This window comes from Capricornis sumatraensis, chromosome 20 (genome assembly GCF_032405125.1).
Source record: "Capricornis sumatraensis isolate serow.1 chromosome 20, serow.2, whole genome shotgun sequence".
Classification (NCBI taxonomy): domain Eukaryota; kingdom Metazoa; phylum Chordata; class Mammalia; order Artiodactyla; family Bovidae; genus Capricornis; species Capricornis sumatraensis.
The window spans coordinates 54,199,455-54,338,436 of record NC_091088.1 but is presented as its reverse complement, the minus strand read 5'-3'; the positions used below and the strand labels follow the sequence as shown (position 1 = coordinate 54,338,436).

Below are 138,982 nucleotides of genomic sequence, written 5' to 3'. Positions count from 1 at the left end.
CATCTGTGTCAAATTTTAGATTCCACATATAAGTGATATGGTATTTGTCTTTCATGTTTAGACTTCCTTCGCTTAGCAGTCAAGCGATCGTCTCCAGTTGCACAAATATCTGAATTTAAAACCCTCTTGCCTGAAATAACCTAGAGTGATTCCATTTTCCTGACTGGACCCTGACTGATCCCTCTGCCACAAACAGGTGGAGATGGAGGATCACAAGGTCATCACTGAGACTGATGACTTCAACGATACATCCTGTGCTGGGACTCAGTGACTATGAGGTTGTTCCACCGCTTCTCGTTTGGTTGAGCCACTTGGCATTGAGATCTAACCCTGACTAGGGATTGAGCCTGTACCCCCTGAGTTGGGAGCAGAGTCTTAATCACTGGACCACCAGGGAAGTCCTGTCCTACTGATTCTTGACACTTGCGAATGGGTAGGAATTTACTGGAATGCTGTGTGTGTGTGTGTGTGTGTGTGTGTGTGTGTGTGTGCGCGCGTGCGCATGTGTGTGGTCAGTCGTACTTGGCTCTTTGTGGCCCCATGGACTATAGCCCCCCAGGCTCCTCTGCCCATGGGATCTTCCAGGCAAGAATTCGGGAGTGGGGTGCCATTTCCTACTCCAGCGGATTTTCCCAACCCAGGGATGGAACCCAAGTCTTTTGTGTCTCCTGCATTGACAGGCAGATTCTTTACCACTAGTGCCACCTGGGAAACCCAGCTGGGATCCTGCTGCAGAAAAAAATCAAGACAGTGGGAGGAAGGCCTACGTCTCACTCCTCCCTTTTAAGTCTCTTAGACTACACCTCATTGGCCAAAACTAACTTGCATCCAGAGCTTAACTGGAAAGGGGTCTGAGAAAGGTTTCTTGGTTTCCAGCTTCATGAGGACACAGTGGAGGGAGGTTGGAAAGGATGCCTCTTGACCAATTAACCCTTCTGGCCCCATCAACAAAAGGCTGCCCCAAAACTTTACCAGTGGCTGTCTTGGTAGGCAGGTGAGGCTGGGGGCCAGATTGTAGGGGTTGAGTGAAGAATGGGGATGAGTTAGGAGACTGAGCGGCTGGGGTAGTTTGAGCAAATCCAGGTCAATTGGAAGAGATAACAGGACCTGAGACAGTTGTTGGATGGATAAGACAGAAGTGAATGACACGGAAATTCACGCTTTCGCCGCTGAGGGCCTGGTTTCAGTCCCTAGAGGAGGAACTAAGGAACCGCAAGCTGAGTGGCATGGCCAAATATAAAGAAAAAGTGACAGCAGTATGTTACATGGCAAAAAGGACTTTGCACATGTAATTGATGTTTCAGGCAACAAAATAGAGAGATTATCTTGGGTTATCTGAGCAAAAGTGTTAATCACTCAGTTGTGTCTGACTCTTTGTGATCCCATGGACTCTAGCCCATTAGGCCCCTCTGTCCATGGAATTTCCAAGGCAAGAATACTGGAGTGGGTTGCCATTCCCTTCTCCAGGGAATTTTCCCAACCTAGGGATCGAACCCAGGTCTGCCACATTGCAGGCAGATTCTTTACTGTCTGAGCCACCAGGGAGATTATATGAGTGGGCTCAGTCTAATGCCATGAACCCTATAAAAGCAGAGGACTTTCTGTGGCTGGAGTCAGAGAATTGATCCTGAAGGAGAAATCAGAGAGGTTCAAAGTGTGAGGATTCCAGCCAGGGTTGCTGGGAGGGGCTCGCATAGAAACTACCAGAAGGAATGTAGGCAGCCTCTAAGAGTAAGACTGATTCCTGCTGGACACCTAGGGAGGAAGCAAGACCTCGGTCCTACAGTTGTGGGGACAATTCTGCCAGCAACGTGTTTGAGCTTAGAAACAGATTCTTCCCCTGAGCCTCCGGGAGGGAAGGCAGCCCTGATAACACTTGATTTTGGCCTGGTGATAGACCCTAAGCAGAGGACCCAGTGGAGCCCCCTCAAAATTCCCATCTACAGAAACTGTAAAATAATAAACATGTGTTGTTTTAAATGGCTAAATGTGTGGTGATGTATCATGGAAGCCACAAAAACATAAAAAAATAAAATAAGAGAGAAAAAGCCCCCAGATGAGCCGTCTCTCCGCCTGATGATGTCCGTGCGTGTTGCCTCAGCCTGCAGAGGAAGGCTTGGCCCAGCGTGAGCAGTTTCTGGGGCCTGAGTCCTAATGATATAAAGGAGTCACCCGGTTTATGATATTTTTCTGGCGGCGCAGGTCCTTCCCTGGTGGTACAGTGGGCAAGAATCCACCTGCCAATGAGGGGGACATGGGCCTGATCCCTGGCCCGGGAAGATTTCGCATGCTGCAGAACAACCAAGCCCGTGGGACACAACTACTGAGCCTGCACCCTAGAGCCCACAAGCCGCAACTGCTGAAGCACGTGTGCCTACAGCCTGTGCTCCACAGCAAGGGAAACCACTACAATGGGAAGCCCACGCATCGCAGCGCAGAGTGGCCCTGCTCGCAGCATCTAGAGAGAGCCCACGTGCAGCAGTGAAGGGCCAGTGCAACCCAAAACAAAATCCATTAATCATTTCTAAAAATTAGCAAGGAAGGGAAGAATTACAAAGTAGCAGGACAATACTATAGAGGTTAGTGATATGGTTATTATCTTGATTGTGGTGGTGGTTCCACAGATGAGTCCATATATCAAAAGTGATCAAGCTGTAAATTTAAATATGTGCCATTTACTATATGTCATTTGTGTCTCAAGAATACATATAAACTATACATAAAAAATAGACACGGTGAAGACATGAAAAGACAAGCCATGGAGGGGGAGAAGATATTTGCAAAACTGTTTTTGAATAAAGGCGTTTTATCCAGAATATGTTTTTGAAAACTTGCAACTTAGTTAATAAGCCAAAGAACCCAATAAAACTGAGAAAAAAACATTTGAACAGACACTTCACCAACGAAGATATATGGATTGCAGATAACAATAGGAAAGCATGCTCATCATTGTTAGTCATTAGGGAAATGTAAATTAAAATAGAAGAATTGATGCTTTTGAACTGTGGTGTTGGAGAAGACTCTTGAGAGTCCGACTGCAAGGAGATCAAACCAGTCAATCCTAATGGGAATCAACCCAGAATATTCATTGGAAGGACTGATGCTGAAGCTGAAGCTCCAATACTTTGGCCATCTGATGCGAAGAGCTGACTCAGTGGAAAAGACCCAGATGCTGGGAAAGATGGAAGGCTGGAGGAGAAGGGGACGCCAGAGGATAAGCTGGATGGATGGCATCACCAACTCGATGGACATGAGTTTGAGCAAACTCCAGGAGATAGTGGAGGAGAGGAGCCTGGGGTACTGCAGTCCATGGGGTAACAAAGAGTTGGACATGACTTAGTGAGTGAACAACAACAACAAAATCGTAATCAGTCCAGTTCAGTTCAGTCGCTCAGTCGTGTCCGACTCTTTGCGACCCCATGAATCGCAGCACGCCAGGCCTCCCTGTCCATCACCATCTCCCGGAGTTCACTCAAACTCACATGCATCGAGTCGGTGATGCCATCCAGCCATCTCATCCTCTGTCATCCCCTTCTCCTCCTGCCACCAACCACTCCCAGCATCAGAGTCTTTTCCAATGAGTCAGCTCTTCTCAGGAGGTGGCCAAAGTACTGGTGTTTCAGCTTTAGTATCATTCCTTCCAAAGAACACCGAGGGCTGATCTCCTTTAGGATGGACTGGTTGGATCTCCTTGCAGTCCAAGGGACTCTCAGGAGTCTTCAACACCACAGTTCAAAAGCATCCATTCTTCGGTGCTCAGCTTTCTTCACAGTCCAACTCTCACATCCATACATGACCACTGGAAAAACCATAGCCTTGACTAGACGGACCTTTGTTGGCAAAGTAATGTCTCTGCTTTTCAATATGCTATCTATGTTGGTCATAACTTTTCTTCCAAGGAGTAAGTATCTTTTAATTTCATGGCTGTAAAGTCACAATAAGACGCCATTATTCATCCACCTGAATGACTTTAAACAGAAGGATTTAAAGAAGCAAGTGCTGAGACTTCTCCAGCAGTCCAGTGGTTAAGAATCCACCTTCCAGTGCAGTGGATGTAGATTTGATCCCTGGTTAGGGAACTAAAATCCCACATGCCAGGCATGCTCTGAAATAGGGAAGCCAGCGCAACATGACAAAGACCCAACACAACCCCAAACAAAACAAAATAAAGAAACTAACAAAAATCAAGTGCTGGAGAGTTTGAGAGTAACCGGACTGCGAACTCCGTGAGGGCAGGACCTGGGCTCTCTTTGTCCTCACAGTGCCCCCTCATCACCCAGTTCAGGGCCTGGCACAGAGCAGATGTTTATTGAGTAAGTGGACAGAATTATTTGGGAAGATATTTTTTGATGACTTCGGGGGTCCCAGAGCAATCGGACCATCTCTCCTGGGGGTTCTCCCTTTATATCTCTCTTATGATGATGCTTGCCTGAGCAGTTCCATCTCAGCCTGATAATTCAAGATAATTTCATCTCAAAATACTTAATTTAATCATTACATGCTTAAAAAAGCTTTTTTTTTTTTTTTCCCCCTTCCACAAGTAAGGTCACTTTTATAGGTCCCAGGGTTGGGCTGTGGATATCTCTGGGAGAGTCGCTTTTCAGCTTACCACAAGAAAGATCATAAAATCTTTCTTAGAGCAGTCACCTCCTCTTAAGCCAAATTCCCCTCAGCATGGGTCAGAATCCGACCCCTATGAAAAGTTTCCTGTGTCTCTTCTTTTGGCAGCTTTATGGCATGATGGGATCTTAGTTTCTTGCCCAGGGATCAAACCCCGTCCTCCTGCAGTGGAAACGCAGAGTCCTGACCACTGTACCGCCAGCGAAGTCCCAAAGTACGTGCTTTCTTTTCCCTCTAGAGTCCCTCTCCGCTCTGCTCTAGGTGGGGGTGTGTGGATTACATCCGTTGGGACTCCCTTGCCTTCTGCCTTCCAGCTGGGTTCAGCCATGGGAGGTGTTTGCAGAAAATTGGAGGGAGGAAAAGAGAGCAGGTGGATATTGACTCTCCTGACTAGCTCCCGGCTGGGTTGGCAGCAGCGATGTTGCAAGAATCTGCGTCAGGGGACTGGGAATCACTCCCTCCCGGGTCCCTTCTGGTTTAGGAACGGTGGTAGCTTCCGGCTGTTGGCTGGGCGGGGGTGCTGCCCTCTGTTGGTCTCTCTTAGCTAGGCACCCGCATCTTTGTACAGTTGTTGCTTCAATAAATCTCTTGCCCTATCTGATCGTTTGGTCTCCCTAGAGGATCGAGAGGATCGTGGCTGATACAGTCACCTGGTCAAGCCTACGCTAGTCCCCAGCAAGAGCACTAGTGCAGGTTGGTTTAGGTCAATCAAGAATGACGTTGATGGAGGGAAGGGGGAAGAATTCCCTGGCAGTTCAGTAGTTAGGACTCCATGTTTCCATTGTGTGGGTTACAGGTTCAATCCCTGATCCCTGATCCAGTTCCCAGCAAGCTACATCTCACGGCCCAAAATAAAAAATACACAAATTATTTTTAAAGAAAAGAATAACTGGGGAGGGGCTGTGCTGAAAAGAATGACCTGAGAAATTTTGTTGGTCTGCCCACAACCATGTCTTCTTTAACCATATTAGTGATAGGGCTTTAAGATAGAGCTCCCTCTCTTTTTCGACAGTTCACACGTTAGAAAAAAAATGTTTAATGATGATAAATTGATTTAATAACGAGTCCTTATGTTATGCCAGGGATTGTGTCTTGGTACTTGACATGATTTAACACATTTAATTCCCACTACCTCCCAGTGGGGGCAGGATATTATAATTTATTTTGCTGATTGGAAACTAAAAGCTTAACTGACTTGCCCCAGGTCATGAAGTAACTAAGTGAGCGTTGGTTGAGATTCCAAGATCTCTCTGACCTCAGAGCTCGCATTTTCAACCATGACCACCATCCTTTCTCAGCCCTGAGATACTTCTGTCCATCAGCTGAGATGCTAATCTCTTGGCATATATTGTTTCTAATATATGGAAGAACCTCTTTACTTGAATACATGTCACCATCATCTCTCACCCAAACTCCCTCATCTACTCTTAGGTACTTCAGGGAGCTCTCCTCCTCTGAGGCCTGAACTTTTAGAAACAAATCTGAGCAGCTGTATCTTTGATTAAAACTCTGCAGTGACTTCCTGTGTATCTTACAGAAAAATCCAAAAGCTTAAAGATTTCACAGACACCAAAGGCCCTGGTCCTGATCTGCCTGTCTAACCTCACTCCCAGCCATCCCTCTGAGGAGTTCTGGACTCCCGCACACTGGCCTTCTTTCTGTTTCTCAAACTTTAATGACCAGAGTCCTCCCCAGACTGAAGTTCCTGGGAGGATAGGGACCTGCGGCTCTGTATCCACAATACTGGCAAACAGCAGGCAACTAGGAAACACTATCTGTGTCGAATGAGTGAATGGCTGCAGGGGTGAATAAATGAAACTTTCAAAGTGAGGAATTCCTAAGTTGTTTTCTTTAAAAATGTTTTTTACAATTTGTATTATTTATTTATTTGATTGCGCTGGGTGTTGGTCGAAGCACACGGATCTTCTATCCTTGTTGGGGCATACAGGATCTTTAGATGTGGCATTTGAACTCTTGTTGCAGAATGTGGGATCCAGTGCCCTGACCAGGGATCAAACCCGGACCCCCTGCATTGGGAGCAAGGAGTCTTAGTCACTGGACCACCAAGGAAGTCCCCTTAAGTTATTTTCAGATGAAGAAACCTAGAGGCCAGGAAAGGTAAATATATTATGACAAGTCACTCAGCAGAGTGACTTGTAAATGTCCCATCTGGGTATCAAATTCAGGTCCAAGTTCAAAGTCAGGCTTCCTCCACTCTCACTGTCTCAGAATGATTGCTCTCACTAGTAAGTATAACACCACTTAATAAATGAAAATGAACTGACACCAGGAGAAAAGAATACCACCAGGGACACAGGGTTTGCAAACACGGGGACACATAAATAGCAGGACCCAGAGTATTATAACTGTGAACTTTGACATCTGTGATTCCCAGATCCCTCAAGGAATGAGACTTACTTGGGTGGGGAGAGCCAAGAGTGACAGAGTCATAGAATCCTCCAAAGGCATTGAAGGGTCAAATTAGAGGACCAGCCCTATAATGGTTAGAGGAACCCACGCAATTATGTAAGTAAGACTGGTTCCTGGTATGTGGGGGTCAGTGACCAAAGTGACCCAGGAATCAAGTCTTCTACTGACCACCCGAGATGATATTCTGTGGCTGTGCATCCCGCAGAAATGGATGCATCCAGGGAATGTGTTCTAGTCTTGGGGAAGAACTAGTGTCTCTTGCACCCACTGTGGGTGGGTTAAGGTTCAGTCGATGGTGGCAGAGAAGCCATCAGCTGGTGTTCTACCCACTCCAATATTCTTGCCTGGAGAATTCCACGACAGAGGAGCCTGGTGGGCTACAGCCCATGGGGTTGCAAAGAGTTGGACACAACTGAGTCACTAGCACTTATTTTGGGCTTCCCAGGTGGCACTAGTGGTAAAGAACCCACCTGCCAATGCAGGAGACTTAAGAGATGTGGGTTCCATCACTGGGTCAGGAAGATCCCCTGGAGGAGGGCGTGGCAACCCACTCCAGAGTTGTAGCCTGGAGAATCCCATGGACAGAGGAGCCTGGTGGGCTACAGTCCATGGGGTTGCAAAGAGTCAGACACGACTGAATCGACTTATCAGCACAGTAACAGTAAGGCAAACTCCATCAATAGATGCTAAAACAAATGGTTCAGAGTTTGAGAAGTAATAGGGATTTACGTGGTATCAAAGTCTCCCCACATCCTTATTTACTCCAAAGAGAAATATAGTAACAGTACAGTGGAGAAACTTGGCAGGCACCATCTGAAAAATAAAAATAAGAAAAACAAGAAGTCATTAAATTCTGATTAGAGCATAGCTCTGCTTGTACTGGCTACCTCTCAAATGCATGATAGCTACATGTGATCTGGAGACCATACTGAACAGCTCATCTTAAATGGACCCCACTGTTCGAGATTTCTCATCCTATATAGTAACAAATGTTCTCATTGTTAAGGCATTTTTAGTTAATATTACTTTACTTAGAATACATTCTAGGGAATTCCCTGGTGGTTCAGTGGTTAAGACTCTGTGTATCCAATGCAAGGGGTGCTAGTTTGATTCCCTGGTCAGGGAACTAAGATCCCACATGCCCAGTCATGGCTTAAAAAAAAACCCCAAAACTAATAATAATAAAAATTAAAAATAAAATAAATTAAAAAGAAGGGGTTTAAAAAAGAATGCTTTCTAGTGACGCTGTCACACCATCGCATAGGTACTGTGGGAGGATCAGTGCTACTGCTGCTGCTGCTGCTGCTAAGTCGCTTCAGTCGTGTCCGACTCTGTGCAACCCCATAGACAGCAGCCCACCAGGGTCTCCCATCCCTGGGATTCTCCAGGCAAGAACACTGGGGTGGGTTGCCATTTCCTTCTCCACTGCATGAAAGTGAAAAGTGAAAGTGAATCACTCAGTCATGTCTGACTCTTAGCGACCCCCTGGACTGTAGCCCACCAGGCTCCTCCGTTCATGGGATTTTCCAGGAAAGAGTACTGGAGTGGGTTGCCATTGCCTTCTCCGGGGGGGATCAATAATGGCCCCCAAAGACGCCAACCCCGCATCCCTGACCTATGAATAAATCTTATTACACATGCAGGTGCAATTAAAGGATCTGAAGATGTAATTAAGATTTATGGACTTTGAAATAGAGAGATTATCCTGGATTCCCTGAGTAGACTCAATCTACACACACGTTCTTTTTTAAATTTATTTATTTATTTTAAAATTTTATTTATTTATTTATTTATTTTACTTTACAATATTGTATTGGTTTTGCCATACATTGACATGAATCCATCATGGGTGTACATGTGTTCCCCATCCTGAACCCCCCTCCCACCTCCCTCCCCATCCCATCCCTCTGGGTCATCTCAGTGTACCAGCCCTGAGCACCCTGTATCCTGCATCAAACCTAGACTGGCGATTTGTTTCACATATGATATTATACATGTTTCAATGCCATTCTCCCATATCATCCCACCCTCGCCCTCTCCCACAGAGTCCAAAAGACTGTTCTATACATCTGTGTCTCTTTTGCTGTCTTGCATACAGGGTTATCGTTACCATCTTTCTAAATTCCATATATATGTGTTAGTATACTGTGTTGGTATTTTTCTTTCTGACTTACTTCATTCTGTATAATAGGCTCCAGTTTCATCCACCTCGTTAGAACTGATTCAAATGTACCCTTTTTAATGGCTGAGTAATACTCCATTGTGTATATGTACCACAGCTTTCTTATCCATTCATCTGCTGACGGACATCTAGGTTGCTTCCATGTCCTGGCTATTATAAACAGTGCTGCAGTGAACATTGGGGTACACGTGTCTCTTTCAATTCTGGTTTTCTCGGTGTGTATGCCCAGCAGTGGGATTGCTGGGTCATATGGCAGTTCTATTTCTAGTTTTTTAAGGAATCTCCACACTGTTCTCCATCGTGGCTGTACCAGTTTGCATCCCCACCAACAGTGTAAGAGGGTTCCCTTTTCTCCACACCCTCTCCGGCATTTATTGCTTGTAGACTTTTGGATCGCAGCCATTCTGACTGGCGTGAAATGGTACCTCACACGTTCTTAAAAGCAGAGAAATTTCTCAGGCTGAAGATAGAAGAGAAATGTGGCCAAGGGAGAAATGAGAGGGACTGCTAGGATAAGGAGGATTTGACTCACGATTGCTGACTCTGAGACCTAGGGTCCTCGTTAATGGACCAAGAGCTAAGGATGGACCATCACAGCAAACGATATGGAACCTTAGTCTGACAACGATAAGGAACAGAATCCTGCCGACAACTTAAATGAGTTTGAAAGGGGATCCTTTCCTGAGCCTCTGAAACTATCCAGCCAGCCACACTTTGACTTAGCCTGTGAGACCCACAGCAGAGAAACTACCCAAGCCCACCCAGATTCCTGACCTGTGTAAGTGTGAGATAATGAATTTGTGTTCTGTGGAGTCGTTCAATTTGTGAGGATTTGTTGTGGCACCCCCCCAAAAAAAATTCACGTACACAAATACAGAGACCGACACCAGAGGAAGTATCATTTTCTCATTGTTTATTTATACATTTTTTTATAAAAAGTAGAAAAATAAACATACTGGGTCTGAGTTTGAGAAATGTCATCCATAAATAAATAATTATTTGGAGGCAATTAAAAAAAAAACTGGTTTTGATGCATTAAAAATAACTAAAAAGGTAGGATAGGTTGCAGGCGGGTCTCCAGGGTCAGACACACTGGTCTCCACTGGCAACACATTTCAGGTCCCGGGTGAGGAGGCGGAAGAGGTTGAACATCACAGAGGCTTCGAGGCAGTCCTGGGACTCCTGAGGGAAGAGGGGGACGGCTCAGTATCTCCCACGCCTGGGATCCCAGCTGCCCCGGACATCAGTTTGCCTTCTCCGCTCACTCACCTTCTTTTGGGCCTCCTGGAGCCGCTGCAGCCAGTGGTGGAGGCGGCCCCGGGGCCTGGGGCCTGCTGTGGGCTGAGCTGGGACCTGGGGGCAGAGGAGAGAGGGGTGAGGCTGTGAGGCGGAGCCGGGGACCGAGGGGGACGCCCAGGCGGTCAGAGCCCAGACCCGGCCCGGGGCCCCAGCACTCACACAGGCCTGGAGCTTGGAGTGGATGTGCTGCAGCGTGAGAAGGGGCTGCTCCAGGCTGTGGCCCAGGGACGAGTTAGCCATGGCCTCCAGGACCGTCAGCGTCAGGGCCAGCTCTGCCTCCAGAGCCACGGGGCGCTCCCACACCTGAGGAGGAGACAGAAGACACGTGAGAGCTGCACGTGAGAGAGACCAGGTGAGGGGGCAGGTGGGGGGGCAGGGAGGGGGCAGGTGAGGGGGGCAGGGGAAGGGACAGAGGGAGGGGAAGCAGGGCAGGTGAGAGACACAGTCCACGAGGTTGGCTGAGGGGACGCGGTGGGAGAGGACTGGGGAGGGCAGGGAGAGAAGGAGGAGGTGAGGGGCACCTGTGCAGCCAGAGCAGCTGAGGGCAGGTGGGCCTGACTCTCCCAACTCACCTGCAGGTGCTTCAGGTCCCGGGTCCTGGGGAACAGGCGGCCGCTGCAGTCCCAGTCCTTCTGCAAGAGCGAGTCTTCCTAGAGAGCAAGGGCAAGGTCGGGTCACAGCGGGAGGGACGGAGGGGGGCCCCCAGGGAGACCGGAGGATGGCCAGCAACAGAGGCGGGGAGGTTCACTTCCCAAAGGATGGTAGAGGCTCATCCAGTTCAGGACAGGGGATCGCCCACTTCGGGGAGGGGGGAGGTCAGCCCCGTGGAGGGGGGCAGACCTGCCTGCAGCCCAGGTGGTCTAGGAGCCCACAGGAGGGGGCTGGGGGCTCACCCACTGCAGGAGGGGTGGGGAGACTCACAAAGGCATCCCTGGCCGTCTTGAAGGCCTGCAGCTCTTGAGGGGACAGAGACTTGAACTGGGCCATGTGGCAGCCCCTGGCAGGTGGGAGGGCCCTGGAGGCAGAGGACACAGGAACTGCTCCTGTCCTGCTCAGCGCCGCAGTCATCAGCATCAGCACCAGCACCAGCGTGCAGCCCGGGGCCATGTCTGGTTAAGGAAGGATAGAAAGGTGAGGGGAGGGAGGGCGTCAGGGAGTGAGGGTGCAGGCTCTGGGGAGGTGAGGGTCCCAGAGAATGATGCGCGGACTCACCCAGCTTCATTCCTGCTCTCTGGTGTCTGTCAGAATTGGGGATCAAGTGTCCACTCGGAGGCTGTTGCCTGGGATCTCAGTCTTGTCTGGCGTCTCTGACTTCAGCCTCCTCTTCTGGATCTCGGCTCGTTGCTCCGTTCGTGTCTCTGAACTTCCAGCTCTGTCTGGTCTGAGGTGTAACTGCTGTCTGAGCTCCATGGTGCAGCTTTTAGCCTGTGCAGCTGGGCAATCCCAGCTGATGTAGGAAAAGTGAAAACACAGGTAAAGGCTGACAGTGGCCACCAGGGGAGGCCCGGGCTGGGAAAGCCCAGAGCAGGGTGGAGCCAGTGAGCCAGGTGAGCCCACTGAAAGATAAAATGACATCAATTCATGCTCGCCTCGAATGAGTAATGAAGTAATGAGTGAGTAATGAAGACAAAATCAGGATGGGGACAGCTTCAGCCCCACAAGGGGTTGGGGGTTCTTCTGGAGGGAGCAGGCTGATTTAGGACTGGGTGGGGAGGGTCAGAGGGATTTTCTCTTTTGCAGCTGCCCCAGTGCAGGAAAAGGAAGGAAAAGGCACCTATAGGAGGTGTTACCATGAACAACCTGGACCTTCCAAGAGGGAGGCTGGTCAGAGGATGGGAGAAGATCCAGGGGTGCTGTTGAGGGTGGGGAGAGGGGGTCAGAAAGGCAGAAACACTCTGTAACTAAGAGAGGAGACCAGCCCCTCCCCACCTGGTACTGATAGTGACAGAATAGGGGAGGGGTGGAGCCTGCACTAACCTGTTCTCCGATTGTCAGGCACAGGAATAGGACGATCTACTATGAAATCGGGGTGCGACCAGGACTTCTGGGAAATCATCTGGGTTTGAGAAAAACGACTTCATTTATTCACTAAGTAATTACTCACCCCCTCCCTCACTTTGGGTCAGACCCTTTTTAAGGCACAAGGAAGAGATCATTAAAAAAATAAAAGGCATAAAACAATCCTTCATGAAGCTTTCTTTCTTTCTTTCTTTTTCTTTTTTTTACAAGAAAAAGGTACCAGAGAGTATGGGATGGGGGGATTAGGCATGTGGAATGTACTATGTTAGATAACATCAGATAATGAAAATGAAAGAAATGAACCAGGGTTGAGAGCAGAGTGGAAGAGAAAGTTTGCATTAAATAAGGCAATGAAATGACACTTGAGGGCAGACCTAAAGGAAGTGAGGGAGGCAGCTCTGTGGAGACCTGAGAGGGAGCCTTCTAAGAAAAGGAAACAGTCAGTGCAAAAGGAAAAGAGAGAGAACCTCCTCTTATTGTGAGCCTGTCTATTTCTCTGCTGCAGTGTGGTCTTGAATACTCACGATAGCACCAAGTCATCCATGCTTTAATCTACATTTCAAATACAGAAGACGGGGTGGGGGTGGGGGACCCAGAGAGGTTAAGAAAGTTATTCATGGTCACACAGCAAATAACCAGTGAGGGCAGGATATGAACTGAATTTTGTCTGAAACCAGAAAATAGCCACTGCACTCAGCAGCCCCAGTGTGGTTAGATCTCCTGGACTTGGAGGGAGCTGGATTTTTCCAATAGAAGGTGTGGAGTCCTTTTGACTGTTTCTCTACCCCCTCTTTGCTTCATTCGTAATTCCAGGGAGAGGGTGGACCAAAGTCTTCAGCTGGGAATATCTTTGAACACTAATGGATAATAATGTTTCCAAAGCAACAGCAGGGATATGCCCAAGGCACCTACCAGTGTTCTCGTCAGTTCTGCCAATTGCAGGGACCTTATATCACGGGAGGAGACATGGCTAAAAGGAATCCTGAAAATTGACAAAATACCTCAAAATTCTTAAGCATCACAGTGCTTCTCTTACCAAGGGAGTTCAGGGCAGTGGTTAAGAGCTTGGGAAGAAAGAGAAAGTGTTAGTGCAGTCACCTCCAACTCTTTCTGAACTCTTGAACTCTAGCTCGCCTGGCTCCTCTGTCCATGGGATTCTCCAGGCAACAATACTGGACTGGGTTGCCATTTCCTCCTCCAGGGAATCTTCCTGATCTAGGGATTGAATCTGGGTTTCTTCCTTGCAGGCAGATTCTTTACTCTCTGAGATACCAGGTAGGAGCTGGGAGCTGGAGTTAAAGACTCTGGGGTTCAAACCAGGCTCTGACCATCACTAGTTGTGTGACCTTGGGAAACAGGCCTTGTAGCTGTCCATAAAGATTGTCCATCCACAGGTTCAGACTTTTTTTTTTTTTGCCTCACAGCAGGGCAAATAGGATCTTAATTCTCCAACCAGGGATCCATCTCAAGCCCCAGCCACTGGAAGCCCAGCATCTTAACCACTGGACTACCCAGGAAGTCCCTTGACAAATTTTTAAAGTCCAATTGTTTTGCATTTATATGTGTGATGACTTAATGGAGATCAATTATTACTGCCATTCCATGACTTCAGCTGGAAGTTTCAGAAGCATTATTTCAATGTATATTATTCCCTGCAAGAGAAGTGCAATAATGCCATGGCATGGATGAGAAAAGTGAAGCTCAAAGAGGATTTGTTCAGAGACACGATTCTGAAGTGGCAGGGACCTAACTGAAACTCAAGTCACCTGATTTCCGTCTCAGCATTCTGTGCTCAACAGCCCTCCTCACAAGGTTCACAGGAGAAACAACCAATAAAAATGCAAAAATATTTAATCATTGGCAATAAATTGACAACAGAAGACAGAATAGCAAATACACAGAAACTTCATCAATACAAAACACACAAGTTACGGAATTAAAAAACAAAACAAAAAAAAACACCTAACTGCTTCTCAGGACTTTTGGCCCCTTCACTACCCAGTCCCTCAGGGAATGAGGCCTCCCCAGGGGGGAGCTCCAAGAGTCCCAGATTCATGGACTCTCAAGGTGACCACTGAAGGTTCAAAGCTGGGATTGGAACCTCTCATGGGACAGGGGTTCCTGTAACTACAGAAGTAGAAACCGGTCCATGGTCTGTGGTGGTGGTTAGCGACCAAGGCAGACACGGACTCCAGTCTTTTCCTGGGAGGTTCTTAGGGCAACGCATCCCGCCGGAATACCGCTGGTTCCCGGGGACTCTTCCTGGTCTTTGGGGAAAGGGTGCCTCAGGCACCAGCGCATACAGGCGGAGGCTGACAGACCCCCTGCTTCAGTGAGACCACGGAGGAGGGCGGCGCCCGCAGCCAGGCGCTCTGAGCGCTCCGGGTCCAGACGCAGCGGCGGCGGCATCACAGACAAGGTTCCGCGCGCGCCACCAGCCGCAGGTCCCACGCGAGCAGGCGCAGGAGGTGGAAGATGACGGTGGCTTCGTGGCACCGAGGCGAGTCCTGCAGCCCGGGAAGGAGGCAGCGCGGGGCTGAGTCAGGACTCTGCTTCCCGTGAGACAACCCCACTCCAGACCCTCAGGGCGCAAGCCCGGCCGCCGCCCCGTCTCCACCTCCCGCGGTCCTCCCTGCGGTCCAGCCCCGCTCGCGCCGGCTCCACTCACAGCTCGGCGAGTCTTGGGACGCCTCCCGGGCCGCCGCGGGGACCTGCTCCAGGAGCCTGGCCGGGCCAGCTCGAGCTGGAGCGGGGAAGGAGGTCAGCGAAGGCGGTGGAGACCCGAGCCTCCCGCCCCCTCCCCGCTGACTCGGGCCCTCTCCCTTCCGGCCGCAGAGCAAAGCAGGCAGGATGCGATTCGGGTCCGTGCCCGTTTCCGGGCTCAGTGGGACAGCTTCGCAGTGCGGGTCGTGGCCCTGAGACCAGGGGCGCCGAGCGAGCCGGGAGCGGCGCGGGGCCAGGCCGCCGAGCACTCACGCAGGCCGCCGCGTCCCGCCCCGCGGCCGCCAGCAGCTCCAGGGTCTGCCCGACGCCGGGGAAGAGCTCGGGGCTCGGCAGGCTGCTCAGCACGGCCCGGGCGTCGGCGAGGTCGCGGGCCACCCGGCGGAGCATCGCACAGGACTGCGGGGACCGGGCTGGAGTTAGACGGGGCGGCGCCCGAGCCGCCCCCCACCACACACACAACCCCGCCCGCCTCGGGCCTCACCGACGGCCGGGGAGGGTTCCTCTTCAGGCGGATCGAGCAGTTTTGGGGGCCCCAGCTCAGCGTCTCTTCTTCCTGCGGGACAAGAGCTGGGGTGACGCAGGGCCTCCTGGCCAGGACCCCTGGAGCACTGGGACGTCGAGGATTCCTGGACGTGGATCAGGACTGGTCGGGACGGTGGTGTTTTTCTTGTCCCGAACCAGGCTGCGCTCTGTTGAGTGAGCTGAAATGCACGCGCGCTGTGTGTGCGGAGCCTAAGCCTCGACGTCGAGCCGAGTCCGCCTGGAGGGGGCGTCCCATCTCTGATGTACCTCAAGGTCTTGTATGACCGACCACCAGAGCCTCAGGGAAGGGGTCGGGGTTCACAGTTCTCTACTCTGAGATGCGCCATGCACCTACTAGACTCCAGTTCGCCAGGGCCCCTTGGGACAAAGACTGGCATATCTGAGCCCGGCGGTGCCAGGGGCGGAGGGGCGGGGGCCTCTGAGTATCACTCACATAGTGGTCCCTCAGCGCCTTGACAGCCAGCAGCGCCCGGGGGTCCAAGGAGCGATAGTGTGAGAGGAGGCAGCGCTGAGGCTCAGTCACGTTGGGGTCGGCAGCTACACCCACAGTCACCAAGACCCACAATCCCACGACCACTGCGGCTGCGCCACTCTGCCCCATCTCTGCTCCTGCTGGAGGCAACAGATGTCAGGGAGCCTAAAGAGAAGGCCCTGAGTCCAAGCCCCTGCCTCTGGTTAGACTGGCACAAGGATTGCCACTCACTGTGTGGACGCTGATCACACCCAGGGGAAGAGACAAGGAGGGTCCTGACAGCCCTCCTCCCCTCAGCCTCTCTCCCCTCACTCCTCACCTGCACTGTGGCTTGGGTGCTTGGCACTGCAGCAGGGCCTGTCTTCCACTGGCCTCTGAGTGGTGTCCAGAGTGGTGCCCACCTAGGTCGGCGGTGCCTGCACCCTCCATGGTGGCTTTTAAGTGTTTCAAGTGGGACCAGTGAGCAACCGGGCTTCCCCGGTGCAGGGTAAGCTTTCCCAACGTCAGTTCTGGCCATTGATCGGCCCAGAGGGTTGTAGGCAGGGATGTGAGGACTTTAACCCACAGTGGGGCAATGCCAGCTATGATGCCACCCCAGCTGACTGCCAATACGTCCGGTCCCTTTCTGTATCCTTTCCCTTTCATCACCCTGGGTGTTGTTATCTCTTTTCTATAATGCCGATTAGCTCTTACACAGTTACAAGGCCCTGTTCCAAGGTATTGCTATGTACTCATCTCACTCAGTGTTCCAAAAATGACACTGCAAGAGTTGTTCTATCATACCTCCAATTTGCAGATGGGAAAACCGTGGCACAGTAAGAGGAAGGAACTTCTCCAAGATACGCAGCTCACAATCGGCAGAGGCAGAATTTGAGCCTATCCTCAAACCAGCTTCCAAGCTTGATCTCTAAGCCATAACTATGCCCACCCCATATCTGATTGAGTGCCTCCTCTCTTTCCTCTTCTGTGCTCACTTCATTCTGTTTCTCTCTCTTCCCTCTCTATTCGCCTCCCCTTTTGTCCCCACCTCTTTGGTCCTGTGTTTGTCTCTCTCAGTAACTTCATTTGTTTCTTATTCCTTTTTCTCACTGAGAAATGGAGTATTTCCTGCCATATCAATAGACAAGAGTGTTACAGCCATCAGTGACTCCGGCCCTCCAAAGGTGAATTTCTGAGCCCAGGAAGAAGAACAACATCCGGCAGCCATCAAGCTGTAACCACTCCCTACAGTGAACGCTGGGGAACTCAGGATACTGGCCCTAGATAGCCGAGATGCATATGCAAGGAATGATTTCAGTGAGTCCAGACTCTTCCACCTTTGCACACAAGGAAAAGCGCTAAATTCCTTAACTTGTGGTATCTGATTTTCTTTAATTCACAAAAATACTTCTGACGTTCAGACTACCTACCCCTTGATGCAAATTTCAATGTAATCTGACTCCCTCCCCCACCCACCTCCTCTGAGTAGTTCTCCCAGGACCACTTGAGATGCTGCCTCCTGGACTTAAGTCCTGAAAATTTCCACCAAATAAAATGTAACTCAACTTTTAGGCTGTGCCTATTTTTTAGTCAACATCACAAACATTCAAGTGTCTCTGTGTGTCTCAGTCAGTCTCTGTTTTGGTTTGAAAATAAAATCTACTGGACTTCCCTGGTGGCTCAGTGGTAAAGGATTGCCTGCCAATGCAGGGGACTTGGGTTCCATCCCTGGTCTGGGAAGATTCCGCGTGCTGAGGGACAACAGAGCCCATACGCCGCAACTGCTGAGCCAGTGCTCCAGGGCCCTTGCTCTGCAATGAAAGAAACTATTGCAATGAGAAGCCTGCACGTCGTAACTAGAGAGTAGCCCTCACTCGCTGCAACTGAAGAAGGCCTGCAACAAAAACCCAACAGAGCCAAAATAAAAATAAATAAAAGGGACTTCCCTGGTGGTCCAGTGACGAATACTCTGGGCTCCCAATTCAGGGGGCCTGGGTTCGATCCCTGGTCAGGGAACTAGGTCTCACATGCCACAGCTAAGACCCTGGTGCAGCCAAATAAATAAATAAAAATATTAAATAAATAATAAAACCTACTGCTTTTCCTGATAAAATTAGTAATGCAGGGCCATTGGATAATGCCTCAAAAATAGAGACATGCATAAGGGAGAAAAAAAAAATCTGTAAATTCACCACCCACCTCACCCTGTCTCACCTCACCTCACCCCAGCTCTGGAACAGTTTTTCCAATGTGTAGAAATGTTACATATATTGATTTGTGTGTGTGTTTTCTGATTATCGAAGTAACACGTTCGTTATAAAGATTCAGCCAATTAAAGAAACATACAACTTGGAGAGTTAAAAAAGTCTTTAATCTCACTTTCTGGAGGTAATCTTTTTAGCAGTTAGTTGCTAATCCTCCTTTTTTTTTTTCTTTTTTCCTCTATGAACAATTTCTGCCAAATTGGAGCTTGTCTGTATACAGTTTGGTAGCCTGCTTTTCGTGTCTTACCATTATCTCTCATTTTCATTCCCCCACATCTTTAATTCTACTATATCAGTGAGGTCCCCTGCAGGAAAGATGCCCTAATCAATTTAGGATAATTTGAAGTGGTTTAATACCAGGAGTGTTTACCAAGGGATTGGATGGTAAAGGGAGCAGAGGAGGAGTAGTTCAAGGTCTTGGGGCCCAGCCGGCGTGGGTCTGTCATCTCTAAGCCTGAAGAAAGCGGATAGGGGAGGGAGGAGTTACCTGACCTGGGAGGAAGAGAGTCATACACACAGGTGGAGCAAAGGGAAGTAAATACACTGACTGTATTCTACTTTCCCTCTCTCAGGCCCTATTACTAGGCTCCCCATTGACTGCACTCAGCAGAAGCCAAAGGCCAGCTTCTGGGGCCCAGAGGAGGCTAGAGAAGTGGGAAGAATGAACTTGGAGGGGCAGATGGAAGACAATTCGCATGTACCACTAGTAAGCCTTCCAATCTAATGGGATTATTGAATACCCAATCCCAAACTCCTATTGGTGGACATTGATATTCTTTCCAGTCTTGTTAAAATCATGCTTCTTAAGACTAGGGGAGAGAAAGGGAGCGACTTTTTCATTCTTTTAATGGTGTCTGTCATCTGATATTTTACATTTTTCTAATTCACCAATTTTTCTTCTTCCATGTCTTGTGCTTTCAGCGTATACAAAAAATCATCACCACGGTTCCCTAGATTTTCTCCTATACTCCATTACAGGAGTTTTATAGTTCTGCACTTTACATTAGGTCTATGATATATTTTAAGTTAATTTTTGTGAAAATGTGCAAAGTCTGCATCTAGGTTTATTTATTTATATTTATTTTTGGCCACACCCTAAGGCATGCAGGATTTAGTTCCCGGACCAGGGACTGAAACTTCGCCCCCTGTAGTGGAAGCTCGGAGTCTAAACCACTGGGCCACCCGGGAATTCCCTATCCAGTTGTTTCAATACCATTTGTGGGAAGATTATCCTTCCTTTACTGAACTGCCTTTGGTCCTTTCTCAAAAATCAATCGACTGCATTTGTGTGGGTCTATTCCTGGGCACTCTCTTCTGTTACATTGATTTATTTATCTTTTCACTAATAACAGAGTCTTGATTATTGTAGCTTTATAGTTTAAGTCTTAACATGACAGTGTCAGTTCTCCAATGTTATTCTTCTCCTTTAATACTGTGAAAGCTACTCTGGGTCTTTTGAATTTCTGTTTAACTTTCACTTTGTCAATATCCACAAATTAACTTGCTGGAATTTTGGATTGCATTGACTCTATAGATTAAGTTAGGAAGAACTGACGTCTTGACAATATCGAATCTTCTTATCCATATTCATAGAAGGGTTCTATTTTTTTCTCTCATCAGAGTTTTATAGTGTTTCTCATACAGATTTTGTTTATATTTTGTTAGATTTGTATTAATACTGAAGTATTAAATTTTGAGGGATGCTGAATGTAAATGGTATCTTTAATTTCAAATTCAAATTGTTCATTGAAAGCAATAGGCTTTCGTGTATTAACCTTATATCCTGCCACCTTGCTGTAATCGCTTATTGATTCAGAAATGGTTTTTTTTTCCCCCCAGATACATGTTTAAAGACATAAAATTAAATACACAGGACTATTAAGAAAACTGATTATATTGAAACACAGTTACCAAAACATTAGAGTAACTTTGCAATAAGTGATACATATGCCTAATGATCTAAGTACAAGATAGAGCAACAGGTTTAACAACTACTATACTTTGAGGTACTGATAGGAGTAAATGATATTGTGAGACGTGTGCCATATCTGTAAAATGCTATGAAATATCTGTGCCTTCTTTGATGACAAAGTCACAACTTCTGCTAATATTATTGTAGCTTGTTGCTTATATTCATAAGGGAAAGAAATGCTAAATTTCAGTTAGAGGTTAGTGAAGAAGATGTACCTTCCTCCCATGCAAGTTCACCCTTCCCTGAATCCTACTGTAGGGTGGCTCATGAACCCCAGGTTAAGCTGGGCTTTAACCAGAATGAAGTAGATCTATGTGTCCTGACATGGAAAAATCTTCAAGACATAGAGTCAAAAAAGGAAATTGTTCAGAACAATGCACACGTTGTGACACTCCCTGTGTTTAGAAATACTCATACATGCAAAAGCAATTCACTGGGGAAAAGAGCCCTTTCAAAAACAGTGCTGGGCTTCCTTAGTGGCTTAGTGGTGAAGAACCTGCCTGCCGATACAGGAGACACCTGGTTCAATCCCTGGTCTGGGAAGATTCCACATGACCCAAGCCAACTAAGCCTGTGCACAATTTTTGAGCCTGTGCTCTGGAGCCCAGAAACTGCAACTATTGAAGCCCCCACTGAAGCACCCTAGAGCCTCTGCTCCGCAGCAAGAGAACCCACCACTATAAGAAGCCCATGCACTGAAATGAAGAGATCTCACTTGCTGCAACTAGAGAAAGTCCGTGAAGTAATGAAGACCAGACCCAGCTAAGAATAAGTAAATTAATTAACTAAAAAAACAATGCTGGAGTAATTGGACATCCATAGGCCAAACAATGAACGTTGATCTAAAACTCACATGAAAATAAAAATTAACTCAATATGGAGCACTGACTTAAATGTAAAACATAAAGCTATAGAAGTTAGAAAAATTTAGGAGGACCATCTTCACGGTCTAGAGGTGGACAAAGGGATTAATCCATAAAAGGAAAATTGATCAACTGAACTTGATCAAAAATTTGCTCTGTGAAAGACCATGTTAAAAAGACAGGACTTCTCTCGTGGTACAGTGGATAAGAATCCACCTGCCAATCCAGGGGACATGGGTTCGATCCTGGATCTGGGAAGATCCCACATGCCTGGGAGCAAGTAAGCCTGTGCTCCACAACCCCTGAGCCCATGCTCTAGACCCAGTGAGCCACAACTACTGAGCCCAAGTGCTGCACTTCCTAAAGCCCGTGTGCCTAGGGCCTGTGCTCCACAACAAGCCACCGCAATGAGAAGCCAGAGCATGCAACCAGAGAGAGCCCTCGTGAAGCAATGAAGACCAGCACAACCAAAAATAATTAATGAAAAAAGAAGAGAGAGGAGCTAAAGACTGGGAGAAAATAACTGCAAACCCCCCATCTGATGAAGGACTAGTATCTTGAATAGATAAAGAACTCTCAAAACTCAACAGCAGAAAAATTAAACAATCCATTTGGGAAATGGGCAAAAGACATTAAGAGACATTTCACTAAAAGAGTGAAAGTTGGGAAATAAGTATATGAAAAGATGTTGGACATTATTAGCCATTCAGTTCAGTTCAGTTCAGTCGCTCAGTCATGTCCGACTCTTTGCAACCCCATGAATTGCAGCACGCCAGGCCTCCCTGTCTATCACCAACTCTTGGAGTTCACTCAAACTCATGTCATTAGAGAGATGCAAATTAAAACCACAATGAGGCTCTTTCAGCCATCTTGGACCCTGTGAAGGCCTGCTGGGAACGGGACTTCTAAAACGACAAATATGTCTGGAAGGCTGTGGTCCAAGGCAATTTTTGCTGGCTATAAACGGGGTCTATGGAACCAAAGGGAACACACTGCTCTCCTGAAAATTGAAGGTGTATATGCTCGAGATGAAACTGAATTCTATTTAGGCAAGAGATGTGCTTATGTGTACAAAGCAAAGAACAACACAGTAACTCCTGGTGGAAAACCTAACAAAACCAGAGTAATCTGGGGAGAGATCACTCGAGCTCATGGAAACAGTGGCATGGTTTGTGCCAAATTCCGAAGCAACCTTCCTGCTAAGGCCATTGGACACAGAATTCGTGTGATGCTGTACCCTTCGAGAATTTAAACTTCTTGAAAATAAATAAAAGTGTGGATCTGTAAAAAAAAAAATAAAATAATAAAACCACAATGAGATACCATTATATGGCTATCAGAATGCCTAAAAAAATAGTGATAACATCAAATGCTAGTGAGGATACAGGAAACTGATCACTCATTGCTGGTGTAAATGCAAAATGGTACAGCCCCTCTGGAAAACAGGGTTGGTCGTTTCTTAAAAAACTAAACATGCGGGGCTTACCTGATGGTTCAGTGGTAAAGAATCTGTCTCCCAATGCAGGAGACATGGGTTCAATTCCTGGCCTGGGAAGATCCTACATACTGTGGAGCAACTTAGCCTGTTAGTTGGTAATTGGTAAAGGAATACATATCATTTAATAGAGTGTTATTAAATGATATGTATTCATTTACTAATTATAAAACTATTGTTCATTTGCTATTGAAAATTGGAATTGCAGACATGTTTTTCTCAACCATTGTTAACAATAATTATAGCTGATACATACTGAGCACTTCCTGAATGAAGAATCCCATGGACAGAGGAACCAGGCGGACTACAGTCCATGGAAACACAGTCAGACATGATTGAAGCAACTTAACATGCACACACACGAAATAATACTCTAGGGAAGACAGAATTTTTCTAAGACCCAGATGAGGAAAAAGGCCGCAAAACAGAAGGGAGGGATATTTGTGCAAGGAAAGAGGAAGAAAAAGACAGTGAGAGCCGACAGGATGTAATGGCAGAAGAGTGTGATGGAAGAGCAGGTATTAGAAACCCTAGTGTGAGCTCCTGGAGGGCAGGCACTTGCATTGGTACCTCTGCCAAGCTTGCCGCGTCCAATTGAAGGCAATGGTGTGTTTTCAGTTCATCACTAGAGAGCAAAAGAAAGATCAACACACAGAAAATACAGAGTCCAGAATGCAAACAGTAGCAATTGGCTCAGGAGCAAGGGTCAGGCAGAGTCATCACTGGCACTGGCCCAAGATGGGTAAAGTCCACACATGCTGGCCACTGGCCAGCACTGACGTTGGGAAAGCTTACCCTGCACCGGGGAAGCCCGGTTGCTCACTGGTCCCACTTGAAACACTTAAAAGCCACCATGGAGGGTGCAGGCACCGCCGACCTAGGTGGGCACCACTCTGGACACCACCCAGAGGCCAGTGGAAGACAGGCGCTGCTGCAGTGCCAGGCACCCAAGCCACAGTGCAGGTGAGGAGTGAGGGGAGAGAGGCTGAGGGGAGGAGGGGTGTCAGGACCCTCCTTGTCTTTTTCCCCTGGATGTGATCAGCGTCCACACAGTGAGTGGCAATCCTTGTGCCAGTCTAACCAGAGGCAGGGGCTTGGACTCAGGGCCTTCTCTTTGGGCTCCCTGACATCTGTCGCCTCCAGCAGGAGCAGAGATGGGGCGGAATGGTGCAGCCGCAGCAGCCGTCGGGCTGTGGGTTTTGGTGAGCCCGGCACTGCCTCCTCTCACATTATCGCTCCTTGGACCCCCGGGCGCTGCTGGCTGTCAAGGCACGGAGGGACCACTATGTGAGTGATGCTCAGAGACCCTGGTCCCCCACGGACCCTCCGGCCCCGGGCCCTCCAGGCTCAGAGACACCAGTCTTTGGCCCGAGGGGCGCTCATGTTCTAGCGTCCAGCAGGCACACCACTGATTTCAGGGTCCACAACTGTGACTCTGACGTCTTCCCGGGTGTCCCGTGGTCGGCTCACATACGGCCTTGGTGAGGGTCACAGAGGGGCGCCCCCTCCAGGCGGACTTAGCTCACGTCGAGGCGCCGGCTCCGCATCGGAAGGCGGGAGCTTTACAGGTCCGCACAATTATCAGAGCGCAGCCTGGTTCGGGACAAGAAAAACACCACCGTCCCGACCAGTCCTGATCCACGTGCAGGAATCCTCGACGTCCCAGTGCTCCAGGGGTCCTGGCCAGGAGGCCCTGCGTCACCCCAGCTCTTGTCCCGCAGGAAGAAGAGACGCTGAGCTGGGGCCCCCAAAACTGCTCGATCCGCCTGAAGAGGAACCCTCCCGGGCCGTCGGTGAGGCCCGAGGCGGGCGGGGTTGTGTGTGTGGTGGGGGGCGGCTCGGGCGCCGCCCCGTCTAACTCCAGCCCGGTCCCCGCAGTCCTGTGCGATGCTCCGCCGGGTGGCCCGCGACCTCGCCGACGCCCGGGCCGTGCTGAGCAGCCTGCCGAGCCCCGAGCTCTTCCCCGGCGTCGGGCAGACCCTGGAGCTGCTGGCGGCCGCGGGGCGGGACGCGGCGGCCTGCGTGAGTGCTCGGCGGCCTGGCCCCGCGCCGCTCCCGGCTCGCTCGGCGCCCCTGGTCTCAGGGCCACGACCCGCACTGCGAAGCTGTCCCACTGAGCCCGGAAACGGGCACGGACCCGAATCGCATCCTGCCTGCTTTGCTCTGCGGCCGGAAGGGAGAGGGCCCGAGTCAGCGGGGAGGGGGCGGGAGGCTCGGGTCTCCACCGCCTTCGCTGACCTCCTTCCCCGCTCCAGCTCGAGCTGGCCCGGCCAGGCTCCTGGAGCAGGTCCCCGCGGCGGCCCGGGAGGCGTCCCAAGACTCGCCGAGCTGTGAGTGGAGCCGGCGCGAGCGGGGCTGGACCGCAGGGAGGACCGCGGGAGGTGGAGACGGGGCGGCGGCCGGGCTTGCGCCCTGAGGGTCTGGAGTGGGGTTGTCTCAGGGGAAGCAGAGTCCTGACTCAGCCCCGCGCTGCCTCCTTCCCGGGCTGCAGGACTCGCCTCGGTGCCACGAAGCCACCGTCATCTTCCACCTCGTGCGCCTGCTCGCGTGGGACCTGCGGCTGGTGGCGCGCGCGGGACCTTGTCTGTGATGCCGCCGCCGCTGCGTCTGGACCCGGAGCGCTCAGAGCGCCTGGCTGCGGGCGCCGCCCTCCTCCGTGGTCTCATTGAAGCAGGGGGTCTGTCAGCCTCCGCCCGTATGCGCTGGTGCCTGAGGCACCCTTTCCCCAAAGACCAGGAAGAATCCCCGGGAACCAGCGGTATTCCAATGGGATGCGTTGCCCTAAGAACCTCCCAGGAAAAGACTGGACTCTGTGTCTGCCTTGGTCGCTAACCACCACCACAGACCATGGACCGGTTTCTACTTGTGTAGTTAAAGCAACCCCTGTCCCATGAGAGGTTCCAATCCCAGCTTTGAACCTTCAGTGGTCACCTTGAGAGTCCATGAATCTGGGACTCTTGGAGCTCCCCCCTGGGGAGGCCTCATTCCCTGAGGGACTGGATAGTGAAGGGGCCAAAAGTCCTGAGAAGCAGTTTTTTTTTCTTTTAATTCCATAATTTGTGTGTTTTGTATTAATGAAGTTTCTGTGTATTTGCTATTCTGTCTTCTGTTGTCAATTTATTGCCAATTATTAAATATTTTTTTTGCATTTCTGTTGGTTGTTTCTCCTGTGATCATTGTGAGGAGGGCTGTTGATCACAAAATGCTGAGACAGGGAAATCAGATGACTTGAGTTTCGGTTCTGTCCCTGCACAGAAGTGTCTGTTCCACACACATTTCATAGCTGTGTGTCTGGACCAGTTGCTTCTCTTTGAGCCTCAGTTTTTTCATCTATGCCATGACATTATTACACTTCCATTACAGTGAGTAATATACATTGAGATAATGTTTCTGAAGCTTCCAGCTGAAGTCACAGAATGGCCTTAATAACTGGTCTCCATTAAATCACCACACACATAAATGCACAAAAACTGTACTTCTTTCACTTGTACTGACCTGTGGATGGTCAACCATTGTAGCCCAAGTGCAAAGACTGTTTCCCAGGGTCACATAGGTAGTGATCAGAACCAGGTTTGAACCCAGAATATTGTCCTCCAGCTCCAATGCTCCTAACCACTCCCGTGAACTTCCTTTCTAAGAGAAACAGTATTTAGGAATTTTCAGATGAACAGTCAGTTTTCATGATTCATTGTTGTAGGGATATCTTTTCCCCTGATATGCTGTTGCTGTTGCTGCTCCTGCTAAGTCACTCCAGTCGTGTCCGACTCTGTGCGACCCCACAGATGGCAGCCCACCAGGCTCTCCCGTCCCTGGGATTCCCCAGGCAAGAACACTGGAGTGGGTTGCCATTTCCTTCTCCAACGCATGAAAGTGAAAAGTGAAAATGAAGTCACTCAGTCGTGTCTGACTAGTAGTGACCCCACGGACTGCAGCCTACCAGGCTCCTCTGTCCATGGGATTTTCCAGGCAAGAGAGCTGGAGTGGGGTGCCATTGCCTTCTCCAGGGGATCTTCCTGACCCAGGGATCAAACCCAGGTCTCCTGCATTGCAGGCAGACCCTTTACCCTCTGAGCCACCAGGCAAGCCCTAAAAGCAAGCGCTGACCCCGACCTTTCCCCTTGATAGAAGGTACATGCAGTTGACAGAATCTGACCAGAACACTTGTAGGTGCTCAAGGCACATCCTTGCGGTAGCTTTGGAAACATGATTATGCATTGGCGCTCATAGATATTCCCAGATGAGGACTGTGGTCCACCCTCTCCAGGACTCCACACTTTCTGTTGGAGAAGTGCATTCCCTCCAAGTCCAGATCTAGCCACACTGGGGCTGTTGAGTGCAGTAGTTACTCGTCTGCTGTCAGACAAAACTCAGTTCACATCCTGCCCTCACTAGCTATTTGCTGTGTGACCTTGAACAACTTTCTTAACCTCTCCGAGTCCCTTCAATATCTTCTGTATTTGAAATGTAGGTAAGCATGGATGTCTTTGGATGCTATCACGAGCAAGACCACATTGTAGTAGAGACATAGACAGGATCACAAAAGGAGGAGGTTCTCTCTCTTTTCCTTTTGCACTGACTGTTCCCTTTTCTTAGAAGGCTCCCTCTCAGATCTCCACAGAGCTCCCTCCCTCACTTCCTTTAGGGCTGTCCTCAAGTGTCATTTCATTACCTTATTAGTGCAACTTTCTTTTCCATTCTACTCTCGACCCTGGCTCATTTCTTTCATTTTCCATTATCTGATGTTATCTAACATAATACATCCCACATGCCTAATCCCCCCATCCCATACTCTCTGGTACCTTTTTCTTGTAAATGGCTCTGTGAAGGATCATTTTATGTCTTTCATTTTTTTCAATCCTGTTTTCTTGGCACCTTAAAAAGAATCTGACCCAAAGTGAAGAGTAAATAATTACTTAGTGAATGAAGGCATTTTTCTCAAACCCATCTGATTTCTCTGAAGTCTTAGTCACACCCCAATCTCATAGCAGATCCTCCTATTCCTGGGTCCCTCTGTGCCTGAAAATCAGAGAACAGGTTAGTGCAGACTCCACCCCTCCCCCATTCTGTCACTATCCATAGGTGGGGAGGAACTGGTCTCAGTTCTAGAGTGTTTTTGCCTTTCTGACTCCCTCTCCCCACCCTCAACAGCACCCTTGGATCTTCTCTCATCCTCTGAACAGCCTCCCTCTTGGAAGGTCCATGTTGTTCAAGGTAACACTTTTTACAAGTGCCTTTTCCTGCTATTCCCCACACTGGAGCATCTGCAAAAAAGAAAATCCCTCTGTCCCCTCCCCACCCAGTCCTAAATCAGCCTGGTCTCTGCAGGAGACCCACCCTTGTGGGGCTGAAGCTACTCCAGTCCTGATTTTGTCTCCATTACTCACTTCCTCGGAGGTGAGCACCAATCAATGTCAGTTTCTCTTTCGCTCAGTTGCTCACCTGGCTCACTGGCTCCACCCTGCTCTGGGCTTTCCAGTGTTAGCCTGTAGCTGTGTTTTCACTTTTCCTACATCAGCTGGGATTGCCCAGCTGCACAGGCTAAAAGCTGCACCATGGAGCTCAGGCAGCAGTTACACCTCAGACCAGACAGAGCTGGAAGTTCAGAGACACGAACGGAGCAACGAGCCGAGATCCAGAAGAGGAGGCTGAAGTCAGAGACGCCAGACAAGACTGAGATCCCAGGCAACAGCCTCCGAGTGGACACTTGATCCCCAATTCTGACAGACACCAGAGAGCAGGAATGAAGCTGGGTGAGCCCGCGCATCATTGTCTGGGACCCTCACCTCCCCAGAGCCTGCACCCTCACTCCCTGACGCCCTCCCTCCCCTCACCTTTCTATCCTTCCTTAACCAGACATGGCCCCGGGCTGCACGCTGGTGCTGGTGCTGATGCTGATGACTGTGGTGCTGAGCAGGACAGGAGCAGTTCCTGTGCCCTCTGCCTCCAGGGCCCTCCCACCTGCCAGGGGCTGCCACATGGCCCAGTTCAAGTCTCTGTCCCCTCAAGAGCTGCAGGCCTTCAAGACGGCCAGGGATGCCTTTGTGAGTCTCCCCACCCCTCCTGCAGTGGGTGAGCCCCCAGCCCCCTCCTGTGGGCTCCTAGACCACCTGGGCTGCAGGCGGGTCTGCCCCCCTCCACGGGGCTGACCTCCCCCCTCCCCGAAGTGGGCGATCCCCTGTCCTGCACTGGATGAGCCTCTACCATCCTTTGGGAAGTGAACCTCCCCGCCTCTGTTGCTGGCCATCCTCCGGTCTCCCTGGGGGCCCCCCTCCGTCCCTCCCGCTGTGACCCGACCTTGCCCTTGCTCTCTAGGAAGACTCGCTCTTGCAGAAGGACTGGGACTGCAGCGGCCGCCTGTTCCCCAGGACCCGGGACCTGAAGCACCTGCAGGTGAGTTGGGAGAGTCAGGCCCACCTGCCCTCAGCTGCTCTGGCTGCACAGGTGCCCCTCACCTCCTCCTTCTCTCCCTGCCCTCCCCAGTCCTCTCCCACCGCGTCCCCTCAGCCAACCTCGTGGACTGTGTCTCTCACCTGCCCTGCTTCCCCTCCCTCTGTCCCTTCCCCTGCCCCCCTCACCTGCCCCCTCCCTGCCCCCCCACCTGCCCCCCTCACCTGCCCCCTCCCCTGCCCCCTCCCTGCCCCCCTCACCTGCCCCCCCACCTGCCCCCCTCACCTGCCCCCTCCCTGCCCCCCTCACCTGCCCCCTCCCTGCCCCCCCACCTGCCCCCTCACCTGGTCTCTCTCACGTGCAGCTCTCACGTGTCTTCTGTCTCCTCCTCAGGTGTGGGAGCGCCCCGTGGCTCTGGAGGCAGAGCTGGCCCTGACGCTGACGGTCCTGGAGGCCATGGCTAACTCGTCCCTGGGCCACAGCCTGGAGCAGCCCCTTCTCACGCTGCAGCACATCCACTCCAAGCTCCAGGCCTGTGTGAGTGTTGGGGCCCCGGGCCGCGTCTGGGCTCTGACCGCCTCTGCGTCCCCCTCGGTCCCCGGCTCCGCCTCACAGCCTCACCCCTCTCTCCTCTGCCCCCAGGTCCCAGCTCAGCCCACAGCAGGCCCCAGGCCCCGGGGCCGCCTCCACCACTGGCTGCACCGGCTCCAGGAGGCCCAAAAGAAGGTGAGTGAGCAGAGAAGGCAAACTGATGTCCGGGGCAGCTGGGATCCCAGGCGTGGGAGATACTGAGCCGTCCCCCTCTTCCCTCAGGAGTCCCAGGACTGCCTCGAAGCCTCTGTGATGTTCAACCTCTTCCGCCTCCTCACCCGGGACCTGAAATGTGTTGCCAGTGGAGACCAGTGTGTCTGACCCTGGAGACCCGCCTGCAACCTGTCCCACCTTTTTAGATATTTTTTATGCACCAACTACCTCCACTGAATTATTGGTTCTAGATTCCTATATTTTTATGAAGCCCCTAAATTATATTTATTCTTGTACTTTTTATACAATGTGTGAAAATAAACTATTTGTTCATGACATTGACCTTGTTTATATGTGTCTGAATACGTGACTGCATATGTGGCAGGGGGAATGGGAAGAGAGAACTGAAGAGAATATGAAAGAACAGGGACTGGCCTGGTGGCACAGTGGAAAAGAATCTGCCTGCTAGTGCAGGGAGTGTGGCTCAGTTCCTGGTTTGGGAGGATTTCACGTGCCATGGAGCAGCTAAGCCTGTGGGAGCAGCTCCTGAGGTAGCACTCTACAGCTCACATGCTGTGGGCCCTTGAGGTGCAACTGCTGAAGTACATGCACGCAGGGCCTGTGCTGAGCCACAGAGAGACCACTGCAATGAGCAGCCCGTGCACTGAAACAAAGAGTGGCCCCTGTTTTCTGCAACTAGAGAAACCCTGCATGCAACAATAAAGACCCAGTGCAGCCAAAAATAAAGAAGTAAGTCATGTTTAAAAAGAGACTATAAAAGAATGAATGAGCAAGGAGTGCAAGAATCACTAAGGATTTTTCCAACCACCACAAGGGGAGATTTTATTGCACCACAAGCTGTCATTACATTAAGAAATAAGATGTCTAGAGGTGGCTGGGTCTGGGTCAGATCAGTGGGACAATGTCTTTATCATGGACCTACAGTCTGTATCTGTATGTCTAAGGATATGTGTTAAAATTGTGTTTATGGTTCATTCACCCCAACTACCTGTGGTTCTGAATGTGGGATGGCTTGTCAGATTGGAGATTTGCTGGGAGAATTATCACAGAGGAAGTTATCATCAAAAACTATTTAGTTCCACTGTGAGCATTGTTCTATGTATACAACTGTGTTGGCTACAAATCATTTTGGTTTCTGATCTATGTGTCTTTCATTTCCTTTTCTTGCCTTATTGGAATGGATAGGACTGCACTATTATGTTGAGTAAGTAGGGTGAGAGAGAACATATTTGCCTTCTTCCTGATCTTAGGGGGAAAGCATTCAGTTTCACCACTGAGTGTAAATGTCAGCTGTAGGGTTTGTTTGTTTGTTTGTTTTTTGTAGATGCTCTTTTCTTTCTTTCTTTTTTAAAAATTTATATATTGATTTGGCTGTGCCAGGTCTTAATTGCTGCATGTGGGATCTAGTTTCTTGACCAGGGATCAAACCCTGGCCCCCAGCATTGGGAGCATGGAGTCTTACACTGGGCCACCAGGGAAGTCCCAAGATGCATTTTTTTTTCAAGTTGAGGAAGTTCCTTTTCATTCCTATTTTTTCTAAGAGTTTTCAAAAATCATAAATGAATGTTTGTGTTTGGAAAATGTTTTTTCTTCATTGATATGATCATGTGATCTTTTTTTTCTTTAGCCTGTCTTGGTGAATTGTATTGATTGGTTTTCAAATGTTGAACCAATCTCGTATGCTTGGAATGAATCCCTTAGGTGGTAGGGTATAATTCTTTCGATGTGCTGCTGAATTCTATGTGCCAACATTTTGCTAAGGATTTTTGTGTCTGTATGCATTACTTTACTTTGTGTAAGATAACAAGTTCAGACTATTCTTTAAGCCAGTCGAGTTAAAACTTACTGTGTGCTCTGCTGTCACTTCAGTCACGTCTGACTCTGCGACCCTATGGACTGTAGCCTGCCAGGCTCCTCTGTCCATAGGATTTTCCAGTCAAGAATACTGGAGTAGGTTGCCATGCCCTCCTCCAGGGGATCTTCCCAGACCTGGGATTGAACCCCCCTCTCCTGTGTCTCCTGCATTGCAGGAGAATTCTTTATTGTTGGGCCACCAGGTAAGCCCAAAGCTTACTGTTACTTGCAGCCAAAAGCATCCTTAAAGATACACGTGGAAATGAAAGGCAGGTTTCCCACAGAGCTGACGAATTCTGGCTGCATGAGATTGTTATGCCTCCACCATACCCAAGACTGTCATTGATTCAAAGCTGCAAAGAGCCCTCATAATCAGTATCCATGGAAGCGGGGCAGAAGATGAATAACCTGGAGCTACAATCCAGGTGAACAGGCTCTTCTGCCTACCCCAGTCTCTATGACATCACTATTCCTTCAAACCTCTGTTTCTTGAAAGTTTCACTCCAACTCTTTCAAGTCTTCTCTGCTTCCTCTTATCAGTGACTCCGTCACGTCTTTTTTCTCTCTCCAAACAGATTGCTTTGCTCTCTTCCTCACAGAAGCGACCAGGTAAAAATTCCACATCATCTATACCACACCCTACCTGTCCCCACCCTCCTCTTGCTTCCCCATCAAGATCAGTGAGCCGCCTTTCTTCCTAACTTGGACCAGTGCCTGACCCTGTTCCCTCTTATGTCCTTCCTCCATAAATTATCCTTCTCTTAGCCTCCATTTTCTAAAACTTCCTTTCTACAAGTACCCGCCCATCGGTAGTCTCCTCTTTGATTAAATCCCTTTCTTAATCTGTCCTCTTTTCTGCAACTGTTTCTCCATCTCCCTTTACCGGCTCCACCTCTTTCTCGACTCCAGGTCTCTGTAACCCCTACCATCGGCTTCTGTTCCCAGATCTGCACTCCCCAACAACAATCTCCTTACAGCTAAATCCTGCATTACTTCTCCAGTTCTCACCCTAGAAGACTTCTCAGCAACAGCTAACCCATTCCTCAGTAACTCCTTCTTGTAACTCTCTCCTACTTTGACCTTCGTGATACCACGCTCTTCTTGTCTTCCTTGCACGTCTGCCTGCTTCTTCTCAGTCACATTTTCTGGTTCTCTTTCTTCTTCCATATCTCTTGAATACTGGAGTGTCTCAGGGGCCTATCCTAGATTCTCATTTCTCTTCTCTATACTCTCTTTGGGGTCTTCTCACAAATCCTCATGGATTCACCAACTATATTCTCATTGACTACTTTTGCATCAGCCTGCTTAAGCTGGGTTATGCTTCAGTAACAAATGACCCTCAAACCAGAGGCTTATAACAACAAAGGTTTATTGCTTACTCATGCAACACAACCGTCGTGAGTAGGCTGACTCTCAGCTTCTCACTGGGATCCAAGATGAAGGTTCAGTTCTATCTTGGACTTTGATGGTCTTAGAGAGAGTAGAGAGACAAGAGCACATGATGGACTAGTCACTGGCTCTTAGAAGTGCTCAGAAATGATACAGATCACTTCACTTCCATACCCATTTCATTGGCCCAAACAAGTGACACAGCCGTGTCTGAGGCCAATTGGGTAGAGATTAATAGTTTCCTACAGAAATGGATTCCTCTCTTTGGAAGGTGAGAAGATATATTTATTTACTTTTGACGTGTGTCTGGTCTTAGTTGTGGTGCAGGGGCTCTCATTTTGCAGAGTGCAGGCTTAGTTGCCACACAGCATGTGGGATCTTAGTTCCCAGACCAGAGATCAAAACCGCATCTGTTGCATTGGTAGGTGGGTTCTTAATCATTGGACCACCAGGGAAGTCCCCGGGAAGAAAATATTTTGAATGATAAGGCAATATAAAACATCTTAAGTTCTTATCTCCAACTCTGACTTTAAAGACAGGATAAATTAGCATTATTATTGTGCATAGAAATCAGCTCAAGTTCAGATCCAAACTGGACCAGCTGATAAGCCAATAGCAACAAAGACTCTGTCCCTAAAAGTTCCCTTGCCATCTTCTGAATAATGGTCCTTAGAAAGGGATTGACTGGGGGAAACTCCTATAAGAAGAGCTAGTCCACAGGGCTGAGAAGGCAGGATCAGTGTCCTCTCTCCATGGTTCTGAACACCACTGACAGCCAGAAGAAGGTGGTTTCTTCCATCACTGGGACCTTGGTGACTGCCTGCTAACTTCTTCAGCACTTACAGATTTTTTAAATGGCATATTGTCATATCACATGTGGTTGGAGAACAAATGGAGCAATCCGACTGTGTGTGAAATGCAAATATGTTTACAGGGTTTGTTTTTTTTTTTCCTTAAATAACAGAAAACTTCAATTCAACTTGCTTAAACAATCAGGACTTTGTAATTTCATACAACAAGAAACCTGATGGTAAGATAGATCAGGAGTTGGCTAATTCAAAAAATCACACTAATGTTATTAATAATTCAAATTCTTCCCATCTTTCAGCCATGCATTTCAGCTGCATCCTCAGGTTTGATCATCTCAGGTCATAAGGTGGCTACCACAGTTCCAGACACTAAATCCTTGGGGCAGAAAAAGGAAAGAATATCCATGTGTCCTGCTTATCACTAAGGAACACCTTTCCCAGAAGCCTCCTAGCAGACTTCCCTTTAACCCCACACCAACAACTCATTAAGAAGAACAAATCCCAGGACTTCCCTGGTGGTTCAGTGATTCACAGTCTGTTTCGCAGTGCAGGGGATGTGGGTTCAATCCCTGTTTGGGGAACTAAGACCCAACATATCTCAGACCCTGTGTGATGCAATAGCTGAGTCTGCAAGTCACAGCTAGAGGCTCATGCACCGCAATGAAAGATCCTGTGGGCCAAAACTAAGACCCGACATGGCCAAAGAAGTAAATAGTTTCCAAAATTTGCAATCCTCTGTGCTGTGCTTAGTTGCTCAGTTGTGTCTGACTCTTTGTGACCCTGTGGCCTGTAGCCCTCCAGGCTCCTCTGTTCATGGGGATTCTCCAGGCAAGAACACTGGAGTGGGTTGTCATGTCCCGGTCCAGGGGATCTTCCCAACTCAGGTATCAAATCAGGGTCTCCCATATTGCAGGCAGATTCTTTACCAGCTGAGCCACCAGGGAAACCCCAGTGGTCCTGATGTCCCAGTGCCTGACTCTCTACCTCTCCCCTCAGCAAATATCTCCTTCCAACAGATCGTAAATGTGCTTACTTACTGGAACTTCCCTGGCAGTCCAGTGGTTAAGACTTTGAGCTTCCACTTTAGGGGGCATGGGTTTGATCCCTGGTTGGGGAACTAAAGTTCCACTTGCTATAATGTGGTCAAAAAATAAACAAATAAAAAATAAAAATAGGGACTTCCCTGGTGGTCCAGTGGCCAGAACGCCATGCTCCTGGAGTAGGGGGTTCAAGTTCGATCCCTGGTCAGGGAAGTAGACCTCAGATGCTGCAGCTAAAGATCTCCCATGCTGAGATGAAGACTGAAGACTCCATGTGCTGCAATTAAGAACTAGCACAGCCGAATAAATAAATAAATATTTTAAAAATTAAAGAAATTCCAGCTCAATCCTATACCCACTCCAGCTACCACATTTCTCTGCCTCCTTGTATTAGTCAGGATTCTTCAGAGAAACAGAACTCTGACTGGATACAGATACAGATATAGACTATATACATATATCGTTGTTTAGTCACTAAGTCATGTCCAACTCTTTTGTGACCCCATGGACGGTAGTCCACCAGGCTCCTCTTTCCATGGAATTTCCCAGGCAAAAATAATGGAGTGGGTTGCTATTTCCATCTCCAGGGGATCTTTCTGACCCAGGAATTAAACCCACGTCCCCTGCATCAGCAGACAGGTTCTTTACAGTTGAACCAGCAGAGAAGCCCTATATATATATACACACATATATATTTATTATAAGGAGTTGGCTTATGCACTATGGAGGCCAAGTCCCAGGGTCTTCTACTGGCCACCTGGAGACCCAGGAGAGCTGATGTGTAGTTCCAGGCTAAGTCCAAAGCCCTGAGAACCAGGAGAGCCTATAGTATAAGTTTCAGTCCCCAAACCAGGATGCTCGCGACTCAGCAAGAGCCAGTGTTCATCTCGAGTCTGAAAGCCAGAAAAGAGCACAATCTCAGCTCAGTGCAGTCAAGCAAATGGAGTTCTCTCTTACTCAACCTTTTCCTTCTATTCGGGTCTGCCATTAATTAGATGAGGTCCACCCACTGTAGGGAGGGCAATATACTTGACTTACTCTACCAGTTCAGATGTAATCTAATCCAGAAACACACTCACAGGCATACCTTGAACAATGTTTGGCCAAATGTCTGGGCACCCCATGGCCCAATCAAGTTAACATATAAAGCTGACCATCACATGCCGTTTTCAGCAATGTTTGTCAAAAGAATTGTCCAGGGACTTCCCTGGTGGTCCAGTGGTTAAGAATCCACCTTCCATCGCCAAACCCAGTGGTTGATACTCAGACCAATGTTTCCTGATGTTTCAGCAGTAATTGACACGGGTGCTCATTCTCTGATCTATGAAACACATTCTTCTCTGGTTCCCACTTTCCTGGTTTTCCTTCTCTCTCTGGTGGTTCCTTCTCAGTTCCTTTTCTGATTTTCCATCTCCTGGAACATCCAGGGCTCATCACAGTGCTTATCTCTCATCTATCTGTGATGCATGTATTTATTCTCATGGCTTAGAACCCAATCCCATCTCTATAGTCACGGCTCTTGTGGCAGATTGAATTCTTGGTACATATTCTTCCCCTTTCCTGCATTTAACCCTTCCCATGGCCTCATTGAAGGCAGAGTTTACTTCTCTGTCCCTTGATTTTGGACCCAGCCATGTGACTTTTTAAAGCCAATGATATATATATATGCAATGATATACAACAATGTGCCTGTTCTCAGTCCAGTCCTCAAGAAGCCTCATGGGTTTCCTGTTATCTCCTGGGGTTTTGCTCTGATGCTGAGAAGAGCTCTTCTGGCTTGCTGCTCTCCTTTAGCCTGGCCTCAGACCCGAGCCATCCAGACCCTCAGCTTGAATCAGAGCCACCCAACTGAACCCAGTCAGAATCATCCAACCCCAGAGGTCAGCAGAGCCATCCCCAGCTCATCTGCAGAGAGCTAAGCTAAGTCAATGGTTACTGTGTTTTTGTGGTTGTTTATTACACAGCACACACTGACTGATACACCTCCCAAACTTAGCTTTCCAGACCTCACTCCTGAACTCCAGGCTTATACATCAAACTCACTACTGAACAACTCCATCTGGATATCTAATGGGCTTCTCAAACTTATCATGCCAGAAATGTAATTCCTGCTCTTCCCCACCGTAAACCTGTTTCTTCTGCAATCTTTCTTATCCTAGAAAACGGAAGCTCCATGTTTCCAGATCCCCAAGCCAAAGACCTTGGAATCATCATTGGTTCCTCTCTTTCTCCCATCTCCCACATCCAGTTAGTAAGTCCAGTTGATGCTGCTTGTAAGAATATACTGCACTGGGCCCTTGCTTACTCCCTCACTGGCCCCAGCCTGCTCCTGTCCACGCTCTCCCAGCTGGACCATGGCAGCAGCCTCTTCCCTGTGCTCCCCAGTCCTGCTGTGGACCCTTAGTCTGACCCCCACATGAAGCCAGAGGAAATCTGCAAATACCTGAGTCAAGTCAGGCCCCTCCCCGACCCAGAGCACTCTTCTAGCTCCATCGTACTCACAGTGTGTTCACTGACCAATGAACAAATAAACCAAGTAACGATCTACACGCCAAAGTAAAATCAATCTTTAAAAAAAACCAAATGGGTTTGCATCACCCTAACGATTAGCGGCCATCTTTACACGTGCTTATTAGTCATTTGCATAAAAATGAGTCTTTTAAAAATGTTTCGCCTATTTGGCTGCATCAAGTCTTAGTTACAGCACAGAGACCTTCGTTGCACCACGTGGGACCTTTCGCTGCAGTGCATGGACTCTCTAGTGGCAGCACTGGGGCTCAGTAATTGTGGTGTGCGGGCTTAGTTGCTCCACAGCAGGTCTTGTCTTAGTCCCTGGACCAGGGATTGAATTCCCGTCCCCTGCATTGCAAGGGGAATTCTTAACCACTGGGCCACCATGAAAGTCTCCGAAACGAGTCTTAGAGGGCCAAAATCAAGGGGTCAATAGGCCTGACTCCTTAGGGAGAATTCTGGGAAAAATTTGATTCCTTGCCTATTTCAACTTCTAGTGGCCCCCTATATTCCTGGGCTTGTGGCCTGTCTTCAAAGAACATCACTCCAGTCTCTGATTTAGCAGGCATACAGATAATCCAGGACGATCTCCTCATCTCAAGATCCTTAATTCGATTACATGTGTAGTTTCTTTTGCCAAGTAAAGGTCACATTCACGGGTTACAGGATGAGGACCTGGATATCCTTGGAGGCCATTATCAGCCTACTGCAGTCAGAATTCCCTTTACTGTACACAGGTGGGACCCCGATGCTGGGAAAGACCCTGATGTTGGGAAAGATTGAAGGCAGGAGGAAAAGGGGACGACCGAGGATGAGATGGTCCGATGGCATCACCGACTCGATGGACATGAGTTTGAGTAAACTCCGGGAGTTGGTGATGGACAGGGAAGCCTGGCATGCTGCAGTTCATGGGGTCACAAAGAGTCGGATGAGACTGAGTGACTGAACTGATACTGATCCTGATCAGCCTACCACAGTCAAAATTCCCTCTACCGTATGCAAGTGGTGTAAAGGCTGAATTTCCCCTTTCCCCCCTGGAGATTTGTGTCCTATGTGACTGTCTCTCATCCCTCAACCTGCCTCTTACCCAAGCAATGTGACAGTACCTCAATATCTAATCAGTATCTAATACATCAATATCTATTCTTCCTTCAGGAACGGGAAACTTGACTTTCCACCAGGCATACGGCTGATCTTTTTAAAGTTTTTAATAAATTAATTTTTGCCTGTGTTGGGTCTTCATAGCTACACATGGGCTTTCTCTGGTTGCAGTGAGCGGGGGTTACCCTCTAGTTTCAGTGCACAGGCTTCTCATTGCGGTGGTTTCTCTCATTGCAGAGCTTGGGCTCTAGGGCACGCGGGCTCAGTAGTTGCGGTATGTGGGCTTAATTGCTTCATAGCACGTGGAATCTTCCTGGACCAAACCAGTGATCAAACCAGTGTTCCCTGCAATGACAGGCAGATTCTTCAACACTGGACCACAAGGCAAGTCCACGACTCGACTTCTCATGGCATCGTATGCTCACCTATAACTAAGTTCTGACAGTAGGGTAGAGACAGGCGTATCATGTGTCACTTCTAGAAAGCGCTCTTAAAGAATGGAACATTCTCTTCTTCCCTCCCTCTTATTCTTCATCTGTGGTCTGGAGTAAGGATGCAAAGACGGAGTTCAAGAAATCATCCTGGACCATGAAGAGGAAGTCACATATTGATGATGGAGCAACAAGATAGAAGAAGCTTGGTTCTTCACACTGTGGAGCCCTGGACAGCTTGAGTAGCACCTATCTTCACATGAAAGAGAAGGAAACTTATTTTCAGGAAAATCTCATACTAATTTGTGATAGACAGCCTAACACCCCCGCCAAAGATGCCCTTTCCCAGTCCCTAGTCCCCATGGATATGTTATATTACATGGAACGGGGGAGATACAGTGGCAGATAGAAGAAAAGCTGCTGATCAACTGACGTTAAAATAAGGAAATTATCCTGCATTATCTGAGTGAGTTCAATGTGATCACAAAGATCCTTCAAAGTCAGGGAGAGGTTTGAAGATGCTATGTTGCTGGTTTTGAAGAAGGAAGGGGCCACAGGCTAAGGGATGTAGGTGGCCTCTAGAAACTAGAAGATGCAAAGAAACAGATTGTTTTTAGAACCTCTAGAAGGAGGCTTGATTTTAGCCCAGTGAGATCCATTGATTTTACAACAGGGAGATCCATTTTAGATTTCTGATCTCCATATCTGTCAGATAGCAAATCTGTATTTTATTCAACTATTAAATTTACCTCTTGAAATTGGCTTCTTTTTTTTAAAGTATTTATTTATTTATTTTTGGTTGCACCAGGTCTTACACGTGGGATCTTCGATCTTTCTTGCAACATGTGAGATATTTATTTGCTGTGTGTAGGATCTAGTTCCCTGACCAGGAATCGAACCCAGGCCCCCTGCGTTGGGAGTGTAGAGTTTTAGCCACTAGACCACAAGGGAAGTCCCTGTATTGCTTTAAACCACTAAGTTTGTAATCATTTGTTCTGGCATCAACAGAAAACTAACACATAATTGATCCTGTTTTCTTCTCCTGAATCTTTCTCTGTTTTTAAGGGAGAAAATAATGACAATTATCTCATTAATAATGATAAACAAAACCAGCATCAACATTAATAGTCAACAAACTGAGAATTTTTGTGTGCCTGATATAATCTTGGCACACAACACATTATCTTATATAAGCTTCACAACAATCTCACAGAGGAAGTAGGAAGCGTTAAATACAAATGTGGGAAAAGAAAAAAAGGCTGAAAATTAGCAAGCTAAACATCAATCTCAAACGTTAGGATAACAACAGCACAATACATTTAAAAAAAAAGAGTAAAAACCAAATGTACAATAGAAATGAATGTTATGTGTTATTATTAATGAAATAAGATCAAATTAAAGAAAAACCCTAAATATACAATAGAGAGGATCTATAAAGCTAAGTGTTGGTTATCGCTAGTAATTTGAAAAAAAAATTGCAATTGCATCTCAAAGCTGGTGAAAAAAATTCAGCCATAAAAAAGGAAGGAAATCTTGCCATTAGAAACAGCATAGATGGCATTATGGTAAGGGAAGTAAGTCAGACAGAGAAAGACAAACACTGCGTGATTTCACCTTTTTTTTTTTTTTTTTCTGCATTGTGAGGCATGTGGGATCCTAGTTCCCCTGTATTGGGAGCACAGAGTTTTAACCATTGGACTGCCTGATCTCACTTTTATATGGAATCTAAAAAACAAACAAAAAGCTGAACTCATACAGAAACCAAGAACAGATTGATGGATGAATGAAGGTGGTCACAAGGGACACAGTTCTAGTTATAAAATAGGTAAATCCTGGGGATATAATGTACAGCATGGTGACTATGGTTAACAATACTGTATCGTATATTTAAGAGTTGCTGGATTCCCTGGTGGCTCAGTGGTAAAGAATCCACCTGCCAGTGCGGAAGACACAGGTTCAATCCCCCATCTGAGCAGATCCCACATGCCTCAGAGCAACTAAACTCGTGGGCCACAATGATTGAGCCTGTGATTGAGAGCCTGCAAGGGCAACTGCTGATACCAGAGTGCCCTAGAAACAGCCATGTTCCGAAGCGAGAGAAGTAACTAGAGAGTAGCCCCTGCTTGACACAACTAGAGAAGAGCTGGGGCAGGAACAAAGACCCAGCACAGCCAAAATAGATAAACAAATTTTAAAAAAAAGCTAAGAGAGGAGATCTTAACAGTTCTCACCACAAGGCAAAAAGTGTAATTATTTGAGGGTATGGATGTTAACTTACTGCGGTAATCATTTCACAATATATACATATACCATTAAGTTGTAGATCTTAAACATATACAATACTATATGTCAATTATGGGCTTCCCTGGTGGCTGAGACTGTAAAGAATCTGCCTGCAATGCAGGAGACCTGGGTTCGATCCCTGGGTGGGGAAAATCCCCTGGAGAAATGAATGGCTACCCATTCTAGTATTCCTGCCTGGAGAATCCCATGGACAGAAGAGCCTCATGGACGGGGTGACAAACAGTTGGGCAAGACTGAGCAACTAACACTTCCACTTTCATGTCAATAAAACTAGAAACTTATATCTCAATAAAACTAGGAATGAGAAGAAAAGAGAGAGAGAATGTACCAATGACCAATATAAGCAACAGAAAAGGAAGCCTTCTGAAGTTTTGCCATTTGCAGCAACAAAGGTGGACCCAGAGGGTATTTTAGGCTAAGCAAAATAAGGCAAGAGAAAGACAACTACTGTATGGTATTACTTATATGTGGAATCTAAAAAATACAACCAACTAGTGAGGATAACAACAACAAAACAAGAAACAGGGAATTCCTTAGGCGTCCAGTAGTCAGGAAGATCTCACAGCCGACGTGTCAAAAAAAAAAAAGGGAGACAGAGAGCAAATTAGTGGTTACCAGTGTGGGCAAGCGGGAAGGGCAATATAGGGGTGGGGGAGTGAGAGGCACAAACCGCTGGGTGTAAGATAGGCTCAAGGATGTACAGAACGGGAATATAGCCAGTATTTTATAATAGCTGTAAATGGAGTGTAACCTTTAACAACTGCACAAAAAATAAATAAAACAAAAGGAAACGCTCCTTACAAGTCTCAGAACTAGGAGAGAGAACTAGCTTTTGTGTGTATTGTCTCGACTTCACACGAGAGGAAACTGAAGCTCCCAGATGCTGAGAAGCTTCCCAAGTTCAGGCAGCCCGTAAGTGGCAGAGTCGGGGTTTGAACCCAAGGCTTCAGCTCTCCCCAGCCGGCTCCAGGAATCAATCTCTGCTTCGGCGCCACCTCGCGGGTGCGCCCAGCCTCCCCTCGCCCGGCCCGCAGCCCGCGAAACTTACCCCCCTCCCCAGACTTGGTTTAGGGTTTTCACTGGGTGGGGCGGGGGTGGGGGGCGGTCTCTGGGTCAAAAGTGTTAACAGCCCTTGGGAATTTCACACTCTGCTTCCTCCACGGGTTGCTCTGAAATTTCATTAGATTTTTCTCTCTCAGTTTCAACGACTCCCCTATGGTGCCCCCGGGCTCCCTACGGCTCCTCCTCAGCCTTGACCGCCTCTGAATTCCTCCATACCCTCCTGGTAGCAGGTTGCCTGTCTGGAGCCAAATTCTTGGCTCTATCTATCTCAGATGGGAATGTCAGGCTTGCTTAATGGTCCTCAGCACCGGGAGCTGGTAGAAAACACGGAACCGAAATCCTACCCCAGACCTGCTGAATCGGATCAGTATCTTAACAGGACCATCTCCACCCTACCTCACCCCCAAGTAATTTGGGGTGCAGTGAAGCCTGAGTGCGGCTTCCCAGGTGGCCCTAGTGATAAAGAACCCATCTGCCAAGGCTAGAAACCTAAGAGATGCAGGTTCGATCCCTGGCAGGGGAAGATCCCCCGGATGAGGGCATGGAAACCCACTCCAGTATTCTTGCCTGGAGAATCCCAAGGACAGAGGAGCCTGGTGGGCTGCAGTTCACAGGGCCACAAAGAGTCGGGCACAACTGAAGTGACTGGAGACGCACACATCAGGAAGTTTGAGTAGCCCTGGCCTACAGCGCCAGGGGACCATGGGACCCAGGGAGGCTTCCAGATAGGTGCCTCTCCTGAAGCAGATGTAGCTGAGAAAATGGTCTTCAGCTGTGTGTCTTGAAGTTAGATGAGGAGTGACCTTTTGTCTGCACTGGAGAAGGTTCAAGTACATTCCAGAAATTTGGCTTCCAGGTATGGTCTAATGAGACTCCATCATGGAGCCCAAGAGATGTTCCCTTTTCTATTGCTAATGAAATTTGGCTTAATTTGTTTGGAAAAATATATGAAATAAACTTTCTAGGAGTTGAGCAAATTGAGCTATTAATACAGAAAATTCTAGATATAATAAACAGTGACATATGAAGTCTTCGAAGACCAAAGCCCCGACCCAGTGTTCTCAAACTCCTGCATCAAGTCACCAGGAGGGCATTTAAAACTCAAGACTGTTGGAGGGTATCCTTGGTGGTCCAGTGGTTGAGAATCCACCTATTAACACACGGGACACAAGTTTGATCCCTGCCCAGGAAGATCCCACTTCAGAGCAACTAAGCCCGTTTGCTACAACCACTGAGCCTGTGCTCTAGAGCCTGGGAGCTGCTATTACTGAAGCTTCTACAACTAGAGAGTAGCCCCACTCATTGCAACTAGAGAAAAGCTGGAGTGCAGCAGTGAAGACCTAGCATAGTCATAAATGAATAAATAAATCTTAAACAAACAACCTCCGAGTGTTGGGAATCCCTGGGGGTCTAGTGGTTAGGACTCTGTGCTTTTATAGTCCAGGGTGTGTGCTAGGAACGAAGATCCCTCAAGCCAGCCTGGACAACACCCCCTCGAAACAAAGCCACAAACAAGCAAGCTCAGACTGTTGGGCCCCATCCCTAGAGTTTCTGATTCATAGCACTGGGGTGGAGCTGAGAATCTACATTTCTCACTAGTTTCCAGGGAATGCTGATGGATGCTGTTGGTCCAGAGATCACGTTTTGAGAACTGCTGCTTCCAAACCAAACAGTCAGGGTTGGTTTGGAGGGTTATATCAGCCCTTGAGAATTATATAGAAATGACCCCTCTCAGTGATCTGTCATTTAAAAAGTGATTCATTCCAGTGATCCAGTGTAAGTTTAAGTACTGATTTGAATATTTTCCTGTATTCATGCAGCAGATTTAGCATTTTCATAATGTTATTTATGTTCAGATTCTACCCAGATTGAGACAAAACTTTCTTTTTTCTTCTATTAGCAGTTTCACATGTATACCCATATATTTTTTATGGTCTGATGAAAAATGTCAAATCAAGACATGAGATGTAAAAAGGGAAATTTTTTTCACATTGTTCAAATAAAAATATATCAGTGGATTTTTTAAAAAAAAAAAACCCTGCTGTTCCTCCCACTGCATTCCCGGAGTCCTTTGCAGCGCCCCTGTAATAGCTCTTTTCATTGTGTTTGAATTATTGATTTACCATCTAACTTTCTCAAGGGCTCATGGGCTCCTCAAGGGCAGGACATTCTTTCATTTGAAGAAAAAAAAAAAAACATGCAGTAAAGAGATGTTTATTTTTCTACCATTTGTCCAGTTTATGTTACTAACAGCAAGGAAATTGTTTCCAGAGGAAGATGCCTAGTGAGTGCTCACGTGGGCATGTTAGATGTTTGCATGGAGTTTTGCAATTTTGAGATTTCATAGAGCATAGGGTGGGAGTGGTTGAGAACTGGGGCTTTGTCAGTGATGGTGGGCGTGTGATTCTGTTGGCAAGACTTTGTCTGAGGCCGTGTTTCTCTGGCACTGTGCATCAAGCGTATGTCTACACTTAATCCTCTAGGATTCACCAGTGAGTATCAGTGATCATCAGTGATACTGATGCTTGAAGGGGTGTCCCTACCTTCCCTCAACTCGTGTGTGTGTCCCTGGATTGGGGATGCTGTGCCCATGCCCTGGGTTTCCGTGGACTCTCTCTGACTCTGTGCCCCAGAGGGTCCTGCCTTCCTGTCCCTGTCAGGGTCTCCTCACCATCCCCTGTTGCTCTCTGTGTCTGAAGTTCACGGCCCTCCTGGGTGTCTGGGGCTCTAGGTAACCGTGTCTGACCCAAGTTCAGCCCTCGCAGAGCTGGGAGGGTGGGGACTCTGTGTCCCTGAAGTTAAGGAGGCCTGCTGGGAAGTTAGCAGCTTGAGATTAGATTTCATAGTCACGAGAGGAAAGGAGGGAGAAGGATCCAGGTTTGATTTGGGGCCGGGTCAGGCCAGGGTACAGGGTCTCAGAATCATTGTAAGAATAGTCCTAACAGTTTCTGTTAATCGTGCATTTACCGTGTGCCAGGCACTGTACTTTGTACTTGTATTTGTACTTTAAAAATATTATATTTATACTGTCATTTATAAACATATTTATATTTGGGGCTTCTCAGGTGGCTCAGTGGTAAAGAATCCACCGGTCAATGAAGGAGATGTGGGTTTGATCCCTGGGTAGGGAAGATACCTGGAGAAGGAAATGGCAACCCACTCCACTATTCTTGCCTGGGCAATCCCATGGGCAGAGAAGCCTGGTGGGCTACAGTCCACGGGGTCACAAAAGAGTCAGACCCAATTTATCGACTAAACCACAACATATTTATATTTGTACTATTGTATTTATTCACATCACAATTAAGTACATATATTATATTTATAAATAATTATGGGAATTGTTCCTAATATTTTAAATAGTATTTTATTGGTTATAAATTACTTTAGATAGTAATTCTATTATCATTTTCTGTTTCTATCATCATTTTGTATTATCCTTTGGAAGACAGGAGGAAACGTTCAGAGAGATGAGTTCACCTGCCCGAGGTCACTCAGTAAGGTGACAGTCAAAACGTGAACCTAGTTCTTAGTGTCTCCAGCCTTTGGCTTTTAACTCCTACGCCACTCTGGGCAAAGCAGAAGACGGTGTCTAGAACAGGAGGGAGCAGGGTCAGCCGAGTGGCTGTGGATAACAGCAGATTGTTGTCAGTGGGGTGTGGTGTACGTTTGTTGAGTTTTTCCATGTGCCAGGCACCATGCTAAGGGCTTTCATAATAAGAATATGGCAAGGACTTCCCTGGTGGGCAAGAGGCTAAGGACTCTGAACTTCCAAAGCAGGGGGCCCAGGTTCAGTCCTTGGTCAGGGAACTAAATCCCGCAAGCCACAGCTCAAGATTCAGTATGCTGCAACTAAGACAGTAGATCTCATGTGCCGCAACTGGGACCCAGCGCAGCCAAATAAATATTGAAAAAAAAAAAAAAAAGAATAGGCAAACACTCATATGGCACATAGCAAGGTCCTTACTTTAAGTGCTATTATGCGGATTATTGCATTTACTCCTTATACCAGCATCCTGAGGTGGATACCGCCCGTCCTTGTCTCCATGAGACCCTGAGATAGAGTCATTTGAGAAAGCTCATGGAGGTGCTGGGATCTGGCTCCAGGTGGCCTGGCTCCATAGGCTGTTCCTCTAGCCCCCGTACTTTTCTACTATCCCTTGTAATCTTCATAGCAATCCTATAGTGTAGGAAGAAATGTCACCCATTTTACGGATGAGGAAACTGAGACCCAGACTTGGACTCACCCACAGAGCCACAAACTTGAACCACTATCTATCTGATCAGCTCATTCACACACCTGATCCTGTTCTCATCTGGCAGGAGGCCAGGGATTCCAGAGAACTTCTGAAGGGCCTTGGCCAGACTCCCAGATGCCAGGGGCCTCAGGTCCCTGAGGTCCTAGCCTCCCTAACCTTCCTGTACAGTCCCTTAATTTTGCCTTTGGTTTGTACCATTTTGACTTGCTGATCAGTAAACATTCATGTTACAAACATTGTCTTTTTCCCCCCAGATTATGTTTTTCTATTTGTTGCTATACAAAATGTTTAAGTTTTATGCAGTTTAACCTATCCTTTGTTTATTTTATTTAAAAAAATATCTATTTATTTGGCTGTGCTGTGTCCTAGTTGTGGCATGTGGGATCTAGTTCCCTGACTGGGGATGGAACCCAGCGCCTCTGCATCAGGAGTGTGGAGTCTTAGCCAGTGGACCATCAGGGAAGTCCCCTGTTTATTTTATAGATGCAAGATTTCCAATCTTGGTTAAGAAAATCTAGTTCCTTGGGAGTGAGACTTCTGGGGTGGGGGGACAGTGGCAGCTTCTTCCTTCCCGCTCCCCTTCCTTGATTTGTGCTTCTTGGAGTAGGTGGCAGAGGGTGTTGCTTGATATCTTGTCAGTTTGTAAGTCCTCTTTATATATGTTGTCATTGTTCAGTCGCCCAGTTGTGTCCAACTCTTTGCAACCCCATGGACTGCAGCACGCCAGGCCTCCCTGCCCCTCACTATTGACTGGAGTTTGCCGAAGTTCATGTTCTTTGCATCAGTGATGCCATCCAACCATCTCATCCTCTGACGCCTCTTTTCCTTCTGCCTTCAATCTTTCCCAGCATCAGGGACTTTTCCAATGAGTTGTCTGTTTGCATCAGATGACCAAACTACTGGAGCTTCAGCTTCAGCATCAGTCCTTCCAGTGAATATTCAGGGCTGATCTCCCTTAAGACTGACCGGTTTGATCTCCTTGCTGTCCAAGGAACTTTCAGGAGTCTTCTCAGAACCACAGTTCAAAGGCATTAGTTCTTTGGTGTTCTGCCTTCTTTACGGTCCAGCTCTCACAACCGTACATGACCACTGGGAAGACCATAGCCTTGACTATATGGACCTTTGTCGGCAGAGCAATGTCTCTGCTTTTCAACACACTGTCTAGGTTTGTCATTGTTTTCCTGCCAAGAAGCAATGGTCTTCTGATTTCATGTCTGCAGTCACCGTCCACAGTGATTTTGGAGCCCAAGAAATGGAAATCTGTCACCACTTCCACCTTTCCCCTTCCATTTGCCATGCAACAGTGGGGCCGGATGCCATGATCTTAGTATTTTTAATATACGCAGTCTTAAGCCGGCTCCTTCACTCTCCTCCTTCACCCTCAACAAGAAGCTCTTCAATTCCTTTTCACTTTCTCCCATTAGAGTGGTATCATCTGCATATCTGAGGTTGTTGGTGCTTCTCCCGCCTATCTTGATTCCAGCTTGTAACTCATCCAGCCCGGCATTTCTCATGCTGTGCTCAGCATATACAGTAAACAGACAGGGTGACAGCAGACAGCCCTGTCGTACTCCTTTCTCCATCTTGAACCAATCAGGTGTTCCAGACAGGGTTCTAACTGTTGCTTCTTGACCCGAATATAGGTTTCTTAGGAGACAGGTAAGATGGTCTGGTATTCCCATCTTTCTAAGAGCTCTCCACAGTTTGTCATGATCCACACAAAGGTTTTAGCATAGTCGATGAAACAGAGATAGATGTTTCTCTGAAATTCCCTTACTTTCTCTATAAACCAGCGAATGTTGGCAATTTGATCTCTAGTTCCTTTTCCTTTTCTAAACCCAGCTTGGACATCTGGAGGTTCTTGGTTTGAATAATGCTGAAGCCTAGCATGCAAGATTTAAGCATGACTTTACTCGCATGGGAAGTGAGTGCAATTGTCCGATGGTTAGCGCATTCTTTGGTACTGCCCTTCTTGGGAATTGGAATGAGGATTGACCTTTTCCAGTCCTGGGGCCACTTCTGGGTCTTCCAGATTTGCTGGGATAATGAATGCAAAACCACCATCTTTTAGGGATTTGAATAGTTCTGCTGGAATTTCATCACATCCATTAGCTTTATTAACAGCAATGCTTCTTAAGGCCCACTTGACTTCGCACTCCAGAATGTCTGGCTCTGGGTGACTAACCACGCCATTGTAGTAATCTGGTTCATTAAGATCTTTTTTTAAAATACAATTCGTCCCTGTATTCTTTCCACCTTTATATATGAAGTGAAGTGAAGTCAAGTTGCTCAGTTGTGTCCGACTCTTTGAGACCCCGTGGACTGTAGCCCACCAGGCTCCTCCGTCCATGGGATTCTCTAGGCAAGAATACTGGAGTGGGTTGCCATTTCCTTCTCCAGGGGATCTTCCCAACCCAGGGACTGAACCCGGGTCTCCCGCATTGCCGGCAGACGCTTTAACCTCTGAGCCACCAGGGAAGCCCTGGCAGTTATATATCTTTATATATAATAACTACTAATTCTGTGCTGTTCCAAGTGTTGCGAATTTCCCCCCAAGCCTTTTGTATATTACCTTGCAATGATTTTCGTCCTGCAAATATGTCTAGCTAACTTCTCAACCTTGCTCTGGAAGATCTGCTCCTGGGGAGGTGGGGGCGACTCCCTTCTCATCTCCTCCCTCCCATCTCTCCCTTCCCTTTCAAGGTCTGTCTCTCCTTATCTCCAGCTTGTGCTTTCCCAAGGGCCTGCCTGGCGGGGGAGGGTACACGGCTGGCACGGAGGCCCAGCTCCCCTCCCCTTCTTTGGGCCTCTCCCTATCTGGAAGTGGGAGGGGGTTGTCCACTCGCTGTCAATTTGTAAGAGCTCCCCCCGCTATAAGTATTAACCCTATGCTACCCTCTGTATTCCAAGCCACAGGTCCTGTCATTTGCTGCATTCCGTCTTAAGCAGCTGAGTTTTATGCAAATGAAGTCCGTCTTGTATGCGCGGTTGTGGGTTTTGATGTAGGTTGGGAAGTCTCCCTGCTCCCGGGCGCCCTCGCTTTCCCTCCCCAAGTCCTTATCTCGCAGCTTTTCGCTTCCCAAGGGTCGGGCGCATAAAAGAGAGCTGGGGCTCGGCCTCGCAGCGTCACCATGTCCCCGCTCTGCCCACTGCTGCTGACCCTGGCCCTGTTGGCCGTCCCCGCCGTCCGAGGCGCCTGCCCGGCGGCCGCCGACCTGAAGAACGCCGACGGGACGCGCACGTGCGCCAAGCTCTACGACAAGAGCGACCCCTACTACGAGAACTGCTGCGCCGGCGCCGTGCTCTCCTTGGAGTCGGGCGCCGACCTGCCCTACCTGCCCTCGGACTGGACGAAAGTCATCTCCTCGATCGTGGTGGGCCAGCGCTGCGAGCTCACCGTGTGGTCCGGTCGCGGCAAGGAGGGCAAGTCGCGCAAGTTCTCGGCCGGTAGCTACCCGCGCCTGGAGGAGTACCGCCGCGGCCTCTTCGGGGACTGGTCCAACGCCATCTCTTCCGTCTACTGCAGGTGCCCGCCCGCCGGCCCCAACACCCAGACCCCTGAGCCTCTGACCCAGACTGAGCGTCCTTAGAACCAGTTCCCGAGGTGCCCCTTCTCCTCCCCCACGCCCCCTCCCCCAAGCCCGTGCCCCTTGGATCTCCCAGACCCAACTCTGAGATTCCCAGACTCAATCCAGTCTTCACTCTGGGGGCTCCCCCTCCCACCTCCCTGAACCGCCCACTTGCCTACCCACCAGACGGCTGCACTCTCAGGAGAGTGATCTCTGGTGACCTCCAGCCCAGTCTGGTGATGGGAAGCCATCAACCCCCTCACTTCGAAGCCCCCAGAACCAAAGCTAGTCCTTCCTCACTCCCCTAGATCATTAGATCCCAGGGCTCTCAGACTCAACTCTGGGGCTCCCAGATTCTAAACCTGACTGACCCAGACCTCAAGACCCCAGACCTAATTCCAGGAATACCCTATCTAGCCCTCATGCTCCACTCTTCTCATCAGCATCAGCCTTGGCCCCAGAAACTGGTTCCAGTGCCCCCATTAAGGTTCTGAAGCCTCCAGGCCCAACTTTGGAGGCCCCTGAGCCCACCCTGGACACATATGCAAACTCACAGACCCCGCGGCCCTAAACCCACCCAGGGCACCCTCTAAAACCACCCACCTGCCCCTCTACCCCCCAATAACCCCCAGCCCCAAACTCCCAGACCAGGATGCCTAGCCCCCGAATTTGGAGCCCAGCCCCAGCCCTTAACCCCATTTCAGGCTTTTAGAATCCCTCCTACCATAAATCTCTGAGGCCCTGGCACCCCCTTGGCAATAATTTTCGATTCTGTTGCAGTTGCAAATGATACCTTACGAGATCGCTCATCTCCAGCCCTCACAAAGAGCTGAGCCCCTCACCTGGCCTTGTCCATGGGGTCTGCTGAAGTCTGTAAGACCCAGGAGAACAGAGCTTTCTGCCTGCCCTCATATTGCCTTCCCTGTAATACAGCCTTTATGAAGCCATCTCTGTCTGCCATCTGCTTGTGTTTGGGCCCCAAGTCCACGCAGATGTGGGGTCAGGAACGGAGGAGGGAGCAGGGTGGTCAGGGCTGGGTCAGCCCATAGTACCTGCTGTGGATGGGGACACATGCATAGATCCTGTGGGGGCACGGGCATGGATTTAGGTGTGCACACATGTGCACACACCCATAGGGCATCTGTGTGACAAGTAATGGGACTGCTGGCTGATTTTTTATTTTTTTTTTATTTTATTTTATTTTTTTTAACCTTTCAAATCCACTTTTATTTTCCTTTTTCCTCCTCACATACAGAACTTTTCCACACACTGAATTTCTTGCAGCTATAAAGTCACTTGATGTTGGTCAGGTACCATTTTATCCCTTAAAACTTTGCTGGCATCAAAATATGACAGTTAACCAGTGTTAAATCTATAAAATATTTACATAGCACAGCACATTAAGCTTTAGACACTTGGCAATTAAACCACATAAAAACTGGACAAGACCCCCAACCTACATGTTCAGAATCAGGTGTTCACAGTCCCTATCTGGTGACTGTACATGGTTCAAAAGGCAGCAGAGGCAACAGGCAGTTACTCCGAAGGACATGGACCACTATTATCTGGAAGCACATTATGTTATCCCAGTGTCATGTACCACTCCACCTTTCTCCAAGGCGGTCTCATAATTCTGGAATGGCAGGTCCCGCTTATACAAAATGAAGACAGACAACACAACGTTTACTCTGTAGAGACATCCTAACTCCTACTATGCATGCATGGTGATCTTGAATGCAACGCGTCCTAAAAACTTGTCACGTCACCATCACTAAAAATATGACCTGTATCAGGTCATGGGGTTTCCAGGTGGTGCAGTAGTAAAGAATCTGCCTGCCAGTGCAAGAGATGCAAGGACTGGTTCAGTCCCTGGGTTGGGAAGAGCCCCTGGAGTAGGAAATGGAAACTCACCCCAGTATTCTTGCCTGGAAAATTCCATGGACAGAGGAATGGTGGGCTATAGTTCACGGGGTTGCAAAGAGTCAGACATGACTGAGCATGCACGCTGGGTCTTAGCTGTGGCATGTGGGATCTAGTTCCCTGAACAAGGATAGAACCTGGGCCCCCTACATTGGGAGCCCAGAGTCTTAGCCACAGGACTACCAGAGAAGTCACACGGCTGGCTGATTGTTAAACACTGAAATGCTTTCCACACTTTTTGGTGGATAGCCATTTTCTGAATCCCCCCCTCCCCACACCAGATGTTCAGGCCTGCCAGGGACCTCAAGACTCTCTCAGGATTCATACCTACCATGGTAAGAGGCCTTCAAGGACTCTGCCCCATGTAGGTCCAGGGTCTGTTTTGTGATCTGCCCACAGCCCAGGACTCATGGGTTGTGAAATACTTTTAATGCCCCAGGCTCCAACACATGGGAACACTTTCATTCTAATTTGCATAATTCTGAAAATTCAAATTTGCAATTTACTACTCCTAAGGATAAGGACCCTTGATGAGTACCTGGGTTTGGGGGCTCTGGAGGAGTAAAAGAGGAGCAATGAGGGGTCTTGGGAGGAGGAGAAGCAGAGGGAAGCTCTGGGGGATGATAACATGGGATTGGAGGGAGGAAGGAAATCTGGGGACATTCTGAGAGTTAAGAGGCATGGGAGAAGAGGGAGGTGAGTAGAGAGGCTACGAGGCCATCAATTTGGAACATAAGAGATCTGAGGTCAAGGGAGGCGCTGGAGATCAAGGATTAGAGGACGTGCAAGTGAGAAATGAACTTGATGAAGTTATAAGGAGCAAACACCAGGGAAACAGCATTCCTTGGGCACATGTATTTATTCATTCAGTCAACAAAGGTTTATTGAGCCCCTATTATCTTGTTAAGCACTGACTCAGGAAGAAGTGGCCACTGCCCTCATGCAGAGAGTGCAGCGAAAATCCCAGCGAGACAGACAGTCAAAGATGTGTGAAGATGTCAAATGAGAAGCCAAGGCCCAGGCAGGATTACAGGGCATAGGAGGTAGTACGTGATCCAGGAGCAGCCAAGGGGACAGGAGGGTATACAGGGAGAATCGGGGTGCTCAGGGAACATGGTGGAGCTTAAGGGTCAGGAGGTACTAAGGGTTAGGGACTTCTAAGGCTTAGGGAGCTGCTAGGGGTTCAGAGAGATGCTAAGATATCAGAAGTGGTAAAGGAATAAGAAGTCGCTGAGGGGTTGGTATCTTGTATCATCATATAAGAGGTCAGGAGGGGCCCAGGGTCAGCCAGTCACTCCCTGAATTGCACAGACACAGAAGAGTCGGTCACCCTCGTCCGCCGCAGCCCACCATGCTCCATCCGGTTCTTGGTCTTGTGCAGAAAGTGGACAAAGCGGACGCCAGGGCCGTACTGGCGGAATACATGGGACACCTGGGGCAGCACCAGGGTCAGGAAGAAGTTCTTATTAGGGACCCACAAGCCCTGCTCTCCTCCCTCTGTGAGGTCTTGGGACATGAAAGCACGTGTGGGGGTGGTGGCCGGGGTAGGGCATCTCACCTGGATCCAGCGGCCGGGAGGGCCTCTCCCGGAGGTGCGGGGGGCCACATGGTGCTGGGCAATGACTGTGCTGCGGTCAGCCGCCAGCAGCCAGACGTGCAGCTCATACACACACGCGTCCAGCCGGCTGTCCTCGAACCTGGGGTGGGGGGCAGGCCTTCAGCTGCCACCACAGCCCCCGCTCCTGGTACGGTTGCCATTCCACACACACACCCACTGGCACCCACTATGTGCACCGGGGCTGGGTGCTGCTTGTGACACGGCAGTGACCAAGACAGCCCTATGCCCTGCTCTCATGGGATTAATAATGGTTCAGTGGGGGAGGTGGGCATGTCATTAGGAAGCGGCAATTAGGCACGGTCAGGGGTGCGATAGGGGACATTCGGGGTACGGGAGCATAATGCATCTGACCCAGCTTGGGAGTGGTCAGGGAAGGCTCCCCGTGGCCTGAGTTCAATTCCCGGTTGAGGAACTGAGATCCTTCAAGCTGTGAGACGCAGCCAAATAGAGGGGGGAGTCCATCTCAAGAAAAGAGGGTGACCAACATCCTAGGAAGAAAGAAGAGGCTCTGGGCTGGAATATTTCAAGAACAGAAAGATTCAGACCAAAAGGGCCAGAGAGATGGAAAGGGCTGGGTCCCCCAGTGGCAGGAGGGTCTCGGGGAGCATGGGGTGAGGCATGCGCTTTGGGGAGCCCACGTGGGCCGCCTGGCTGGGCAGGTGGGCGGGGCGGAGGCACGTACCAGTCCATGACCGTGATACGCGGCTGCTCATCGTCCAGTAGCTCCTCCCACAAGCCTTCGGCCAGAAGGTCCACGCACTGCTGCTTCACCGTCCAGCTGTGAGAGAGGGCACGGGGGAGGGCTGCCATCTGCTGGCATTCTCCCAGGTCAACCGGGCCCCCAGACGCGGGACACCCTGATCGTCGCACCCTCCCAAAGACGTCAAGGGCGCTGGCCTATGGGGGCTGATCAGCCACTCAGCACCTCACAGTCTCGGCTCCTATGAGCTTCTCTGAGGGCGATGCATCCTGAACCCTGTGTTGCAGATGGGGAAACCGCGGTGCGCGCGGGGAAGTGACTTACCAAGATCGAGCAGCAAAGAAGTGTCGGAGCTGAACCCAAGTGCCTGTGACTCGGAGCCCCTGAGTTGCGGCATCCCACCCACAATGCAGAAAGGGGGCCTGGTTTAAAGGCAGACAGCTGGTGGCCTAGCTGACTCTCCCATTCCCACAGAAAGAGGCTGAGTATAGGAACAGTATTAACTGCTAGGCTTCCCTGGCGGTTCAAGCGGTAAAGAATCCGCCGGCAGTGCCGGAGACCCGGGCTGGATTCCTGGGTCGGGAAGATCCCCTGGAGAAGGGAATGGCAACCCACTCCAGTATTCCTGCCTGGAGCATTCCATGAACAGAGGAGCCTGGTGGGCTACCGTCCATGGGGTCGCAAAGAGTTGGACGCGAACTGAGTGACTAAGCACGGCATGGAACACCTACTATGAGCAAACTGGCCAGACCCTATGCCATGTGTTTTACGGGCATGTTCTTAGGACTCATCCTGTTTACAGAGCCGGAGACAAGGGCCCAGAGAGGTAAACAGAGCTTTTCCAGGTCCCACAGCGAGGGAGGCCAGAAGAGGGAATCAAACGCAGGCCACGTGTGTCCCGTCCACTCACCTGAGGTTCTGCTGGAGTTTCTCAGTCCTGATGTGCCAGCCGCGGAAATTGCCTGGCGGGTGGAGGAGCAACAGATTAGAACTTGCCGCTTCTCCAGGGCCACCCCTTCCACAGCATGGGGCTAGCCTCCGGGCACTTACCCAGAGCCTCCAGGGGTTGCTGGGTGGGACCGGTAGGGGGCGCTGGCTCATAAATGTTGATGCCTGAAACGCGCAGGGAAGCGGAGCCTCAGGCGTGCTGAAGCTGCCCTCCTTCCTGCAGGCTCCCCACTCCCTGCCCGCTGGACTCGGCTGGCAGGACGGGAATCAATGCCCCGCCTGCCAGACCAGCCCAGCCAGGCAGCGGGGAGTGAGTCAGGGCCCAGGGAGAGCCCTGAGAATGTCCTTGGGTCAGAGGGCCAGTGCTCGGAGGGGGAGGGCGTTGTGGCGAGAGGGGAGGAACAGAGGAAGAAAAAGAGAGAGAAGAACCAGGAAAAAGAGAGAGAATATGGGAGGAGGGAGATAGCTCCAGGAGATAGTGAAGGACAGGGAAGCCTGGCGTGCTGCAGTCCATGGGGTCGCAAAGAGCTGGAATGACTGAGCGACGGAACGGTAACATGGGAGGAGGGTCGGAGAGATACAGGGCGAGACAGACCCTGTGAGAGATAGAGACACAAGATGTAGAAAGAGACAGAGATGCAAGTGAGACAAAGAGACGCTGAGAGAAAAAGGGACCGAGAAGGAAGTGCTAGAATGCACGGCTGCTCGGTCGCTCAGGCGTGTCAGATTCTTTGCGACCCCATGGATTGGAGCCCACTAGGCTCCTCTGTCCATGGGATTCTTCAGGCACGAATACTGGAGTGGGTTGCCATGCCCTCCTCCAGGGGATCTTCCCGACCCAGGGATCGAACCTGCGTCTCCTGCATCTCCTACAGCGCAGGTGGATTATTTACCGCTGTGCCACTGGGGGGGGAAGCCCGAGAGAAGGATGCAGAGGAATAAAAACACAGAGGGAGACATCAAGAGACAGAGACCGAGAGCAGAGTAAGAGAGACAAGGAAGCAAAGAGAAGACGAGACCGACGGTCTAGGTGAGCGAGCCCGCGGGAAGGAGACGGAGGCGTGGCGGCCTCCCGGCTGCTCCAGCCTCGCGCAGACCACGGCCCCGCACCTTCGGGGTTGGGCGAGCGCAGTAGGTTGCGGTAGAGCGGCCGCCGCAGGAAGAGCAGCTTCCAGGTGAGGCGAGGGGGCAGCTCCAGGCTCCCTCTCGGCGGCGCCCACTCTTGCAGCAGCAGCTGCCGCGCGTGGGCCTCGGTTGGCGACTCGGGCGCAGGGAGCCCAGGGCTCTCAGGGGCCGCGGGCGAAGGCGGCGACGGAGGCGGGGGCGGGGACGCTGGCTCCTGGGGGCTCGCGGGTTCCTCCATCCCGCTGCCGAGCTCCGGTCCTTCCCGCACCTTCTCCATCGCTCGGGTCTGGGTGACTGTCCCGGCTCTTCCGCAGGGTTCGGGGTGAACCCGGGGCGGGAGAGGGCGGAGCGCCTCGATTGGCTTTTAAGTAGAGGGGTGTGTTGGGGGAAGGATCCGGGCTCCCAGGCCCTCCTCCTTAGGGCTGGGGAGCCCAGGTCCCAGCCTCTCCTTCTCCCAGCCTGCAGAAGTCCGGGTCCCAGCCCAGCTGGGTTTCCCAAGCCTCCTGCTCCAGTTTCCCCAGACATCAGCCCTGGAGAGGGGTGTGACCAAGGCGCTAATGCCAGGGCTCGGCTCTCTAATGAGGCCCATCCACCTCGTTAACATCCCGCGTGGCTGGAGGTAAGCTTAATTAATGAAGCCCCCTGTCCCCCCCGCAACCTCCCCGTCAGCTGAGCATGCTGTAAGGGGTGGGGGTGGGAGGGGAGTCCCGCCTCTGATTGTTCCTCCTCTCCCCTCACTGGGACACCAACTTGGGACCTAATATTTCTTGTCCCGGAAGCATAGTGGGGTGGGGTGGGGGAGAGAGAGAGACCCAGAGAGACTCTGAGCTAGAGATGGGGAGTCACAGAGATGGGGGACCCGAGGGAGACACTGAGATAGTGTCAGAAAGGGTGCCTTGCATCTCTTCCTGGGGTTGGGCAGGCGGTGCAGGCTGGCCAAACCTCCTCCCTGGGAGGTCATAGGGAGTTTGGAGTCAGGGCTGGAGGGATGGCGGGGGCAGGAGGTCGGGGCTGTGGAGGCAGTGGAGTGGTAGATGAACCTGAAGGGCCAGATGCCCACGCCCACATCCTGCCCTTTCCACATCCCACAGCCTGCCCAGGTAAGCACAGGCTCAGTCCCACATAAGTTACCAGTAACAAGCGCTACAGTGAGCGCTTTCTGCTTGCTAGATGCTGTCCTAAGCTTTTACAAGTTCATTTCATCCCCTAACAACGTAGGTGCTACTATTACGGGCATTTTATATGTAAAGAAAAGATAATAGTGAATGATTATGGAGTTGCACGCCAGCCACACACACCTCAGCATCCAGCTTGCACACCAAGCCTGAGTAGGGAGCTGTTATTATCCCCATTTCACAGATGAAAAACCAGAGGGCTCCCTCACAGGCCTGGTCCCACACCACCCCAGATAACCCCATACACTTCCCGCCCCAGATTCCTGCAAGATGCTGACAGACACATTCGGCAGACATATGGACTGGAGCTCACACCCAAATGATGATGCTCGTGTAATTAACGCCTGTGTGCCAGGCATTGTTCTAAATTCTTTAGGTGGAGTAATTAATTTAATCTCCACATCTTCCATAGGAAATAGGTACTATTGTTATATCCGTTTTGTAGACTTCTACTTTTGTAGAAGTCTCCATAACTGAGAGTAGAAGTCTCAGTTACTGAGACTCAGAGAGGTCTAGTAACTCACCCAAGGTTGCGCAGCTGCTATGTGGCAAATTGGACATGGAGTTTCATGTGATACACAGGGATACAGATTCAAATTACCCCCAGAGACAGTGGCTCACACAGAAACAGATGGGAGAACATAGTTACATTTATTGAGTGTCTGCCTTAACTCATTAAGTCTTACAACAACCCTGGAAGGTGGGGACGGGTAATAGTTCCTCCATTGACTGGGGAACTGAGAGGCAAGAGGTGAAGTGACCTATCTTAGGAAAGCTGGGAATTAGCCAGGGATCTGAGGGGAGGAAGGACTCACAGAAGGGGACAAACTAACTTATGTGCAGTATCCCTGCTCACCCAGAAGTCTTCAAGAGGTTTCCAAATACCTGCAGAGCCCATGGTCCACGCATAACTGGAGACACTCCCACCGTCACTGCAAGCGCACAGACCCACACCCATGCCTGGCTGCCGCCCTGTCTTCATCAGAGGAGGAAAGGACAGAGTCAAGAGGAGGAGTGTCTGTCTAGTGGAGTCAGAGCTGTCCCCAGGTCAGAATCCAGGGCAGGGAGTGGCTTAGAGCCAGAGACCAAAAAAAAAAAAAGGCAGGAAATCTGTAGAATGAGGATCAACACCCCTCCTCTGTTTGCCCCCCTCCTGCCATGGTGTCCACATTATCTCACTCCTGGGGGCCTCAGCCCCTTCTCTTACACACACACACACACACACACACACACGGGCCACAGTCAAAGGGGTCTTATGAAAAGTTAAACACAGGTAGTCACTCCCCCGCTTAAACCTGCCATGGCTCCCCAGTGCCCTCAGGGGAAAAAGCCCAGCTCTCTGCCAGCGCTCGAGGCCCTGGATTTCTGGTCCCTGTTCTCGCCCATCTCAGGGATTTTGCTCAGGAAGTTCTTTCTACCCAGAATGCCCTTCTGTCTCACCAATATCCTCATACCACGTGATCCCCAAACTTTAGGGCTAACCAGATTCACCCAGGGAACTTACTTTAAATGTGTATCTTCAGGCTTCCCTTGGCAGTCCAGTGGTTAAGATTGGCACTTTCAATGCAAGGGGCATGGGTTCAATCCCTGGTCAGGGAACTAAGATCCCACATGCCTCATGGCATGGCCAAAAGAAAAAAAAAAAAGCGTATTTTCAAACCTTACGCCCAGGAGTCTAATTCAGTCCCTGTGGACCCCAGAATCTGAAATTTTAGAAACACCCACCCTATCGCTCCATACTATAAGAAATATTTTTGCTTAAATCTGAGCAATCCAGGAGCCATACAGAGCCAAGTGTCTTTCAACACTAGATCTCCAGTGTCTCCTTTCTTCACCTTCTGATCAGCAAAGGTCCCAGTGTGGGAACTCAAGCTCTGAAACAGTGATCTAGAATCAAAGAAAGCAGGTTGGTGGTTGCCTGGGCTGTAGGGCAGAGGGGTGGCCTTTCTGGGGTGAGAAAAAAGCTTTATCTTAATTGCGGTGGTAGTTATATGGGAGTATACACCTGCCAAAATTCATCAAACTGTATCTTTAGAATGGGTGTGTGGTGGGGGGGTGACTTCCCTGGTGGTCCAATGGTTAGGAATCCGCTTGCCAATGCAGGGGACATGGGTTACATCCCTGGTCTGTGGTCTGAGAAGATCCCACATGTCTGGGAGCAACTAAGCCTAAGCACTGCAAATACTGAGTCTGTGCTCTAGAGATCCTGCTCCGCAACAAGAGAAGCCACTGCAATGAAAAGCCTGAGCACAGCAGCAAAGACCCAGTGTGACTGAAAGAAAAAAAGGGTTTAGGGACTTCCCTGGTGGTCCAGTGGTTAAAACTTCATGCTGCAATGCAGGGGGCAAAGGTTCGATCCCTGGTTGGGGAACTAAGATCCTGCATTCAGCCAAAAATAACAATAATAAAATTTTTTAAAAAATTAATGGGTGTATTTTCTTGTATGTAAATTATATCCCAGTAAAAAAAAGCCAAAAGGACACGGCAGTCCTGATACAGACAGGAAATAGCAACACACCTCCCCGCCCCACCCTTGGTTGCTCAGTGACGTCTGACTGTTTGCAGTCCCATGGACTGTATCCTGCCAGGCTCCTCTGTCTGTGGGATCTCCCAGGCAAGAATACTGGAGTAGGTTGCCGTTTCCATCTCCAGGGCATCTTCCTGACGCAGTGATTGAACCCGTGTCTCTTGCATCTCCTGTATTGGCAGGCAGATTCTTTACCACTAGCCACAAGGCTATTGGGAAAAAGGCAAGATGTAGAATAGTGGGCCTTTTATTCTTTCAACAAATACTTATTAAACATCCACAGTGTCCAATCCCTCTGTGTTGGTGATATAATGGTGGAAGAACAGATTCCTATCCCGTGCGGCTTCCTTGTGGGAGGAGGGATGGACTTCAGCAATTTAAGAATTTCTTTCTTTCTTTCTTTCTTTCTTTTATTGGCCAAGTCATTGGGCTCGTGGGATCTTAGTTTCTTGACCAGGGATTGAACCTGCACCCTAATGTGCACGGGGTCCTAACCACTGAACCACCAGAGAATTCCCTCAATGAGTAGCTAACGAATGAGCAGCACTAAATGCTCTGATGGTGAAAAAGGTTGTAATGACAGGGAAAAGGAGTGGGTAGGAAGCCCGTTTTAGCTGAGGTGGTCAGGGAGGGCTTCTTGGAGGAGGTGACATTTGAGCAAAGACCTGAAAAGGAGGCAACAGCAAGTGTAAAGGCTCTAAGGTAGGACCAGGAGTGGTGGGTTTGGGGAACAGGAGGGAGGCCAGTGTGGCTGGAATGGAGGGAGTGCAGGGGAGATGAGATCAGATAGAGCATTGTGGGGAACAGCTCTGTAGGATTTATCTAAGTGTAATAAATTCACAGTGAAACTGCGGGGAAAGTTTCAGCTGGGAAGTGATGAACTAATCTCTAGCTGAGTGTGGGCAGAGGGTGCAGGAAACCAATAAGGAAGGAGCTGGGGGTGGACAAGACCAGAATGGCGCCATGGAGTGACTGCTGGGTCGAGAACGGATTGAATATCTTTGTTGATTTGACAGAGAGGAAAGACTTGATTGGCCTTGAGGGCTGAGCAATGGGCAGAAGAAGGTGGTACCGTTTGCAGAGAGGGGAAGATGAGGCCAGAACAGGATTGACAGTGAGGAGGAAGCAGGAAGCAGTATTCTATCTCAGATGTCAGTCATTGTTGTTGCTTAGTCCCTAAGTTGTGTCCAGCTCTATTATGACCTTATGGCCTGTGGCCCACCAGGCTTCTCTGTCACTGGGATTTCCCAGGCAAGAATACTGGAGTGGGTTGCTACACAAACCCATGTGTCCTGTACTGGTAGGAGGATTCTTTACCACTGAGCCACCTGGGAAGCCCCAGATGTCAGTACTGGACGTCTAAAGGGGCAATACTGGGGACAGGGGCAGCTGGATGTACAAGGCAGAGTTCAAAGACAGGTATCAGGGCTGAGACACAAATCTGAGAGGCGTCACCATGTCAACACCTGAGGAACAGAATGAGACGATAAAAACAACAGTAACAGCAATCGTGGAGCAGTTACTGTGTGCCTGGCACTATGTGCTCCATGTCTATTAAATCAAATGCACCCTGGAATGTAGGGATTATCATTAAACCGACTTTACAGATGAAGAAACTGAGGCACAGAGAGGTGAAGTGTCTTACCCAAGGTCACACAGCCAGAAGGTGGCAGAGCTGGGATTGGAACCTCTGCTGTCTGGCCCCAGAGTCTGCATCTCCTGCAAGGGTGGCCCAGGTTAGGGCCTAAGCTCCTTATGCATCTTGATCCTTCTCACCAGCCATCTGGTGAGTCATCTCTGCTCTCCTGAAACCCTTCCCGGCTCCCCAGACTCTCCCCTACCCCAGATTCTGGTTTGCAGCCCCACTTCTAAGTCGTTGAGTTGGTCCCAGTTTACCTCATCCCCGTCTCTGTCCCTTTCGTTACATCCCGGCATCTCTGAATTCTACACATAAGAAGATTCTGAGTTCTCAGAAGCGGCCAGGGGGAAGCCTGGGTGGGCTCTGTCTTCTGCCCTAGGTGGGAAGTCGAGCTGGAGTCCGCTGCTCCGTCTGCCCCATCAAACGGCGGATTCGTCTCTTAGGGCTGCCTCAGCATATTAGCACGTGTGTGGTGGCTTACAAAACAGATTTACTCTCTAATGGTTCTAGAAGCCAAAAGTCTGAAATCAAGTTGGCAGGTGGCAACCCCTCAGAGGGTCTAGGAAGGATGCCTTTCTCGCCTCTCCCAGCTCCCAGTGGTGCCAGCATTCCTTGGCTTGTGGTCAAATCACTCCTGTCCCTGCCTCCGTGGTCACATGGCCTTCCTTCACTCTCATTTCCTTGTGTCTCACTCCTTGAAAAAAATTGTTTGGCTGCATCGGTCTTAGTTGTGGCATGAGGGCCCTGTAGTTGTGGCGCAGGCCCTGGAGTCTGTGGGCTCAGTGGTTGTGGCGTTCAGTTGCTCTGCGGCACGTGGGATCCTAGTTCCCCAACCAGGGATGGAACCCATCCCTGCAGTGGAACCGTGGAGTCTTCACCACCGGATCTCTAGTGAAGCCCCCACCCCCAGTCTCTGATTCGGTGGTTCTGGGATGGACCCAAGAGGCGATGCTGTGCTGCTGGTCTGGGGTCCCTCACCAAGAACCACTGTCCTAGTGGTGAGGAGCGGAAGGCTGCCTGCGTTCAGCAGTCTTCACCCTGACACTGTGCGTTCTTGGGCAAAGGGCTTTCCTTCTTTCCCAAGCTTAGCTTCTCATCTGTGAAATGGGTCTGTCTCCTCCCCACGGCGCTATGTGAGGGGGTCCACGCTTTCCTTTTCAGCCACTACAAGTCCTGTATTTTTGCTGGGCCTTGACCCGCCACCTTCCTTCCACCTCAGGACCTTTGAATATGCCTCGCCTTCCGCCTACAAGGTCTTCCACTCCATGCCTCCTCCTTCCTCTCCATTCAAACGTCATCTCTTCATAAGGCGCACACCCTCTTCCTTCATTCTATCTAACAAAGCGTCTCAGTGATTGTTCCCTACTGGTTCATATAAAGCAGCTTGGGTGCTCCCGCACCAGGTCAGCTTCCTAGCCCCTGCTCTCCTCTGTCACCACGCCCCGTTCTTTCTTTCTCGAACTTCGTGTGGCCTTTAAATACCTATGAGTATGTGGGTACGTTCACTTGGTCATGAACTGTGTCACCTGGTGAGAATGTCAACCTCACCAGGGCAGGGCCTTGGGTGGGGGTTTGTTATTTGTCCCCAGCTCAGGGTTGACACAGACTGGTTGCTCTGTTTGTTGAGCAGGGAGGGCAAGAAGGCTGGGTCCCCAACAGGAGGACGAGGCTCTGTGTAGCCCAGAACCACATCCAACCTGCTTCAGTCTAGCTTCCCATGACTCCTGATGAAAACCCAGTATCACCCCCAGGAGTGCCAGTTGGGCCCAGGGTCCAATCCTGCTGGTACAGAGAAAGAAAGGGTGGGGGTGGGCACCAGGGCACCAGGGCACCAGGGCTTGGACCAGCAGATGGTGGCTTCTCCACCAGGACTGCAGAGGATGGGAGAGCCCAGCCAGGTCAAGAGAAGCGTGAGGGTGGGAGAAAGGTGTGCTGGGTGGGGTACCACATCCCCGGAGAGAAACCACTGGGCTCTGAGGTGGGGACATGTGTTGGGCCAGCTTCACCTTGTAGGGGGCCACAGAGAGGCGAGATGAGTTGGGAGATAACAGGAGGGAAACAAGATGGGATGGAGGGAGAGAAAGAGGAAGACAAGGGAAGCTGGTAAGGAGGAAAACAAAGAGAGACAGAGATGAGGATGGAGACAGAAGGAAAGAAAGGCAGAGAAGTCCAGAGAGGCTGAAGCAGAGAGGCAGACAACAGAGATGCTTATGGAGACTGGAATGGAGTTGACCAGATCCAGGGAAGGATCCAGAAGGTCAGAGATATCCAGAAGACATCACCTGGGGGCAGCGGGCGGGTGGGAGTCCAGGGGCAGGCAGGGGAGGGGCCAAGATAAATTTGCCAGATAGAAAGTACGTGCAAGGTCTCTCGTGTGGCATTGCTTAGGAAACCACCGCAAGCTCCCTGAACGTCCATCAGCAGAGGCTGTTCCAGTGAAATCAGGGTTCATATGCACCACGGAATACTACTGAGCCATCACCATGGGCAAGGTTGCTTAGGTACCCCACCTGGGACCGACCACCAGAATACACCGTTAGGTCGCAATTAGAAGGATGTGCACATTTTGTGAACGTTTGTGCAAGGTAGAATATACGCCAGTATACGCATGTAGGTATTTCTAGGTACGTGCATACATTTCTGGAAGGAGATGCAAGAAACTTGCCTCGGTGGCTGCCTTGGGGGACGGGGACCCGGGGGCGGGGCATGTGGAGGAAGGAAGGTTGACTTTGCAATTTAGTCTCTTTGGAATCTTTTATATTTTGAACCATAGGCTTCTGTTACCTGTTCAAATACTCAATACGATTAAATGGCAGAATAAGAGAGATAGAAAGTTGGGGATAAAGGTGTAGAGAAGAGAGGGGGAGGGGAAGGAAGGAAGAGAGAGTTTAATTCTGTCTAACCCAGTGATCCCCAGACTTCTGCAGACACCTTTGGTCAACCTGGAAAAGGCTGTGAGCTGGCCCCAACCCCCAAGCGACAGGTCAGGACCCTGTTTGCTGCCCCGTCTTGTCCCATGCTCCAGCCCAACACCTCTCAGCGTTTTCCAAGAACAGCCATCTCTCTTCTGGAGTCTCTTTTTAGGGGTCTGGCCTAGTTTGGTTGACTGCAGCCCCAGAAGACAGAGGCTGACTCTTTCCTGCTCAGACCTGTGGTCCCTCAGGTGCAGAAGGGAGAGAGTCTCAGTCTTCAGGAGGCTGTGGCATGGTGATAGCTTTGAACCCTGCCTTGACCACTTTCTTGCTGTGTGACCTCAGGCTGGTAACTCGGAGTCTCTGTTCCACAGGGTCCCAGCTGTAAAACAGGACAAGGAAGGTACTTCCTCAGAGGGCTGCTAGGAAGGTTGGTGAGCCTGGAGAGTTAGTCACTCAGTTGTATCTGACTCTTTGCAACCCCAAGGACTATAGCCCACCTGGCTCCTCTGTCCTTGGAATTCTCCAGGCAAGAATACTGGAGTGGGTTGCCATGCCCTTCTCCAGGGGATCTTCCTGACCCAGGGATCAAACCTGTATCTCCTTTAATGCAGGTGGATTCTTTATTGCCTGAGCCACTGGGAAAGCCCTAGGAGGACTGGGGTTGCCATTATGAATTGCCACACACTGGGGTGGCTTGAAACAGCATAAACGTATTCTCTCATGGTTCTGGAAGCAGGGAGTCTGAAGTCAAGGTGTCAGCAAGGACTTGCTCCCTCTGGAGCTTTAGGAGGAGATTTTTCTGCCTCTTTTGGCTTCCGGAGGCTGCTGGAGTGGTTTTACTCATGGCTGTAGGACTCTAATCTCTGCCTGTCTTCACAAGGCCTTCATGGGTGTCTCAAATTTCCCTGTTTTTTTTCTTATAAGGACATTTGTCACTGGTTTTAGGGCCCACCCAGATAAGCCAGGAAGATCTCACCTCAAGGTCCTTAATCACATCTCAAAGTCCCCTTTTCCAAATAAGGTCACACTTACAGGTTCCATGGGGACGTATCTGGTTTTTTTCTTTTTTGGGGTTGGTGGGGGAAGAGGGGAACACTATTGAAGCCTCTACAGGGTTAAATGAGGTAACACTAGGAACTCAGCAAAGCACTGGACACCGTAAGGTTTTGATGAATGCTAACTATTCCCTCGATTTTGCTTGGCCCACATGATACTGTTAAATGTTTTTAATTAGTGACCTACCTTTGAGATTCAAGGACTTTCACATGAACACGGGGATTTCTTGAGGAAAATCAGAACATTTGGCATCATCAGACCAAACTTCTGCAAGGCTGTGGAGCCCCGAGAAGTCACTGACCTTCGAAGGGACCTGTGTGTGGCCACTTCCTCCCCCTGCCCCATGTCATTTGCCCCGGGGTGTCAGAGTCGGAGCATCCTGCTCACTGTTGCAGCCTCTCTGCCCAGCCTGAGGCCTGGCTCAGAAAGTCAATGAGGGCATCCTTGGTGCCTCAGTGGTTAAAAAAAAAAAAAAAAAATCCACTGCTAACTCAGGAGACCGGTTCGATCTCTAGTCCGGGAAGATCCCACATGCCAAGGAGCAACTAAGCCCACGTGCCACAACTATTGAGCCTGTGCCCTAGAGCCCGGCAGCTGCAACTACTGAAGCCCATGGGCCCTAGAGCTCGTGCTCTGCAGCAAGAGAAGACACCACAATGAGAAGCCTGCACACCACAGCTGGAGAGTAGCCCCCGTTCAATGCAACTAGAGAAAAGTCAGGGCAGCAAGAAAAGCCCAGCACAGCCATAAATAAATGAACAATCTTTTTTTAAAGAAGAAAGCCCATGAGGGACTCACGGCTTTAGGCCTGGCCATTGTAGGCCATGTGACCTCAGTCTCCTCATCTGTGAAATGGGGGAAGGTGTGGAATGATTCCTTGGCCTTTCCCCTGTGGGACGTGGCGGGAGGCAGGCACGAAGTTTGAGGTCAACAATGACTCACTGTGGCAGATAAACTGCCATTCTCATTCCTGGCTGCATGTTAGAATCTTCTGGATAATTCTCATTTTAAATACCTGTAACCAGACCCCAACCCACACCAAAGGGGGTTGCCCTTTGCTTACAAACTGACCTTCATTGTGGCCTTCAAGGCCTTTACTCCTCCCAAGACCTCTCTCTTCTTTCATTCCTTCTTCTATGCCCCTCCTTTTTCCCATTCTTCTCATGGGAGTCATTCTGTTGTGTGAACAAGTCTCTTTTTTGGTCTTGCAAAATGTTGCTGTTTAGTCGTGTCCAACTCTTTTGGGATCCCATGAACTTTAGCCCACCAGGCTCCTCTGTGCGTCGAATTTCCCAGGCAGGAATACTGGAGTGAGTTGCCATATCCTTCTTCAGGGGATCTTCCTGACCCAAGGATCAAACCCGAGTCTCCTGCATTGGCAGGCGGGTTTGTTACCACTGAGCCACCTGGGAAGCCAGGATTATTTTATATACACAATTTTTGATTTGCAGACTTGGTTGGCTTGGCTTTTTGGTATGGGCATAGGTGGGCCCTGGCTCCTGATGACGTCGCAGGAACCTTGCCTTGTGCCCTCAGCTCCCACATAAACACTGCTGTCTCGAACATCCTTGGGCATGCCCCCTCACGGTCCCAAGAGAGAATTTCTTTGGGAAGTCACCCAAGAGTGGAATTGTTAGGAGATTCGTACTTGCAGCACTTCATTTGACTAAGCCAGACATTAATTTTTACCAGATTCATAGTGTTAAAATGACAGCTCATTGTTAAAATTTGCCTTTTTTTTAAAAAAAAAGGTAAATGTTTATTATTATTTGTGGCACTGGGTCTTAGTTGCAGCGCTTGAGATCTGTCTTCATTACAGCACATATGATCTTTAGTTGCAGCAAGTGGGCTTTTTTCTGTTGTGGCATGGAAAGTTACTTGCGGCATGCGGGATATATTAACAATTCCCTGACCTGGACCCCCTGCATTCTGAGCTCGGAGTCTTAGCCACTGGCTCACCAAGGAAGTCCCTGGAATTTGTGTTTGTCTGATTACTAATGAGTTTGAGCACCTGTGCACATCCTTGTTGGTTTTTGGAATTTTTTTCTTAGTTGCTTGTTTATACCATTGTGTATGTCCATTTGTTCTGTAAGGAATGCTCTTTTTCTTGTTTAAAAAATATATCTTAAAGATGTTAGGATTTGCAAATATTTTCTCCTATTCTGAAACCCAGTACATTTGCCCATTTTGTCCTTCCTTGAACAAAATAAATTTTGGCATAATCAAACTGATATTTTTTCCTTTGTAATTTATTCCTTTGGGGTTTTCAGAAGTCCTTCTCTGCCCCTAGGTTTTCAATTATTTTCCTCCATCAACATTATAGTTGACCTTTCATGGTGATGTTTAATCCAGCTAGCAAAACACTGTCCGATAAACTAAGGTAATAGTTTTCACATCTCTAATGTGTAATTCTCAGCCACTGGCCAGAAGCAGCAACTGAATGTGTGAAATGTCGGTAGTGCAACAGAGAGACTAAATATTTAATTTTATTTCAATTTAAAAGTAAATAAGCACATGTGAATAGCGGCTACTGCCCTGCACAGTACCGACCTCAGGTTCCCTTGTGTTGTATTTGGTAAGGAGTCAGGTTTTTTTCCATCAGTTCAGTTGCTCAGTCGTGTCCGACTCTTTGCGACCCCATGGACTGCAGTGCACCAGGCCTCCCTGTCCATCACCAACTCCCAGAGTTCACCCAAACTCTTGTCCATCGAGTCGGTGATGCCATCCAGCCATCTCATCCTCTGTCGTCCCCTTCTCCTCCTGCCCCCAAACCCTCCCAGCATCAGAGTCTTTTCCAATGAGTCAACTGTTTGCATTAGGTGGCCAAAGTATTGGAGTTTCAGCTTTAGCATCAGTCCTTCCAACAAACACCCAGGACTGATCTCCTTTAGAATGGACTGGTTGGGTCTCCTTGCAGTCCAAGGGACTCTCAAGAGTCTTCTCCAACACCACAGTTCAAAAGCATCAATTCTTCGGCGCTCAGCTTTCTTCACAGTCCAACTCTCACATCCATACATGACCACTGGAAAAACCATAGCCTTCACTAGACGGACCTTTGTTGGCAAAGTAATGTCTCTGCTTTTCGATATGCTATCTAGGTCGGTCATAACTTTTCTTCCAAGGAGTAAGCGTCTTTTAATTTCATGGCTGCAATCACCATCTGCAGTGAATTTGGAGCCCCCCGAAATAAAGTCTGACACTGTTTCCACTGTTTCCCTATCTATTTCCCATGAAGTGATAAGATGAACCAATTTCCTCAACACTGTTATTAAACTATCTATTCCCCCTGCCCCTCATCCGTTTGCTCTTGCGTACACTTGGGTCTGCCTCTGAGTTTTCTGGCGTGAAGCCTGGCGCACCTAGTGAACAGCAAGATCTTGTAGTGACAAGTTTTAGACGCACAGCCGCCCAGAATAAAGACTACATTTCCCAACAGCCTTTGCTTCTGGGCGTGGCCGTGTGACTTACTCAGGCCAAAGAGGCCACGGGGAAATCTTAAACGGAAGGGGCGTGCCCTCCTATTCACTTGGGAGGGGCCGCAATCCTAGGATGGAGGAGCCGCAAAGTGGTAGGAGGCTGGGACCCTGCTGACTGAGCAGGGCTGCGTCCCACGCTCCTTGGCCTTTTACCAAGAGCAACTGTGGATCTCAGTGGTTCTCAGACTTGAGTGGGCATCCGCGTCCCCTGGAAAGCTTGTTACAATACAGATTGCTGGCGCCACCCAGAGTCTCTGATTCAGCCTGGCGTGGGGGCTAGCAATTTGCATTTCCAGCAAGTTCCCAAGGATGGTGCTGGTCCAGGAAGCACACTTTGAGAGCCACCGGTCTGACTTGTTTCAATCACTCATTTTGGGTCGGTGTAAACACACCGCTGATCCACAGGTGAGTACATCCCTGACTCCCCTTCCTGGGCGTCTGCAGTTCAGACCGGCACCCAGAGCGCCCCCTGCTGCAGCGGAGGCAACGTTCACTCGGTGCCTGGTCAGTAGCATGTGGACAGAGGGAGTCCTCCAGGCCACGTGGCCGGGAGGGACGCGTCCGCTGCTGCTCTGCCCCACTGGCGCTTCTAAGAGCTCCCTTGTTCTGTAGAGGCTGCTGCTGCTGCTGCTGCTAAGTCGCTTGAGTCGTGTCTGACTCTGCGACCCCATAGACGGCAGCCCACCAGGCTCCCCCATCCCTGGGATTCTCCAGGCAAGAACATGAGTGGGTTGCCATTTCCTTCTCCAATGCATGAAAGTGAAGTCGCTGAGTCGTGCCCGACTCTTAGCAATCCCATGGACTGCAGCCTACTCCTCCGTCCATGGGATTTTCCAGGCAAGAGTACTGGAGTGGGGTGCCATTGCCTTCTTCTCTGTAGAGGCGGGAAGCCTGAAAACTCGTAGAACTCCCTTGCCAGTGAACATCAGTGAGGTCCTGGCGGTAGGAGGCACTGGAATGGGAGCAGAAGGCAGAAGTGGGGAAAGCAATCCCGTTCCAGCCACGGCAGACCCATTCTGGGTCTGACTGACTGTTACTCCAGCCTCCAGGAGGCGGCGGCCTCCCGCCTTTAAATGACTGCTGGCTGGGTCACTGGCTCAGCGGTAAAAAATCTGCCTGCAATGCAGGAGATGCAGGTTCGATCTCTGGGTGGGGAAGATCCCTTGGAGGAGGCAATGGCAACCTGCTCCAGTATTCTTGTACGGACAATACCATGGACAGAGGAGCCTGGCGGGCTACAGTCCATGGGGTCACAAAGAGCGACACAATGGAGCAACTGACCACTGCATGGCTGGGTCCTCTGGCTCCTCGTCTTCCCAGTGCCTTGGTAACCAACCCCCTGGATTAAGCCCTGCCCCTCCCTGCTTCCGGACCCCACTGGAAACAACTGGAGAGCTGACTGATACCCTGGGACAGCTTCTGCATGGTACCTGGAGGGAGGTCTGGAGGAGATGCCCTCACACCACCCAAGACCCTTCTTGATACAGCAGTGATGGTGACTGAAGGTCTCCATGGAACCATGCAGAGCTGCCCCCACCATGCAATGGACGGGCAAGTGATTCTCGTTCCGAAACCTAGAGCTCTCTGGGCATCGCGTGAGCTCATCACACAGGACTGTTAGAGACAGCCATCTTCTCTCCACTGGCCTCAGCTGGCTCTTGGCTCACGGGTGTAGCAGCTTCCGCAAGGAGCCGGGAGCTATCCTCTTTTTCTATTTTCTGGAACAACTTGTATAGGTGGGAATTACCTGATCCATCTGTCGGGTGGAATTCATTTGTAAAAGCACTCACATTTGAAGCTCTGCGTGTGTGTGTGTTGTCATGGGTGGGTGTGGAGGGCGTATTTCAGTCTTTTCTTGTGCTGTTTCTCCCCACACCAATTTTGGCATATATATATATTTTTTCCCCCCACAGAAAATGTATCCATTTCACCCAGGCCTCAAACACACTCATATAGAGCAGTAGTTGGCTGTACTGCTGTTTTAAATCTCTATGTCTGTCTATCATGCATGTGTTCAGCCAGGCGGTCACAGAAACAGAGCCCTGATTCTCGGGGGACTCAGGGCCTGTGGAGAGGGATGCTCAGGGGGCAGGTGCTGACAGCTGGACTAAGCTGGATTCTCTGGGTCTTCTCCACACTTTCTGACCACACACCAGCTTGAGGTCCCTGGTGCCACTGGTGCCTGGAGGGCTCTGGGTGGGGGTTCCCTCCTTGCTCTCCCAGGTGCTGGAGAGGGCATGCGCAAAGCCCACCCCAGCCTGGGGTGGTCACTGCCCAGAATGCAGAAGCAGCGGTGTCACCTGGCAGCCGGCTCTTCTGAGACCCAGCCTCAGCCTGGCGGGAAGGACTCAGCCAAGGGAGTGTTTCTGAGGCTGGGAGCCCTGGGTCCCTCCATTGTAGCCGATCCCCCCAAAGCCCATCTGCCTGCTGACCAGTTTCCTAACGTCAGCTCCCAAGGATCAGTTCTCCACTGAACGCACACCACCCAACCTTTATGTTTCCAGCAAATCGCAGACATTGCAAGCTGATCATCCTGGCATGTGGACTGGTAAACTGGCTGCCTTTCCAGGCCTGGGTCGTCGATCCGGTCCCCATGAGAAGACGCTACTGGCTGCTGGGCTGGAACTCACTCCCCACCACCTCCTTGCCAGAGGCATGGCCCTGGCCCTTAGTGGGGCTGGAATCCTGGGGTCAGCCAAGCCTCCCCCCAAGCCTAGAGCCCCACCCCATCAGCTCTCCCCACCAGCAGGCCTGGACCTGGGGTCGGGGGGAAGCTCCACAGACACTGCACACACACAAAACAAGAAAATGTTTTAATTGTAAAACTAACTTGAGGGAGGGGAGGGCGGGGCTGCGCTGAGGGGCCAGGAACCTGATTCTTCAAGCGGTGGTTCTGTCCCTGGAGCCACCCCGCGGGCCAAGGACCGTCTGTCCCCAGATGGGGGCTAGAGTGTTATAAAATGACAATATAAATAGACTTCTAGAAAAGAGGAGGCTGTCCAGGTGCAGTAGTCATGTTCTGCAGAGGCTGGGGGGTGGGTGGGAAGCCCCGCCCCCTGGATCCCAGGTCCAGCCACACAGAGGGGTACGGGGCGAGGGAAAAGGCCACTCTTCAGACATTCATGATCGACCCCTGCAATGGCTCAGGGGGAGGGGCTGCGTGTCACGTGAGGTCTCAGACACCCCCACTTGTAGGCTGGAAGACACCGGAACTGGACCTTCCACATGCACACCCACGCGCGCGCACACACACAGACACACACACACACCTTTCGTAGTGTTGTCTCCACCCTGGCAGTCCCCACGGCGGATTTCCAGTGATGGGAGGCCGCCTGCCCTTCCTGGAGACAGGAAAACCCCGGGGACGGGCCTGTCCCAGAGGGTGGGGGGTCTTGGGAGCCTCACTTGCTCCCATGAGTCCCTGTGTTTCTTTCAAAATCACAAAATCAAAACCGGAGCTCAGTAGTAGGGTCCCGCACACCCCCCGGCAAGGAGGCCGGCGCCACACGGAGTGTCTCCGGGGCTGGGAGGAGCGGGGCCAGCCCCCCACTGGCCTCTGGCCAGGCAGGGGTGACCCAGGGGGCTCTTTGGTTCAGGGGTGGGGGTGGCACCGGGCCTCATCGGGTGCGGTTCTGACGCATGAGGGGCACGATGCTGGCGGGTGGGCCCGCTTTGGCCAGGAACGGGTGTTTGAGCAGCTCGGCCGCTGTGGCCCGCTGGGCCGGGTCACGCACCAGCAGGCGGTCCAGGAAGCCCTTCAGGGACGGTGACACCTGTCGGGCGGGGTGAGAGGGTAGGTGAGCAGTTCCACTGCTCGCTTGCCGACAGGCCCCCGGTTTCCTCCTGCCTGACGGGCCGATGGCATTTACTCCCCAGGGAGGGGCAGAGGGGCCCTCAGCACAGACAGCTTGGCCCCAGGGGCTCACCGCCCCGCTTTTGTGATTCAGCAGGAGCTGGCAACAGCTGGGCCCTGGAGGCACCCCTTTTTCAGCAGGCAACTTCCCCACCAGGAAGGTCCCTCTGCTGGACCTCGCCAGCCAGCCTGAGCGCAAGCTCTGAGGGGCTGAGGATGCAGTCCACACGGAAGCTCGAGGCCTGGGGGCGACTTGGCACGGCATGCAGTAAGCACCACCTCAGAGCCATCGGCGCCCGAGCCCCACCCACACCCAGCACTCTCCTTGGGTTTGGGCTGGGCGGTGCCCTCCCCCCACCCATGTGTGGCCTCCCCCACACCCGCCGCCTGCGGGAGGGGCCCACCTTGTGCAGGTTCTTCAGTCGGGGTGGCAGGTTGTCCCGGATCATCTTCATGGCTTTGAGGGGTGGCTCATTGAAATAAGGGGGCTCCCCATCCACCATCTCGATCACCATCACCCCCAGAGACCAGATGTCCACCTGTGGTGGGGGCAGGGCAGCAGGGCTGAGCTGTGTGGGTGTGGCCAGCGCTCGGGGGACACCCACAGACAGGTGGCCCTGCTTCCATCTTTGCCTCTTCACTCTGGAGTTTTTGGGCCCTGAACACTGATACCCAGCCTGCCAGACTCTATGCACTCCTCACCCAGGAAACCCTCTGAAGGGTTCTGCCCACCCTGCATCCATCCCCTTCTTTTGGCTACCCCCTCCCCCTGCCCCTGGACTCCTCTGGAGAACCCCCTCCTCGCTACTTCAGTCCACGCTGCATGCCCAAGCTGTCTTAATCTGCAGAGTGCAGAAACAGTAATTGGTTCAGGAACGGATGCGTGACCCAAGCTGAGCCAATCACAGTCGACCCTGAGACTTGCAACAAGATAGTCAGGAAAACAGTCCTCATTTCTGCTCTGATGGGGCAGCACTGCCTGAGTGAGGGCTACACGGGGAAAATCAGAGCCGGGAGGGACACTGCACACAGCTGGGCATGAAGCCTGGGCCCCCGCTGAACTTTACAGTCGTAGGGACCAGTTTTCCACTTTGCTAAATCCTTGAGAAGGGTTTGTCACAGGCAGTCCTGGTGGAGATGGTCCCTCAGAATCTCCTACCAGCCTCCCCTCCCAATGTGACCCCACTCCTGCCTGCAGTTCCCCAAGCTATGCTTCCACGGGCACCCTGGCCAGGCACTGGGTCAAGTCTTATTGACTGACTGTCCTCAGAGCCACAGGCCATAGCTGGAAGACCTCAGGGCCAGGCAGGGAACGGCAGGGAGTGAAGCAGGTCAGTGTAGGCAACACAGACAGGTCGGGGCTGTGACCAAGACTGCTAGGGTTCCCCTGCTCCTCGGCACCTGACTGTTGCCATGAGGGAATGCGGCCTCCTTGTGCCCAGATCACTTGGCTTTCCACCAAATTCAGACTCATGTGAGAGCTCTTTTTTAAAAAAATGCTTGCAAGAGCATCTTCAGAGCACATCAGCCAGTTTGAAGCCTCTGCCCCAGGCTGGCAGACATGGTCAGGGCTGCTCCTGCCCAACCTCCTGTTCCCGTTGCCAAGCACTGGCTCTGAACCAGCACTCAGCCAATGAGGAGTGCACGCAGGCAAGCCTACTTCTCCCCCCAAACTGTCCCTGGCAACCAAGCCCCCTCACCCCAACACTCTGGACTGCAACGGTGTAAACCAGTGCTGACAGCAGGGCAACTGGCTGCCTCTGGCTCACCTCTGGCCCATAGGGCAGGCGGGAGATGAGCTCTGGGGCCATCCAGTAGGGTGTGCCGACTAGGGACTTCCTCCGAGGCACCTCCTTGCTCACCTGGGCGCAGAACCCGAAGTCTGACAGCTTCACCTGGAGCAGGGCGCAGAAGTGGGGGTCAGAGATGCCAGCGGGGCAGAGTGAGCAGAGGCAGTCGCCTGTTTAATTCCTCAGCCTCTGACATGCTGGGTTTCTACCTGCCGCCCAGAAGTTAGAGCCTGACCTCGGCAGAGCTCTGCCATCTCCTGGCCGGGGCCCTCAGCGGTGTCAGCTACCTGAGATCACCCATCTGCCTCCTTGACAGGGTCTGTGCTGGGGCTCCTGGGGGAGGCAGCCCGAGTCCCATGAGTACCAGAGGCTGGGCAGGGATTCGGACCAGGCTGGCTCTCCATGCCGTGCCCTGGGCCCTGGCTTCCCGGCAGGAGGCATGTCTTTAGTTGGCAGGGGGTGAGATGGATGCTGCCTCTGCAACAACCAACTCCTCAGAACCAAGGATTTACACCTTCTTGGGAACTATGGGCCCTACTGAGACTCCCGAGGATGTCAATGGACCCTCCAGAGAGCACGTTCATACGCTGCACATACAGTTCTGTGCTCACCCGTGTGCCCCAAACACGTCTGTAGAATCTTCAGGTGTTCATGACCCCAACTGAGACTCCCTGGGAAGCAAAGCCTTCCCCCAATCCCCCGCCTCCGTGAACTGGCTTAACTTTCCTGGGGGAGGGCAGGCAGATCACCAACCAGAATCTGGTGAAAGTCAAGGGCCCCCTCCCCCTGAAAAATCACATCAGCTCTTGGAATATGAATGCAGGTTCTGAGACCAGGAGGCTTATCCATGGACTGCAAGCTTGGAGCTTCAGTGCAGAAGACAGGACCGGGAGTCCACAGCCCAGTCCTGGACACCAGGCCAGGAGCAGGCTGTCACATGGCCGAGAGCTGTGGCTGGCCACCTGGATGCAGTCTCCCCGCTCTGGGTCCGGGGCTAGATTCCAGCTCTCAGCGGCTGGGGCTGATGCTGGCAGAGCCCCCCACTCACCTGGACCCCTGACTCTGGACTGATGCATGAGGAAGGAATACATGTACTGCTCAAGGGACTGAACTGGGGGCTGGGCCCACCCCACCCACAGGGCGAGAGCTGGGCAGAGGCCAGGGGAGGCCAAGCCACCCCACCACCGCTCACCCTGCCGTCGTGGGTCAGCAGGATGGAGTCACTCTTGATGTCCCGGTGGATGACTCCCTGGGCGTGGAGCACGGACAGGGCCTGCAGCACGGCCAGGCACACAGCGGCGATCTGCTCCTCATTCATCCTGGGAGGGCAGGGCAGGTGCGGGGCGCGGAGTGAGTGGGGAAGACAAGGGCCCCATCCTGGGGTCTGATGGGGACACGGCCCCACCCTGGAGGCGTGATGGGGACAGTGTGTTGGTTCTGAGATGTGGCCCCACCCCAAGGGGTCTGGAGGGGAGCAGTCCTGATACGGGCGAGGTCTGGGGGCACTCTGGGGACCCAGCAGCGTCCAGCTGCCTGGCTGCACCTGGTGTGCGTGACGATGTCGGTGAGGGCGCCTCCCTCCAGGAACTCCATCACCACCCAGAGCTCGTCCCCGACCAGGTAGCTGTTGTACATCTCCACCACGTTCTCGTGCTGGTGGTCTCTCATGATCACCACCTGCGCGCGGGAGGCGGGGCTGGCTCGGTGCGGGGAGGACCAGCAGTCCCTGCTGCCACAGCCCGCCCTCCTGGCCTGGGGGGGTGCCCTGCCAAACTGCAGGTCCAGTGCCACCTGCCACTCTTTTTCCTCGGGGTCCAGCCCAGGGACTGTCCTCCCACGGCTGAAGCCAAGAGGCCCAGAGGCAGCGAGGGCCTGACATCTGTATTCCATTCCGGGGTGCTCCCACCCCATGCACACCTCACACTGCTGACGCTGGCCTCTGGCCAGCCCTGAGTGGGTCTGCGAGCAGCCCTGATGGCCAGGCTGGCACTGGGAGAGGGCGCTGGGATGAGAGCACTGAGCACAGGGCTGAGACCAGAAGGACAAGGCAGCTCAGACACAAGGCGGGGCTGGGGGTTAGATTCCAGGAGCAGGAAGGCCTAGCGAGGCAAAGCCTGGAGGTGGGGACATGACGCTCACTGTGTGCAGCTCCGGCAGGCCACGTTAAACGTGCGCCGCTGAGTGCTGCACTGGGGGAAGGGCGACAGGCTCAGGCCTGAGGGGCTGGAGTGGGAACGGGGAGGTTCAGGGCCCCAGCCTGGGGACAAGGGGTGGTGGGGCCTCTCTGAGATGGGGAACCAGGAAAGGCAGGTGTGGGGTCAACAGTGTGGGGCCAGTATTGGACTTGGTGGTGAGGGGCCTGGAAGGCACATAGAGAGTCAGTGGGGCTAGGGCCTGGAGCTGGGGCTTGGGGCCTGGCCAGGACAGGACGGCATGGCAGTGGATATCATGGGGACAGAGGACACAGCCTGGGGAGGCGCACGGAGCGAGGACAGGAGCTGGGCTCAGAACTCACGCCTGGCAAACCCCAGCCCCATAGGACCTCTCCTGGTTCTCAGCCCCGCATGCCCTCTAAACTGTGGGGTAGGGGAGCCCCGGGAGGAGTGGGACAGCTGCGGGGGGCAGGTGGGGAGGCGGGGAGCCCCGGGAGGAATGGGGGCAGGTGCGGGAGCCCTGGGGGAAACAGAGGGCCCTGAGAGGAGCTGGGGGGCCTGGGAGGAGCCGGGGGGCAGGGGGGCCCCAGGGGGAGTGGGGTAGTTGGGGGGGGCCCTGGGAGGAGTGGGGCAGGTGGGAGGGTGGGGCATCCCTGGGGGGAGTGGGGTAGTTGGGGGGGCCCTGGGAGGAGTGGGGCAGGTGGGAGGGTGGGACATCCCTGGGGGGAGTGGGGTAGTTGGGGGGGGCCCTAGGTGGGAGGGTGGGGCAGCCCTGGGGGGAGTGGGGTAGTTGGGGGGGGCATCCGTGGGGGGAGTGGGGCAGGTGGGAGGGTGGGGGAGCTCTGGGGGAAGCAGGGGGGCCCCAGGAGGAGCATGGGGGGGCAGGGGAGCCCTATGGGGACGGGGCGGCAGGCCCACCTCGTTGAAGAGCAGCTCCCGCCGCTGCTGCTTGCGCAGGTCCATCTTCTTGACGGCCACCAGCCTGCCGGAGCTGCGCACGGTAGCGATGCACACGATGCCGGTGGAGCCCTCGCCAATCTTGATGAAATTATCCAGGTAGGAGCGGGGGTCGCCGGGGTCCACCACCAGCTGCAGGGCAGCCCGGAACTGCTCGTGGGACACTCGCTGGGGCTCCCGCTGCGGTGAGCGGGGGCCGGGGGGCCCGGGGGCGGGGGCCCCGGCGGGGGCGGTGAGGGTGCGGGCTGGAGGGGCCAGGTGGGGCTCAGAGGCATGGGGGCCCAGCACTCCAGGGCTGGGGGCGCCGTGGGCTCGGGCAGGGGGCCGGGAGGAGGAGGACTGGGGGATGGCCAGGCCCCCCACCGATGGCCCGTTGGGGGCCATGTTGTGAGGCTCCCCCTGCAACAGAAAAGAGAGGTGGCTGTCAGAGGAGGAGCTGGGGGACACGGAGCCTGGCTGCGGGACAGACAGTGGTGGTCAAGATGGAGATGGACAGTGGGCTGGGGCAGGCTGGAGTTGGGGGGTGGGAACAGGGTGGGCAAGGTGACAGTCAGGGGTCCTGGGGTGGGGGAATGGTTACCTGGGTGCCCCGGGACGGGTGGTCCGTGTCGGCCCGCGGGTACGTGTTAAAGGGCCGGCCAGCCGCCACTTTCGCCCCGCTGGCTAGACTGGCGGGTTGGTGGGGGGTGCCGACGTCAGGCCCTGAGAGGGGGCGCTTGTCCCGGGAGGACTCCTGGGGCCCTCCCGAGCCCTCCCTGGAAGACTTGGGCCTCTTGTCCGGCCCCGCCCGCCGCCTGTCTCCACTGCTGCCACCCACCTCGCCATGACCGGCTCCCCGGCCTTGGCTGCCCGCCTTCTCTGGGGCCCCCCTGGCCGTGGCGGCCTGCTCCGCGGGCATCCCATTTTCCTGGCGGGCACGGGCAGGTGGCGGCGGGCTGTCTCTCCGCAGGGAGTTGGAGCGCGTCACCGACATGTTCTCGAACTCGTCGAGCAGCAGCGTGAGGGCCCCATCCTTGGCGCCTTTGCTGCCCCGCACGATGGTCTGGGGTCCAGGGCAATGGCAGGGTGGGGGCCGGGCAAAGAGGAGGGGGACACAGGACGTGCATCCAACACAGGCGGACAGGACAACACAACACACAGAGACAAGACAGAGACGGGATGAAGAAATGCCACGGGTGATGGTGGGGCCGGGAGGGCGGGGCGGCCCGGGGAGGCCCACAGCCCCACCCCCAGCACCGAGCCTGGCAGGAGGCCTGCTGCCCCCGGGCTGGGAGCATCGGTTCCCAGGATGCCCCTCGGAGAAGCACCCCCCGCCTTTTCCTTGTTCTCCAGGCTTGCGGGGGAGGGGGTCCTTGCCCTACAGGGTGCAGGGGAAGGAGGGCAGAGGCCACGCCAGCCCATAACAAGCCCTGGAAAGCTGCAAATTACAGGATGCGGGGGCCAGGGCCCGGCTTGGCACCTCCTTCCCTGCAGCCTGACACGGCTGTGAGCCCTGAACACGCCCTCTGTTCCCGTGGAGGCTGAGGGTGGGGTGAAGTTGAAGTGAGAAAGGTCTGGGCCCGGAGCAGAGGGCAGGAGTGCCCGAGGGCCGGTCCCAGGTGTACCCTGCCTGCCTGCACCATCCTGATCCAGCTCACTGCCTCCAGGGCTCCCCCCAGGGGCCCCCACCCACCAGCTCCAGGCACACGGGGCCTCTTAACTGCTCCTCAAACACACCAGACATACTGCAGCCTCAGGCACTTGCTGCTCATCCTGCCTGGAGTCCTTCGCCCCCCGTCTGCCCGGGGCTCCCCTCCTCAGTGCGCCCCCTTCAGATCTCCGCTGCTGGCTCTCCCTGACTTCCTGTGGTCTAAAACGCCAGCCTCGAACCCTCCCTATTCCGCTCTCTTGCTTTCCTTTTCTCAGAGCACTTAGAGGCAGCAGACGTGAAGCACGCGCACAGCTGTCTGTGGCCTGCTCCCCACGTGCAGTGTTCGTGAGGGAGGCCCCTGGCTGCATCTAAGGCCTACAACAGTGGCTGGTATGCAGAAGGCTGAGCCCATGAGTGAGCGAGTGAGGCGGGCAGGCTGGGAAGGGGCTGCCAGCGCACAGCACAGGCCCCAGTCCTGTGCGTCAGTCACTGGTGGGCAGGGCCACGGGCTGCCAGACATCCTGAGGCCAGCACTGCCTCAAATGTGCAGAAAACTCAAGCCCCGCAAAACGCACCGACAGGCTACTGTGCCCTGTGGGCAGCCCCTGCCCCTGCCTCTCCTGGACCCTGGCTGCTAGTAGGGCAGCCTCGTCTTGCCCCAGGGGCCCAGTGAAACAAGGGAGACACCTGCTCAGGCTTTGGTGCTGGAATAAAAGGTCAGGAATCCCTGGGGGTCGGGGAGGATTTTTTAGGAAGTGCCTGAATGAGGGCATAACCAGCAGGCATGCAGCCACAGGGCCTGGCAGGGGGAGGAACCGAGGTGGGCTGGGTGGGGCCAGCGCCCCTCCAGTGGCCCCAGCTGATTCATCAGAAGGCGGAAACAGACTTGGATGTAAAGTCTTGCTTTTCTAGGCAGTGGCAAAGAATTCAAAGTATCCAAGACCCCTGCCTGGGGCGCACAAACACCTCAGTGGGAGACCCTGGAGGAGAGGTCTGCCTGGGGCTCCTCCCGCCAGGCTGGGCTGGGCATGGCATCCAGGTTACCAGTGAGGATGAGTCAGCCCCGGGCCTGCTGACCGGCCCTTCCACCCCCACCCCCACCCCTCGGAACAACCCAGGCTGCCCTTCCTGATTTCCATTGCCCTCCGGGTAAAGTCTGTGCTCCAGGCCGGCTTTGCAGGCTATGGGGGCCACACCCCCTGCCCCCAGACCAGCCTCACCACAGGCCACGCCCGGGGAGCCAAGACCATGGAGACAGGAATGGGCTTAAGAGCACAGGCCTTGGAAACGGACCTTGATTCAAATACCAGCTCGGCACAGTTTGCTTAAGATGGCAGGGAAAAAACTGAAGCCACCCCCCACCCTCCGCGCTTCCTGCGGGCTGTTTCCTCCACTACAAGCCCTGGCTCTCCACCATCTATCTGCCTGAATGACGCCTCCTGTCCTCTGCCCTCAGGGCTCAGCTCAGGTGACCCTGACTCCAGGAAGCTGGCCTGGACCCCGGGGATGGGTCAGACGGCCCCTGGGGCCTCTCCTGGCCCAGCTCTGACCACTGGGGCGGTCACCATGTGGGAACCGGTCTGTCCCTCTGCCTGCAATGGGAGGCCTGTCAAGACCCAGGATGAGTCTGTGGTCGGGGGACAGAAGCACAGGGCTCAGGACAGACAAATGAGGTGGGGCTGGCGTGGGGGATCGTCCCAGGGTCAAGGTCAGCAGGGGCTTCTCAGGAGGGAAGGTGGGTTGGCGCTGGTGCCTGGTGAGGGATCAGTGGTGGATGGGTGAGTGACAGGTGAGGATGGGGGGTGTGGTTGGGGTGCGCCTGTTTGGCAGGCAGCAAGGGCGGGTCCAGTGTTGGGCTGAGGGCTGGGGTTACCCCACGGGGGCCGGCGCAGGTCAGGAGAGGCAGCGGCAGGCGCCAGCGTACCTTGGGGGCCCCAGGCTGGATGGAGGTGATGCAGGCGGGGTCGATGAGGGGCTTCGGCCGGCGGGCCGACTCCTCGATCAGGCTCTGCCATTGGCGGGGCAGCCCCGTGAACCTCTGCTCATGCTGGTCGAAGCCCGTGTGCACACGGTGCTCGAAGTTAGATGGCGCCGAGATCTCGACCCGCTTCTTCTTCTTCCCGAACATGGCGCCAGGCTCTCCGCGTGGAGAGTGCAGAGCGGGGCTCTGGCTGGCAGCCTGCAGAAGGGCACGACTCGCCAGGGCCTGCTGCTTCTCCTCCATCCTCCGTTCCTCCTGTCTCCCCACGCCCCCACCCTTCCCACAGCCTGCACCCCACCTGCAGCCCGAGGGACCCTGTGAGCACCCGAGTCAGGCCCACTCAGGTAGAAAGGCGAGCACTCCCCGTGGGCTCCTCCGCTCTCAGCTCCTCTGGCTCACAGTGGCTTCCGACCTCAGGGCCTCCACCATGGTGGTTCCCTCTGTGGGGCTGGCGCCTGACTCCCACCCGCTTCAGGTGGCAGGCACTGGTGGCCCCTCTCCTGAACATATACCCCAGGGGCCCTGTCCTTCCACCCCGTCTCACAGCATGTCTAACTTCTGGAAACTACGCTGCTCAGTCTTATGTTTGGGCTTCCCTGGTGGCTCAGACGGTAGAGAATCCGCCTGTAAAGCAGGAGACTTGGGTTCGATCCCTGGGTCAGGCAGATGCCGTGGAGAAGGGAACGGCCACCTGCCCCAGTGTACCTGCCTGGAGAATCCCATGGACAGAGGAGCCTGGCCGGCTACAGTCCATGGGGACACAAAGAATCGAACTCGACTGAGCGACTCACACACATAGCCAGTCTTGTGTTTACAGTTCAGCGTTTGCAACCCCCATCGCGACTCCCGGTGCCATGGGCCCAGTCTCATCTGCCCCGTTTCCCGGTGTCCTGCCCCCTGTCCCAGCCCCCGCCCAACACACAGGATGTGCTCTGTGACCCGTGCCTAGCGGCGGCCACCTCTGTGCCTGCTTTCTCAGCCTGGACTGTGGGCTAGAAACAGCACGTACCTCTGGCTACTTGTTCAACACATGGTTACCAAGCCCCTGTCCGATGCGTGACTCCTAGGCAGCCTCACTAATATACTCCCACTTTACAGATGAGGAGACTGAGGCTTGGAGGAGGCAAGTTGCTCACAGAGTGGTGCAAGACCCACTTCATGAAGGATCCTAAAAGACTAAACTGCCCCTGTCTTTCGGGCCTGTGGTTTCCAGGCTGGCACTCAAAACAGTACTGGCAGAGCAGCGGTAAATGCTCAATGAAAGTAAGTCGCTCAGTCCAACTCTTTGTGACTCCTATCGACTGTAGCCCGCCAGGCTCCTCTGTCCATGGAATTCTCCAGGCAAGAATACCGGAGTGGGTACCCATGCCCTTCTCCAGGGGGTCTTCCTGAACCTATGAAAGCTGAATTTAAAAACCGAAGGGGCTGAAGGGGACATGCGGAATGGTGGTGTCCCACAGCGGGGGCCGGAGACATGAAGAGCAGGGAAACCAGATGGCCAGAGTGCAAATCTCTCTCTGCTGCCTGCTGTGTGACCCTGGGCAAGTGACTTAGCCTGTCTGTGCCTTGGCTTGACCCCTGTGGGGCGGCTGCCAGGAGAATTAATGAGTTAACGATCAGGGCTCGGTGCGGGCATGGAGGGAGGGCCCAGTCAGCACTTGCTCTTCTGATGACAAGGATGACTCCCAGCTGTGTCAGGAGCCCAGGTGCAGCCCCCCAACCCCGGCCCCACATGCATGCCCCTGGAGCCCAGGGGCAGCCCCCCAACCCCGGCCCCACACACACGCCCCTGGAGCCCAGGTGCAGCCCCCGACCCCGGCCCCACACGCACGCCCCTGGGGCCCAGGGGCAGCCCCCCGACCCCGGCCCCACACGCTCGCCCCTGGAGCCCAGGTGCAGCCCCCGACCCCAGCCCCACACGCTCGCCCCTGGAGCCCAGGTGCAGCCCCCGACCCCAGCCCCACACGCATGCCCCTGGAGCCCTGCAGACCTGCTTTGCTGGCTGTGCTAGAAGTGCCCTTGGGCGGGTGATGTCTTCTCTTGGGGCTTTGGGTTACTCATCTGTAAAGTGGGAAGAAAACATGCTTTGCTTACTCATCCATCCAGCCATCAGCAACTCACCCCTTTGTGCCCAGCCTTGTGCTGGTCAGTGTGAGGGACACAGTGGTGACCCAGACAGCCTCTGAAGGCCCAGGATGGTCAGGGCTGGGGTCACAGGGTGCCAGACCCAGCCTGCAGGGATGGCAGGGTAGGGATACGGAGGCTTCCCAGAAAAGGGCTCCTGTGAACTGAGACCCGAAAGGCGAGGGTAAGTGCCCTGAGTGGGGATTTCTATCTGGCTCAGGCTGGCTCCTCAGCACCTGGCATGGTGCCTGGCGCGGGGTTGGCCCCAGCGCAGTGAGTCTCGTGACCTGGTGAGGACGCCCATGAGAGGATCCGTGATGCAGCCCCAGTAGCCCCTAGTCGTCCTCCTGGCTCCTTTCCCGCGGGAGCAAGGCGTGAGGGCGGAGAGGCCACCATCCCCAGCCCAGAGGTGGGACCGTGGGTGGGCAGCCATCCAGGAGAACCGGTTTGTCGGCGGGAGCCCAGTGGGAGGCGGGTGGGGACCCAAGCAGCCAACCTGTCTCAACTGGCCTGGGCCTCCTGGCCAGCAGGTGGCCAGAGCCACGGCTCTGCCTGGGGAACAGACCTGGCCAGGGTCGGGGGGCCCTCTGCCCCAGCCCCTTCTCTACCCCCACCAAGCCAGGAGCCCCTTCAGTGTGGCTCCCCCATTCCAGAACCCAGAACACTGTCCATTCCACCCTCCCAGGCCTCGAGGACCCTGACCAACCCCATTCTCCCTCCAGGCTTCTCTGCCTTCGCCTCCCTTGCAGCCCAGCTCCTCTCCTCATCCCTACATCCCGACTCTCCCCCATCTGCCCAGACGTGCACCCCCCTCACCCGCCCACCCTGGTCCCAATGCCTCCTGTCTGCCCAGATTTGCCCCTATCTGGCCTCAGGCCCAGCCTCACTCCTCACCTTGGCCTCTCTCACTCTGCCAGCCCATCCCTGGCCCCCCAGCCCGTGGCTTATGGGCCCCAAGTCAGCTTGGAGCCCTCTGCAGGACAGGATTAGCCGCATGACCCCTCACTAAACCCGGGAGAGGGAGGAGCTTAGTATCCAGACAGGGTGGGCAGGAGGCAGCCTGTTAGAGGGGGCAGCCAACCCAGGATGCCCACCCGCGAGGCCCCAGGCCACCCAGCCCCTGCCCCCTGCGGCGGGTGACTGCAAAGGATGGGGAGAGAGGGGCACACCTCCGGATATTTGCCTGGGGCCACCCCTTCCCTCTGGGCGCTGCACAGAGGGCAGGACAAACAGAGGAACCGGCCGTGTTTATAGTGGCCAGGCGGGAGCCCCACCCCAGGGCAGCTCTGAGCACCGCTGGCTCCCCTGACCTCTCCATCAGTCCCCAAGCTCCTGACTTTACTGGAGCCACAGAGGGGAGGGAAAGGAGCTGCTACATGTGAAGGGAGGGGCCTGGCCAGGAGCAGCGGGGCGTCAAGGAGTGGGCGCTGGGTTCCCAGGCACGCCCAGAACTCAGGAGTCACACAGCCCAGGGCCCGGAGGCCGGCTCCGCTGGGAGGCTGAGCCAGCCCACGGTGGAAGCACACTGTGTGGCCCTGGGCCAGCAGCTCTGTGCCTCAGTTTCCATTTCTGTTAGAAGAGGACCGAGACGGTACCTGCTTCCAGGAGTTCTTGCAAGCAGTCACAGAGAACCCAGCGCGATGGCCTGGCCCCAGGGCCGGTGCACACAAGGGGGCGGGCGGTAGACATCGGTCACCGTGTCAGTACCAGCCCTGCCAGCACCTCTGCTAAGCACCTGACCCGCAATCTGCACGCCCGACCCCGGAGGAAGGGGCCAACTTGGGCCTTGTGTTACACACAAGGAAGAGGAAGCACAGAGAGGGCACCCGCTGGCCCAGGTCACACACAGCTTGGGAAGCAGAGTGGACTCAAGACACCAGGCTGGTCTAACCTGAGTCCAGGCCCTGCCAGTTCTTGGAACGATAGCAGCCACATCCTCGGAGACACGTGTGTGCCCGGGCCTGCTCTGTATCTAACCGCATTCCACCCTCGCCCCTAACCTGGGCATGCCCATCATCCCCAATTCACAGGTGGGAAGACTGAGGCCCAGCGAGGGGAACCCTAGGACTTGAACCTGGGCAGTTGGAGACTCGCCTGTCCTGTGGTTGTGCTTCTGTGTCATTATCGTCATCAACTCCCAGGCTGTCCCTGGTCTCTGCCCCTTCCTCCCTCCATCCCCTTCCTCTGTTCACCCAGACACTGCTTTTTCTCTCCTGCCCTGACCCGTCCTGGCGGAGAGGGTCCCTCCTCCTCCGACCTGCCCAGGCCCCCAGTGGTAGGTGGGAGGCGGCATAATGTGGGGACCCACGCTACCACCACCCTCCACCCCCCAGGGCTCCTCCCTCGCCTATTCCACAGGCCTTCAGCACGTCCGTTTGCAGCGAGAAAGCAGTCCAAGAGCCAGTGCCAGCCACCAAACGTGGTTTACCGCGGCTCAGCCCCAGGACTCACACCACCACCTCCACCACCGTGGGGGCCCCTGAGCCTGCACAGACGCCGATGCTGAGCTCACTGCCTCCCAGGACTTCCGTGGAGTGGCTGACCTCACTCCCATTGTGCAGATGTGGAAACTGAGGCTCACAAAGGTGAAACCTCTTGCTACGGTCATGAAGCAGAGGTGGGCATGGAAGACAGCTGCTCCACCGCAGAGTCAACATCCTTAAACTCTGGCCCGTGGCCCATGAGGTCTTGCATGATCAGCCGGTCGGCTCTCCTCCCACAGGCCCCCTCGCCCCCTCTGGCCCAGCCACCTCAGCCTCTTCACACCCTGGACATGGCCCCTCCCTCCCTGTCTGTCTCCGCCCAAGTCTATGCATGAATGTCTCTTCGGCGCCCTCCCTGCTCCATTTTTCCCCACTGCACTCTCCACGTAACTCTGTGTGTGTGGGCGAGTCTTCGGTGTCTGCTCCTACGAGAATGTCAGCTCCTGCAGGGGAGCAGGGCCTGGCCTCTGTCGAGCTCCCCACTGTGCCCCAGTGCCTATGACGCGGTGTGGCAGGCACTCGAGGAATATCTGGTGAGTGAACAGTTCACCTGAACCCGCTCCGCGGCGCCCCTGCTTGGACACCTCAGGCTCTGCCCGGGGTCTCTCTCTGGCGGAGAAAGGCCTGGAACCCAGAGGCGGAGGGTGAAGCCGTGACCCCAGCGACGTGGAACACGGGAGGGCAGGGCGCAGCTTGCAGCCACCGACCTGGGCAGAGAAGCCTCTGAAGCTCACTGCTCATTGCTCCCCCAATGCAGACACATGTTGATCCTACACTAAAATATTTATTTCAATTAAAAAAACCCAAAAACTTCTGAATGATTTCACATGTGGGATGGGCAGTTTCCGACCTGTTCGAGCAAAACCTTCCCATTTTCCAGTCACCCCCTGTGCTCACAGGCTCTGCCCGCTGACCTTCCATGAGAAAAAAATGGCACCACTCTGCAGCTCCCCGCACCAAGGAAATGAGTGTCCGTGGAGGGGCCCAGTCCACGAGTGTGACCGCGCGCTCAGAAGTGTGTTGTGTACACATGTGTGTGTGTGCGTGCAGACTTCCTTTCCTCCTGCCCTGCCTGCAGTCCCGAATAAAACTGCCCCGACCCCACAGGGCAATGGAGGGTGCTGACTCGGCCAGGGCCCTGGGGCCCGAGCGGAGGACGCAGCAGGGGCCACGGCCGCCCTTTCCTAGTCACTGAATGAAACTAGAGCAGGAGGCGGGTGAAGGAGACGCGCTCACCGGGCCCCCCACCCTTCTGCCGTCATCTGCAGCCACTGGCTCCAGAAGCCCCCTGGCTGCCTGCCTCCCTGCGCTGTGCTCGGACGCTGGACGGGGGTCTGGCTTACCTTGGCAGCCCCGGCAGGCTCTCACAGTCCCCCTGAAACCCCAGACCATTCCCCCTCACACCTCTGCTCACCCCATCCACGTGCCCACCACCCCCTCCCCTCACCGTTCTCCTCCTGCCTAGTCCTTGCAGGGAATCCTCAGGTACCCTGTCCCCAGACCCCGCCTCAAGCTTTGGGACTGACCTGTGCCCAGGCTCTCTCCTTGGCAGACACCTGCTCTCCCCACAAAGGGCCCATCATACCCACTCGGCATGTATCCCATCATCCTTGTCGGGTGAGAGCTGAGCTCTGCCAGGCCCAGGGCAGGGCCCACAGCAGAGGCCAGGAGAGCCAGGGATGTCCCTGCCCTTGCCAAGCTCACATTCGAGGGGAAAGGAGACAGCTCACGGCAAGATACACCAGAAAGCCAGCTAGTGAGTCAGATGGTGAGTGCTGAGAAGAAAAAGAGCAGGGGTCAGCTGGGTGTGCAGGGTGAGGGGACGTGGGGAACGTCAGTGACGCGGTGAGGGAGGGCCTCGCAGAGGAGGTCGCACTGAGCAGGGTGGGGAGAGGAGTGGGTGCCTGGGGGAGCAGGACCCCGGCCGCGGGAACAGCCAGCGCAAAGGCCTGGGGCCGCAGTGTGCTTGATGGCCAAACAGCAGAGCAAGGCCGAGTGGCTGGGGCGGGGCGGGGGGCACGGGGAGGACTCGGCTCTTACCTGCGTGAGATGGAGCCGCAGGAAGGCTGTGAGCAGGACAGGAGCAGGGAGGCCCGGAGGAGGAGGACGCCTGAGGCCAGCAGGAAGAGGGTGGATGGGACACGTGGGGCCTGTGGAAGCGGGAGCAGTGGGCAGGCTCTGGGTGCACTGGACAGGTCGAGAAGGCGGGAGGCTTTGGTCTGGTCTTGCCCATGGCTGCATCCCCCCAGAGCCTGGCACCTGATCCGTTCTCTCCCAGCCCTTAGCATCACCTAACGTGTCACGTGGTCACGATCGTGTCAGCTGTCTTCCCGCTAAGTCGGTGGCTCGGCGTGGGCAGGAACCGTGTTCCGGCTGTTATAGCTGCATCCCAGTACAGGGTTCTGCCCTGTGTGGTTACTGGGTGGGTGGAGGGGATACACGGGTTTCAGCGCTGACTTTGACCACGCTAAACCCTCTGGGCAGTTCCTGGGTATATGGGTGGAGAGGCCTTCCTCTCCTGTTTCCCAAACTAGGAAACTGAGGCCCAGAGACAGGAAGTCCCTGCCAGGGCTGCCCAGCGCCGGGGCACAGAAGTGTCCACTCTGCCCCCTGGAGAAGACCTGTCGCTGCCCCCTTAGCCTCCTGCCTCCCAGCAACCCCGGCTCCTGCCAAAGCTTCTGCTCCAGATGCAGGACCTAGAGGCATATGGGACGAGAACACTCACAAGAGACAGCTCAGCCTCCGATGACCAGGACCAAGATCAGAGAGGCCGCGTGGTTAGGAGGGAATCTGAAGAAAACAAACCCCTCCACCGGGATGAGACTCCCCACTGGGACTGAGCAGGGCCCTGCCCACCCCGGGGCCTCACCTCCTCCCCACACGAGTGCCTCCTTTCCAGGCCTAGACACGTGGAGCTTGCTCCAGCCTCAGGGCCTCGGTGCCCACTGCGCCCTTGGCCCACAGCCACGCGGCTCACCCATCCTCGATCATCAGGTCTTAGTGCAAACACATTCCCTGACCCCCTGACAAAATTTGCACCCCAGCTTTATACTTCTCCGTGGCACTTATTACCATCTGGCATTTTATACACCGGTCGATCGTAAGTCCTGCCTCCCGCCCCTGCCCCCAGCAGGGGAGCAGTGGCTCCCCAAGAACAGGGGCCTTCGTCTGTCCTGTTCTCGCTGCACCCCGGTGGCTGGAGCAGGGCCTGGCGCACAGCAGGCACCGGCAATACCTGTGCTGTGACTGAGTGACGCCATTGCCGCGGTGATGAGGCTGGACCCCGGGAGGAGCAGGGCAGAGGGTTAGACAGGAGTCCCCAAGCCCTGTCCACACTGCCTGCAAGTCTGACCTTGACGCCTGCAAAGGAACTGGGCCTCCTTAGAGTCTGAGTCTGGCTATTTAGCAAATAACCTGGTGTTTGTTCCAAACACAAGAGGTGCCCAGCTGTGAGCCCACTTCCCCAGGCCCTCCCACCATACAGCCTAGGCGGGGAATTTGAGCAAGCGGCAGTAAATCTTGGCTAGAGGCACATCACACAGGGGGTATGCCGCCAGAGATCCGTGAGTCCCCACGATGGGTGAAATCCCACAAAAAGACACAGATCTGGGGCCACCCTGGCCTGGGGGAGCAGGGCCTGGAGCTGGCCGGGTGGGGAGCGAGGGGCACCCTGCTCTCCATGTTCCGGCCACACCGCAGGCCTCTGCCCACAAGGACTCCGAGGGCAGCTGGTGAGGAAGAGTGGACATCCAGGCTTGTGGCTGCTCTACCACCGTCAAGCTGTGGGCCGGGAACTCGTGACTCTGGGCCTCTGTGTCCTTGTCTGCAAACTGGGGGTCATGACGGTTCCTCTCTCCCCTGGGGTGTTTGAATGATCGAAAGAGATGACCTAGCAAAGCATTCAGAGCAGTGCCTGGCACCTAGTGGGTCCTCACCGCTACAGGCTGACTGCGGTTATTAGCGCTGCTGCTGTTTCCGCGCAAATAAAGGAACAGATGAAGGAAAGAGGGTCCCCAGAGCAGGGCCCCCTGAGCAGGGCCCCCCGAGCAGGTCCCCCAGAGCAGGGCCCCCCGAGCAGGGCCCCTGAGCAGACATGCCAGTCCTCCTGTCTCCGTTAAGGCGCTCCCTCTCCAGGGCTGGGACGGGGCAGCACAATGGGCCCGCTTTATGTTCCGAGGGCCGGTCTGCCTCTCCCGCTAGACGGTGTCCCCCCGGAGGACAGGCCCGGGGGCCATCTCGGCCACCCTGCCCAGCACAGGTCGGGGCACAGCTCAGAGAATGTGGCTGGATGAAGAGATGGTGCTCTGAGCCCCCGGGAGGCCAGGCGGCTCCTGTGGCAGCCCCAGGCTTGGCCCCTGCCACCGGCTCCACGGGGCACAGACACAAAGGGCGCTGTTGGAGTCCCTCAGCCCCCCAGGGAGGGGAATGGATGCCATAACAAACCTGAGAGTGTGGGCGAGCCCCCGGAGACTGGGGAAATCAGATTGAGACTTCATTTGTTCCTCCCCTGAGGTGGGGCAGGAAGGAGGGAGGGGGCGGGAGGCAGAAAAGAGACTCCAGAGGCCTCCCTGGCCCCCCTTACGCAAGTCCTTCCCCCTCCCACAGACACACGCGCACCCCCAAGATACAGAGCACACGAGGTCGCGCCACAGTGCACAGAAGCTGACACAGACACGCAGCACGGGCGTCCAGCCACACAACCCCAGACCACAGGAACACACACTCTCGTCACACGGCAAAGCGCCTGAGACGGGACAGCGGGAGCTAGGCGCAGGAAGGGCCGGCCTGCCCTGAGCCTCAGCTCCTGCCTCGGGAACGCGGGCCCAGCAAGTGGCCGGAGCCGACTGTGCGGCGTCAGTGGGAGAAGGTGGGGAGCAGTCTTAAGAGGGGCCTGGCTCAGAGGAAGCCCTGAGAACGGAGGGTCGCAACACTGGGGACCCACAGTCGGGACCCCAAGAAGTTAAGGACCCAGAAAGCCCTTCCACAAACAGTGTAAAGAGCCATACAACTCCAAAGATGCAAGGGCTCCGGAGACCCAGAGACGCATACAAAGATCCTGCGGGAAGCCGACAACACAATCCCAGACACTCCGTGACGTCTGGACTCACCTAGGAAGGCAGAGCCCAAGACCCCATCCACCTAGGAGCCCTCCTGATACAGAGGGAAACCATGGGAACCACACACAGTGGGCAACAAGACCTGCCACAGACCCAGGCACACACACCACCAAGTCCGCGGCCACCCAGGGACCCCTCGGAACCACCCCCATGCAAACCGGACCCCGAGAACACACTCCCACAGAGACGCTCGGGGGAGGGGTACGTGTGGAGTGGGAGCCTGTGCTGAGACCTGGGCTAAGTCCCAGCGCACAGACACCTGCCATCTCCGCCTGAAACACACATGCGACCCCGCCCTTCGCCCCATGAAGGTGTGGCCCCTCGCATGCGCTCAGGTGGCTGCCCTCCCCCACACCCAGGCGGCCCGCCCCCTCCTCCTCGAGGCCGGGCCAGCTCACCTCCACCATCCTTGGCCCTCCCTCAGGCCTGGGCTGCCCGCAGTGGGGCAGGCCAGCAGACAGGGGGCTCCCAGCTGAAACCAAGCAGGGAGCCAGGATCGAGGGGTTCCCCTGGCCCACCGAGGAGAGCTGGCTGGCCTCTGTACCCCAGCCGCCCTGGCAGCGGCTGGCAACTCGGCCCTGCCCTGGCAGGAGTTGAGCTTGGCTGTGGCTCTAACCCCCGGGGAGGGGGAGGGTGGAGGGCGGGGCGGAGGGAGGCGGGGCTGAGCCTGGAAAGCCTGGGCCACGTGGCCCACAACTGGCCCCGTGGAGGGGAGGGTACCCAACCACTGCCCCTGCTCAGGCAGGGTCACTCTCCCACCACACACGCACGCCCCCATCTCACATCCAGGCCAGGCGAGGTGCCAGGGGAGCAGAGGCTACACAGCCCGGGGCTGCGCGTCTGAGAGGGGCAGCCGGGCCAGTTAGGTGTGAAATACCGGCCAGGGCTGCGGTGCGGGACAGGGTGCCAGGGCGTAAGCGTCCTCTCTGATGGGGAGGGTGGCGGGAGATCTGGGGCTTGCTGCGTCCCCTGACACCCAGGCTGCAATTCTAGCAAGAGCTCCAGAGGGCACAGTGACCGGGGCGCTCCTGCTCTGCCGCCCTTGCCCATCAGGATGAACTTGAGACTTGTAGGCTCACCAGGGGAGATCACGGTGAACCCCCCCTTCATTGCCATATCTAGGTGTGAGGGGGGCTGAAGACTCTGACGGCGATGGGGAGAGAGAAAGGTGGAGACGGCCAGGACTTCTGTGTGCCATGCTGGCTGGCTGGCCAGGATGTAATTAACCCTTCTGAAAATAAGTGGCCTGACTTTCTGGAGAACCTCCTCTGGGCTGGGGCGTGCTCTTAGCAGCATGAAGTCGGTTTAGCTCAGCACTGCCCTAAACGGGCGGGTACTTTATCAGGCCGTTTTATCACGTGGACCAGGAAGCCTGACTGGCTTGGAAACCCCATCTACCCCTTCTGTCCACCAGCTGCCCACTAAGCCTGGGGCTTCCAGCTGAGCCTGGGGCCGCCGCAGGGCAGGTCTCAGGGCCCCTCCCCAGGTCCCAGGCTACCAACCCCCTCTCCTGGCAGCGTGAAGCACCTGTCAGGCAGCCACCCAGACAGGAGCCAAATGGGGTGGGTCCCCAAACCGGACCGGCTGGTTTGGGCTCTGGTGAGGGAGGCGGTCAGGACTGGGTAGGTCTGACCGGCCAGGGAAACTAGGTCCCATGGGAAGGGACAGGGGAGGGGAGGGAAGGAGGGAGCACCCCTCCTCCAAAAGGAAGTCTCCCTGGAGACAAGGGGTCCTCCTGGGGACAGGCCTCAGGGGCAAGGAGAGGTCCATTCAAGAACCTCTCACAGGGACTTCCCTGGTGGTCCAGAGGTTAAGACTCCATGCTCCCAGTGGAGGGGGGCACTGGTTCGATTCCCGGTCAGGGAACTAGAGGCCACATGTCGAAACTAAGAGCCTGCATGCCACAACTAAACACCTGGAACAGCTAAAGGGGGAGAAAAGAGAGTCTCTCACGCCAGAACAGATCTTCATAACAAAAGTTTTAAAACATACTCCCAAAGAGAGACTAAACTAGCGAAGCCCCATAAGATCCATCACTCAGATTCTCAGCCATCAAGTTCTGCCATATTTAGGCTTCATCTCTCCCCTCCCTTTCTTTCCCTTCTCTCTGGCTCAGTCTCTGTCTCTTTATAACATGGAACACAGTTCAAAAGCCAGTGGCACCGAAGGGTAACACTGACAGGTCGGCGCCCTCCTGCTTGGCCCCAGCTCGGCCGTGGAGTCACCTCTACTGGAGATTCTACTGTCTTCTGAGAGCCTACACATACCTGTGTGAGTGTGTGTGTATGTGCACACAGGCACGTGCACACACAGATGCTTTCGCACTTAAAACAATCATAAACGGCAGCACACCACACACGCCACCGCACTTTGCTTTTCTCAAGGCTGTTCCTTGGCTCCTCTGTGCCGCGGGCACCAGGAGGCGTTTGGCAGCGACCGGTGGAGGTGAAGACATGCTGGGGACCTGGCATGCTCTCCCAGACCCACCCCCAGGGGCACACACGGGGAGGTGCACACGGCACAGTCTGAATGGGCGAGAGACTGGAAACACCAGCAACGCTCGCCCACAGCAGGCGGATCCACTGGCCTCACACGAGAGTACACAACGGTGAGAACGAGTGACCCACAGCCAGGTGTGGACGGACATCAAACATGATATCAAGCAGCGAAACAAACCCAACACATCCTAGGACTTTGTTCAGAAACAGTTCAAAACCAGGTAAAATGAAATATGCTCCTTAGGGATGCACACAGAGGGGGCAAAACTAAAGAGAAAAGGGAGGGAGCGACTGCCTCGAAGTCAGGGAGGGGCTGCCTCCGGGAGCGGGGGCAGGGGCTGGCACCATCTGTTACTTCAGCTGGAGGAAGTGGTTACGGGGTCTTCCCCTTAGAGTAATCGGTCATACTGCACATTTCTACTTTATGTGCTTTCCACATGTAGGCTAACCGTGATTTTAAATGAAAAAAATAGATATGTCTAATGATCTTTCCAGGCTTCCATCTCTGCAAAGCACAGCCCTGCTGCTTTAGCAGCTGCGTGCAAGGGCCACGATGCCTTGAGCCAGTCCCCACGGGGCCAGGCCAGTGGCTTCCAGCCATTTGCTCTTACACATTGTGCAGCAGTGAAAACCGTGGGCAGAAGTCACTTCACAGGTGTGCCAGCATGTCTGCGGGCCAAGTGCCTACCAGCAGGACTGCCGGGCAAAGCACAGCACTGCCAGGCTGCTGCTCTCAGCCCTTCGCTTGGCCTCAGGCCCAGGGTGTTGTCACACCCTCCCATCTTCCCCACTCAGAGAGGTGAAGTCTGGCCCTGCTTGGCCTTGTTTTCATCCGCCTTTTGGTGCTTAGTAATTGCCGGCTTCCCAGATGGCGCAGCACCTGGGAAGAATCTACCTGCCAGTGCAGGAGACTCAGGTTTGATCCCTGAGTCGGGAAGATCCCCTGGAGAAGGCAATGGCACCCACTCCAGTATTCTTGCCTGGGATATCCCATGGACAGAGGAGCCTGGTGGGCTACAGTTCATGGGGTCACAGAAAGTCAGACACAACTTAGCGACTGAGCAAGCACACAGGCACTTTGTAATTGCGCATCCTTTTAAATTTGTAAAAGTCACCAGAACTCCTTTTCTGCTAACAGTCTCTTCAAAGCCTCTGCCTCCTACATGCCGCATGACGTAGACAAAAAAGAAAAAAAGGTTGATTTTGGGACTTCCCTGGTAGTCCAGTGGTTAAGCCTCCACACTTCCACTACAGGGGGTTCAAGCCCTGGTTGGGGAACTAAATTTCCACATTCCACACAGCGTGGCCAAAAAAAGAAAAAGCCTTTGTCTGTTTTTCTGTGAGGGTCAAGATCTTTGTACACCTACCCCAGCTCCCAGCTCTTCCCACCTCCCCAGCCTCGTTTCTCTACCACCACCCCCAATCATGGGTTCTATCTCGCATTCATGTATTTTGTCAACAGAAACAGAACACGTGTCCACCATGTGCCGTCCAGGCTGGGACAGGGGTGCAGCATGGTCCCTGCCCCCTGGGGCTTACAGTCTAGGACCACCCAGGGAAATGTGAAACTCCAGCTGAGAAGGGTGGCTGGAGGGATGAGGGCACAGCGGTGCCGAGCTGGAGCAGGGCCAGGCCGCCAGGGGACTCAGGGGAGCCAAGGCAGGCGCTGAGGAGGGCCTGCGTCTGGAAGACAGAGCTCTGGCTACGGCCTGAATGGGCGTGGAGACAGGTGACGAGACCGAGGCGCTGCTCCGGGCAACTGGTGAAGGCAGCCACGGCCGGGCATGCAGGGAGGGCCCCAGACCAGAGGTGTATCTGCCCGCAACGTGCAACTCCTGTCGATGAGTCACATGTGGGGGCCGAGGGCAAGGCAGGTGCCAAGGGTGACTCTGAAAGTCGTAAGTCACACTGCTGTCTTTCACACAAGAGTGCGCCAGAGGGGCTCCAAAAATGCCAGGCCCCAGAACTACTCAATTGTGGAAGAGATGAATAAAGCCCGAAGACTCACTTTCTCTGATGGTAAGGCCTGGGGTACACAGTAATCAAGACAGTGGGAAAAAACACAGAAGTCAGCAAATAGAATAAAGAATCCGCACAAAGACCCAAACAAATACACCCAGCTGGTTTTTAAAACACTGTTTTTTTTTTCATTGTGGTAAAATATACCTTGTCTGTTCTTCAGTTGCTAAGCTGTGTCTGACTCTTTGTGACCCCATGGACTTTAGCACGCCAGGCTTTCCTGTCCTTCACTATTCCCCAGAGTTTGCTCAAACTCATGTCCATTGAGTGGGTGATGCCATCCAACCAGTTCATCCTCTGTCATCCCCTTCCCTCCTGTCTTCAATCTTTTCCAGCATTACCATCTTTTCCGATGAGTCGGCTCTTCGCATCAGGTGGCCAAAGTATTGGAGCTTCAGCTTCAGCATCAGTCCTTCCAATGAATATTCAGGACTGATTTCCTTTAGGATGGACTGCTTTGATCTCCTTGCAGTCCAAGGGACTCTCAAGAGTCTCCGCCAGCACCATAATTTGAAAGCATCAATTCTTCGATGGTCCAACTCTCACATCTATACATGACTATTGGTTAAACCACAGCTTTGACTATATGGACCTTTGTCAGCAAAGTGATGTCTCTGCTTTTTAATATGCTGTCTAGGTTTATCATAGCTTTCTTTCCAAGGAGCAAATGTCTTCTAATTTCATGGCTGCAGTCATTGTCCGCAGTGATTCTGGAGCCCAAGAAAATAAAATCTATCACTGTTTCTACTTTTCCCATCTATTTGCCATGGAATGATAGACCAGATGCCATGATTTTAGTTTTTTGAATGCTGAGTTTTAAGTCAGCTTTTTCACGCTCCTCTTTCACCCTTATCAAGAGGCTCTTAAGTTCCTCTTCACTTTCTGCCATTAGAGTGGTATCATCTGCATATATGAGGCTGTTGATATTTCTCCCAGCAATCTTGATTCAAGCTGTGATTCATCCAGCCTGGCATTTTGCATGATGCTATATATAAGTTAAATAAGCAAGGTAACAATATACAGCCTTGTCATACTCCTTTTTCAATTTTGAACCAGTCCATTGTTCCATGTCCAGTTCTAACTTGCTTCTTGACCCGCATACAGGTTTCTCAGGACACAAGTCAGGTGGTCTGGTATTTCCATCTCTTTAAGAATATTCCAGTTTGTTGTGATCCACACAGTCAAAGGCTTTCTCAGAAGACAAGTCAGGTGGTCTGGTATTTCCATCTCTTTAAGAATTTTCCAGTTTGTTGTGATCCACACAGTCAAAGGCTTTAGCGCAGTCAATGAAGCAGAAGTAGATGTTTTTCTGCAATTCTCTTGCTTTCTCTATGATCCAAGGGCTCCCTGGCGGCTTAGACAGTAAAGAAGAATCCACCCACAATGTTGGAGACCTGGGTTTGATCCCTGGGTTGGGAAGATCCCATGGAGGAGGGCATGGCAACCCACTCAAGTATTCTTGCCTGAAGAATCCCGTGGACAGAGGAGCCTGGCGGGCTACAGTCCATGGGGTCATGAAGAGTCGGACACGACTGAGCGACTAAGCACATACATACTTTATGATTCAACGGATGTTGGCAGTTTGATCTCTGGTTCCTCTGCCTTTTCTAAACCCAGCTGGTACATCTGGAATTTCTCAGTTCACATGCTGCTGAAGCCTAGCTTGAAGGATTCTGAGTATTACCTTGCTAGCATGTGAAATGAGCACAACTGTATGGTAGTTGAAACATTCTTTGGCATTGCCCCTCTTTGGGACTGGACTGAAACTGACCTTTTCCAGTCTTGCGGCCACCACTGAGTTTCCCAGATGTGCCGACACGCTGAGTGCAGCACTTTAACAACATCATCGTTCAGGATCTGAAGCAGCTCAGCTGGAATTCCATCACCTCCACTAGCTTTGTTTGTAGTAGTACTTACTATAAGGTCCACCTGACTTCACACTCTAGGATGTCTGGCTCTGGTAAGTGACTATCATGGTCATCCAGGTCATGAAGATCTTTTTCGTACAGTTCTTCTGTGTATTCTTGCCACCTCTTCTTAGTATCTTCTGCTTCTGTTAGGTCCATACTGATTCGGTCCTTTATTGTGCCCATCTTTGCAAGAAATGCTCCCCCGGTATCTCTAATTTTTTTGAAGAGATCTCTAGTTTTTCCCACTGTATTGTTTTCCTCTATTTCTTTGCACTGATCACTGAGAAGGCTTTCTTATCTCTCCTTGCTATTCTCTGGAACTCTGCATTCAGTTGAGTTGGGTACATCTTTCCCTTTCTCCTTTGCCTTTAGCTTCTCTTCTTTTTTCAGCTATTTGTAAGGCCTCCCCAGACAACCACTTTGCCTTCCTGCATTTCCTTTCCTTGGGGATGGTTTTGGTTACTGCTGCCTATACAGTATACATAACGACTTCCCTGGTAGCTCAGACGGTAAAGAATCTGCCTGCAATGCAAGAGACCCTGGGCCAGGAAGATCCCCTGGAGAAGAAAATGGCTACCTACTCCACTATTCTTGCCCAGAGAATACCATGGACAGAGGAGCCTGGCTGGCTGTAGTCCTTAGGGTTGCAAAGAGTCGGACATGACGGTGCTACTATCATCTATCTATCTATGATTTTAACCAGCCTTAATCCTAGAGTGTGAACTACAGTAGCACTGAAGGCGTTCACAACGCTGGGCAACCACCACTGTGACTCATGCTCCAAACTGTGTCATCATCCTCAGCAAAGACCCTGTGCCCATGGACGCTAGCTCACCACTCCCTCCTTCCCCCCAGCCCCTGGCAACCCCTATTCTACCTTCCTTCTCTATGAATCTGCCTGTTCTTTGTGGAATATATAAGTGGACTCCAACAATATCTTTCCCGTGTGTGGCTTATTTCACTAAGCATAATGTTTCAAGGTCCATCCATTTTGTAGTATGCATGTAAACCCCATTCCTTTTTATGACTAAATAATATTCCATTGCATGTACACACCAAATTTCGTTTACCCATTCATCTGCTGGACGCCTGGGTTGTTTCCACTTTAAAGCTATTGTGAATAAAGCAACTATGAACATTAAAGTGTACAAATATCTGTTCAAGTTTCTGCTTTCAGTTCTTTGGATACGTATCTAGGAGTCGAATTGCTGGGTCATATGGTAGTTCTATATTTAACCTTTTGAGAAATGACCAAACTGTTTCCCACAGCAGCTGCACCATTTCGCATCTCCAATAGCAGTCCACGAGGGCTCCAATTTCTCTATCTCCTCACCAACACGTTAGTTTTCTTTTTTTTTTTTAAGATAATAGCCGTCCTGGTAGGTGTGAAGCTGTATCTCATTGTTGTAATTTATTTTTGACAAAGAACTGTAAGCAATTCAATGGAGGAAAGACAGCATTTTCAACAAACAGTACTGGAACAACGGGACATTCATATGCTAAAAAAATGAACCTGTATCTGAACTTCGGACTTACACAAACCTTAACAAAACTTTTAGAAAACAAACCAACACATCTGCACAATCTAGGGCTAAGCACAGGCTTCTTAGACTGGATACCAAAAGCACAACCCATAAACGGAAAAATTATTAAAGTAGGCCTCATCAAAATTAAAAACTTCTGGTGGATTTCCCTGGTGGTCCAGTGGTTAAGAAGCTGCCTTCCAGTGAAGGGGACATGGGTTCGATCCCTGGTTGGGGAACTAAGATCCTATACGCTGTGGGGCAACTAAGCCAAAGCACCCCAACTAGAGGCCACACGTCACAACTACTGAGCCTCGCACACTAGAGCCTACGCTTTACAACGAGAAGCCTGCAAGTAGGGAAGCCCAGTCTAATCTGCAAGTGGAGAAGCCCCCAGTCTAATCTGCAAGTGGAGAAGCCCCCAGTCTAATCTGCAAGTGGAGAAGCCCCCAGTCTAATCTGCAAGCAGAGAAGCCCCTCATGTAAGGCCATACCTCCCTCAACGCACCCGATCTTGTCTGGTCTCAGAAGCTAAGCAGGGTCGGGCCTGGTGAGTACTTGGATGGGAGAAGCCCCTGTGTCCCACACTAGAGAAAAGCCTATGTGCTTCAACGAACACCCAGAGCAGCCAAAATTTAAAAAACAATAATAAATTTTTTTTAAAAAATTAAGAACTTCTGGTCTGCAAAAGTCCATGTAAAGAATATAAAAAAGTAACAGATTGGGGGGAAATATTTGCAAGCCACATACCTGACAAAGGACTAATATTTCGAAGACATAAAGAATTCTCAACAGTCAACAGTAAAAGAACCCAAACAATCCAATTAGCAAATGGGCAGAAGACATGAAGATGATTCACCAGAGAGGATACACAGATGGCAGATAGGCTCATGAAAGGATGTCTGACAGCATTAGCCATTAGAGAAATACAAATTAAAGCCACAGAGAATTATCATTACATGCTCATTAGAATAGCTAAAATAAAAAATAGTGATAACACCAAATGCTGGCAAGGACGCAGAGAAATTGATCACTCATTCGCTGCTGGTGGGGATGTAAAGTTGTACAGCCATCCTAAAAAATAGTTTGGCAGTTTCTTTAAACATGCATCCACCTACATACCAGCAGCTGCACTTCTGGGTATTTGTTCCAGAAAAAACGAAAATTTACATTCACACAAAAACCTATATGAGATTGTTAACAGCAGCTTCATTTCTAACAGCCAAAAACTGGAAACACCCCAGATGCCCCTCAGTGGGTGAATGGTTCAATAAACTATGGCACATCCACTACTCAGCAAAAAAAAAGGAACCAACTGTTGACACAGGCAACAACCTGGATGAATCTCCAGAGAACCATGCTGAGTGAAAAAAATGCCAACACCCGAAGGTTATGTACAGTATGATCTTATTTACACAACACTGTTGAAAGGACAGAATTATGAAAATGGGGAACAAACAGATGAGTGGCTGGCTGCCTGGAGTGAGGGGCAGAGCAGGGACAGGATGCGGCTGTAAAAAGGGCACGGGGTATCCTTGTGAGGGAGTCTCCTCCATCCCGACTGTATCTGTGACAACGTCCTGGTTGTGATCTTGCACTGATTCTAATTCTGCAGAATGTCACTACTGAAGGGAGCTGGCTACAGGCTGCAGGGGCTCTCTCTGTGTTGTTTCTCACACCTCCAGATTAAGGCACAATGCTCTCAAAGCGAAAAGCTTCATGAAGAAACACTAATATTGTCGTTCAGTCTCTAAATCATGTCTGACTCTTTGCGACACCATGGACTACAGCATGCCAGGCTTCCCTGTCCTTCATCAATCATTTCCCGGCATTGGCTCAAACTCATGTCCCTTGAGTCGGTGATGCCATCCAACCGTCTCATCCTCGGTCACCCCCTTCTCCTCCTGCCCCCAATCTTTCCCAGCATCAGGGTCTTTTCCAATGAGTTGGCTCTTCATATCATCTGGCCAAGGTATTGGAGCTTCAACTTCAGCATTCAATCATTCCAATGAATACTCAGGGCTGATTTCCTTTAGGATTGACCGGTTTGATCTCCTTGCTGTCCAAGGGACTCTCAAGAAGTCTTTTCCAGCAACACAGTTCGAAAGCATCAATTTTTCGGCGCTCAGCCTTCTTTATGGTCCAACTCTCACATCTATACATGACTACTAATAATTTATTAAAAATTTCAGACCCTTTCCCACCTTAGAACATGCTGTTCATTTTCCTTGGAGCACACAGGCTTCCACACACTGACTCCTCTTACAGCCCTCAGCTCCGATGTCTCCTCCTCCAGGAAGCTTTCCCTGATTTCCCAGGCTGGAGCCAGGGCTCATCTCAGTCCTCAGGGCTTCCCCCACCCAAGCCATGACACAGGGGCCTGTGCTTTCCTCAAGGTCACTCTGGGGCCGTCACTGCCTGGTGCCGCGTCAGTTTCTATCCCTGGACATGAGGGCAGGGTCGTGGTGGGGAGACAGGTCAGAGGAGGAGCGCAGTGATTATCTACAAAGTGCAAGGGAGAGTGGCACTGACAATAATATTGACAGCTACCTCTAGTTAGAGAGATTTCTACGTGCTAGATCTGTTCTGAGAGCTTTACATGGATAAAATAACCTGTATAACAACCCCATTTTACAAATGGGGAAACTGAGGCCGCCGGGGGTGGTGGTGGAGGAGGGATGAGGGAGGAGCTACGAGCCCAAGGTCACCCAGCTCGCAGGTCGCAGAGCTGGGAAGCAAACCCGCGCCTCCAGATCAGGGCTTTCGATAGGATCACTATCCACAGGGTTCTCCAGGAAAGGCTGGATGAGACCAGCTGAAGGGGAAGGCCAAGGGGCAGGGGGGCAGGGGAGGAGACCCTGCTGCCTCTCCCCTAGTCCCTAGTCCATTCCCACGTGGGGGGGGGGGTGCGCGCTCACCCTCCTCCATGGAAGGCCCCTTCTGTGGAAATGACACACCCAGAATGGTACCAGAACCCCCTTCCCACCTAACAGGCATCTGGGAAGGCCTCTTCCATGTCAAGGGCCTGTAACTGAATCCCATTCATCAACCTGGGAAGCCAGCAGTGCCCTCTATGGAGAGGAGTGCCCACCTTCACTGGACGCATGCCTGCGTGCGTGCCAAGTCTCTTCAGTCGTGTCCGACTCTTTTGTGACCCCATGAACGGCAGCCCGCCAGGCTTCGCTGCCCATGGGATTCTCCAGGCAGGAACACTGGAGTGGGTTGCCATGCCCTCCTCCAGGGGATCTTCCCAGCCCAGGGATCAAACCGGCATCTCTTACGTCTCCTGCAGTGGTATCAAACCAGGGAGTGGGGCAGGGGAAGGGGGAGGGTGGCGAGCCAAGAGGAGCCCCCAGGCGCCCTCCTGAGGCTCCCCCAGGGCAGGGCTGCCTTCATCTGGCTGTGGGAGGGGCTTCCCTCTGCATTCCCACTGGCAGGCGGCTTCATCTCTCCACTAGAGAAATCTCCAGAGCACAATACTGAGAGCAAGCTGCAGCTGAGCAGGGAACCATTTACATCCAGTTTTCAAACCTGCAGCACGATATGATATGGATACTGTTTGGGGAAGCAACGAGGAACCACAGCGAGGCCAGGGTACCTGCGAGAGGGGACCCTGGGGACTCTAACCACGGCAAGTGTGTTTCCTCTCTTAGTTGGGCAACAGGCCCAGGGGAGGCCATCAGGTGGCTCTCTGATCTCTTTCACACACAGTCTCTTTCGCTCTCTCCCTGTCCATCTGTCTCTAACACATACACACTCTCTCTCTCCACCCACCCCCAAGGCTGTAACTGGTCCTGTGATCAGAGCAGCGGCTCTCCTCGGTCCCGTGCAACTCTTGGGAATGTGGTGTGTGACTCAGGGAGCTCACACCGGGGCTCTGTGACAACCTAGAGGGGTGGGATGGGGTGGGAGGTTCGAGAGGGAAGGGACACATGAGTACCTATGACTGAGTCATGTTGACGTAGGGCAGGAACCAGGGCTTCCCTGGTGGCTCAGACGGTCAAGAATCCACCTACAATGCAGGAGGCCCCGGCTCCCTGGGCCAGGAAGATCCGCCTGGAGAAGGGAATGGCAACCCACTCCAGTATTCTTGCCTGGAGAATTCCATGAACAGAGGAGCCTGGCGGGCTACAGTCCATGGGGCTGCAAAGAGTCGGACACAACTGAGCGACTAACACACACACGTGTAGCAGAAGCCAACACAATGTTGTAAAGCAATTATTCTTCAATTAAAAGTAAATTAAAAAAACCAGAAAGAACCAGGATTCCATGGCAGGTCTGACCCAGGCCGGAGTCCCTCACTTAACCATGTTTACACTCTCATTCGGCCATGCACTCAGCAACTCTTGATGATACACTCAGTGTATGCCAGGCACTGTTAGGCACTGGGGACCCAGTGCATAAGACAGTCCCTCCTTCCCGGAGATGACATGCTAGTGACTGAGGGAGATAAGATAACATAAAAGCAAACAAAAAAGTACATGACCAGTGGGAGGGGGAGCAGAGCACGGCGTGTGTGCGGGGGACGGGGTGTGTAGGGGGGTGGGGGTCCCTGAGCAGGAGCAGGGGGAGTGAGGGAGCCACGTGGGGAACCCAGGGAAATGCTTTCAGGGTAGAAGAAACCACAACTGCAAGCTCGTTCCAGAATGCCCGAGGCTGGCCCAGGAGGCCGGTGTGGCAGGAAGGGAGGGAGGGTGTGAGGGGAGAGTGGCGTGGCTGAGGTCAAAGAGAGTCTACACTGAATGCAGAAGGGCCGCTCGGAGCCCGGACCTCCTGACCACAGCCCTCCCGGAGGTGCAGCCGCCCTACCGCCACCGTGTTATGTTGAGGACGAAGCAGGTGGGGGGATGGGAAAGCTCCCTGGGGGCCCAGCTGGCCAAGGGCAGAGCTGGGGCAGGAGCCCCTAAAGATAAGCAGAGGGGAGGGTGAAGAATGAGGGTGGGGGAGAGGGATGGCTCTCAGCTGGGGGCCTCTGGCCCCAGAAGAGCGGGAGCCCAAAGCTACGGTTCGGTTCGTGAAGAAGGCTCACTGGAAGCCAGGGGCTCAGCACAGCCCTGTGCCCCCAGACCCCGGTCACCTGTTCTGCTATACCGCTTACCAGCCTCACTAAGAGCAACTTAAGAATTTCCATTTTAATCCACTCACTTGCAAAAATAAAAAAAAAGAAATTACTTCAAAATAGTCAGCCAGACATGAAGGTTGGCCTGAATTCCTACAAAGCACCATCTATGAAGTAGCGGAACCCGAATCCAATCGCACCTCTAGACCTAAGGCCCAACATACAGGAAGCACGGGGGACAGAGGAACCCGTGAAATGACACCACGAGGATGCCCCGGTGAGACCCGGACCGTGGGGAGCTCCAGAGGATGGAGGATCGGGCTTTTGGTAGGTCAGTGACCCAATCAGCGGGCACAGGGAAGAGGGGCCTGTCGGCCAAACGCGGAGCAGACCTTGTCCGGATGCCAAGTCAAACACACACGCTGGAGAAAACGACGACAGGACAACTGGGCAAATGCGAGGCTACTCAGAAAGTACTGGTTCTTTTTCTCCTGTAGCCACGGTATCGTGTGTGGGGGTGTGTTTAAAGACTCCTTATCTCTTATATGCAAAAAATCTGAGATATTTATGGCTGCAGTAAACCCATGTTTAAGAACTGCGTCCCAAGAATCAGGGAGGTGGGGGGTGGGGTACAGATGAAAAAGCCAGGTGGTGACAGATAACTGCTGAAGCTGGGGCGGGGGCCGTGAGGAGGGCGGCAGGCCATTGTTCAGAAGAGCGTGTGGACACTTCCATCATACAGAGGTTTTAAACTAAAGGGAATGTGACCTAGTCAGAACAGTGACGAATTCGTGGGTCGCTCACCTTATGAGCCTTAATTACTAAATCCAAACACGTATCCTGCCTCTAGTAACTGTAACTGACCTCACGGCAGTAGTAGCTATAACAACATGATGATGTGACCTAGTCAGAACAGTGACGAATTCGTGGGTCGCTCACCTTGTGGACACGTATCCTGCCTCTAGTAGCTGTAACAGACCTCACGGCAGCAGCAGCTATGGCGATGGCAGACCTGGGCCGAGAGTCGCTCTGAACGGGAACCAGTGCAGAGACACCCGGGGCTCAGGGCCCGGCCCCGGGTCACAGAGGAGGCTGGGGCAGCCGGGTGAGGCCAGCAGGAAAGCTGGATGCCCAGTCGTTGCCCGGAGGGGATGGGGGAAGAGGAGGCCAGGGGGCCTTTGGGGAGCGGGGGCACAGGGGCTTCTGGCCTCTCAGCTCCCCTCATGCCCACTGAATGAATCATAATGGCTCCTGCGACGCCACAGTCACATCTGAGCACAAACATTCCCTGAAATTAAACCATCAGCCACTCCATGGGAGCCTGAAATGGTAACCAGCAACGGATGACAACATCAGATTTGGAGGCCCACAGGATCTGGGGGGTCCACCAGCCTGGGCGCTCCTCCCTGCAAGGTTGCAGGGCTGGTCCCAGGACCCCAGGCCCTCCACGAGTAGGGGCATGCATGCCCTGCCCCCCACACCCTCCCCTTCCAGGTGCCAGGAGCAGCCAGGGCGGCTGGTGTGCGGGGACCAGCACCACCCCCTCGTCCTGGGTCTGCAGAAACCATCTCCCCTGTGTGGCTTCGGCAGGATCCTGCCTGCAAACAGGGAAGCCTCTGCAGGGGAGTTGAGGGAGTAGAAACTGAGGGAGAGGAGAGGAGAGACAAGAGGCAAAGACTCTGGAAGAGAAAGACGGGAGGAGGAGCAGGAGCTGCCCCGACGGGCTGGTGGGCCCAGGGATGAAGCAGCCCTGACGCCTCCTCTGGGGCCTCAGCTCCCTTGTCAGTAACGTGGGAATAACAGTCACATCTTCCTGTAGTGAGGCTGTGGGGGTGACAGGGCTGACACGACTTAATCACGCCATGTCAGAAGCCTAGAAAAGTGTCCAAACACTGCGTAAGCTAATATGTGATTTCTACCGTTTCTGTAAGCCAGTGGCTCTCATCTCGGTTCAGAATCACACTACAGTCGCCCAGGGAGCTTAAAAAAAAAAACACACACACACACAAAACCCAGGGCTCAGGCCCCACAGCCAGAGATTCAGATTCAAGTGGTCTGACCTTTGGTTGTTTAGTCGCTCAGTGGCGTCCGACTCTTTGCGACCCCATGGACTGCAGCGCGCCAGGCTTCCCTGTCCTTCACCATCTCCGGGAGTTGGCTCAGACTCATGTCCGTTGAGTCAGTGATGTACACCTGTGCCAGGTAACCCTAAGGACCATGGGATGGGGGCGGAGAGGAGCCTGGACACAGAGTCCCAGGACTGAGTCCTCGGAGGGTGGTATAAGTGAGACAGACTGATGGGGGGCGGGGTAGGGTGCGGAAAGGAAAAGGAGAGGGAGGGGCAGGTCACGCGGCCCAGGAGGCCCCTCTCTGCCTGCCCACCGGAGTCTGGGGCCGGCTGAGGAATGCAAGGAATGAAGCCAGGCCTGGCACGGCCATCCCCAGGTCCCCTCCCCCCTCGCCAACTGCCAAGAGCCCATCCTTGGCCAGGTCACTGGCCAGGCTGTCAACCGCCCCCTGCTCCCCCAAGGCCTGGGCAACCACTCAGTCCTCCGGGCCTGAAGCCTACTCCTAGCCCTCTCCTTGGGGTGCCCGTCCTGAGCCCCTTTCTCCTCTTGGGTCCCCCAAGCCCCCAGTGCTGGACCACAGAGCGCAGCCCAGGCGAAGAGCCCTGATCAGTGGTGGGTGCACCGTGCTGACTGCAGCATGTGGCGGGCAGAGTTCATCTCCTGCTCTGGAGGCGGGAGTGGCCTGAGAAGGCTGCCCAGAGGTGTGACCTTTAGCCCAACCCCAGAGAATAACCGAGGTGAGAGCGTGAAACAAAGGCCTTGAGGCTGGAGCGCAGGAGGTAAGTGGAGGGATCAGGCCCAGCCCACCAGAGGGGACCTGGAAGGGTTTAGAGCCGGGAAGGGACGCACTCAGACCGCAACCACAGGCGCCGGCTGCCCTGCACCTGGTCCCCTCGCAGGGCTGGAGAACCTCGGCCGGCCTCCAAGGATGCTCAGCTATCCCCACATCCCGCCACCACCCCAGGGGGAGCGGCCCGGCCCTGGCTCCCTCTGGCCACTCTGTGAGGAGACCCCAGCGAGCTGCTTCCTGCATCCCTGAGCCTGTTTCCTGATAATTAAACCGTAAGCTGATTAGTCAAGGAAAACCTTTAATTAGCCCTTGAAATCATTCAGGAAAATTACAACCTCCTCTCCGGGCAACCTGCCCGCCCTCTGCCAGGGCCCAGGGGCGGTGCCTGGGAGGAAGCAGAGCATGGGGGAGCCAGGCTCCTGCCTCTGCTCTGAGGGCCTCACCCAGCCAGGCCGAGCCCAGGGAGCAAGACGCCACGCGGGAGGGGCGGCCACGGGCTCCCCTCTGCCACGTCACCAAGTGCCCGGAATAAACCCCGCAAGAGGTGGGCAAGGCCCGGCTGGAGAAGTGTGACCCTCTGCTGAGTGACATCAGAGGAGACCTAAATAAACCGAGAGACAGACCACGTTCATGGACTGGGAGACTCAACGTCATGTCTGTTTGTGGGGCGCGAGGCTTGTCTCATATCTAAGTGGCGGTACAAAAAGTCAACTGGCCGAGATACTTGGGAAGAAGGACGCATGCGTGGGAAGGCTTGCTCTCCAAGCCATCAAGACTTATTATCAACTAGTGGGACTTCCCTGGTGGTCCAGTAGCTAGGACTCTGCTCTCCCAATGCAGGGAGCCCAGGTTCGATCCCTGGTCAGGGACCTGGATACCACACGCTGCAGCTGAAGATCCTGCCGGCTGCTAAAGAGACTGAAGATCTCTTGCACCACAACTAAGACCTGGCTTGGCCATTTAAATGGAAATATTAAGAAAAAAAGACAACTATATGAATTAGGATAGCGGGGTACTGATACAGGAATAGGCAAACTTGAGCACAAGAAAGAATGAGAGCACCCAGAAACAGACCCACTTACAGAGACATGACTTTACGGCCCAGGTGGCAGAGGAGAAACGACGGCCTATTGTCACAACGGTGTACGAATGACTGGAGATCCAGGTGGAAAATGTGAAACTGAGTGAATACCTCACACCACACACATGCGTGCGCACGCGCACAGAAATTCCAGAACAAAGAGCGACTAAATGTGAAAAGTAGAACTATAAAACTATAAAGGAAGTGGGTGATAAATCTGCCTACAGTAAAATTAAAAGCTTCACCAAAAGACACAATTTAAAGAAACTGAAAAGACAGGCCACCAAATGAGAGAAGATAAGGAGGACCAGCTTAGAAACACAGGTTCTGGTCCAGACTCCTAAGACTTAACTCACAGAAATTCAAAATGAAAATGCAGACAGCCTGGAGGAGAAAGAGGCAAGCGGCTGGAATGGGCCCTTCACAGGGGGCGCTCCGGATGTGCACTCCAGATGTGCACAGAGCGGGGAAGGCTGCTCTGGCCCGGGAGGAGACGGCACCACACCAGCTCAGCACCAGTGGGCAGGATGGGCCCAGCACTCAACACTGGCGCTGCCCTCACCTCCCTCATCTCTGAAATGGGTCGAAACCTTCCGGGAGGACTGAGCAGAAGCAGTGTGGGAGTTCTGTACAGGCATTGGGCCTGGCACGTGCAAACCCTCAATTAGTTCTCCCTATTAATCAGCCTCAGGAATAAGGACTCCCCAGGCTCAAGGTCATTTGAGGCCTTCTCTCGCCTCCGAGATGGAGCTGGGATATGTCAGGGGTGTGGGAAGAAGGCTGAGAGTCCAAGAGACAGGCTCCAAGTGGGTAGCAACTGGGTTTGTTTATCAGCACAGTGTCCCTGGAGGCCACAAAGGGCCAGGCACTCCTGAGTATTTGTTGGAAAAAAGATAATAAACCAGTCACATTCCTATTTCTCTGCCAGGCCCGAGGATAAGTGTGTTAGGAGCAGAACCTCAGATATGCCCTGGGACACCCAGAGGAGCCTTGGTTCTAGAGAGGAAGAAACTGGGACACAGAGAGGCCCAAGTGGCTGTCAAGATTCAATTCCAGAGCAGACAGAACCAAATGTCAGTCTTCTTTCAGTTCCTCAAAGGTGCCCTGCGCTCTCCTGCCTCGGACATCAGCTCCCTCAGCCTCGAACCCACGACCCTCCACCTCCCCGAGTTCATCCTTCAAGTGGCAGTTCCTCCTCAGGAAAGCCTGCTCTGGAATCCTCACCTGGGGGGAACTACCCCCCTCCCCCCCATCCAACATACACCCTGGCAGAGATACACTCCACTTCTTACACCCTCTCATTCATTCATTCAGCCCACCAGTGCTTGGGGAGCAACTAGTGGAAGTCAAGCCCTGAGGATACAGCAAGGGACACAGTAAGCGGCCCACCTGCCCCCGCCCCGAAGCTAAGTTATGGGGGTGGGTGGGCGAGGGGGACACCAAGCAACACACCCGGCCACCCTGGAGCAGTAGCGATGGTGAGTGGACCAGGGAAGCCAAGCAGGCGAAGGTGGGGAGCGAGTGACAAGGACCTGTAGACCTAGGAGGGGCCGCTGAATAAGCAGCCCGAGGCAGACTCGGCCCGGAACGCTCCAGCGACAGGGCCGCAGGAGGTGAGTGAAGGCGAGCAGGGAAGCTGGGCCAGAATCTTCCGGGACCTGGAAGGCTGCTCCCCAAAGGAGATGAAGCCAGGGAAGGGGTCCCCCGCAGGACAGCGGCGGGATCTGACCCGGGCTCCCTCTAGCTGGGCGTGCGGACCGACTGTGGGGCAGTGGCTGGGGGGGTGCGGGGGTGGGCTGCCCCCACAGTGGAGGCTGGAGTTGAGGGTGGCAACAAAGAGTGGGAGGTCCCGGGTTCTCATCTGAAGGTAGAAACGCAGGCTTTCTGGACATCCTGGATGTGGAGGAAGAGGCCAAGAGGAGTCAGGATGACATCAGATTCCCAGCCTGACCAGGAGGGTGGATGGGATGCCCGTGAACGAGGCAGGGCCGCTGGGAGAAGATGGGGCCTGGAGTCTGGTCTATTTTCCGTGTCTCCGTGTCACTCTTGGTCCATACAGAGTCCGCTGCCAGACCGAGCCCAGTGAGGGAGCCTGTTGTGTTCACCGGGGTCTCAAGAGCCCAGAGGCAAGCATAAGAAGCGGGATGGGTAAGGAACCCCGGGGAGGAGAAAAGACAAGAGGACTTATCTTGGTGATAAGCTTCTGCAGGAGATGAGAATATAAAATGCTCCAAGGTCAACTGCAGAATCTGACAGGCCCCGTGTTAGGGAGGGAGGCTGTGCAGCTGCCGACAGGCAAGGACAGCTGCGTGGCGGGGTCTGCTAAAGGTGACGAGACACACCCCCCACCCCACCCGAGCACTGCACCCTGGACGTGATCCCTGGGGAAGTGTGGGCACAGACATCCTGGCAGACATGTTCAAAGAGCACATTCACACCTGGGCAGTGGGAGCGGAGAACTAAGTTACGGTTAGAACACTGCACGGTGAACAGACCACTCGCACCCGCGACCCCAGGGATGCGCCTCCCAGACCAAGGATGAGGGAGACCAGACGGGGCCGTGCTGGAGGAGTCCGTTCGTGCGAAGGGCGCGAGCTGCCAAGGTGGCGGCTAGGACTCGGGACGCAGACCTGGTAAAACCGCCAGACAGGCAGGGAGCTGGTGAGCCCCAAAGTCAGGGAGGTGGCCGCTACTGGGGTTGCGGTCAACAGGGAGGTCCTGGGGTGGGGTGTTCTCAGTCTCCGCCTAGGTGTGGGGAAATGCTGCTCACCTTATAATTACCTGTTAGACTGATGTGTGCACTGATGCACTTTTCCGTAGGTATGTTAAGCTTCACAATTATTAAAGGTTGAAAAAGAGGTGGAATTATCAAGGTACCTAACACACACACACACACACACACACAGCGACCTGGGGCCAGGCTTCTGCTGAAGACGAGGAGGAGGGAGAAGGGGGCTGTGGAGGCGCTGGAGGCAGCAGAGGAGGGGGTCCCTAGGGAAAAAGCAAGCACCAGAAAGAGGGAGCGCGTGCGCTTAGGGCTTGATGGGGGAGGGGTCCTCACCTGGGGGACGGCGGGAGCCCGGCCCTCTCTCGCCGGCCTACTTCCTCCCCATTCCCGGCACTGAGCGAGGAGGGCCGGGGGAGGGGAGGCGGCCCAGGCCGCTTCCCGTAGGGTGGGAGTGGCTGAAACCCGCTGGGGGAAGCCAGCCCGAAACTGCCACACAATGCCGCTTTATCAGGAGTTTCCAGGGCCGGGCTGGGGCTGGCGGAGGGGAGCAGAGGGCGGGGGAGGGAGGCTCTCTCTGTGGGGCCCCTGCCTGGAGCCCCCACCTGCCAAGGTGTGCCCTCCGAGCTCCGCTGCAGCCAGCCCTGAGTGGGCGCGGGGGCGAGAGGGACAGCCTTCTAATCCCTTGGCTCAGTGAGGGGGGTGGCTCAGGGAGTGCCCCCCAGTGGTTAGGAGCCCCGGGCCAAACCCCAGCCCTGCTGACTCTGTGACACCAGGCTGGTCTCCTGGGATCTCAATTTCCTCCTCTTAAAAGGAAGAGAAGAACAAGTACGGGGTTTTCCTGATAGCTTAGTTGGTAAAGAATCTGTCTGCAACCTGGGTCGGTAAGATCCGCTGGAGAAGGGATAGGCTACCCACTCCAGTATTCTTGGGCTTCTCTTGTGGCTCATCCGCCTGTAATGCGGGAGACCTGGGTTGGATCCCTGGCTTGGGAAGATCCCCTGAAGAAGGGAAAGGCTACCCACTCCAGTATTCTGGCCTGGAGAATTCCACAGGCTGTATAGTCTATGGGGTCATCAAGAGTCAGACACGACTGAGTGACTTTCACTCACTTCACTCAAGAACATGTACACCTAGGGTTTCCCTGGTGGTCAGCGGTCAAGACTCCGAGCTCTCACTGCAGGGGTGCAAGCTCGGATCCGATCAGGGAACTTAAGATTCCACATGCCACTCAACGCAGCCGAAACAAACAACAACAACAACAAAAAGCCCTAAATACCTACATCTTGGGGTTGCTAGGAGGATGGGATAAGTTCATTTACTCAAAACACGCAGAACGGTACCTGCTAATACCAATAACATAGAGAACTCCTATGAGGACTAATACCAGCAGCTAATAGTCTTTGAACATCGACTATGCATTCTGCCTGATGAGCAGGCATCTACATCCTCAGAACAACCCCATAAAGGAGGTATCATTATCATCCTCATTTTACAGATGAGGACACGGAGGTACAGAGAGGAGAAGCAACTTGTCTGGGATCACACAGCCAAGAGTGGCGAGCTTGGTTCCAGAGTCCGTGCCCTCAATCTCCACTACCATCAGACAGGTTAAGAGCTCCGGATTGGAGAGGGCAGGCCTGCCTGGGTTTGAGTCCCACATTTGCCTCTCACACGCTGTAGGGTGTCTAGCCTCTGCCTCAGTTTCTTCTTTTTAGGGAAAGCAAAATATCACACATAGACAGGAAAGGAATTCCAAATGGCTTTCAACAAAGATGCTCCCCTTTGCTCATGTTAAAATTAGAACCACAGTGAGGACCACTCGGCACCTGTCTGACTGGCCGAGGTCAAAGCATCTGATGACACCCGTCCACAGGGTGAGCATGGGAGGAGACAGACCCTGGCGCCCCTGGACACTGGGGGTGGGGGTGCGAACCGGCACGGACTCTTGGCAGACCAGGACACTACTGCAGGGCTCCTGGGCACACATCTCAGACCCCAAGCACCTCCAGAGGTGCACACAGCTCACATGCGTGTGCAGGAAGACATCACACCATGGAATCTGCCCCAGCCGTAGAAAGTGCAAGGGAGCCCCTGACCTCCTGACACAGAACTTAAGAGTGAAAAGTGCAAGGAGCAGGACAGAATACAAACGTGAAAAGTCAGCTCCATGTGAGCAAAGCAAAAGTGGGAGAGAACACGGGCAGGAACAAATGTCCAGGAAAGAAGAGAAAGCAGAACAAGGCTGTCTCTGGGAAGGGGCCGACCACCAGGATGGGAAAGAGACCTACAGCTGCACAGCCTCTGTGCTCTGCGCGGCTTCTCAACTGCAAACAGATCATACATGCCGCTGGGGCAAAAATGGGCCTTCTTAAAATTAAAATGCAGGAAAAGAGAAATGAGGTTAATAACACCCCTTCCTCAGGGCTCTGGGCTGAGCTGCTGGGAGATGCTTATAAAGCACACATCTAGCTCTTAGCACTTGGGAGCTGGGGGCTCGCGCAGTGTCCTGAGGGTATGGGAGCAGGTGAAGAGGAGGCTGCAGCCCAGAGGGGGGCACATCCGATAAGCTTACTCTGTGCCCGGCAACATGCAAGCACGTCGACATCAGTCTCCTCAGACCCTCGCAATAGCTCATTTAACAGCTGAGGAGGACATCCCCGGTGGCTTAGCTGTAAAGAACCCACTTGCGATGCAGGCAATGCAAGAGATGCGGGTTCGATCCCTGGGTTGGGAAGATTCTCCTGGAGAAGGAAATGGCATCCCACTCCAGTGTTCTTGCCTGGAGAATCTCATGGACAGAAGAGCCTGGCGGGCTGCAATCCATGCGACCTCAAAGTGCCGGACACGGCTGAAGCAACAGCATGAGCACCGTGTGAGGAAGGAGAGGCCGAGGCGGCCCTGCCTTCCGCCCCCCGCCCCGGGGTCCCCGTTAGGGCATCGGGCTGCGGGGTGCGGGGAATGCGTGGCCCTGGCAGGGAAGCTGCCACTGCTCCCAGGATGGCAGCAGAGCACCTGGCACCCTGGGGAAGGGCAGGGTGGGACCAGGGGCCCTGTGACACTGGCAGCGGTGAGTGGTGGCTCCTGATACATCTGCCGTAGCTGGCTCCCCTGGGACCTGGGAAAGCTCCCCTTCTGACCCTCCTTGCCTCCCCCTCAACCTTCCTGTGGGCCAGAGCAGCTGTGAGACAATAAGCCCCAGCCCCGGATGGGTGGCTGGGCCGGGAAGGGTCCCATTTCCCTGGCCGTGACTTGGAAGGAGACCGCTTCCTGCTGGCAGCATCTGTGGCCGCCTGGCTGGGGTGATGGGAGAAGCAGCTGCTGGGGACACCCCAACCGCCGTCTGGCCAGGAAGTCTGGCTCACTGGGAGCCAGCAGGACAAGGAGCGGTGACGCAGTGGGCCAGAAGGGGAAGGAGCTGTGGGCGGCCCTGAGGGAGGCGCGGGCCCAGGGCTCAGAAACTACCCAGGCTGCCCCTAAAGAGTTTCTGTCCAAACAGGAACCTGGGTTAAGAACAGGAAGTAGCCTGCCCTTATCAAAACCACTTCCAAGTCACTGGAGGGCCACTGTAAAAACAAGCAGTGACTCTGGAGCCCAAAGGCCTGGAGTTCAAGTCCTGCCTCTGCCACCTGCCTGCTGTGTGGCCCAGGCAGGTCACACACCTCTCTGGGGCTCATTCTGTCATCTCTAAATGGGTTAATAACCGTACCTATGGGCTTCCCAGGTGGCACAGTGGTAAAGAACCCGCCTGCCAATGCAGGACATGAAGAGACATGGGTTTGATCCCTGGGTCGGGAAGATCCCCTGGAGGAGGAAATGGCAACCCGCTCCAGTATTCTTGCCTGGGGAATTTCATGGACAGGGGAACCTGGCGGGCTAGAGTCCATGGGACTGCGAGGAGGCAGGCACGACTGAGCGAATACACCCCCACAGAGCGGTGCCTGCCTGTAGGCTGCTGTGAAGATCAAATGGGTTCATACGAGTAAAGGACTCAAAACCTTAGCCAGCACTCAGGACCCTTCTCCATCTCCACCAGTCTCATGCTGCCCACCCTCCCCGGCATGGACTATCCCTCTCCCTCCCCCGCCTTCCCTGATCTGTTCCCCACATGGAGCGATCTTCATAAAAGGGAAAGCAGATGCTGCTTAAAGCCCTACGATGATTCCTATCACACACAGAAAGAAATCCACACTCCTTGTCTCAGCCCGTCGACCCCTGCTGTATCCTGTCTGCCAGACCTCCCCATGTCCTTGGCCTCGCTGCTGACTCGGCCACCCTGGCTTCTCTGGTGGGACCCTGACATCCCAAGCGCCTTCGGACCTTGAGGCCTTCACACTTTCTGCACCCACTGCCTGCTCTGTTCTTCCCAGCTCTCCCTTCTCCAGAAAGCCCTCGCTGGACCCCCAGGTGGAGTGAGGAGCCGCCTCCGGGTTCTTTCAGTCCCTGCCTCGTCCCAGCCCTGACCATTCTGCTCGAGCATCCCTACCCAGCCTGACCACTCTGGGCCGTCACTCTGGGGCCAGGTCTGTCTCCTTCACAGTCCTGCGACCCCTGAGGACTGGGCTTTGACTGCGCTGGTCACCACGGGGACCGATGAGCAGTGTAACACACACACACAGAGTAACCAGGTTTTCCTCGTCCCCTTCCGAGCGGCACTTCCTTTCTCTTTGCCTCCTTCCTGAGGAGGTTTAAGTCAGTATGTTTCCCTTTCCAAAGGCCAGCCCTGGGAGATGATCCCCCAGGAGAGGTGGGTCAAAGTTTCAGCCACTGTCCTGGATGTCCTGGAGGGCAAAGGTCAAAGCCTTTCCCAGCCTACCTTCTCCTCTGGGTGTGGGGGTCCAACAGGTGTCAGACCCCAGCTAAGCTCATCACATGAACCGTACCCCTGTCTGCAACCAGACCGGGGAAGGGGGCAGGTGGCATAAAACCCACCACCTCAGGGCTGAGGAAACTGTTTTGGCAAGGACTGCAAGCTTGCCCGAAGCAGCACGGAGCCCAGGGAACCCTGAGGCACTGCTGGGAAACACGCTGGTACAAATGCTGAACAGAGCAATCTGGGAAGATCCAGCCTTTCCACTGTGCGGCATATGCCTGAGAGACTCTGGCTGCAGGACACAGGGAAACACACTCTAATGTTCGTGGCAGCGCTGTCTGTCCAGTCCCAGTGGAAACCACCTAAACAGCCACCAAAAGATGGACGGGTAACTCTGGTGCAGCACCATCACAAAAGGAAACACACAAGGGGGAAATGAACGACCTGCGCCAGATCTACACTCGTCCACACGAGAAACAGCCACACTGACGCAGAGAAGCAGCAGCAGGCTGTTTCCCGTGGCGCCATCTGTAACGACCTGTGAAAACGTGGACAACCCTGGCCGGCCATTACCACCACGTGCTGAAGCTAGCCCCACCCCAGACCAAGGGCACCCAGGCCAGAGTCCAGGAGGGGGCAGGGGGCTGGGGCAGCAGCTTTCTGGAAAGCTCTCCAAGTGACTGCAGCGTGGAGCCAGGGTTGAGAGCTATTACTCTGTCGTTTGCAAATCCCTCCGAGGGTAGTAACAGTAGGAAAACCTGTGAGGGAAGGCTGGAGGCCAAATCCAGCCCAGTGGCTACCATCGGGAAGGCGGGGCAGAGAACAGGGGCCTGTAACTGTATCCACAGTCCCAGGCTGGACGCTGGAAGCCTGGGTGTTTTGCTATATTGAAGCTCTACTCTTTCCACTAGTCTAAAACGTATCATAAGAACAAAACTGGCACACAAGACATCACTTGCCCAAGGTCCCATGGCTGGTAAGTGACGGGGAGGGAACCTGAATGTCGGTGTCCAGTGCCAAATCCCTATCCAGCACCAAAGCCCGCCTTTATCTGTGCTGAGACGCCGCTGAGCGAGCTGCCACTGCGGGGATTGGTAGTGCTCCCTGGCCACGTGCCCACCCAGTGACCCTGCCAGAGCAAGCCAGGAGGCAGGTGGAGACGGACGGACTTCACCTCTGAGGCCCTCCCCAGGCAGCAGTAGCTGCAATAGCCTGAAGACTAGGGCAGACACAGCCGCTACCGTGTGCCAGGCCTTGGGCCAAGCTCTTTACGCTCCACATCCTCACGGCAGGTCTGAGGTAGCCACTATCATTATGCCCATTTTGCACAGGGGGAAACTGAGGCCCAGAAAAGTTAAGCGACTTGCCCACGATCACACAGCCTGTGAGTGATGGAGCTGGGTGTGAGCCAGGCATCCTTGTCCCAGCGTCCCCTCTCTGAACCACTCCCAGGTACTGCCTCAGAGCTCCACACACATGGGGCGGCCACTCATCTGCCTCTGCTCCACTGCCCACCCCACTCCAAGCCGGGAACCCTAGGGGTCTCACTCAGGCTCCATGCTGCCCACAGCCCCCAATTCTGCGCCCCTGACCTCCACGTACGCCTTTCCTTCTGCTTGGCACACTCCTTCCCATTCCTCCTACCCATCCTTCAGAGACTGCCCAGGGGACTTTCCAAGTCTGGGGCCCCGGGTCGGGGCTTTTTCCTCGCCCCCGAGCATGTGTTCCCAGGTCACATCACCCTGGGCGAGATGTAGCCATGTCTCACTGGCTAGGGGTCTGCTCCCAGTCTGCTCCCACCAAGGGACACTGAGGGCCCCTGGGGGCCAGGGGCTCCCCGCGGTCCTGCCCACTGCTGCAGACCCAGCACCATGCCCAACATTCAATCGCCACCAACCCTGTGGGGATTCAGGGAAAGAACATGGGAAAACTCCTGCCTGTGAGGGGCCCACCTTCTAGCAGGAGGCAGATCAACTGCGCTCTGATAAATAAGTTAAGCACAGATGAAGCGCTGGCAGAGAACAACAGTGAGATAAAGAGTGTGTGGGGACAGGGTGGTCCCGGTCAAGCTGTGAGCGACTGGTGACTGAGAGGGTACAGAGCAGAGACGGGATTCCAGGCAAGGGAACAGGAAGGTCAAAGACCTGGAGACAGGCATGAGCCTGCAGAGCCGAAGAGCAGCAGGCAGGCCAGCGTGGCTGGACCTCCCGGAGGGGTGGGGAGAGCAGCAGAACCAGAGGTGGGAGCAACTGACGGCCGTGATGAGAGGTTGCGGTTTTAAGTACAGAGAACACCCAACTTTGTACAGAGTACCACCCAAGGACACCCTCCCTAGCCAGTAGCCTGCCAGACTCACTTGGACTCTGGGCCACCCACAAACACCACATCCCATAGGCCCAGGGGAACCTCTCCTCCCAGATCACACCCTTCCACAGAGGCCAAAGAGACAATCTATTCCTGCCCAAGGAGTGGCCCAGCCTTGCCCAGCTCCCTGCTTCTAGGAACAGACTGCCAGCAGTTTACAGTGTGGTGACTGGAGGCTGGAGCTCTGGAATTATTCAGATCCAGCAGGGAATCTTCCTCCATTACTTAGCAGGAGCTCTCCATGCCTCACTTCTCCTGGCTGTGAAGTGGGTCTATCCAGATTGTGCTATAGTAAGACTAGGCACACAGGGTGCTGAGAACAGCCTCAGCACTCATTAAGTATTAACCAACAGAATGAGTATTTGAGAGTCAGCAGAACATAGAACTCTGAGCCCAGGACTCCAGAGTTCAAATCTCAGCTGCAAAACTAACTCATTAGGCGGCCCTGCGCAAAACACTAAGCCTCTTAGTAATGGCACCAAGCCCATGAGGTTGTGGTCAGGATTAAATACACGGTAGGCGTTCAGAACAGGGCCTGACACACAGTAAGTGCTTTCTGAGTTTGTTATTCTTTTCATCATCTGGGGGAGGGGAGGTTCCTTCTCCCCCTTAGGAAAGCACCTTTGACCTCTTTCTTGAGTGTCCTCTCCCTCCCCTCCAGCAATATGTCCCATTTGGGTTTTAACTTTTGACCCTTGGGACCATCACCTGTGATCTTTCTACAATTTGGTCACGTTCCACCTTTGGTCCCATAAAGATGCCCCCCAAGCCAAATCTCATTCATTTGCTTCACTGGCTGCTGCCTTAAATCCCCAATCCGCCGCCCCCAAGGCTGTGACTTCTGACCCTCATGGGCACATCCTGCCATCAAATTATTAATTTTGACCCCCCTTTTTGACATTCACCCCGTGCCCCTCCAACGAGCTCCCGCTTCAAACTTTGAATTTTGCGCCCCCCTCGCCACGCCCCCTTCGTTAGTTTGACCTCTGACCTCCTCTACAACTCCCTCCCGCTCAGCGTTGACCCGCGACCCCCTGGAAGCGACCCTTCCCTCCACGAGTGAACTTTGACCCCAGCGGCCCCGCCCCCTAGTCGCGTAAACGCTCTTCCACCGCATCGCCCAGCGCACACCAACCCCCCGGCCAGACAGCTTATCCTACCGGCTCGGCACCGCAGTCGCTCGCGGCCTGGCCGCTCGGCCTGGAACTCGGCGCCCTCCTGCTGCCCTCAACTCTCTGGCGCCGCCGCCGCCACAGCCACTGCCGCCGCCATGTTGAATCCCCAACGAACATCCGGGGCTTTCCCCCTTCGCCGCCCACCAGTCCCCATAGCAACGGGGCTGATCCAGCAGGGGGCAGGGCCGGCTCAGGGGCGGAGCTGGACGCCTGGCAGCGCCCTCTCCAGCCTCTGATTGGTGCGTGTTGTCCAATCGGAGACCTTCGGGCGGAAAATGCCGAGCCGGGATTGGAAAATTTGGAAAGGTTGCGGGTAGTTTGGCTCCAAGCCCACTTGGATTTTTAAAGGGGAAAATGACTATTCTCTTGTAACTGCATCCCACCTTCCACCCAAAGGAATTAGGGAGTGGAAGCCAGTAGTGGGTAATAATGGCCAGAAACGGCTCTGAAGCATGAACTATGTGTCGGACACCCTGCCAAGTGAAATTTCTTGGTGAATACTCAGTGCAACCGTGTTGTATATTAATGCCCATTTACGGATAAATTGAGGTTCAGAGGGGACAAACTAGCTGCTTGGGGAACACAGAAAGTAAATAATGAGTTTTGAACGACGTCTGTCAGTCTGAGCCCGAGAACTTCACCCTGAACCAAGACACTGTTTTTGGTAAGTTTTATGTTTCTTGCAAAGAAATAGAGGAAAACAACAGAATGGGAAAGACTAGAGATCTCTTCAAGAAAATTAGAGATACCAAGGGAACATTTCATGCAAAGATGAGCTGAATAAAGGACAGAAATATATGGACCTAACAGAAGCAGAAGATATTAAGAGGTGGCAAGAATACACAGAAGAACTGTACAAAAAAGATCTTCACGACCAAGATAATCACGATGGTGTGATCACTCACCTAGAATGTGAAGGCCAGTGGGCCTTAGAAAGCATCACTATGAGCAAAGCTAGTGCAGGTGATGGAATTCCAGTTGAGCTATTTCAAATCCTGAAAGATGATTCTGTGAAAGTGCTGCACTCAATATGCCCGCAAATTTGGAAAACTCAGCAGTGGCCACAGGACTGGAAAAGGTCAGTTTTCATTCCAACACCAAAGAAAGGCAATGCCGAAGAATGCTCAAACTACTGCACAATTGCACTCATCTCACACACTAGTACAGTAATGCTCAAAATTCTCCAAGCCAGGCTTCAGCAATACGTGAACCGTGAACTTCCAGATGTTCAAGCTGGCTTTAGAAAAGGCAGAGGAACAGAGATCAAATTGCCAACATCCACTGGATCATGGAAAAAGCAAGAGAGTTCCAGAAAAACATCTATTTCTGCTTTATTGACTATGCCAAAGCCTTTGACTCTGTGGATCACAATTAACTGTGGAAAATTCTGAAAGAGATGGGAATACCAGACCACCTGACCTGCCTCTTGAGAAACCTGTATGCAGGTCAGGGAGCAACAGTTAGAACTGGACATGGAACAACAGACTGGTTCCAAATAGGAAAATGAGTACCTCAAGGCTGTATATTGTCACCCTGCTTATTTAACTTATATGCAGAGTACATCATGAGAAACGCTGGGCTGGAAGAAGCACAAGCTGGAATCAAGATTGCCGGGAGAAATATCAGTAACCTCAGATATGCAGATGACACCACCCTTATGGCAGAAAGTGAAGAGGAACTAAAAAACCTCTTGATGAAAGTGAAAGAGGAGAGTGAAAAAGTTGGCTTACAGCTCAACATTCAGAAAACGAAGATCATGGCATCTGGTCCCATCACTTCATGGGCAATAGATGGGGAAACAGTGGAAACAGTGTCAGACTTTATTTTTAGGGGCTCCAAAATCACTGCAGATGGTGACTGCAGTCATGAAATTAAAAGACGCTTACTCCTTAGAAGGAAAGTTATGACCAACCTAGATAGCATATTGAAAAGCAGAGACATTACTTTGCCAACAAAGGTCCATCTAGTCAAGACTATGGTTTTTCTAGTAGTCATGTATGGATGTGAGAGTTGGACTGTGAAGAAAGCTGAGCGCCAAAGAATTGATGCTTTTGACCTGTGGTGTTGGAGAAGACTCTTGAGAGTCCCTTGGACTGCAAGGAGATCAGTCATGAGTGTTCTTTGGAAGGACTGATGCTAAAGCTGAAACTCCAATACTTTGGCCACCTCATGTGAAGAGTTGACTCATTGGAAAAGACTCTGATGCTAGGAGGGACTGGGGGCAGGAGGAGAAGGGGACGACAGAGGATGTGATGGCTGGATGGCATCATTGACTGGATGGACATGAGTCTGAGTGAACTCTGGGAGTTGGTGATGGACAGGGAGGCCTGGTGTGCTGCAATTCATGGGGTCGCACACGACTGAGCGACTGAACTGAACTGATGTTTGTTTTTAGTAGGCATTTGTTAAAAAAAAAAAGGGTAAAAAAAAAACCCATAAACTAAACTCGGACATCTTTTTCTGTGATTTCACTCATTGGGTTCTAGCCAATGAGTCTGTGTGTGTGTGTTAGTCTCTCAGTCGTGTCCAACTCTGCAACTCCATTGAATGTAGCCTGCCAGGCTTCTCTGTCGATGGAATTCTCCAGGCAAGGATAATGGAGTGCATTGCCAGTCCCTTCTCCAGGGGATCTTCCCAAACCAGGGATCGAACCCAGGTCTCGGGCAGTGCAGGCAGTTTCTTTGTTGTCTGAGCCACTGGGGAAGCCCAGTCAATGGGTTTGCTCTTCCCCATCCCCACAAAAAACTCAGGTGTTCTCCCACTTCAAGAACATTACATTGATTATTCCTTTTTTCTGGAATAGACTTCCCCCAGGTACCCTCATTTCAAAATGGGGAAAGTCAGTGTGATAATGCATGCAAAGTGCTTGCTGGTACTTGGAATTTAGTAAGCGGGGCTTCCCAGGTGGCATCAATGGTAAAGAACCTTCCTCCCTGTGCAGAAGACATGAAAAGACATGGGTTCAATCCCTGGGTTGGGAAGATCCCATATTCATTTGGGATCGCCTGGTGGCTGAGATAGTAAAGAATCTGCCTGCAATGAAGGAGACCTGGGTTTGATACCTGGGTCAGGAAGATCCCCTGGAGGAGGAAATGGCAACCCACTGCAGTATTCTTTCCTGGAGAAGTCCATGGACTAAGGAGCCTGGCAGGCTACAGTTCATGGGGTTGCAAAGAGTTGGAGAGGACTGAGCGACTAACACATTAACATTTAACACAGGTACCCTCATGGCTTCTTCCTCCCTTCTCTCCTTCAAGGTTTACTCATATGTCACCTTAACAGGGGAACTGTTCCAGCCCACCCTGACTAATGCAACAAACACCCCTCTCTCATGCTACTAAACTCCTTACCTTGTCTGGTTTTATTTTCTGTTACTCAGATCACCCTCTAATATACTATCTAATACACAGAATTAGCTAATCGTAGTTATCGGGTTTTGGCCATCTGCCTTGCTGGCATGTCTCTCCGTGAGAGCATGGAGTTTTGTTTTGGTCACTGTGCATGCCCACTAGTTGAATGGATGGTTGGATGAGTTGTGAATCCACCTCTGCAGAAGTACTCTTAGATGTTTAGCGCATATCTCTTGTCCCAGCACAGTGTCTTACAGAGTAGGCATTTAATTAATATCTGCAAAAGCAGTGAATGGATGATGCATAATTTCTTTTTTTTCACTGTACTGTCAGTGTGCGTGCTCGGTCACGTCTGACTCTTTGCAACCCTACAGACTGTAGCCTGCCAGGCTCCTTTGTCCATGGGATTCTCTAGGCAACAATACTGGAGTGAGTGGGTTGCCATTTCCTTCTCCAGGGGATCTTCCAGACTCAGGGATCAAACCCTTGTCTCCCGCATCTCCTGCATTGGCAGGTGGATTCTTTACCACTGAACCACCTGGGAAGCCCTGTACGTTCACATACCTTTTACAACAGAATCAGAAAAAAAAAAAAAAAGATAAAATAAATAAAACAGAATCAGAAACACATTTATAATTTTGTATCTTTTTAAAACAAGACTATAAATACCACTAGTACCTTTCCATGTCATTAAATATTCTTCAAGAACATTTGTTTTAATGGCTGCGTAAGATGCCATTCTGTCAATGAACTCTAATTCGTTTGAACCACTTGTTGAACATCTAAACTGTGATAAATATTTTGCTATTATAAATAACCCCCCCCCCAAATTCAAGTAGCTGAATATTTGTGCACATCTCTAATTATTTCCTTTGAATAGATCAGCACAAATGCAACTGTTGGGTCAAAGGAAATGTACATCTTCAAGATATAATAATAGCTGTTCCCATGCCTCAAACATTTCTATGCACTATGCACGGTGCTAAGCCGTGTAATTTAAACAGCAGGGACTGTGATTATCCCTGCTTTGCAGAGGAGGAAACTGAGGCTTAGAGAAGTAACTTCATTTGCTTAAAGTCACACACCGGGCTCATCTCCAGCTTTAACTCCCAGGCAAGGCTCTCGCTAACTGCCCTCTGCTGCCTCCGTATGGCCTGGGACTCACATTGCAAGTTGTGCTGTAGGTTGGTTCAGTGCAGTCTCAGCCGCTTTGGATTCTTTGTGACCCCATGGACTACAGCATGCCAGGCTTCCCTGTCCTTCGCCATCCCCCAGAGTTTGCTCAGCTTCATGTCCATTGAGTCGGTAATGCCATCCAACCATCTTATCCTCTGTCATCCCCCTCTCCTCCTGCCTTCAATCTTTCCCAGCATCAGGGTCTTTTTCAGTGAGTTGGCTCTTCACATCAGGTGGCCAAAGTATTGGAGCTTCAGCTTCAACATCAGTCCTTCCAGTGAATATTCAGGACTGATTTCCATTAGGATTGACTGGTTTGATCTCCTTGCAGTCCAAGGGATTCTCAAGAGTCATCTCCAACACACAACTGGAAAGCATCAAATCTTTGGCCTCTTGGTGAAAGTGAAAGAGGAGAGTGAAAAAGTTGGCTTAAAACAATATTCAAAAAACAGATCATGGCATCCAGTCTCATCACTTCATGGAAAATAGATAAGGAAACAATGGAAACAGTGAGAGACTTTATTTTTCTGGGCCCCAGATTCACTGCAGATGGTGATTGCAGCCATGAAATTAAAAAAACACCTGCTCCTTGGGAGAAAAGATATGACCAACCCAGACAGCATATTAAAAAGCAGAGACATTACTTTGCCAAAAAAAGTCCATGTAGTCAAAGCTATGGTTTTTCCAGTAGTCATGTATGGATGTGTTAGACTATAAAGAAAGCTGGGTGCCGAAGAACTGATGCTTCTGAACTGTGGTGTTGCAGAAGACTCTTGAGAGTCCCTTGAACTGCAAGGAGATCCAACCAGTCAATCCTAAAGGAAATCAGTCTTGAATATTCATTGGAAGGACTGATGCTGAAGCTGAAACTCCAATACTTTGGCCAACTGACTCATTGAAAAAGACCCTGATGCTGGGAAAGATTGAAGGCAGGAAGAGAAGGGGACAACAGAAGATGAGATGGTTGGATGCCATCACCTACTCAGTGGACCTGAGTTTGAGAACCTCCTGGAGTTGGTGATGGACAGGGAGGCCTGGCGCACTGCAGTCCATGCGGTCGCAAAGAGTCAGACATGACTGAGTGACTGAACTGAATTCTTTGGTGCTCAGCCTTCTTTATGGTCCAACTCTCACATCTGTACATAACTACTGGAAAAATTATAGCTTTGACTATGCGAATCTTTGTTGGCAAAGTGATATTTCTACTTTTTCATACACTGTCTAGCTTTGCCATAGCTTTTCTTCCAAGGAGCAAGTGTCTTTTAATTTATGGCTGCAGTCACCATCCACAGTGATTTTGGAGCACAAGAAAATAAAGTTTGTCACTGTTTCCATTGTTTCCTCATCTATTTTTCATGAAGTGATGGGACTGGATGCCATGATCCTAGTTTTTTTGAAGGTTGAGTTTTCCATCCAATTCACACTTCCGCCAGCACTCAGAGGGAATACCCTCTTTAAAGTATCCTTGCTAGCATTAACCATTCTTGTTCTTCTGCCCTTTTGAAATCTTTCTGCCTTACTGGGTCTCCATGTTTAAAATACCAAGTATTGGAAATTCCCTGGCGGTTCAACGGTTGGGACTCTGCGCTTCTAGTGCACGGGGCCCAAGTTCAATCTAATCCCTGGTTGAGGAACTAAGATCCTGCAAGCAAAACAAAAAAAAAAACAAACACCAAGTCTAGAAGCTGAGATGATGGCACTTTATTCAGGTCACAGTGATGGGAGGATGGCCAGGTGCAACCTTTGCCTTTTTAAAAAAATTTTATTTTGTAATGGACTATAGTTGGTTTGGGCTTCCCTGGTGGTTAGATGGTAAAGAATCCACCTGCCATCTGGGAAGCCTGGGTTTGATCCCTGGGTTGGGAAGATCCTCTGGAGGAGGGCATAGCAACCCACTCTAGTATTCTTGCCTGGAGAATCCCCATGGACAGAGGAGTCTGGCGGGCTACAGTCCATGGGGTTGCAGAGAGTCGGACACAGCTGAACAACTAAGAACAGAAGAGCACAGCACAGTTGGTTTACAATGTTTTGTTAGTTTCAGGTATACAGCAAACTGACTCAGTTACACATATATCTAGCCTTTGCCTCTTTGGGAGAAGGCGATGGCACCCCACTCCAGTACTCATGCCTGGAAAATCCCATGGGTGGAGGAGCCTGGTAAGCTGCAGTCCATGGGGTCGTGAAGAGTCAGATATGACTGAGCGACTTCCCTTTCACTTTTCACTTTCATGCATTGGAGAAGGAAATGGCAACCCACTCCAGTGTTCTTGCCTGGAGAGTCCCCAGGATGGGGGAGCCTGGTGGGCTGCCATCTATGGGGTCACACAGAGTCGGACACGACTGAAGTGACTTAGCAGCAGCAGCAGCCTTTGCCTCTTTAATGTCCTGCTCACACTGAAGACTGTCAGATTCTAGAACCCATATGTGGGGAAGCCCTCTTACAACTTAGTTGGGGATCCCGTTAGCAATCAGAGCCCTGGAACAAGCCCAGTGGCTGATCTACTCCAAGGGTTTCCCCAGGATGGGCAATCAGGTTCCCCTATGGCAGTGCCCTCAGAGGGGAAATCAGACCCCAAAGAGCTTCAAGTAGAGGACTTCCTGGAGGGGTTTGTGAGGAGATGACCCTCCAATGGATCAAAATAGATGAGAAGAGTGAAGCAGATTTGGCCTCATGAAAGTTATAAATTTCAGTACCTCAAAGACAAAAAGATCAGTGACAATATATAGATGGCAAACAAAGCTTTCTGCCCTTTATATGTAAAGAGCATTTACAAATCAACAAGAAAGATGAATATACAACAGAAAAGTAAGCAAAGAATGTGAACAAAAATTTGAAATACAGACAAGGAAAAACGGAACTGGTGAACAAGAAACTAATAACATGGATATCAGACTCTTAAAAAGATCTTTTTTGGTCTCTCACAAAAATATTTATTTAATATTATAATCAATGCTGATGAGAAGATAAGATAACAACCACTCTCATACCCCACATGTGGGACTATGATCCTGGACAGGTTTTGACAATATTCATCCAGAGGCTTAACCAGTGGTAAAGAACCTGCCTGCCAATGAAGGAGACTCAGGTTCAGTCCCTGGGTCAGGAAGATCCCCTGGAGCAAGAAATGGCTACCCACTCCAGTGTTCTTGCCTGGAGAATCCAAGGAATGGCGGAGCCTAGTGGGCTGACATCTATGGGGTCGCACAGAGTTGGACACGACTGAAGCGACTTAGCAGCAGCAGCAGCATGACCCTATGGACTGAGGCCCACCAGGCTCCTCTGTCCATGGGATTTCCCAGGCAAGAATACTGGAGTGGCTTGCCATTTCCTCCTCCGGGGCATCTTCCTGACCCAGGGATCGAAACTGTATCTCCTGCATTGCTGGGAGATTCTTTACCACTGAGCCATCTGGGAAACTATATTTAGGCTGCGCTGCGTCTTAGTTGTGGCATGCGGGAGCTAGTCCCCCAACCAGGGTTTGAACCTGGGCCTCCTGCACTGGGAGACTGGAGTCTTAGCCACTGGACCACTAGGGTAGTCCCCTGGAATGTATACTTTAAATCATCCCTGGATTACTTGTAGTACCTAATACAGTGTAAATACTATGTAAATAGTTGTAAATGCTATGGAAATAGCTGCCAGGATCCAGCAAATTCAAGGTTTGCTTTTTGGAACTTTCTGGAATTTTTTTTCTGGGTATTTTCCATCCACGGTTGGTTGAATTGAAGGATGCAGGACTGTAGCCAACTGTGTACAGTTTCACTCAGAGCATTCCAGGAAAAGCAAATCTAATCTACAGTGACAAAGAGCAGATGAGTTGTTGCCTGAAGCTGAGAGAGAAGAGGGAAGCACTAGCTGCAGTTATGGGGGACGCTTTGGGGTGCAGAAATGTTCTGATTCTTGATTTTGATGGTGGTTTCACGGGAATACACATCTGTCAAAACTCATCGTGATGGGAGGAGACCTATGGCTGATTCATGTTGATGTTTGGCAGAAACTAACACAATATTGTAGGACAATTATCCTCCAATTAAAAATAAATAAATTTAATTATTAAAAAAACTCATGGCTGTTTCTCAAACACACAGGTTCAGTCCTGCCTCAGGGCCTTTGCACCTGCTGGTCCCTCTGCCTGGATCACTCTTCCAGGTCTTTACTTTGACCGACTCCCTGTCCTCTGGCTCAAATGTCACCTCTTCAGAGAGGCCTTCCCTGGACACCACATCGAAAGCACTCTTTCCATTCCCACACTTTAATTTCAGTGTATTTTCTTCACAGTGCTGATCACCATCTGGGGCTACCCTGTGATGGCATTTTGGTTTTCATGATTTCTTCGCTACACCCCTCCCCTCAGTAGAAGTCAGCCTTCACAGGGGCCACCACCGTGTCTCCAGCACGTGATCATAGTAGGTGCATAGTTGTTTTTTGTTTTTGTTCTTGTTTTTGTTTTTTTGGCTATGCCATGTGGCATGTGGAACTTCCCTGCCCAGGGACTGAACTCTGCCCTCTGCATTGGAAGTCTGGAGTCCTTACTATTGGACCACAAGAGAAGTCTCGCATGGTTCTTGCAATCCACAGAAACCATGTCTGGCTGATTTAAGCAATGCAGGACTTTATTGATTAAAATATTTGTCAATGACTGAATCTAGAGACCTGCAGCTTCCTCCTTCTAATCTCTCCACAGTGCCCCCGCACCCCACAACCAGACATCCCAGGAGCTTTCCAGGCCCTGATGCCCTTTTTTGGGAGCACTCACAGCCCCCTTCCCACTCCACCTCCCTACACCTCCCTCCCTGCCCCCACCTGCCAGGCAGGCATCTGTGTAACTTGACCCTTGCTCAAGCTTTGCCTCCTTGAAGCCTCGGGGTCTCCGGCTTGCAACCTGTCACTTCCTGTGACACACTTCCTGTGTGTGTCAAACGTCACAGGTGTTGCAATGAGCTGTGCATGCCTTATCTCCTACGTACCCAGCCGTGGCAGCCCCTAGGGCTGAGCCACTTTATCTGATTCACCGAAATAACTTTTCTGTCATTCACCTGCTCCCCCAGCATCAGGTGCCCTGCCTGCCTTCCTTCCTTCAACCAATGTTTGTTGAGCAACTACTGTGAATCAGGTGCTGGGGCTACAGGGGTGAACAGAACCAGCAGAAGCTCACATTCTGAAGGAGGAGGTAAAGAATAAATGGTTAGGGACTTCCTTGGTGATCTGGCTAAGACTGCTCCCCCAGTGCAGGAGGCCTGGGTTTGATTCCTGGTCAGGGAACTAGATACACACACCACAACTAAGACCCAGAACAGAAAAATAGATACCACAACTAAGACCCAGAACAGAAAAATAGGTAAACAGATATTTTTTAAAAAAAGAAGAAATGGTTAAACATCTATCCATATAGTAGGTCACAGTGTCCGAGTGCGCTGAAGGGAAATGAAGCAGGGAGAGTTCTCTGATGGCCTAGTGGTTAGGACTCCAGGTTTTCACTGCTGTGGCCTGGGTTCAGTTCCTAGTTAGGGAAATGAGATCTCGCAGGTTGCATGGTGTGGCCAAAATAGAAAAGAAAGCAGGGAAAGGGGATGGGAGGAGGGGCTGAGGATGCTAGTTTTGACAAGGTGGTCCAAGAGGGACCAAAAGGGTGAGATTAGAGCAGAGCCCTGAGGGAGGGCAGGGATGGAGCCAAGCAGATCCCTGGGGGCAGCCTCCCAGGCAGAGGAACAAGCCGTGCAAATGTGAGAGGGTGACCTGATGTATTTGAGGCCAGCCTCCCAGGCGGCGCTAGTGGTAAAGAACTCACCTGCCAGTTCAGGAGACAGAAGAGATACGGGTTTGATCCCTGGGTCAGCAAGATCCCCTGGAGGAGGGCATGGCAACCCACTCCAGTGTTCTTGCCAGACAATCCCATGGACAGAGGAGCCTGGCGGGCTATGGTCCATAGGGTCGCAAAGAGTCAGACTCGATGGAAGGGACAAAGCACGCGTGCAGGGACGGGGCTGGAGCAGAGTGCCAAGGGGCGGGTGGTGGGAGATGAGCACGGGAGGGGATGGCAGTAGGCTGACCGCGGTGGGCTGTGGGGAGAGCTCTGGCTCCCCGACTCCAGTGACCACAGGAATGTGCGTAGGCAACAGACTATGGAATGGGGACGGTGCGGGTGGGGAAGCAGGGGAGACCAGGCGGGAGGCGGGGGCCAAGGTGACAGGACGAGGGTGGGAGTCTTGCAGGTGGGAGGAAAAAACGAATTCTAGATAGATTTTAAAAGTCGAAGCCAGGGGATTTCCCCGGTGGTCCAATGGTGAAGATGCCATGCTTCCAACATGGGGGTGCGTGGGTTCAATCCCTGGTCGGGGAACTAAGACCCCACGTGTTGATTGGTCAGAAAAAAAAGCCAACAGCGTTTACTACCTAATTAAATCTGGGATGAGAGAAAAAGAGGAGTCAGGGACAACACCAAGGCTTTCAACCTCATTTAATCCCAAGGACACCGCACAAAGTACAATCACCCTTTTGTAACAGGTGAAGAAATAGAGGTTCAGAGAGGGGTGGCGATTCCACACCCCACAGGACGTGGCAGAACGGAGATTCGAACCTGGTTGCTGCCTGGTGGTCAGTGCCAGGCCAACAGAACGTGCCAGACCCACACGGACATCAACTCAGTCTTTGGCCACAGTGTGCAATGAATGAGCCTCCCACTGGTCACTTGACGGGCTTGGTGCCTCCCTCTGCGGCATTCTCTTGCTGCCTCTCATCCATATTGTGTAACCATATTTCCCTGCCGGCCCTCGGGCTCCCAGAGGATCTTACTGGGCTGATTCATCTCTGTCCCTGGCATTGCCTGGCTGGAGCCTGACACATGGCAGCCTTCATTAAGGCACAAGTATTTATTAACCTCAAGAATTTATCAAGTGCTGGGCTGTGCTGGAGTGAGCCCTGAACATCGCCCTCGTGGGGTTGACAGTCCAGTGCGGGAGACAGACCCACCCCTAGACAGTGACAGTCTAGACTGGGCAGGGCCCCCACTCAGCCTGAGAAGGGGTCTGGGAGGAATTGGTGGAGGTGAGTGTGGAAGTAGGGACCCATGAATGAACAAGATGGCCTTGGTCTCCACCCTCACAGACCGCCCCCAGCCCAGTGAGGCAAACTGCCAGTGAACGAGGTAACCAAGCAGTCGATGAGCGAATAGCAGAATGCCAAGAGCTGGACATGAAGTAAGACAGGATGAGACAGAGTGTGACCGCGACCCCTTTAGCTGGGGTTGTCGGGGAAGGCCGACCCCTGGGGCTGAGCAGACGCAGCCCCGAATGAGCGGAGGGAGGGCACTCACAGGATGAAGAGCCAGTGCACAGGGCCAGGGGCCGACAGTGAGAGAGAGCTTGGTGCTCAAGAAAGTGCAAGGAGGGAATTCCCTGGCTGTCCAGGGGTTGAGACTCCATACTTCCACTGCCCAGGGTGCGGGTTCTATCCCTGGTCAGGGAACTAAGGCCTTCCCTGGTGGCTCAACAGTAAATAATCCACCTGCCAATATAGGAGATAGGGGTTTGATCCCTGGGTGGGGAAGATCCCCTGGAAAGAAAATGGCAACCCACTCCAGTATTCTTGCCTGGGAAATCCCACGGAGAGAGGAGCCTGGTGGACTAGTCCATGGGGCTGCAAAAGAGTCAGACACGACTTAGCGACTAAATAACAGGGAACTAAGATACCACATGCTGTGCAGCCAACAAGTAAAAACTAAAATAAAGATAAATAAATAGAGCCAAGATTAAAAAAAAAAAAACACCACTGCAAACAGCCTTGGGCAGAGTGGGTGCTGGGTGGGGAAAAGATCTGAGGAGGCTGAAACCGCACAACATAATGGATGAAGCGATGTGCCGTCAGCCTGCAGAGCTAGGAACTCACCAGCTTCACTCAGGAGAGCCCTCATCCTTGAGGCCGGAGCCCAGCATTTGCCTAGGACCTCTGGAGTCAGGGCCTGCCCATCAGCAGCTCAGAACCCTGCTGTGGCTCCATGTCACTCAGGATAAAGGACAGAGACCGCCTCGTGACCCACAGTGTCCCATGGGATCTGCCGCTCTCACTTCTCTGTTTTCATCCCTACTCTTCCTCTTCCTCTGGCTCCATCACACTGGCCTCTCCACGGATGCTCTGTTGTGTTTCTGCTCCAGGGCCTTTGCACTGGCCCTTCTTCTGCCTGGACCGCTCTGCCCATGTGACTCCTCCACCCACTTCCTGCCTTTGCTGTGTGCTTGATCACCATTTGCCCTGTTATGTGTTTTACTTATCTATTGTGCTTGCTGTCTGACACCCTGGATAGAATTTCATCTCCATGAGGGCAGACATCTCTGTGCTGTTCACAGCATGGAGAACAGGTCCTGGCACATAATAGGCGCTCAATAAATAATGATTGATTACACAAAAGGAAGAGGCGAAACAGAGGGAGGGGGAAAATTTTTAAAGGGAGGAAAACCGCAGGTCTGTGAGCTCCTAAGCTTATCAGCTGTCCCAGCTGGCAGTTTGGAGTGTTAATACTTGCCCGCTTCCAGGATAACTCGGTGGCAGACTGGGAGACTGCGGCAAGGACCACACTGGCTAGCTTCCCTTGGGCTGTTGGAGCCAGGCCCCTGATTGGAACGGAGGGCCGGCCTGGAGGAGAAGGTCGCTGGCGCCACCTGCTGGACAGTGGTGTCATGACAGCTGTGCCCACCCCGCTGACTTTAGTTAAGGGCCTTTGCTAGGCGGGCAGAAGAGACAGCCCAGAGAGGCCATCACCAGCAGAAGTTCAGAGTCCAGGGAGACACAGCCATAAGCCTCTTTATTCCCGAGGCCCTGTGGACACTCCGCCCAGTCAGTGCTATGCAGGAAGGCAGGGTGGTGCCACCCACAACCTGTCTTGCTTCACTCTGCCTGTACATACAACTGCTCTCCCAACCCAGCAGGCTGGGACCCCCAGCTCTCTGGGAGGTGAGAGCTGCTCCACCTCTCTCAGGGCTGCATCCACCCTACATGGTGCCAAGGACAGCAGAGGAGTCGAGGTCCCCCCCCCCCCCGACTCCCCTCTAGTGCCTGGCAGCAAGGCCCGGGGTTCCTGATGAGAGCTGTCTCCATTCCTACAGGTACATCGTCCGGCCAAGCAGGGGTCTCACCACCCAGACGTCGTCCACAATCTTCCCATCCTGCAAGGGACCAAAAAAAAAAAAAAGGAGGAAATCAGGGCTGAAAGCCCAGATTCTGGGGCCAAGTGGCCGGGGTTCAAATCCGAGCTCTGTCGCTGATAAGCTGTGTGACTTTGAGCAAGTGGCTAGACCTCTTTGAGCCTCAGTTTTCCTCATCTGGAAAGAGAGGATGATAGAACTAGAACGCACATCACAGATACCGTGAGAATTAAGTGAGGTATTTGGAAAAGGCTTAAAAGGGAGCCTGGCACATGGCAAGGACTGGGTAAATGTAGGCTGTTACTATTAGAGCACAAACCCCAGAGTGAGACAAAACTCACTTTATATGCCAGCAAAGCCACCCTCTGTGGCTTCCAGCACATGGTCCAACTCAGCCTGACTTCCATATTCTATTGGGTTTGGGTTGGCCGGAAAGTTTGTTTGTGGTTTTCATTAAGATGTTTAGAAAAAGCCCAAATGAACTTTTTGGCCAACCCAATACAAAGTGGGGAGAACTGAATAGATAATACACACAAGTGCCTGACCCTGTATGGGCCACACAATAAATGGTAGCTATTTATCATAAAAAGAATATGGTCTTTGTGGTCGTATCTCAGCTCTGCAACCTCTGGCTGTGCAACCCTGGGAAAGTTACTTGCCCTCTCTGAGCCTCTGTTCTCTTAGCTGTAAAACGGAAAGAAAATGTGCCCCATAGTATTATTATAGTGATTAAAGGGACCAAATATAAGGCATTGAGCTCAGGGCTTGGTGCACAATAGGTGTTCAATCAATCATAGTTATTAGTGCTATTTTAAAACTACAATGGCAAAAATACAGAAAGGTGAACCATGATTATATGGGTCCATCTAAGCTTAAGCCACTGTTTCCCCATCTATTTCCCATGAAGTGATGGGACCGGATGCCATGATCTTCGTTTTCTGAATATGACAGAGGATGAGATGGCTGGATGGTATCACTGACTCGATGGATGTGAGTCTGAGTGAACTCCGGGAGTTGGTGATGGACAGGGAGGCCTGGCGTGCTGCGATTCATGGGGTCGCAAAGAGTCGGACGCGACTGAGCGACAGAACTGAACTGAAGCTTAAGCCATGGGGCTTCCTAGATGGCACAAGTGGTAAAGTTTTCACTTGCTAATGCAGAAGGCACAAGAAACTCGGGTTTGATCCCTGGGTCGGAAAGGTTCCCTGAAGTAGGAAATGGCAACCCACTCCAGTATCCTTGCCTGGGAAACCCCACGGGCAGAGGAGCCTGGCGGGCTACAGTCCGTGGGGCTGCACACACAACATATTGGTTTCCCTCTGCCTGCCTCCCACCACCTACTTTTTCCTTCCCCTGCTTCATATTGATAAATCCCTTCAGAACAGACCATGTTTTAGAAACCATTCTGAGCACTTTCTATATAGTAAGTCATTCAACCCTCATTCAATCCTCTGGGGAAGAAACGATTAACAACCCCATTTTGCAGATGGGAAAACTGTGGCTCATAGTTGCTTGAGGTTATCCAGCTGGTAAGCAGCAGAGGCAAGATTTGAATGCAGGATCTCCAGCTCTCAAGTCCACTTTTTAAACCACTTGACTCCAGAATGCACCGGGCCTGCTTTCGCAGGCAGGTGATCGGGCCACTGCTCACTGACCTGGTCATCAGACACCTGCTGGATGTGGACATGGGTCCCATTGAGAATATGCAGCCGTGTGTACCCATACTCTTTCACACGCAGGGCACTCCAGGGCCGTGGGAAGAGGGTGAAGGGGGTGAGCAGCTCCTCACAGCCCTGCTGGAAAGAGTCATTTAGCCCCAGGGCTGGGGCAGGTGAAGTATCCACCAGGGAGCAGAAAAGACCTGCCAGGTGGGATCCTGCCACCCCCAGGGAAGACAAAGCTGGTTAAGACTTGACCTTGGTAACACACACAACTGAGGGTTTTGACCCAGCCAGGCTTTCTGTGCCCCGAGTCTTGGACTTAGACAACAGTGTGTGGTTGAACAAGACTGTCCACTGAAGCATTTTCTGTAAAAGCTCTGAGCTGGAAGTCAGCCAAATGCCCATCAGTAAGGGTCAGTTAAATAAATTAGAGCGTAGCCATCACAGAGAAGGGCAGTATAGAAAGATGGCCAAGATGTATTGTTAAGGGGAAAATGCAATTCACAGAATAGAAGAAATCGGTGGCTTTCAACCCTCGCTGCAGAGTAGACCCTCCAAGAAAGCTTTTAAAAGCGTCATTGCCTGGGAGAGAGGAAGTGTTTATCCTTGCAGTAGAAAATTAGGTGATGTGAGCAGGAAGGATGAGGGAGCTTAAAGAAAGAAAAAAGAAAAATCCCCATGTTGCAGCCATCTCTGTAATAACTGCTGGAAGCAAGAACCATCAATGGACGGTCACGGTAGCGGGAAAAGTATGAGGAATAGCAGGATATCTGCATAGTCTCCAAGTAGCTCCGGGAGACACTTGTTAACTTTAAAGGGGAAAATCATAAGTATGGTGCAAGAGGTGCATAAACTGAGGCTTAAAGAGATACCATGCACTTCCTCATAGGATACACTGAAAAGAACACAGTACTGGAGACTTCCCTGCTGGTCCAGTGGTTAAGAATCTGCCTGGCAATGCAGGGGTTGCACGTTCAATCCCTGGTCAGGGAACTAAGACCACCCCCCCATCCCATGCCGCAAAGCAACTGAGCCCACACATCACAACTAAAGACTCAGTATGTAACAAAAGGTCCTGCAGGAGGCAATGAAGATCTGACTGCGGCAACTAGGATCTGACGAGGCCAAATAAGTAAATATTAAAACACACACACAGAGGCAAAACCAGTATCACTTTTGTGTGTTCTTGTAAAAAATGTGTAACTTCAATCTAATCAAACCCCCACTGAGAGTCTACCAAACAACGTTGCTATGCTCTTCAAAATTTTCGAAGTCTTGAAGAATGCAGAAAGAAGAGAAAATGTTTCTGATTAAAGGAGGGGAGAGAAACAAGACACAAAAATAGAACGTATGATCTTAAACTAGATCCTGGATCAGAAAAAAAAAAAAAATCCTTAAAGGACATGAATCGGACAATTGGATAAACTTGAATGAGACTGGATGATGGTGTATTATCAATTGTTAACTACTTGACTCTATTAGATTGTACTGATGTAAGAGAATGTCCTCATTTTTTTAGGAAACACAGATGGAAGGTTAAAGGGGCATCATTTCTGCAACTGAACTCTTCATGGGATCTGCAAATGATAGTCAAACTGTACACACACATACACGCACACGCACACACACACATATCAAGAGACAGACAGACAGAAATAGAGATTGAAACAAGAATGGTTAAATGTTCACAAGGCCAAGGCCAAGCCCTCAGCTTCTGGTGTTTGTCCTGGGGTTGGGCCAGGGCATCAAAGATTTAAAACCTCCCTAGGTAATTCTAACATGCATCAAGGCTGAGAACTGCTAGTGTATGAAGGATGATCTGAGATGTTTTTAAAAAGTGGGTGATGGGACTTCCCTGGTGGTCCAATGGTTAAGAATTTGCCTCCCATTGGAGGGGATGTTGGTTCGATCCCTGGTCAGGGAACTAAGATCCCACATACTGTGGGGCAACTAAGCCCATGTGACACAACTCGGGAAGCCTGAAAGTGAAGTGAAGTCGCTCAGTCGCGTCTGACTCTTCGCGACCCCATGGACTGGAGCCTACCAGGCTCCTCAGTCCATGGGATTTTCCAGGCAAGAGTACTGGAGTGGGTTGCCATTTCCTTCTCCAGGGGATCTTCCCCACCCAGGGATCAAACCCAGGTCTCCTGCATTATAGGCAGACACTTTACCATCTGAGCCACCAGGGAAGTTAGGCACTGCAACTAGAGAAAGCTTTCATACTGCAATGTTGAGCAACACCGCCCCCTCCCCCCGCCACCCCACCATGCACTGCAACAAAAATCCAGTGTAGCCAAAAAAAATGAAAAGAGGGTGATGCACTAATACGTCTCTGTTGAGACACTGACTAATTTGCATACACAGAAAATATTCTCAAATGCCACCCAAGAGGCATAACCATTGAGAGCGGGACTCAGTGGTAAAGAACTTGCCTGCCACTGCAGGAGACATAAGAGATGTGACTTCAGTCCTTGGGTCTGGAAGATCCCCTGGAGGGGGCATAGCAACCCACTCCAGTATTCTTGCTTGGAGAATCCCTGTGGACAGAGGAGCCTGGCAGGCTACAGTCCACGGGGTCGCAAAAAGTCAGACACGACTAAAGTGACTTAGCAAGAGGGACGTAGATGGCTTCATCTCCTGTCCTCTGTATTGTCTGAATTTTTATTACGAGAAGTTCTTCCTTGGATCTCACTAATTTGTTGTTGCTTAGTCACCCAGTCGTGTCCGACTCTTTACAACCCCATGGACTGCAGCACGCCAGGCCTCCCTGTCCCTCACCATCTCCTGAAGTTTGCCCAAGTTCATGTCCATTGCATCACTGATGCCATCCAGCCATCTCATCCTCTGATGCCCTCTTCTCCTTCTGCCCTCAATCTTTCCCAGCATCAGGGACTTTTCCAATGAGTTGGCTGTTGGCATCAGATGACCAAAACATTGGAGTTTCAGCTTCAGCATCAGTCCTTCCAATGAGTATTCAGGGCTGATTTCCCTTAAGATTGACAGGTCTGATCTCCTTGCTGTCCAAGGGACTCCCAAGGGTCTTCTCCAGGACCACAGTTCGGAGGCATCAATTCTTTGGTGCTCCACCTTCTTTATGGTCCAACTCTCACAGCCATATGTGACCACTGGGAAGACCACTAATTTGTAAAATCAGCTTAAAAAATAAGCCCTCACTTCTTGCGGAAGTGATTGATTCCAAGGCTGCTGGTGGTGGGAGTGGAGGGGACACAAGATGGTCCTGGAGCAACTTGTGGAGCCAAAAAGTAAGAAAGAGCCCACAAAATGACAGGGACACTTTGAAAGGATGCGGGACCTGATCTGAAGAGCTCCCAGTGGCCAGAGTGAGAGCTTGTACACAGCAGCATCAGTAGCAGGAGAATTGGATTATAACCCACAGGAGAAAATAATTCCCCATGAGGCCACACTGGTGCAAACCCATAACTAACCAACCAACTAAATGGAGCAGAAAGGACAACCCTTCCTCACAGGAGGTTGTTAATTAATAAATCAGGGAGAAATGAGGGAAATAGACGATTCCCAGCTGAACGCCCCAGTGATCACTGTTGCAGGCAAGACCCACTGATGGGTTCAAACATTAGTAAGTGGAGATTTCCCTGGTGGCCCAGTGGCTAAGACTCTGAGCTCCCGATGCAGGGATCCTGAGTTTGATCCCTGGTCGGGGAACTAGATTCACATGCCGCAATCAAGAGCTCAAATGCCACAACTAAAAATTCCAAGAGCTGCAACTGAAAAAAAAAGAAAAAGAAAAGAAAGAGTCTATGTGCCACGACTGAGACCTGGCGCAGGCAAACAAATTTAAAAAAGAAAACGGTGGGTGAAAGTCGGAGGAGAAACAACTTTCGCAGGGTCTAAAAGCATCTCCCCCAAGATGTTTATCCACCAAAAAGGGAAACACAGCAAGTTGATGGTGGAAGAACATCCTTACACAGGTGATTCAGAGAAACTCCTCCAGGAATGAGACACTGTGAGGGCCTGGACCCCTCGGTCCTGAGGACACAACCATCACTTGTGATTGTCTGGCCCCAAATGCGTAACCTGCATCTTGGCATGAGAAAGTATCAGACAAACCCAGATCCAGGG

The 138,982-nt window shown here is 52.3% G+C and overlaps 8 protein-coding genes, 1 non-coding gene and 1 pseudogene across 12 annotated transcripts in view; 5 read left to right on the top strand and 5 right to left on the bottom strand.

Annotated features, from left to right (window-relative positions):
• Positions 1-10,315: 10,315 nt before the first annotated feature.
• LOC138097183 (interferon lambda-3-like) lies at positions 10,316-11,638 on the bottom strand. Its single transcript, XM_068993447.1, has 5 exons — positions 11,453-11,638; positions 11,104-11,181; positions 10,691-10,834; positions 10,502-10,585; positions 10,316-10,414 (listed from the first exon to the last, which is right to left on the bottom strand). Exons 1-5 carry the CDS (start codon positions 11,636-11,638, stop codon positions 10,316-10,318), a joined length of 591 nt encoding a protein of 196 aa, XP_068849548.1.
• A 3,320-nt stretch (positions 11,639-14,958) lies between these two features.
• On the bottom strand, positions 14,959-16,718 carry LOC138096802 (interferon lambda-4-like). Its single transcript, XM_068993066.1, has 6 exons — positions 16,691-16,718; positions 16,251-16,426; positions 15,756-15,827; positions 15,527-15,670; positions 15,219-15,293; positions 14,959-15,057 (listed from the first exon to the last, which is right to left on the bottom strand). The coding sequence occupies exons 1-6, from the start codon at positions 16,716-16,718 to the stop codon at positions 14,959-14,961; spliced, it is 594 nt and encodes a 197-aa protein (XP_068849167.1).
• A 5,519-nt stretch (positions 16,719-22,237) lies between these two features.
• LOC138096577 (large ribosomal subunit protein eL33 pseudogene) lies at positions 22,238-22,641 on the top strand (annotated as a pseudogene).
• Positions 22,642-23,715: 1,074 nt separating this feature from the next.
• On the top strand, positions 23,716-25,452 carry LOC138096801 (interferon lambda-4-like). Its single transcript, XM_068993065.1, has 6 exons — positions 23,716-23,743; positions 24,070-24,149; positions 24,584-24,655; positions 24,741-24,884; positions 25,118-25,192; positions 25,303-25,452. The coding sequence occupies exons 1-6, from the start codon at positions 23,716-23,718 to the stop codon at positions 25,450-25,452; spliced, it is 549 nt and encodes a 182-aa protein (XP_068849166.1).
• A 3,265-nt stretch (positions 25,453-28,717) lies between these two features.
• Positions 28,718-30,161, top strand: LOC138096439 (interferon lambda-3-like). The gene is made up of 5 exons (XM_068992639.1): positions 28,718-28,903; positions 29,175-29,252; positions 29,643-29,786; positions 29,892-29,975; positions 30,063-30,161. Exons 1-5 carry the CDS (start codon positions 28,718-28,720, stop codon positions 30,159-30,161), a joined length of 591 nt encoding a protein of 196 aa, XP_068848740.1.
• Positions 30,162-49,905: 19,744 nt separating this feature from the next.
• On the top strand, positions 49,906-50,364 carry SYCN (syncollin). The gene has a single exon (XM_068993064.1). The coding sequence runs from the start codon at positions 49,906-49,908 to the stop codon at positions 50,362-50,364; it is 459 nt and encodes a 152-aa protein (XP_068849165.1).
• A 3,190-nt stretch (positions 50,365-53,554) lies between these two features.
• On the bottom strand, positions 53,555-56,931 carry NCCRP1 (NCCRP1, F-box associated domain containing). The gene is made up of 6 exons (XM_068993063.1): positions 56,640-56,931; positions 55,632-55,694; positions 55,492-55,543; positions 54,564-54,659; positions 53,822-53,960; positions 53,555-53,695 (listed from the first exon to the last, which is right to left on the bottom strand). The coding sequence occupies exons 1-6, from the start codon at positions 56,929-56,931 to the stop codon at positions 53,555-53,557; spliced, it is 783 nt and encodes a 260-aa protein (XP_068849164.1).
• A 15,360-nt stretch (positions 56,932-72,291) lies between these two features.
• Positions 72,292-119,651, bottom strand: PAK4 (p21 (RAC1) activated kinase 4). 4 transcript variants are annotated; one of them, XM_068991886.1, is made up of 11 exons: positions 111,541-111,587; positions 106,600-106,747; positions 83,797-83,867; positions 81,750-82,004; positions 78,776-79,237; positions 78,157-78,594; positions 76,629-76,762; positions 76,278-76,404; positions 75,065-75,190; positions 73,700-73,834; positions 72,292-73,215 (listed from the first exon to the last, which is right to left on the bottom strand). In XM_068991886.1, the coding sequence occupies exons 4-11, from the start codon at positions 81,951-81,953 to the stop codon at positions 73,060-73,062; spliced, it is 1,782 nt and encodes a 593-aa protein (XP_068847987.1). In that variant the 5' UTR covers positions 81,954-82,004; positions 83,797-83,867; positions 106,600-106,747; positions 111,541-111,587; the 3' UTR covers positions 72,292-73,059. The 4 variants fall into 4 exon arrangements, with proteins under 4 accessions (XP_068847987.1, XP_068847986.1, XP_068847989.1 ...); XM_068991885.1 differs by lacking the exons at positions 106,600-106,747; positions 111,541-111,587 and adding an exon at positions 119,542-119,651; XM_068991888.1 differs by lacking the exons at positions 106,600-106,747; positions 111,541-111,587 and adding an exon at positions 119,542-119,651 and having other exon boundaries at positions 79,013-79,237.
• Positions 108,196-108,268, top strand: TRNAG-CCC (transfer RNA glycine (anticodon CCC)). The gene has a single exon. It is a non-coding gene; the product is annotated as a tRNA-Gly (tRNA).
• A 13,524-nt stretch (positions 119,652-133,175) lies between the features above and the next one.
• ACP7 (acid phosphatase 7, tartrate resistant (putative)) overlaps positions 133,176-138,982 on the bottom strand; it is a 13,633-nt gene continuing 7,826 nt past the window's right edge. The window contains exons 11-12 of the mRNA XM_068993402.1: positions 134,876-135,013; positions 133,176-133,241 (exon numbers count right to left, since the gene is read on the bottom strand). Of these exons, the coding sequence (XP_068849503.1) occupies positions 133,176-133,241; positions 134,876-135,013 (204 nt within the window). The remainder of the gene's footprint in view (positions 133,242-134,875; positions 135,014-138,982) is intronic.

What these genes read in the sequence shown, in the direction of transcription:
- PAK4 (XM_068991885.1), bottom strand. Translation starts at nt 81,953, where the DNA reads ATGTTCGGGAAGAAGAAGAAGCGGGTCGAGATCTCGGCGCCATCTAAC. An exon ending in ACCCGTCCCGGGGCACCCAG is followed by an intron (nt 78,595 to 78,775) that starts GTAACCATTCCC and finishes TTTCTGTTGCAG; the next exon opens with GGGGAGCCTCACAACATGGC. An exon ending in GCCTGCCCTATGGGCCAGAG is followed by an intron (nt 73,835 to 75,064) that starts GTGAGCCAGAGG and finishes CCCCCACCACAG; the next exon opens with GTGGACATCTGGTCTCTGGG.
- LOC138097183 (XM_068993447.1), bottom strand. Translation starts at nt 11,638, where the DNA reads ATGGCCCCGGGCTGCACGCTGGTGCTGGTGCTGATGCTGATGACTGCG. An exon ending in AGACGGCCAGGGATGCCTTT is followed by an intron (nt 11,182 to 11,452) that starts GTGAGTCTCCCC and finishes CTTGCTCTCTAG; the next exon opens with GAAGACTCGCTCTTGCAGAA. An exon ending in ACTCCAAGCTCCAGGCCTGT is followed by an intron (nt 10,586 to 10,690) that starts GTGAGTGCTGGG and finishes CTCTGCCCCCAG; the next exon opens with GTCCCAGCTCAGCCCACAGC.
- LOC138096439 (XM_068992639.1), top strand. Translation starts at nt 28,718, where the DNA reads ATGGCCCCGGGCTGCACGCTGGTGCTGGTGCTGATGCTGATGACTGTG. An exon ending in GGGACCTGAAGCACCTGCAG is followed by an intron (nt 29,253 to 29,642) that starts GTGAGTTGGGAG and finishes TCTCCTCCTCAG; the next exon opens with GTGTGGGAGCGCCCCGTGGC. An exon ending in TCCAGGAGGCCCAAAAGAAG is followed by an intron (nt 29,976 to 30,062) that starts GTGAGTGAGCAG and finishes CTCTTCCCTCAG; the next exon opens with GAGTCCCAGGACTGCCTCGA.
- LOC138096801 (XM_068993065.1), top strand. Translation starts at nt 23,716, where the DNA reads ATGGAGGGTGCAGGCACCGCCGACCTAG. An exon ending in TGCAGGCACCGCCGACCTAG is followed by an intron (nt 23,744 to 24,069) that starts GTGGGCACCACT and finishes GGTTTTGGTGAG; the next exon opens with CCCGGCACTGCCTCCTCTCA. An exon ending in GGAACCCTCCCGGGCCGTCG is followed by an intron (nt 24,656 to 24,740) that starts GTGAGGCCCGAG and finishes CGGTCCCCGCAG; the next exon opens with TCCTGTGCGATGCTCCGCCG.
- LOC138096802 (XM_068993066.1), bottom strand. Translation starts at nt 16,718, where the DNA reads ATGGAGGGTGCAGGCACCGCCGACCTAG. An exon ending in GGCGGGACGCGGCGGCCTGC is followed by an intron (nt 15,294 to 15,526) that starts GTGAGTGCTCGG and finishes TCCCCGCTCCAG; the next exon opens with CTCGAGCTGGCCCGGCCAGG. An exon ending in GTCCCAAGACTCGCCGAGCT is followed by an intron (nt 15,058 to 15,218) that starts GTGAGTGGAGCC and finishes CCCGGGCTGCAG; the next exon opens with GACTCGCCTCGGTGCCACGA.
- SYCN (XM_068993064.1), top strand. Translation starts at nt 49,906, where the DNA reads ATGTCCCCGCTCTGCCCACTGCTGCTGACCCTGGCCCTGTTGGCCGTC.
- NCCRP1 (XM_068993063.1), bottom strand. Translation starts at nt 56,931, where the DNA reads ATGGAGAAGGTGCGGGAAGGACCGGAGCTCGGCAGCGGGATGGAGGAA. An exon ending in CGTATCACGGTCATGGACTG is followed by an intron (nt 53,961 to 54,563) that starts GTACGTGCCTCC and finishes CCCCCACCCCAG; the next exon opens with GTTCGAGGACAGCCGGCTGG. An exon ending in CTCCCGGCCGCTGGATCCAG is followed by an intron (nt 53,696 to 53,821) that starts GTGAGATGCCCT and finishes GTGCTGCCCCAG; the next exon opens with GTGTCCCATGTATTCCGCCA.